Raw genomic sequence first — 144179 nt, 5'->3', positions numbered from 1 at the left:
GCTTTGCACAGGCATACAAAATAAGGAAAGATAATCAGTAATCATGCCTGACTTCAGGTTAATGGGGCATAATATTGGAGGCAAATAACTAAGTTGCTGTTCCAGGTACTGGGGGATGGTGAGCACCGTGAGCTGTGCATCCGTTGCAGACTACTGCTGAGCCTGGTAAGGGATGATAGGACACAGGGATGGTGCCTGCCTGCTCTGGGACCACACTGCCTCAGCTCGGCTTGCCTGGTTCTCCCAGATAAATGCTGTCTCTGGGGAAAAAAAAAACCTCGCTTTTTGGTGGCCGCCGTGGACTTTCCATCTCTGCTAGCGGGTGAAAGCTCCTTCTCCTGTCTTCATAGAATCATAGAATGGTTTGGGTTGGAAGGGACCTTAAAGATCATCTAGTTCCAACCCCCCTGCCATGGGTAGAGACACCTTCCCGCTAGATCAGGTTGCTCAAGGCCCCATCCAACCTGGCCTTAAACGCTGCCAGGGAGGGGGCAGCCACAACTGGCCAAGTACTGGAGGAGGGAGGGACTGTGACTCAGTCTGGGGCTGGCATTGCCTCTGCATCATGCATCAGAGTCCCAGAGGAGCAGCCTTTGCTATTCCAGCCTTGGGACGCTTGTTTTCCCTTTAACTAATGCCATCGCTGATCTGGAGGGGGATTTCGCTCCAGCCAGTCCTCAAATACTCAAAGTCACAGGGCAACAGCAGAAGAAAATAACTTGCTTAAAGAAAAAACAATGTGTGAATTTGGCTTTAAGAGCCCATTTTGACAGCCCATTTTTTGTTGTCAAAAACTCCCAGGGAGCAGTTCTACCCCAAAACCTGGGACTTCATACTTGTTTCTGGTCAGCTCAGGCGTCTCAGTGGGGGAGCGTGCTTCATGGCTGACCTCAGAGGGCTGACCTCAGAGGACAAGGTCCCATGCACAGCCCTACAGTGCACCGCACGGGGCCAGCCTCCTCCATGCTGGCTGGGCTGTGGGACCATGGGGGGCTGTGGACACCTCACACTCTCCACGTGAAGCCTGGCAGGCTCATGCCGGACTCTGCAGAGAGAAGTTTAAAACAGCCCTGTGTAGGGTGCTGGCTTCCTCCTGCCATCACGCAGTGGTTGCCATTAGCTGAGCAGGGGTCACTGCCCACCCCCTCTACGCGACCCCCTCCCCAGCGAGGATCCCACTGGGGGACAGCAGCAGGTTGGAGCAGTGGGTTTGGTGCTGGTGGCAAATTTGCAGCAGACACACACACTTATTTTCAAATTTTTCTGCATTTGTTAAACAGCCGGACCTGCTGCTTTCCTGGGTATTTGGGGCACTGTCAGTGCCCTTGCAGCTGCAGATTGGCACCTCTAAAATTTTAGTTGTGATTTCAGTCAATTTGCACGTTCCCAAAAAGGAACAAAACCTCATAAAGCACAGATCTCATGCATATAGTACCAATTTGCTGAATGTCAGTGTATACTGACCTTCTATTACAAACACTGGCAGATGGCCATTCCTTTGGTACTCAAGAGTTGCTTGAATAGAAAATCAAGCCATGGCTTAGCCTGTATTTTGCCTCTGCATCAGTGCCCATAGCAACACGCAGTGGTAGCCTCCTCAATGCGATGCCTCTGCCACCATCAGCTCCTTTCCAGCACAACAAAGCCATTGGTGATCCCATGGCTACCCTATCCAGTTCTGTCAGAGCTACAAAACAGCAAGAGGGACCTGCTGGGAAGATGACAGGAGCACGCAGGCTGCCACGCGGAAAGGCTCAGCCCAGCCACAGCAAATTGCAGGCAGGAGCTGTGCGCTCCCTCCGAGAGCTGGGGCGATGGTTCTGCCTGTAGAGCAACTGCTGCTTTGCGGCGCCGTTGGAGGGAAGGAGAGCCAGTCAGCCTAGTCTGAGCATCAGGAGAAAATGGACCATAAATGCAATCTAATAGCCAAGGAAAAAATTGTTTGAGAAGCCAGGGAACACAGGATCAGATCAGACACTTGCTCTGCAATCTGTCATGCGTAGCCAGCCTCTGTGCAAGCACCAAGTTCCTCAGACTTTGTGTCCATAAAAACTTTGCAGCTATTTTATAATAGCCCAGATCATCTGTATTTGGGGTCTTTTTCCTATCCACCCCACAAGGCCTATTTCCAGAGCTGATACAGTCCTTAAGAGCCTGGCAGTGCACACGTACGGTGTTGTCCCCACCAATACCAGTAACCCATACTGTGCATCGCTCCAAATTTGTTCGTTCCCTTTTCAGCATCCCTCAGGCCCCACATACCAGAGCACATGCAGCCTGCACATTTTGGAAATTATAAATGCACTGTGGCTGCTCTTGGAAGTTGGAAGTGGCGTGGCGAGTTGCCAATTGCTGCAGCATCCTGTACTCCTGACCTCTTTTCCTCCAGGACTATGTTTTCTTCCCTCCGATGTGAAGGTATTCAGAGGTTCGAGGCCAAAACTGGATGACACTCCTGTTCTGCAAGGAGCAGATAGCTGGTCTGGTCCCAGAGGGGCTGAATTCCCACCTCCCGGTTTGTGGGTGCAATCTGCTTGCGAAATAAACTGTGGGTTGAGGAGTTGCATTTCCACATATCGGACCAAACCTGCAATTGAATTTGTGAGCTGCTGGCAGGGCCACCGCTGTCTTCCAAGTGTTTTCAGTTGGTTTGTAGAGATGCTCAGAATCTCAGGGCTATTCCCTGCCAGGCTCTCGCAGTTCTTTTAATAGGCTGTGAAATTTTGGAATCAAACTATTTAAGCCTTCTGACAACACAACACATCTCCAGGTGCCTTACTCCACAATAAACATCCATTGTACGGCCTTCTCCCCATACAATGCGGATTAATTTTAACCCTCACAACAGCCTAATGGAAAGAGTGTGCTGCACTCCAAATGCCAAACACTTGCTGAAAGCTTTTCTTTGTTAGTGCCTCCCAGTTTAGTCACCACCAGCTTCTGAAAAGATTCCACAGAGTTAATGTTTCCATTTCTTTTAATTCGCTTGCAATGATGACACAGCCATAACACAGCTGTGTTCCAGCTCAGAGGAACCGAGTGCGGATGCTGCCCACTGTTCCTCGGCCCCTGCTCCCTCCCTGGCTCGCAAGTGGGGCTGATGCTGTTGGGAGAGGATACGGTGACATTTTCCTATCTGGGGTGGAAAAGTTCTTTTAGAGGAAGCCTCTCTCTTTTTTTCCCTTCCTTCTTTTTTTTTTTTTTTTGACATTTTCTCTGTGAAAAGCTGACCTAATTTTCTGGGAATAATGTAAATGGTTACACACTCGAAGGATTGTGCTGGAGAGTTTATAGATAAAGCTGAACTATTTTATGGTTCAACTATCCCAAAGTAGGGGGGATCCCTGTTGCATTAACACTTCATGAAGATAGTACAGTGGGGGCTTCCTTGCTCTTTTCCATGTGAGCAAGTTAGGATTTGCCAGTAAAACCTTCACTTCAGCTTCGTTACTACAAAAGTCGTTAGCACTGCTAGTTGTAAAAGACACATTAAAGATATTTTCCCCAATGACTGTGTCTGGTGCTAGTATTCGTACCAATTCCCTGCCCTGTTTTGGAGAAAGTTTTAAATTGCCTATTCTGATGCACAAAAGATAAGATGGAAGAGTCATTCAGGGATGGGAAGAGGCAGAGAAAAGGGGATGAAGCAGTGGAACAAGGGCTGGCAGTGGCACAAATGCTGTAGCAGTGGCTGGTGACCACTGGGCTGCCTGGACTGATGCTGAGGAGGTGCGAGGATGTAGGTGTCCAGATCATCCAGACATGAGCAGCATGCAGCAAGCAGTCTCCTCCCATGGCAGGACGTGGGACAAGAAGTGCTGGCAGAACCCTTCTCCCTGTTGCATGGGCTGTGGAGGAGGCTGTAGGAGACTCCTGTCACCCTCAAACACGCCAGTACAACCTGCTAGATTAGGTTGTGGTAATCTGTATTTTAGACTAAAATACAGTGCATTAGGTTCACCCCACCAAAGGGCCAAGGTAGCGTTTTTAGCTACGGAGTTCATGTAATGTTCACTAGACTCAAAACGTGGGACAAGAGGGAACAAGTTGCCTGGCCTACTCTACTTATTTAAGAGTTTTCTCTTTGGTGAACTGGGCTGTAGAAATCACCAAAACTCTGTACACTTTTCTATTGACTCAAATAGATGCACAATTCCATGATAGGTCTGGGGTTTCAACGTCAGGTTTTCTGACATTTCTAGGTTTTTATTCCAAAGGGGCAGGTTTTTACATATCTTACTTCAGATATTTTGTAGGTCAATGCCTTTGGCAAGTCGGACCGTGCAAGTGGTTTGCGTAGGAATAGATGTACCACCATCATCTCCCTTGCTGGTATCTGAACCAGCCGTCTTAAGTGTGGCTCGGGTATGGCTCCCAGTTCTCCAGCCTTACCTGACTGCCACAGAGATACAGCTCATATTCTTGAAGGAATTTGTTGTTCATCTGTTGCTGGTGTGCGCTTTCATTTCTAAGAGAATCTAATTAGGTTCAGTGATTAGGAGTGCTAATGGGCATAACAATCCCACAGAAATTTATCTTTCAGAAAAAGAAGGGCAGCAAAAATATCCAGCAAAAGAAGAAAAAGAAAGAGAGGAAAAGAAAAAAAAAAACACAATTTCATGCATGCTAAAATAAATAAATAAATAGCCACCATGCAAATGCCTCTACCTATCTATCAGAGATAGTTGTAAAGACAAATTAGTTAATTGCTGCAAAGTGCTTTGAAAATGAAAAGGGATATATAAGAGGTGATTATTATTATTCACAACAATCTGGTAGGTGAAGACATCTGTCTATTTTGCTTTATATATCCCCAGAGCTTTGCCAAAGCAACATTAGAAGAAAGGGAAAGACCTAAAATAGGAGACGAACAATCCCAAAAGAGAGAGAAAAGGCCTGTGACATTTGTGAATAATAAAAATAATAAGCTACAGATCAGATTAAAAAAATACCATCAGGAGTATAGAGTATGAAAGCTACACTGAGGTGTATTTGAACTGATAGTAATGGATATGGAGATCATTAGCAGTGTGCTGATACTGCTGAACTGACATGGAAAATATTAATTTAAATAGAAATATCTTACATTAAGCCTATAGCTGCATTACAATGCAAATAAGTCAAGCTTCTGTGCCCTATGCTTTGGCCCTTTTGGTGCTAACCAGGATGTTTGCTTTGTGTCCAAACTCACAAAAATGATAAAGGGTAAAGTTTTTATCCCATTACAGGATCTTCTGCAATCTAAAATGCTCAAGGATGATGTAATGAGATCCATAATTTAGGCTATGACTAAATCACACATTTGTCACCAGAAGTTGTAGAAAAGTATCCAAGCCTCCAAACACTTATATTATGTGTTAACACCCATCACATCGGCAGTCCCATCAGACCCCAGGGAGCTAGTCATGTGCTTATACTAAAAGCATGCAAAAGTGCTAGCAAGATCACAGCACTAATTTTCAACATCAGAAAGTAAAATAATGCCTATACTGAGGCAAGACTCATGATGAGTCTGTAGACTACAGCATTTCATAGCTGTGGAAGAATTAACTCATTTTTACCTTTTTTTTTTTTCCTTCTTCTCAATATAGGAGTGAAATTATCACTTGCCTTAGCTATGAATCACTTCAGAGCTCATTCCTTAAAGGTACCCAAATTCCCTCAGGTGTTTTGACATAATTCTATTACATCTTATTTCTGTTTAATATTAAATTCTTTCCTGCATGTTTAAATAAACCTGGAAACCTTTTTAGGGAACACAGCTTAATGGGGAACTAAGAACATGTGCACTGAATGTCACTATCTTACATACATTTTATTATTAATGGTAATTCATGCGAAACCAGCCACTTCACAAGGAGAGACTAAACACTTACATAAAGCTAGGTGCTTCTCTCTGACCTTAATTTGTTTCTGTACTTGAACACTGGATTCCCTTTCAAAAAATAATTATTCCCATAAAGATTAAAAACCAATAACACCATCTCTTTCTGGGTGACAAACAAATGCAGGTTTTTGAGGGTGAGTGCTAGGAATACTTTCTTGATGGCTATTTCAATAAACTAGAGGGTAAGAGGTCTCTTCATAGGTCAGGATGTGGGTGTCCTGAGACAAGGGAGATGGAGGATGGGACCTGGTTGTTCCCATATATTTCATGGCCTTTTCTTCCCTGTCCGTAATACACGTTTTCTTACAGCTTCTGCTGACTACTAGTTCACTTGGAGGAACCAGGCAACATCTTGGGGTTTTCTGTGATGTGATGGTTTTAATTTAAGTCTCTGGTGACAGTAATTACAGCATTTCCCTACATGAAATAGCTGAAGACTTTAGTCCAGCTCCCAGGGAAAGTGCATCCCTCTTACAGCTGGCTTTTCTAAGTGAGCCTGGTATTTAGCACACCAGAGACTAGATGGACCCAGAAACTGAAAAGAGCCTGATCAAAAGCTCATAAAATCCCATGGAAAATCTCCCTCACTAGAAGGAAGGACAGGACATCTGTGATGGTCTTCCAGGGTAAGGAGTGAGAAGCTTCTGCTGTTTGACATCTTCTGCCCAGACAGGAGAGATTTTGGTGTGGTCTGTCTCACTTCTGATGAAACGGCACATCCATCCAGGCAGGGGCACAGCTTGGGTTTTGTCTTCTGCCTGCCAGAACCATAGACCCACAGGCACTTTTGGTGGCTCACAGCCTCTCAAAGAGGTTTGTAATTTGCCCAGAGGAGCAGGGATAGCAGAGGGGAACGGGATGGTTAGCTGAAACAGGATTTCCACCTCACCTCTTTCAAAGTTGGTGTTCGCTTAGGAGATTCACTCATTCTTCTGAGTGAACAGTGAAAATGCTAGTTGGGGGTATGTGGTGTTTCCCACCAGCAGTCATGAATGATACATCATTTCAGACATAATGGGCTACATGCACAGGAATTGAAGGTTTGGCAGTAAATCCAGATTTACCTTAGCTGAAGTATTTATGTTTTTAACATTGCCATAAAAGCTGGATATTAACAGTTCTTAAAGTACTTCTTCCCCCCTACCTCTACCGTAAATTGAAGGCAGGTTTTTTTCCCAGTTAACCAGTTAGTGGTCTGAGCCCAGAGATCGTAGGGGACTTGTCCAAGTCAGTGGCAAAGGAGGGGTACCCACATTGTAGGCCTGTACAGAGACTATTTTTACACAATTTTCTCTCTACTTTTGGAAAAGATAGATGTGTGCACTGTGGGGAACAACTGCAGAGGGAAGAACGTAAGCTGACAAGAGTGCCAGAAAACAACAGGAAAGACAAAACAAGGATTCTTGGATTAAAACAGTCCTTCCATAAAAAAAAAAATAAAAAAATCAAAACAGTGCATGATGCCTTTTGCAGTCCTTTGGTATTACATAGCTGTTGGCATAAAAGGAAAGCTGCCGTATAAATCTGAATCTGCTTGTCAAGACTCTGGAATATTATTCTAATAAGGCATCTACCATGATCCTTTTCACAATCCAAAGACATCCATCAAAGCCAGAGACTGAAAGGGATGGCTTGGAGTTTATATTGCTAGGCACTGTTTTGGAGAAAATGCATTATTTTTTTTTTCTCTTCCAGGGATGCAAAGCTGGAATTTGGACAAGAAAGAATCTGACACTTTCTGAGTACTGGAAGAAATGCTTGTAGATGTGCTTTGTATTTTCCATCCCGTCTTTAATTGTGGCATAGTCATAGATATCTGTTTTTAGGATATAGTGGGTATTTCTTGTCTGGCTAGAAATTAATGAGCAATGCAAGCAAATAGTCTTGAACCGACACTGTGTGCTGACATTTAAGTCTCCAAAACTTTGCCCTCTCAAGTCCAAACTATGCCCTTTGGGTGATAAGTAGGGGTTTTTTTTGTGAAAAAGAAAGAAAACCTGAGGGCTGAGCCAACACAGATGTACTAAGGACAGTGAGAATGCTCACTGAGGGTGCAGCATGAACAACGCAATCAAAAAAAGCCTTGTGTGGCAAGGAAGTCCTCATCTAAAATACTTAGGAAGTGAGTAGAAACTGAGATAAGCACAACTAATTTCCCTGCCAATCGCAGAAATGGCGTTCAGTTGATCTGGGACGCCAAGCCCCATAGCCCAGGTCCTCATTCGTCACCTGGGCTCTCTGGCTGTGAAGTTAAGCAACATACTACTTCGTACCTCTGCTTTTTCACCTGTGAAACTTGCAGATTACCTATCCACCTTGCAATGACATTACAAGGCTAATTTAATCACAGCTATATAGCTCTTCTGAGATAGTTGGAGAAAAGGTGCTATAGCAGCCATCACGCTCTTCGTTATCATTAGAGGTGGCATTTGAGTGCCAGCTGAGTACTGTGGGAGTGGGATCCAGGCATCAGCTGTGGCTATCTGTTGTAATGACCCAGATGATGAGAGTGGCTGAATGGGGAGCAATTTTGGTGACCTGCAAAACAGCTCCATTAAAATGCAAGCTCTCGTGCAGCCAGAATTTAATTCAGTGCCTGGAGAAACCAAAATCTTCTCACATCTTATTATGAAGGGGAAATTAATTAGTGCTTTTTCTTCTGAAGCACTTTTGCTAAAATAAACCAAGAGAACAAAAGAGACTGATAAAGTTTCTTGGAGGATTTCATTACACAGAATCACAGAATCACAGAATCAACCAGGTTGGAAGAGACCTCAGGGATCATCAAGTCCAACCGTTGCCCTGACACCACCCTGTCAACTAGACCATGGCACTAAGTGCCATGTCCAGTCTTTTCTTAAACACATCCAGAGATGGTGACTCCACCACCTCCCTGGGCAGCCCATTCCAATGTCTAATAACCCTTTCTGAAAAGAAATTCTTCCTAATGTCCGACCTGAACGTCCCCTGGTGAAGCTTGAGGCTAAGTCCTCTTGTCCTATCGCTAGTTGCCCGGGAGAAGAGGCCAACTCCCACTTCACTACAACCTCCCTTCAGGTAGTTGTAGACTGCAATAAGGTCACCTCTGAGCCTCCTCTTCTCCAGGCTAAACAACCCCAGCTCCCTCAGCCGTTCCTCGTAGGTCAGACCCTCCAGACCCTTCAGCAGCTTGGTCGCCCTCCTCTGGACTCACTCCAACACCTCAACATCTTTCTTGAAGTGCGGGGCCCAGAACTGAACACAGTACTCAAGATGCGGCCTCACCAGTGCCGAGTAGAGACGGATGATCACTTCCCTAGACCGGCTGGCTACACTATTCCTAATAGAGGCCAGGATGCCATTGGCCTTCTTGGCCACCTGGGCACACTGCTAGCTCATGTTTAGCCGGCTGTCGATAAGCACCCCCAGGTCTCTTTCCACCGGGCCGCTTTCTAACCACTCTTCCCCCAGCCTGTAGAGCTGCATGGGGTTGTTGTGGCCAAAGTGTAAGACCCGGCACTTGTTCTTGTTGAACCTCATGCCGTTCGTCTCGGCCCATCTATCTAACCTGTCCAGATCCCTCTGTAGGGCCTTTCTACCCTTCAGCAGATCGACACTCCCACCCAGCTTGGTGTCATCTGCAAATTTGCTGAGGGTGCACTCAATCCCTACATATAGATCATCTATAAAGATATTGAACAGCACCGGCCCCAGAACTGAGCCCTGGGGAACACCGTTAGTGATTAGGAGGACAGAAGGCAGCAGGGGTGACAGGGAGGCTTCCCACCGCCTGGGAAGGGTGTTGTGACTTTTCTTTTGCTTCAGTCTCTTCCCCTTCTCCCACTGCCCTTGCTAGCAGGACAGCAGCGAGCAGCCAGCCCCACGTCTCTGGCACAAAATCTTTAAGGTCACCTTGTGAAAGTGGGTGGCCCTGATATCCACCCATTGCAGCCCAGTTATCCCACCCACTGCCTCCCACCCCACATTTTCCAGAATATCTCCCGTGACAGAGGCATCAAAAGCAAGCAAAGAGAGGCTGGAGTTTGCTTCAGGAAACAAGACAGCAACGGGACCCATGCCTGTGACAGAGCCAGCTTGGAGGCACCTCCCCACTCCCCCCCAGTTTCTTCCATGGGATCTAACAGACAGAGCTGTGTGAATAAATATTTATACTAAACATAGTCAGGAATGAGAATTCATGATCTAAAATTACACAAATATTTGGGAATCTAGACACTGTAACTCAAGTGGCACTTAATCTCCAAGTGCAACCAAAAATATATAACTCCTTGGTTTACTAGCAGTGTCAGCTCCACAAGTGTGGAGCTGAATAATTTAGGGTGGAGGAGAAACAGAGAGTGGCTGAGCATGGATTTTGCTGGGGAGGAGAAGAGTTCCTCTCCAGCTTCACTGGTGGCTTTTTCTAGTCAAGCAGGCAAGGGAGGCTCCAGGTCACCTTCAGGACAACCCCCATAAATGCAGAGAAAAAGCAGAACCACACACACAAAACTGATGACCCCGCAGCCTCCTGCCTGCAGAAGAACTGGGGGTACACAGGGGTGCATGATACTGGAGCCTTCCCGTGGCAGGGGAGGCTGCCCAACACCTGCCACCAGCGAGGCTCAAATCTGAGAACTACAGCTGTAGCATAAAGGCGGATTATCACCCATCCAAACCAAATTCAATTATCATATCTATGCTGCTTCTCTATTTCTGTAACTGGAAGGCTATTATTAGGCTCCCTTCCTCCCTCCCTCTCACTCCCTGTTTTTAATACATCTCCAAGTAATGCTGCTGTAAAACATGCAAAAAAGTAAACATTAGCTATAGGCCATTTGATTATCAGTTTCTCAGAACACTTCGTTCTGCCCTGCTTTACTCCATATTCCTTTAATACCAAAAAAAAAAAAAAAGAAAAAAGAGATGGGCTGGGACGGGTTTAATGAATCCACACTATAGTGGTTCCCCTCTGTCTCCAGTGCTGGACCTGGCTCCCTCTCACGATGGCGAAAAATACCAGTTTACGCTTGGATGGAAAAGAAGCGAGGAAATATGTTTTCCCTGGAAAACAGGGATACTATATTCCCTCCTGTCCTAATCACTAAAATATTTCTTAGCAGGCTTCCCGTCTGCACCCCTGTTAATGACTACTCCATTTTCCATGTTCGAAACAGGAGGTGATGAGGTGGTGAAAGTACCTTTGAACGGGCGAGGGCAAGGCAGCCCATGAGACGGGGCGACCAGTCCTCGTCAGCCGAACACATCGGGAGCCAAGATCCCAGAAACCTCTTTGGTGCCAGTGTCCTCTCTGATACTGCTTGTTTACTCCACAAAGAGCATTATTTTCCCCTTGAGGTCTCAAGACGGGGACAGAGAGCATGTCACGCATGCTCACCTCCTGCAGAGCTCTGTGCCTTCTGCCCCGAGGGCTGACACTTTCCCGTGATGAGAAGCCTATATATTTTCTGTGGGTCAGTGCTATGCTTTTTCTTGTGTTAAACAAACACTCTGAAAAACTCCTGAGCACGTATTGCCCCTCAAAGGCACAGTGAAAGAAAGCCTATGAGTGCTTTTTCCATGTACGTGTGAGCTGTAGGAATGGAGGAATGAAAGCATTAGTAAGAGTTGAGTTAATCCTTTGAGACAAGCAATATGTCTTCCAATGGCTTTTAGCATGCCCACTCGTGAATAAAACCCAAAAAAAGGCCCAAATCTTTGCTCAGTTCTTGCAGAGCTACCATAATACGCATAATAAATCATATTATACCCTAGCTTTTTTGTTGTGAAGGGGTGGTTTTAGCATCACGACTTTAATTTCAAAAGCTGCTGGTTGACTTAAACTCCTTTATCTCCCCCTTTCACACAAATCAGTGGGTTTCATAGGTAATAAAGCATCTGGAGCAAAATCTAGAGATTGAAGAGGTGGGATCTCAAGTCTTGGGAACTAGCTATGAGCAAGTAGTGGAGCTCTGGCCTCTGTGCTACAAATTCAACCCTGTTAGCATCGCCCGTTCAAGACATGCCCCAGTCCCACACCATTTGAAGCAGGACCATAAACCAGGTACGCTGAGGTCTGGAGTATTAGTCTACTTACAGAAACATCATTCCTCTGCTTCTTATGTGTGCATAATTAAGAGAATTGGGTTTACTGAATTTGCTCGGATGACTTGGCCCACGACCCTACGCACAAAGATCGCTGCCTCTTGTAGTGGCTGGTACCAAATACTCCGCATAAAGGCAGGTGTGAGCCTTCTGCTGGCATCCTGCCTCGCACACACAGAAACCTGCTCAGCCCTTCGCCGCAATGGGCTGATCTAAGCTGACTGCGGGGGTTGTGTGTGGAAACTGGGAAACTGAAGATATAGTTATTCCCTGCTTCATTCTGCTCAGCTGCAAATATTGTACAAATATTGTAGCCAGCCTTTTTTAAAATGAATTTTAAAAGCTTTTGGATAAGGTTCTTACTTACATCATTCTGATTGTGTAAAGGGACAGAAACGAGCCAATTCATTTTAATTAACAACTGATGTAGCAGTGAATTCGACATTATGTGCAGAAGTACTTCCCCTGTGTTTTGTTTTGGCCACGTGCAAGCGTAACACCACTTAATATTAAGAAGAGTTGCATGACCGCAGTACCAGGCACCGGAGCAAAACCTCCCAGGAAGATAAATGTCTTCTGCTGTAGGTGCTTGCCACCCTGTTCATATCTGTAAGCTAGGACAAGGAATGGGGTTTAGCCACACGTTATTTGTTAAATACTGTGAGAGTTCCTTCATTTCCTTTGTTTCACTACCGCTGATTAAAAATTCAGCAGCGAGGCTGCGCAAAGGTAAGCTCACAGGCACTTGATTTGAGAGCCACCTTCGAAACCAGAGGCATGGAGAGAGGCTGGAGAGGGTCTGCGGGGGGGAACCAGGACGGGGACTGGGACCTTGGCAGTGGTGGAAAACACCCAAGGGAGACACAGAAACCATCTCTCAGGGTGGGGAAAAGAGGGAGAAAGGTGGCAGGCTTTGGAGGAGGAATGAAATCACCGAGAAATGAGCATTGTGAGCCGACCTGCCCCAGGGGCTGGAGGCTGGGGCAGGCATCACTGCAGGGGCTGGGGGGGGGCTTCTGCTTGTCCTGCCCTTCTCCCTCACCCATGGGAGGGCATCTCCCAGTCACTCCTCCGCCGGCATCGGCCACCTCGGACTTAACTGAGCTGGGCTGGCGTGCTCCAGGCAAGGAAGAGCCTGTCCCCCAGATGTTGCGTCTTGGGCAAATTCATGCCATTTTCCTTAAATTTCAGAGCTATTTTAATTTCATGCAACAGGAGAGGCCTGACAGCTGGTGCAGTTTTTCATTTCAGCTGTTTAATGTGGTGGCTGCCACTCGGTTCTCACCGGTAAAAATTAGGGTGAGGCCAGAATCAAACCATCCTTGTAAGCAGCAGCTTCAGGTTACCCCTGAGCATCCCTGCCGTGGGGAGGGCTCAGCCCTGCTCAAGATGCAACTCCTCTGCCTGGCAAACGTACGTACTCCTCATCATGCTGAAGCATGCCGGTTACCTGCTAATGCAAAAAGGAAAAGAAAAAAAGGGGAAAAAAAAAAAAGAAAAAAAAAGGAAAAAATGAAAAAGAGGAAAAAAAGAAAAAGAAAAGGAGCTCAGCACTGTTGTTTTGCCGTGGTGTTTATCATGGTCCAGTTTCCTCTCTGAGAGTGACGAGTGATCATGAAATCGATAATTCTCGGCCGTATTTTCTCAGCAGCATTTCCCGCAGAATGCGAATGTCTCTTTTCTTGTAGGCAGATGGACAGAGCCTGCAGTATCGCATTTACTGGAGAGAAACCAGCTTTGAAAAGTTTCGACAGCCGGTGTGGTATCTGGTCCATCTCTATCGAAATGAGTTCATTATCATTCATTTTTTGCCAACTGCCAATCAGTTCTTAAATCACTCTTCAAATTAGGGTGTTGTAAAAAAAAATTCTCTGCAGATACAGTTTCAACATTTACAGGAATATTTTAGAAGTATTGTTCCAACAGCTGACACTGTATAATTAATGTATAAAATAAAACAAAGAGACAACAGACCTTCTGAAAAAGTGGGATTTTTTCCTGATGTGGGTGCAGAAAGAAAGCAGCAAAAGATCCCCCATTCCTTCATCTACTCATTTACTAATGAATTGTATTTGAGAAAGGATAAAAATTTATTCTTTGGAGAGACTGTTCCTCAATGCCCATCCATTTCTTTTTTTTTTCAAAGTGCTACACAGTTTTTCTGCAGAGATTCTGATTTTGCACTCAGAAATTTATCACTTTCCTAGTGCTGATCCTCTTAAACAAGTGTGTGTCAACATATAGTGAAGAGACCCACATTCAGACTGTCATACTGTTCTACCAGATTAAGGTATTTGCATATTTTCCTGTAAAATAAACCCATTGTCACAGAGGATTAATAGGAAATAAAGAAGTCCGGAAAATGCCTCTTTTGGTGCAGATTTTAGCATGCAAGCCCATGTCTTTCACCTATTGTGTAGTTGGTCTGCGTTTGCTGATTAGTGAGTATGCTGTTGTCGGAACACAAAGTTTTGTCACTTTTTTCCCTTTTGATGGTAGCAAATAACCCAATAACACATAGGAATGACACCTCATAAGGTCCTTCCCATGAAAACAATAGCACAGAAAAATCACAGCCCATCAGCTTTCTAAAGTATCCTGAAATCTCAGAGAGAAAGATGCTAGATATGCGATGGTATTCTGAAATGGTACAACCTGACCATTTGCCTGAGAGGAAGGAGAGACAGGTGAACCAAATAGGGAAAAAAAAAAAAGCTTAAAATATTTGTAACTAAGTGCCTTAAAGATAGACTTGAAGTCCAGCAAAAGCAGCATCCCTATGGGCATGTGGTCTCTGACCTTATTATTCCATGCAGACATTAATGAAGATAAGACGTTAAGTGCATGGTTAAGGTGTGGTACTTGTTCTTTGCTTTTAAAAAAAAATGAACGATGCAATACCAGATCTATCCCTGCATGGTGTACAGGGACCGTAATTATTTCTTGGTCGACCTTTGCTGCTGCCCAGCATGCCGGTGCCTCACACCGGACACTGCCCTGTTTGCTTTGGCAGATCCATGCCTGTGGTCCCTGCCAGAGCTGGGATCTTAGGGCAGGAGCAGGGAGGGGAATAGGCTCTCCTCTGCTAAGGGGCACCTGCTGCCGCTGTTTGGGTTTACACATGGTGGGAGGCCTCTTTTAAGTGGGTCTTTCTGGGGGTTTTTGGGCTCCTCCATGTCCCCTCCTGGCATGCTGGAGAGTGCCCAGGCTTCAGCTCATGTTTGCCAACTGCTGCAGACATCCACGTGGCACTCCTGATGGACACGTGGGAGGTCATGTCAAAGCAACTGAAAATTTCTGGCCATGCCTAAATTAATCTTCTGAGTTCGCGCAAGTGGGATCAGTAACATCACTAATTTTGGGGGTGTATGTATGTACATATACATAGAGGCATCAGCATCTCACTCATGGGAGCCTAATTTCCCAGGTTTGCCCAGCCTGGCTCTCCAAGCTGCAACAAGACACAAGCCACAGCACAACTTTGAGATAAATAACACGAAACACGTGCCAACATAGGAAGAAGCCATAAAAACTCTTAAAGATAAATTGATTGCATAAAGAACACCAATGCCTAACTGAAGATGCCACTATACATGTCTGAAATGACTACCTGGGATGCTTTAGGTGCTAGAAGTATTTCTAGTAGCTGAAAATTTTCATCCAAAAATAAACGAGGTTAAAATGACCTTTTTCCCAAGTAAGCAACTTCATGCATTTTTCTTTTTGCTGGCTTCCTTCTCCCCCCACCTTAAAGTTATTATTGTCACAGGGCGCTCCCTTCTCCCATGGTCTCTGCGATATCTTTTTTCTTCTTCCACACCTCTGTGTTTTTTGTTCTTTGGGTATCCAGGAAAATAAAAGGAGTTAAACGGTTAAAATGGAGCTGAAAGTATAAAAATCAGGAGGAAGGGGTTCCTTATTTTTTCCCAGCCAGCTCAACACAGTTTGGAAAAAAAAAAGCACAAACATATTTTCTTTTAAAATACTCAAGAGGAAAAAAAACCCCATCACTTTTCAATCAGCTCTAACATTTGCACTGATTAACAGGAACATTTGCAAATGTGTTTAAGAGGCATAATGCAGGTTAACATTTCATCTCCATGGTATTGGTGTTTCCAAAGTTGCAAGGAGAGTCGCAGTCTCTTTCCCATGAACATTTTGCAACAAGACAAAATGGTTTCCCCCCGCCCTGTGCTTTTCCTTCAGGTGTCACTTCATTCACCTTTGTTTTAACCCAGCACTACCTGCACTCGCCTCGTGGCATGCTGCCTCGGTGCCATCTATAGTGTCATCTTCATTCCTCATCTTGCTAATAAGGAACATTTAGGAGACTCAGGCACTGCATTAACGGAGCACTAACGTTTGTTAGGAGAGAGATTCAGTGGTGTTGACATGCGACTTAGCTGATCAGAGAAGTGCGGTTGGGTTGGAGGGAACCTGTGTTCTCGAAATGTGGGAGGTGAATTATCTCGGTATTCAAAGAAATAAACAGAGACAAGTTTGATGAGTTTAAATTCACAGAAGAGCTTTTTAATATTTCCTGAGGTCCTAATCAAAGAAGCATCTTAACTGGTCCCAAAGGGAAATGAAAGATGAAAGGAGCTGACACTGATGCCCATTCTACCTTGCCTGGTTGCTACTATTTTTTTTTTTTCTTCCTTTTTTGCTTGTAACTAAAAATATCTTGACGGCTAAGAATTAGCAGTAGGATATTAATGCAAAGACACAAACAAAAATCCATTGCAAAATGTAGCATACCTTTTAAATTTTAGCATCTAGTAAATTAAAATCGGGGAAATTGACATAGATCGGATGAAAGAAGATACAGCACCTCTAGCTTATGCCAACTAAAAATAAGAATTATTAATGAAGCTAGGCTTTCTTCTGCTGTGCACATTAATTATTTATGATAATAATACTCCGCACTGCCATATTAAAGAATTTTCTTCACCCAGCTTCCCAGAAAACTCCATCTTCTGAAACCCTCAACATGTTAAAAACCACAAAAGAATGAATTTCTTTCAGTGTATTTATTATACTGGAAGATGAATATAGTCTTGGGTTATTAAACTGGAATGAAAAACACATCTTATTAGAACTTACATGGTGATTTTTATTCTCACTAGTTTCATATAAACTTAATGATGCAGACTGCATTTTTATGCTCATCTATTTTAAAATGGTGCCTGGAGCAAAAAAAGCTTCCATTAATGCCAGTTTGGTATTTCAAATACAATTTGATGTAATTTACTTCAAATATATGTGAACAGAGAAGGATAATGTTGAGAGCATTTTCTGGATTCAGATCTGGGTTATCTCATGGCAGTGATTTGTTAAAATACAAGTTTTATGCAACAGAAAAAAAAAGAAAAGGAAAACTAAACTGTATTTCAAAAAAGAAGGTAAAATTAATGTCTTTATACAAAGGTGGGTTTTCTAAAATTATTTTGAATTGGCAGAGTTTAAATAATTAGTCCCGAAAATAACGTTCTTTTTATTTATAAATCAACAACAAATGACACTCATTTAATGTGATTATTGGACCACATTTATTTAGAGCTGTTGCACTGGTTGTGATCATCTACAATGGGCTGTGACTGATTTTTTTACATATATACATTTATTTGTTTACAATCCGAGTTTCACATAACTGTATCTTTTGTAGCATCGTACAAATATTTTCATCCCTTTTGGCTCTATTCCTGCAACACTTATATTTTTTTATTTCATGTCATTTGCCTCTTACCGCTATTGGTTTGTTTTTCTTCTTCCAAGATTTACACTGGCAGAGACACTTGTACTTGAATGCACACAGTAGTGTCTGCAGGACTGGGTCCTGAGATATGACAGGGGCAGAGGTCTCAGGCAAGGAAAAGAGATTTTATAGCCGAGGAATTTATTGCCAAAAAATGTCCGTTATCTAAAAATGTGTGGTTAAAAATGGTAGGGGTGTTTCTGTGTGTGTGTGTGTATATGTGTAATGTTATACTGTAAATTCACACGTGTGTTACCTGCGTATACACAGAGTGTCACACTTGCAGTGTGTTTCTGTCTCAAGGAACAGCATCCTGAAGCAGAAACCGTTACAGTGAGTGCAAGGCACTGGTTTTGCTTTCCTCCCACAGTCTTGGGATACCCTGGCAGGGGTTTGCATCCTCTGCTATGCTAGGACACCCACTATTTCCATAAGCAAGGAGAAAGCATAGTCTTTTTTATTGAAGACTATTTTATTTTATTTATCCCTGCTTTTATTGAATTTCTACCTGTGTTTTTTTCTTTTTTTCTTTTTTTTTCCCCAAGGGTTTTCAGAGAGGGAGAGTGAACCTGAGATCAAGTAAGTGGCTTAAGGGTAAGATTATAAAGGCACTGGTGAGCTGTAGGCACATAACTCCTGTGCTGAGACTTTATGCTTAATTCCCCTAGGACATTTGTTAAAGCTTGCTCCTCCTTATGAATTTCCCAGGCCTTTTTCCCACTCCGTTCTCCTGAGAATAAATACTCCCCCTGTCAGAACTCACTGCATCACAGCACGTCAGCAGGTGGTCATGACTCTACCCTCTTCCCGTGGCCTGCTGTGGAAGACCCCAGAAAGTTTAAGCAGCATCAGTTTGCTCTGAGTGAGGCTTCTGGGCAGTGCAACTGCTGTACGGCACCAGCAGTGGGCTGCCATCTCCTGCAGGATGGTGGCTCTGAAAGAGGGGTCCACTGTGTGGGGTAGCTGGAGAAGACAACCCACTGCTTCCCCTCTGCTTGTGAGGCTGGAGGGAGCCTGCCCCAGGGCTAGGGCTCTCTTCCCAGGAGGATTAGAGCCCTTTCTGGATTATTTCCACCAAGGAAATAATAATCAAGGACATTTGTAAAGGAATCCAATGGAAAAATGTTCCTAATAATTGTTTTTCAGACAAGGACTGGACAAAGAACTGTTTCTGGAGAAAATGCATCACGACATCATTTCACAAAGCAATGCTAGCTTTGTGAATGGGTTCATAAGTTTCAGCGTACACATTCAAAATCTTATAAGCAAGATGAGTGCCTAAGAAAATTATTGAGTATATTTAGTGTTTAGTAATGGACCCTGTTTCCTCTGCCTGTGACAATGAAGAGAACACCGCATGTGATCTCATGAGTTATACCATTACAAAGATTAAAAATCATCAACATTTCAAAGCTCCATGTTAGAATACTTACTTTTTTTTTTTTAAATCCAGATGTTAGATCTCAGAACAGCCATGACCTAAATGGATATCTTTATTTGTGCAGCTCTTTACAGATGCCATACCTATACAATGGCAGAGGCACAGCTTGTGCCAGGGAGATGTTTAGTGTGCATTGGAAATGAGAGAGGCATTAAAATACAACACGCTATTAAAAAAAAAATACTACCTGGTTGTTTAGATTAAGATTTCATTTCTGTAGAAACTGTGCTCATTTTGACCCAAGGGTGCCCCTCATGAGTCAGTGACAGCACACATGGGCAAGAGGCAGGGGCTGGATCCCGTGCTGGGTCCCATCCTCTGTTTGCTTGTGCACCTGACAGTGAGGGTAAGTCCAGATCAGCAAATAACCACTAAATTGTGACAGTCTTTCCGCCTTCAGCAATTGCAGAGTCTTTTGGAAGTCAAAAGGAGATCACAGCTTGGGTGAAAATGCTGGTGGAGGCCAGCTGTATTAAAGGCGATTATGTGTTAGTTCCTTATAGCTCTTCCTGAAAACTGGGTAGTTGGCTTGAGGGATATTTTGGCCTTTTCCAGTTTCCATCTCCCTGTTTCTGATATAAGAACAGGATGACCTCTGCAGCACAGTCTCCTCAAGTTGGTATTAGACTGACAGGGATACTGAAAGCAGGAGACCTCTCCTTTCATCTTCTCTGAAATGGTCAGGGTTTAGGATTGCTCTTGGAGAAAAGCTTCTCTAGGGTGAACCTCATCATCACTTCTACATCTGATATTTAGAAAACACCTGTTCAGACAGGCAGACTAACAGGTACTTAGAGCTAAGTCGCCTTTCAGCTACACTTCAGACATTTGAGTCCCAGAACAAGTAGAGCACCCATAACATGTCAAATATCTATTTTTTTTTTGACAAACAGGAAAGAAGACTCTCAATTATCTACCGGCAGTCCTGGTTAACTGGAGAAGTTCCAGCTGACTGGAAATTAGCAAATGTAACGCCCATCTACAAGAAGGGCCGGAAGGATGATCCAGGGAACTATAGGCCTGTCAGCCTGACCTCGGAGCCAGGCAAGGCGATGGAACAGATCATCCTGAGTGCCATTACACGGCACATGCAGGACAATCGGGGCATCGGGGCCAGCCAACATGGATTCATGAAAGGCAGGTCCTGCTTGACCAGCCTGGTCTCCTTCTATGACCAAGTGACCCGCTTAGCAGATGAGGGCAGGGCTGTGGATGTAGTCTATCTAGACTTCAGTAAGGCATTCGAAACTGTCTCCCACAGCATCCTCCTAGACAAACTGTCTGCCCAGGGCTTGGATGAGTGGACTCTTCAATGGGTTAAAAACTGGCTGGATGGACGAGCCCAGAGATTGGTGGTGAATGGGGCAAAGTCCAACTGGCGGCCGGTCACTAGCGGTGTTCCCCAGGGCTCAGTTCTGGGGCCGGTGCTGTTCAATATCTTTATAGATGATCTAGACGTAGGGATTGAGTGCACCCTCAGCAAATTTGCAGATGACACCAAGCTGGGTGGGAGTGTCGATCTGCTGGAGGGTAGAAAGGCCCTACAGAGGGATCTGGACAGGTTAGATAGATGGGCCGAGACGAACGGCATGAGGTTCAACAAGAACAAGTGCCGGGTCTTACACTTTGGCCACAACAACCCCATGCAGCTCTACAGGCTGGGGGAAGAGTGGTTAGAAAGCGGCCCGGTGGAAAGAGACCTGGGGGTGCTTATCGACAGCCGGCTAAACATGAGCTAGCAGTGTGCCCAGGTGGCCAAGAAGGCCAATGGCATCCTGGCCTCTATTAGGAATAGTGTAGCCAGCCGGTCTAGGGAAGTGATCATCCGTCTCTACTCGGCACTGGTGAGGCCGCATCTTGAGTACTGTGTTCAGTTCTGGGCCCCGCACTTCAAGAAAGATGTTGAGGTGTTGGAGTGAGTCCAGAGGAGGGCGACCAAGCTGCTGAAGGGTCTGGAGGGTCTGACCTACGAGGAATGGCTGAGGGAGTTGGGGTTGTTTAGCCTGGAGAAGAGGAGGCTCAGAGGTGACCTTATTGCAGTCTACAACTACCTGAAGGGAGGTTGTAGTGAAGTGGGAGTTGGCCTCTTCTCCCGGGCAACTAGCGATAGGACAAGAGGACTTAGCCTCAAGCTTCACCAGGGGACGTTCAGGTTAGACATTAGGAAGAATTTCTTCTCAGAAAGGGTCATTAGACATTGCCCAGGGAGGTGGTGGAGTCACCATCTCTGGATGTGTTTAAGAAAAGACTGGACATGGCACTTAGTGCCATGGTCTAGTTGATGTGGTGGTGTCAGGGCAACGGTTGGACTTGATGATCCCAGAGGTCTCTTCCAACCTGATTGATTCTGTGATTCTGTGATTCTGTGAAGAGAAAACCAGATAAAACACTGCAGCTGTGAAAACAGTCCAATACTGTTCCACCTTAGCTCAGCTATTGCTAAATTATATCATAAATATAACGGGTCAGTGTCTCGGCTGACACAAATGAACTTCATTGCACTGTCTCATGCAAGCAAAGGTTCTGGTGCAATATCTATGTCAACATCACAAATACTTGCTAGATGTTTCCAGTACACTCAGCAGCTAGCACCTACTGGGCCACAGAACAAAACAAACCCACTGATGTTCAGCTGATTTCCAGAACAATGAAGGCAATACTAAAGGAAACAAAAAAGCCATGTAGCACATACATAAATAAATAATACTAAGCCTTCTTTGCTAATATGAGGGAAAGTGTCTGTAATTAGAGCATGAGAATGCTCTACAAAACCATCTATACACAAAACACTTTATTCCATCCATATAATTTGCTAGTTTACTCTGATCTTATGCATTTTCCCATCCTTCCAATGAGCACCTCCATTGCCCATCAGTCTGGTGGCAGCACGTGCACGAGCAGTTGCTCAGGCCCATATCAATGCTTTTGCCCTCTGGAAGGTGCCAACCATGTCCCAAGCTGGCATGGAGATGAGCGGCATAAGATTTTATGCACCCAGGTGTTCTGAGCTTGAAGCAAGTGGGAGACTCATACCCTTACGTGAAGATGAATGTTGCAGTCTGGACTCATCTTCACTTTTTCCACCCCCTCTACCCTAGTTGTGATGTCTTCAAATGAAATGGAGAGCAGAGAGCAGTTGCCCTTGGACCTCAGCAGAATCCAATGTCAAAGTATAGAAGAGTTAAAACTTGTGGTGCTTCCTTCTGCCTGTATGGTTAAATCCTGTACAAGGAAGGGAAGAGGGTGACATTTGGGTACTGGAATATGGGTAGAGAAGTCTCTTCCTCCTTCCTGGAAGATAAGTGAAGTGAGAAGTAGGTGAAGCGAGAAGTAGCAACATATCACTGCTAATTTATGGCACTTGAACATTCTGTTAAAAAAAATGTAATCTGTGATTTACTCATTTAAATGAAATTTCAGTTCACCTATAATGTCCTCATCTTCTCGATGGTGGTTATATATGGCATGTGGCACAGACAGAATGACCTTCTTGCAGATGTAGAAATGGGTTAAAAATGGAAAATGGATGTTCTGTCCACCCTACTCTACTACTGCTGTGATTTAGTAAAAGACCAGTTGCTGTCAGATCCAGTAATTTGAGACTCATCTTACAATGAAGTATATATGCTGATGAAAAGCTGCTTTAGCAGCAGAGAGACTGCTAATTGTTTGATTATACAGGTCTTCACATTAATGAAGCACTATTCCATGGATTTGGAGCATGGCGTGCAACCAAATTACCACCCCAGCACTCAAGCTGTGAAATCTGATTATTCATTAGCCAGTCAGTGAGTGGTACAAACATCTTTTCTTTTTTCAAACCGTCAAAGGAGAGTGACTGCTTTTTTTTCCCCACTCTTCCCTTTAAGAATATGAAGGTTTGGACTTTTATCAACGATAGGAGCTTACCCAAGATTTTAAGGATAAGCGTGTTATATAAAGAGGACCTCATTTTTCTCCAAACTGTGCTCTTCTTGTATAATTTATCCTCCATGTTTACTTAGTCCTGGCCTCCCCTGAGCCTGTCACTAACTGACAATTGTGGTGCACTTAATGAATTGAGAGTAGACTATATCCTCCCTAATTGACAAGAGTTACTAAAAGGCAAGAAATCAAAGCGAGGAAAGCTCACAGTGCATCTGCCTCTACCATGCAGACCTGACTGAAGATGGATGGCTGTGAAAGTAATTTCTAAACTTCTTTTATTATTGTCTTTTTATAAACCTTGTTTTTTTTTTTAAAGAGAGAATTCCTTTCTCATGTAAACAATTAGATGGAGAAAAAAATTCATTGGATATTATTAGCAGAAAGGAGTCTCCTTCCTTTCATTCTTTCTTTCTCTCTTTCTCTCTTTCTCTCTCTCTTCTTTCTTTTTTATTCTTTCTCTTTCTTTCTTTTTCTTCTTTCTTTCTTTCTTTCTCACTTTCTTTCTTTCTTCTTTCTTTCTGTCTTTCTGTTTTCTTTCTTCTTTCTTTCTCTTTCTTTCCTTTCTTTCTTTTTCTTTCTTCTTTCTTTCTTTCTTTCTCCTTCCTTCCTTCCTGCCTGCCTTCCTTCCTTCCTTCCTTCCTTCCTTCCTTCCTTCCTTCCTTCCTTTCCTTCTTTCTCTCTCTCTTTCTCTCTCTTTCTCTCTTGAATTTCCCTGCCCACAGCAAACCTAACCTAAGGGAGATTCCAGCTACAGCCAGTCTGTTCTGTACAGTGAATGTAGCTGGGATCCGTTACAAAATGAGCTGAGTGGAAATCCTTCCTCACATAGTGGAGAAGTACTGACATCTCCAGCAAATGGGATTATCTGTAATGAGATTACATACAAAGAGATTAAGATGTGAACTGACACTCCTAGGAGATACAAAAGAGGCTCCTGAGACAACAGAGAAATGAGGTGTCAGAAGCAGAAGGTGGAATTGCTTCCTTGAGAAGGTTTTTCATGATAATGATAATGATCTTACCCGTATAATAGTGCCTTTCATCCAGAAAGATCCCCAAAGAGCTGTACAAACGCCGTACACCAGTTCTTTTCAGACCATCATGGAAATGCTTCCACCTCTGGTCAGAGTACAGCAGCTGTTTAACCACATACAACCTGACCTCATAGCAGCACTGGGCAGGAACTATTAAGATGAAGGGTGATTATGGGAAAAATTTAGGACACCAAAATATAACTATATAAATCTCAAGTCTGGACATAAAGTTATTCCACAAAACTATATTTTGGGTTTTGGTTTTTCATTTCTTTGGTGTTTTACCCCCTTGTTTTTCACCATTTACATTGACATGTTTAAATAAGAATATTGAATTAGTTTCTTAAATGTTCATTAAAAATGCACCATTTCTCTTTTTCAAAAACCGTGAGGAAAAATTAAGAGGCCAAAGCAAGTGGGAAAGAACAAAGCTGTTGGAAGTATTGTTGCATTAAAGCTTTGGCACTGTGTTCAGGTGCATCTGAAAGTGCAGTGCATTGACTGGCCATTGTCAAGCAGATGATTGACACATTAGACCGAACCACGTCTGTTGACACAACATCTCATATTTGATTGACAAGGTTGTGATGGAAGTCACAACAAAGCAGTGCAAATCGAGGAGAGACCTCTTATATAAAGTAACCTATGGCTGAGTCTGGGTTGGTTCATTTTTCATCTCACAAATCATTACGTTACCTACTGAGCCTTTTAACTTCTGTCCTTAAAACTGGCTGGCAAAAACCTTGTATGAAAAGCCTCAGAAGACAGGCAGTAGGTGTTGTCCAGAAGAGAAAAGTGATAGGAAAAAACTCTTCAGTGCAGGCTCATAGCTCATCAGAAGAAATATATGTACTTCAGGCATGGCTTGAAGACGTTAGAGAGGCATGCGCAGTTCTCAGAGACAGCTCCTCTCTCTCCCTGAGTGCTAAATTACCATCATTGTTCTTAGTAGATTTTATTAGTTTTCTTGTCACTCTTATAAATGGAGTTTAACAGGAAAACAAAATGTATTTAGACAATATGGTCTATATGGCTTTGCAGTTAAACAAGTCTCCCTGTCAGATTCTTTCAGCTCTCTGGCAATGAGGATAATGAAACGTTTTGCTTGCTCCTCCGCTCTTGTGTTTGCTCTGCCAGGCAAACCACCAGCACCAATGCCCAAAGGACAATTTGCTTTCAGAAAGGGGGCTTTGCACTCGTCCTGGATATTATTCTTCTCATTCCAGCCTCCGAGTCTAGAAGCCATAAGTCAAGTTTACTACTTCATCAGTTGCCATCAGAGGAGCTGCTAACTGCTCACAACAGACCCCGATGCAGCGTCCTCCAGCATTATGTCTCTTCTCTGCGAAGGAGATCAGGGTCCTGGCCCTGCCCCTGCTAACATCTGACAGTCCTGTTGTGACTCCCACCGAGCAAACTGCACGACTCCGAGCAAATCCCTCTGCGGTCCAGTGTCCCTGTCTGCAGCATGGATAATAATGCTACTTATCCTGGTAGGGGTGGCTTTTATTTTCCTGGCAGTCACAGTGCACAAAAGAAAAATACGCATCTTTGTAGCATCCCTCAGGCATCACAGACTGTAAAATCAGTACAAATTACAACTATTTTACCTGCTGCTACTGCCTTTGGTAACCTACGACCAAGCTCCTGAGAGCACTGTACACATGGGAGATCTCATCTCCTTTGCTCTTCCACATTTGAACTGTATCATCTCACCCTGGATGAAAATCCATGTGCTTATTGATGCTAACAATGCTATCCTCATAAATGAAATTATTCTCTCTTTTTTTTTTTTCAAACTGAAGTTTTTAGACACTAAGATTAGGCCTCTAAAGATACTTGCCAGTATGATCATGTAATTTTAAGGTTTGGGGGCTTTTTCTTGTAACTTTATAATCTTGTAACTTTATAATATTGTATTGGCAAAAGCCCTAGGTTTGACTCACTTGTCCCGGAATAAAGACACTTTGACTGATGTAGCTTGTCAAGAGCAGCACATCCAGACTCCCACTACAACATCACTTGCTGCCCAAGGCTGTGGCTACCTGAGGAATGTTTTGCTCACCTAACCGTCCTGACAAGGTCCACCCTAGGACTCAGCGTGGGGTAATGCCTAGCTATAAGCTTCCCTGTGCTTTGGGACTTCAGGAGGAATCGGACCAGGATACCTGCCTCTTGCCTTGTGCAGTTTGGTGAGTGCCCGAAGCAGATTGCATACCACAGCCTGGCTCTTGGCTGGCTCAAGTGAACAATCAGCTGCCTGTTCTGGCTCAGCGCTGCTCACCCTGCCCCAGGGTGTCCCCCACCACCTCCAGTGCCAGCCAGTCACCACCTCCCACCCACTCAGATTCACTGGCTCCTGCATCACTTCCCATACCAAGAGACGCATCACGGAAAGGAGAGCTGAGGCTCACCAGGCGCTTCTGAATTTAAAAGCTGCCAGGGGCTGCTCACCTGGGTGCGAACACTGCTGCTCCTGTCAGTAAGCAGCTATTCCTGGCAAAACCCACCATGTCCCAGCATGGACAGGAATCCATTACCCACTGAAGAGGGTCCTGCTTATCACTCTTGCTCTGCAGCATTCAACGATTTTGATCTCTTGTCTGGGCTACTGGCAAGTGCTTCCTGTCCAAAGCAAGAAATCCAGCAGCTTTCATCACCCGCACAGAAGCTTTCATTTTAAAAATAATGCCTTTCAATGTCAGCTTGGCCAACAGCTGCTTCTAGAAGATTAGAGCTTTTCTCTGCCTTCTCTGGCAACCCAGATGGATTTGTTTGCCTAGTTTACATCGCACTGCATTGTTCAGCTATCTGTAAGCGTGATCAGTGCTGGCTTCCAATATTTCAAAGCCTGTGGCATCATCATCATCTAATACCAATTATGGGGGAAAAAAGCCTCTTCCAAGTAGCAGCTGTTGAGTTTGGGAGGGGCAGTGGGGTACCCTTTGTGCTTGCACACTTAATCAGCAAGATGAGAGGTACCAGCGCTCACATGACACAGCACTTCTAGGACAAGATACTACATCTAATCTATTCCCAGGATTTTCCTGGGTACCTATCCCAACAGTGTCTGCAGTGACATTTCTATATCAGGATGATCGCGGCTTCCCAGGAACATCCAAGATGGCAAAACTAATGTTTCCTGACTGGCTTCATGTGTTTTTCATGTCAGCTCCACACCACCTTACACCACGCCCTGCTGACAGTAAGCAGGCTGGTGCACAATTGTCTGAGAACAGAAAAGTTACCTTGAAGGTGTTAGCAACTTCTGCGTGCTTCAGCTTCTCCCTCCGACCAGTCTTACAGTATGATGACCACGTGCTTAGATGTCTCCTGCCACACACTCAAGAAAGACAAACAAGCGCAGACTGCCAGATCTCCCCAAAACTTCTATGTTTTTGTGCCTGCAGCTCAAATATACAAATACCATCATCAGTGGTCTGTTTCTTGTAGCTGCCGAGCGCCCACAGGTCCCATAGACATCACATACAGATTCTCCCTGCTCAGCTTCTTTCCCCAAAGTTTTCACAGCTCTGTTATTATCTTGCTTCTTCCCTAGCCTGCATTAACTTGCGAGCGTTGACATATGTACTTCACTGCAGAACACAAAGTCCAGTCACTCTGCAGAAACAATCCATGACAGATCAAAATGCCTATAACAATACCGATTTTCCTTGACTTCAACTTATGCCACAACAAAGCTCTTCATGAGTCATTTGGCAGAGACATTGCTCAGTCAAGAAAACATTCCTTAACTTAGGGACAATAAACAGCCCTAGTACATATGCTGCCACTTCTTTCCTTTGTTTTATTTATAAGACCTTTAACACAAGAATATCAGCTTTTCTGTGATTCTTCATTTTTCTTATTATTTCCAGTTATTAGGAATAGCTAATTTCCACCTGCAAATCAAATGTTTGCATGCATATACATGCAAGGCACCATCTATTTTGCACAGGCAAATGCAAACTGTGAGGAAAACACTTGAGCATGAGAGATACAGACCCTAAATAAGTGCAGCCCACAAAGAGAGATTATCATTTTGGATAGGAACCAATCAATCTGGGGTAACATTTGCACCGCCAGATGTCATAAAACTTGTCATTCCACATTCCTTATGCTGAAAAGTGCTACATCTGTCTCAGGAACACATCAAAGGCTATGTCTACACATCGTTTTGCGGGGAGACTCAGGCTCGATCTGACTGCACTCCAAGACAGTCAGGAAGCATGTGGCCACACCAGCGTGGTGCCAAACCCCAGAGAAACAGCCCAGATGAGAAAAAGTGTATATGAGAACAGTCAGAGCTCAGAGCAAGTGTGTCTCCCTGTAAAAATGGCTGTAGATATAGCAGGCTCAAACTTTTAGGAAACCTCCATGGGGTTTTAGACTTGTCCATCTACCTAGTTGGTGGCAAAAGTAATGAGGTTTCTTTTCATACATCAATAACTTCCTCTAAAATCCTCTGCTACAATGACAAAAGATGCTTTTATGAAAAGCCAGGAGAGCTTGGCAGACAGACATTTAATAAAAGATTGAAAAGTTATGATTTATACAAGCTCAGCTACTATATAATATCAGGCAGACTGCATTTATTTATCACCTATTTCCATGTGTTTGCAAGGCAGTTCAAGTTTTCCTTTTCCTCACAGTTAACTGCATTTGGACAGAAGTCAAAAGTTTATTTAAAACATGAGAGAAGCACTGAAGAAGCACAGAAGCAAAATGGTGTCATGTCCTCGCTTTTGTCATGCATTGAAGCAGCTGCCAGCCCTGGAGCAGATGGGAAACTTCAGCTTCTGATGCTGTTTACTGGGGTCTGCTCATGTAGGTAATAGGCTCCAACAGCTTGAGATCCACCTGATCTTTGACGATCCTTCTCCAGCCCTCACTTCATGGAGGAATGAACCTTATCCTCCGTTTCTATGCTTTGTCCAAATGCATGCTAGGCACTTTGTAAGTTGCTTCCAGAAAAACAGTGACCCTGACCCAAAAACACTTTCTGTGTGAATGCAGATCATGAAACACCAACCAGATGGGTGACGGTTGAAGACATCTTAGCTTTCCACAGCAACGAAATGTAGTTTTTTCTGGTCTCCATCAGGGAAGTCAACAGTGTGATCTCCCCACCTGAGCTTAGGAGTGGACTTTTGCCTGGTGAAATAAGCTTGGTGTGTGGGTTTGTTTATGCAGACTTGAGCATAACTCTTTTCCTCGGGTGAGAGCTGTTTGCCCAGACTTAGACAGTACAAATGCATGTGATTTACAATGAATTCAGTGGGAAGTCAGCATCTGGATCTGCAGTATTTCAAGTTATTGCTTCATACTGCGAATGACGTGCCTCAGCTTTTAAAGTGTTTCATGTGAGATACCCAAAGGAAATTTTCAGACTATTGAGTTATCATTACTGAGCTACTGCAACTACTATCTGTCTTAACATTTCACTGTAATGAAGTAATGTTTAGGTTACCACCAAGGAGTGTCTTGCAATACCTCCTTAAGCCAAAGGGTGGGTGAGCACCAGAGACAGTTCCAAATTTTGTCACTCCAGGGATGGATTTTGCAAGTGGTCCTTTTCTCCTCGAGCCCAACCATCCTGCCACACTGGATAATATAACTTGCACCTCTCTCTGGCATACACTGGCTATCAGCTGTCATAAAACTTGGGGAAATGTTTTATTGATCAGACTTTTTGGAAATGTGCCATTCCCAAGTAAAACCTCAGCATGACAGAGGTAGCAGAAAGGAAATAGTTACGCCGAGGCAGAGCAGTTTTGGTTTTTACTTACGGAGTCACCATTAATGTACTACTGTCACCTCTCACCTATATTGCAACTTTAAGGCCCCTAAAAACAACGTCAACTAACAACACATTACCATACAGAAGGACTGTTCAGATCTCTCTGGGTGACACTGAACAGTCCATGTCTATGTTACATAGCTGGGAGCCTTCTTCTAGGGTAGATGTACAGTAATTGCTACCAGTCCCAGCGAAATCCCAGTGAGCACTGAAGATGAAAACTGGCAAGGGATAGGGAGACCTTTGAAGAAACAGAGTGTACCACAAGGGAATTGGGCCATGCTTTACAGTCATCTTCTGGCATTTATCTCCAATATGGGGGAAGCAAGCATGCTAGCACTTCAAGATTGCTGCCCTAGGTTCAGGCAAGGAGCATGAAGGGAGCCACGGTGCTTCCTGGCCTGGTATCAGTGATAAAGTACTGAATTTGGATTTCCTGAAATAAAAGTCTCTCAAAAGTGGTGGAGATTCCCTGTTCTTTTAGGGATTGACTCCTCTGGACAACCAGAAACCCTCTTGTGTGGTGAAAGACCTCTTGAGGTCATGGAAGACATCTTGACATCTAGGAAGAAGAAAGGCATTTTTTGCTTCTGTTTATGAGAGTAAAAGGAAAGACTACTTGAAAGGCACACTTTATTTGTCTCTGGCAAGTAAGGAGTGAGATCCTCTTGAACAGTCCTAAGCAGAAGACAGCTCTAGTCATATGATACCATATTATAAGTCCATCTGCTTCACAGAAAGTTGTGTTCAGTAGGTATTTACAGATATAATTTGCCTCTTTAGTTCTTTTTCATCAGTATAAATGTGATGAACTTTAAGAAATATGAAGTTGTGAGAGTGGGGACAAAAGAAATATAGATGAATTTCAAGGTAAAAAAGTACACTCCATCCTCAATTCACTTAGCTTAAGTACTCTATGAATATCTGAACAGCTGGTGATTTTGCATATTGTATCATCTGTGCTATGGTATGGAGGTAGAGGGTTATGTACAATAACAACAGGCTTTGGGGCTTAACTGAGAATTGCCCAGGATTTTGTTGATATAAATCAGCTATCTTAGTATAAGGGTAGATTTTATACTGAAGTTTTCACTTTTTGCATTTGAATTTTCATTACAATGCTGATTATTATAATTTCTTTTTAAAAAAGTAAAAAGGCAAGTCATCTCTCCAATAGAAACAAGAACAATGCCTTTTACTGGAGTTTCATGAATCCACTTCAATGTCACTTGAAAGTCTCCTGAAGAGTCGAGCTGCTTGGTTTCTATGAAACAGCCCAGGAGTCTCTCTCTGTCCAGCTCACGCAGCTAAGTTAAGCTCTTATTAAACTCAGTTGTTATTTTTCTAACAGATTCTTAATTACTGTTTTTTGAAGCAACAATCATCCCACGCTTCGCGTTCGCTTTGTTTCTCCACCTCTTCATGCGGTGCAAGCATGTGGGCAAAGCGTGGGAGGCTCCAAGAGCCCAAGCAATTGAAAATTGATGCGGCGCTTTAAAATAAAGGAATGATCCTTATTATAAAAGGGGAAAAACAAAGTAGCACACTGAGATAAACAAAGACGCACAGACAATGCAAGGAAAATAATATTAGCAGATGTTGAGCCAGCCGTTAATGATCTGTTTTATATTTAAATCTATTGCTTGAATGCTGGAGCCAGAACACCAAGGAGCGAGAAGAAGCCTGGCAGCAGCCATGCACTTCACTTTTATTGCTCTGACTCCAGTCGTTGATGTTGTCTTTTTAAGTTATCAATATAAATTTTTTGCATGCGAGTTGAGTGCTGATGAAAAAGCAGAGCTGATGCCATGGGGAAGGAAGGGCTCTCCTTGCAGACCAGGCACAGCAAACCTCCCCACGCACCCAGACACCACTGCAGCTCCTTGGAGGAACGGTGCTCGGGGCTTGTTCGCTTGTAGGACCTGGAACAAACCCTTCATGCACACGTCATGAAGGAGCCACACAGGTCAGACACAGCTTGCAAGAGGCAGACCAGCTTGTGGAAATGAGAAGAGAAAGGCTCCACATTCAGGTTGTTACCAAGCTAAACTGTGCACTGTCTGCACTTCATCGTACCTTGCAGGGACATCTGCACTGCACACCTCAGGGTCATTTTGAGTAAAAACACAGGGCCTCAGCACTCCCTGAGAGGCAAGGTGGCCGGGTGAGCTGCTGCTCAATTGCCACGGTTACGGCAGTGCAGTGAGCTGCCTGTGAGGAAAACCTGCCTGGTGCTCTCAGCACTGTCCATACGGCAGAGGGACCTGCTGGTGCCACCAGGAGCAGTGACAGCTTCCCCCTGCTCATGCTGAGCATGGGCTTGTTCACCGCACGGCCAGATCAGAGCTTTTTGCCCTGTTGCTTTCTGACCATCTCACCTGCCTCACCGGCAGCCACTGCTTGCCAGAGCCAAACCTTCTCCACTGCTCCCATAAGTCTGGCCTGTTCCAAGAAGCCCAAGATATTCTCAAAGTCGTAATCCAACTCTAAAATCAAGGTGTTGCTGAAGAGTTGTTACCTCACGTCTGCAACGAGCAGCTCCCTGGTGTTATTTTGGCATGTGGGGCAGGCTGGCAGAGAGCACATCCCCGCTTTCAAGACCCATGCAGCTTGTGCTGGGTAACAGGGACTACAGCTACTTTTTACACCAATTCCTCCCCACAAAGGATACCTCAGTTTTCAGCAACATACCACTCCAGACATGTTTATTGCAAAGCAACATGATGGATAAAAGCTGGAGGGAGAGAAGCTCCCTCATGCACTGTTCAGTCAGGGTCAAACATTCAATTGCAAACCTGCAAGCAGCTACACAAGAACAAAATGTCATAACATCATCTCAAGGTCAAACTTCAGCTAATTTAGGCAACATTAGAGAAAGCTGGATCTCATTTCACACTGGATCAAGACTCCCCCCCTGAGATCGACCCTCTCCCCAACACCACCGACACCCCTGTGAGGAGGAAACCAGGTGCATGGGTCTGCACAGGGCTACAGCACCCTTTGCTCGAGTCCTTGCCTGAGACGTAAGGACCTGAGACCTGCCGCATCCTGCAGCATGCACCAGCCATTCGGACTAGATGTGTCTGACAGAAGCAGTCAGCTTGGCTGCTCTTCCAGGGCCAGGCTTCTTAGTTTATGCCAGAGTTTCTTCCTTTGAGCTTTTTCTTGCTTTGCATGAGATGGCTGCCCTATCCTCACCCACACTCTCTCCTGGATCAGCTCCAAATTATTGTCCGTCTCCCCCACCCCTTTATATTTACATTTTCATTTGCATTCCCTAATAAATATACTGCTTCTACCTTTCAGGATGGTATTTCCTGCTTATGCTATTTTCAGGACTTTGGTAAAACTTTGTAAATCACCGCTCCTGAGGAACAGATACTACCCAAACAATCTGTTAGTACCACAGTTGTCTGCTTGCTGTCACCCTGACATAGACAGGGAACACGATCTCTAAACACAATAGAAAAAACCCAACATAAATGGAAAGGGTGTTGCCCCAACATTTTCCCCTGTGCTTCTTGGTACCCACAGGAAGGGTGCTGAGCTGCTCGCAGCTTTTGACCCAGCTCCACACCACCAGGATCAGAGACTCTCGTTGTTAACTACCTTCTGTCCCTTCAGTATCAGGGATGTCTTCACTAGATCCTTTTAAGATCAACTAGATACCGATTCCCCACGAAATTACTGGATCTGTCAGGCTGTTTGATTCTCTTCTGTTACTATTACTGTAATAAAAATATCATTGCAATGTATTATTTATACCAATAATTAATACCAACTACTACCTAACTTAGAGTAATAACACAGTTGCTTTTACGTTATTTAAAATAGAAAATTTTAATCCATTTTACTTGTGCTGTACTGATTTTAGATCACTGCATGTTTTTCAGTTAAGACAGGACAATTTCATTCAAGATATGCTCTGGTTGCAACAAGAATTGGTGCAACTTCCATGGCTCTTGCTCCACTGCCCATCCAGCTGGACTGCTGCGGGCCTCTGCGGCATGACAGTCCTCTGAGCTGATCGAAACGGATCAAGCATCAAGTCAGGTACTCTATAGATGCCTACCATGACAGTACAAGTACCTTTAGTCATCACTCTTGAAATCTCATCACTGAAAGGTATCAAGTTTATTTTTAAAAAACCAAATAATTAGCCGTTACATAGTTTTCCTTGATGATACTCATTTTACCCTGTATTGATGCCAGTAACAACCCTGATGTTATTGGCCCAGAACCTTCTTCAAGTTAAAGGTAATTTCAATCACCTGGATCGAGTGAGGAGTCTTTTAATACTGACTTTCTCCTGCTTTACTGGAGATCCCCCACTTCAAAGACAACAAAGGCTCAGCCAACCCTCTAAAAGCTCTTCGGTTCAAGTTATATAAAACTGCTAATTTTAAAATATTGAATAATTTTTGATGCTTTTTAACATCCAAGAACACTTCTGACCTTACATGTGTACCCTGACAGACCAGAAAAATCAGACCCACAGCACAGCTCTTTGGTATATCCTTTTCCATTGCCTACTAGATGCCTGTGTTTGCAATTATCTCCCAGTTAACAGAGTCATGTAAAGTCAAAGGAAACAGAAAGCAGATCTGGGCTTTGAATCTTGCACTCACCACACTTCAATGACACATTGCCTTGCAAGTCAGTCACTGTTGTGAATGCTAACATTTGGTGGTGAACAATTGGGACAACATTACTGTATCCATTATATATTAATAACAGATGTGTGTGTATCCTATTTTTTCTTCCCTTTCTCTCCTCCGCTCCCCTTTTCATGATAATTAACAAGGCAATAAACATGTAAAACTTAAAAATCACAGAAGTGGAAAGCTGATAAAGGCCGCTGAAATGATACCAAAGAAAATAAAAGAATCAGTGAACCAGAAGAACATACAAAGTTATTGCCATTGAGTTTGTGGAGATCACAAAAACTGAAAGAATAATAAACAACAAGGGCAGGTCAGTTTTCCAGCGAGAGCTAAATCAGAGGTGAGCTGAGCTAAGTTAAACAACTTATGTTACGATGTAAACAAAGGGAGGGATTCCTTATGCAGGAATAATAGACACTGTTCAGGTTTATGGGGTGGGGGAGGGAGCTGTATATTTTAAGGCGCTCAGGCATCGTGGAGTGTGACCATCTGCATCCAGGATCTGTGGATGCATGCAGGGCTCCCCCAGCAGCAAAGGTCCCACCTAGCCCAGCTCACAGGGACCAGGTCCTCCCGCAGCCCACGTGCCTTGCACACCACTCTGCGATTAACGAAGCACAACAATAAATGGTGGAACAGCAACATTACCCCGAGACTAAGAGGGGAAATTCAGCGTATGCTGTGAAAATGGGAATAACCAAAGAGAGTGGTGGGCTTTTGAGGAACTCAGCTGTGATAAGTGTCAGCTTCATCTGTCTCGTTAGCTATTGCCCTGCCACCTCGTCCCCAGGTGTACGTGCACTTGCACACACAGACATGCTGGCACACTCAAGCCTCTGCTTCCCGCCAGCTGAAAGCAGAAGCTCCTAGATAAAGTACGTACGCTGAGGTCTTAAGATCAGTGTAATGAACCATCATGACTATATTTGGCAAGATTTCCCATTTTGCTTCTTTTCTGTACCTCAGACTGTTTTGATCCACTTGTGAGAAATGTAGTTTTGGCAAATGAAAGTCCTTTATCACTGCCAGTGGTTAATCTGTGCTGTGACACATTCATTCAACCAGAGAAAATCCAATATTGACATTTGTACCTTGGGGGGAAAAGAGGTTAAATGCTGGATGTAAAATAAACTCCTGGAGTATGCCAAGCAACCGTATAATATCTATATCATGTATAGGCATGTTTCTTTCCCTGAGAACTCAGATGTAGCTCGATCACATCTGGACTCCACTATTATTCCACATAATCGGTCAAATGGATGCTTTTGGACAACATCTGGAAGTGCCTCTGATAACCCAACTCAGCTGCTCCAGCCTTTTGGTGGTCCACTGAGAACAGTCTGTTCGCATGCTGCTAAATCTCTTCCTTGTTTCCACCTGCTAAATAGCATTAAAAGGCAGCTTAAAATACATTAAATACTCTCCCAACATTAATTTCCTCTGTAAGCAATTACTGTGTTGGCCGTGAGGATGTTTTGCAGTTCCCGGTAAGAAGGAGATGGTCTGTGCGGCCAGACATTCACACATGGGAAGGACCAACCTCACGAGTCTCACTAAAACGTGTTGTCACTGTTAATCATTTTCACTACCGCTGTGCCTAAGAGTCAGCCAAAAAATGAAACCCTATTGTGCAAGGCAGTGCACAAACATGCAGTGGTGTGAGGCCCTGGCTCCAAAGATTTCACAGCCTGAGAAACCCTCATCGCCCTCTTCCCATCTATTTTTAATTAATTCATTTGATTTCTAGAACTGAGTTTAAAAGTTCTGAAATCTGCTACCTTTGCACACGTTGTGCAACGCCTTTATCTGTGAACAGTCTCGCCAATTTCAGGAGACCCGTTGTTTAGATTTATATGCTTTTTTTTAGGCACACATATACATACATTTGGGTATGTATGTATATTCTGTATTTCAGATTATACACAAGCATAAATTTGTTGGTCTAGAGAATATTTCCAAGATGAAGATCAGAGCATACATTATTAAATTCTCTCTCTCCAAAATTAACTGTGCTTTATCTTGTGTGTAGTGCTGCTGAAAATAAGCAGGATTTCTCAAAGGCTAAGTGTTTGTCAACATCAACAAAGGTATCGAGAAAATATTGTAATAATAATCAGAAGTGGCTGGGTTTTAAATGGTGATTAAGCCTTGCAAACTGTTTCACTTAACTTAAAAACTTCTGAATAACCAAATTACTTTTTTTTTACACTTTGTCATTAAAAAGAATATGGTGGAAATATTGGAAGTAACCTGGGATTCAGATTTAGCCAAGTTTAAACAAAAATCTGAGAACCAGCCAGAGCTGAAAATAAACCACTGTTGCCAATCATTCTGACCACTGACAAACAGAAACTAGGAGCCTTCATATAAAGCTAACTTAAAATCTATTAACTACTTCTTTCCCTTATCTCTAGAACTTCACCTGTTAATAATGAGCCAAACCAAAATGATGATGCTATCACATAGACTATCTGGTCACCCTGAACTTGCATTGCTTGCCAAAAAAATTCTTTACATTTGCTGAGGCTAATGCTACTCACCCTGCACTTTGCATGTGTAACACAGAAAGGCTTAACCCATGACAAAGACAATAGAGCTGGGAACGGCATAGAGCTGGGAACGGCATCCTGACAACTACGTTTTTCTGATGCAGTCATTTTGGTTGGAGAGACAACAAAGGAAAGCGAGGTGAACACCAGAAACTGCTAAACTCAGATGCAGAACTAATTGTTGAAATAACCCTTCACAGCTGTAAATTTTATTTCCATAACCACTCCAGCCACACAAAGCTGGAGTAATGCAATATTCAGATAGTCCAATCAAAGGTATAGGCATATCTTTATTAAGAAACATTATGGCCAAAAAAGCTGAGAGAAATCATCACAGAAGTAACACCCAGAATCAATGGGAGGACACAGCATTATTTACCTAGACAACAAGAAAGCTTTTGAGGCAGCATCATGCAAAAAGCTGATTTATATGAAAGGATTACTACAATATACTCAAAGGCATAATTCTTTCATTCTCAATTGGGAAGTAATCTACCTGATTACAAAAAAAAAATCAAGGCCCTCTCCTGCAAAACTTTCACAGTACAAAGGCATTTCAAAGGATTGCCCTGAGGACCAGCTTACTGTAGCTCAGGCGAAGGCATCTGTGATAACAGAAATGGAGAGGAGGGTGATCAAATCTGCAACATACGCAAGGGGTATTAGGAACCAAAATTTAAGAAACAGTTCATATACAAAACCAGGTCAAATAAGGAATATATAAGCATTAATAGAGAGGAGCAGTGGATGAGTCTGGTACTGAGGACAAAACCATGAGTCCAGAACAGACCCGTAAAAACATCATGCTGGTGAAACACAGGTGAGGCAGGTAGGACACTAACATCCTGTCATGGCACTTAAAAATGATGAAAAACTGTGTATTCTGCTAGACACGGGATCTGAATCAGTAGGAGTTTTGCTCAGCGAGGACCACAGACCCAAAGTCTGCTCTTCATGGACGTTAAGTAACCACACACCCATTCCCAGGGGACTACACAGGTGGCAGAACAGACAGCATGTCCGCAAAGCTACCCCAGACAGCACCCTTGTTGAATATGAAATTATATTGGGCAGTCAAAATCAGTGCCACTACAGTGGAGACTTGGTCACTGGGTCTCTACCCACTGGCTAGGCTACAGCTGGAGGCAGTGCCCTCCTAAATCACCCTGGCATGACCCAGTAGTGGGTCAGAGCTGTCACCTCATCACGTTATTGTCTCTGCAAGGGGGGCTACATTTCCAGTTTTGCTTGCTTTCACCTTGTTTCCTGTGTTTAATACTCTCAAGCATGTACATCTTCTGCAGTGAAGAATATAAATACATATAAGTATGCATATATATTTTGGTTTCTATTAGATACTGAGGATTTGGTTTCACCAGAAAGAAAGTTGTCCCAGTGCCATGCAGGGCCAAATAGCAAGGAAATCATATCTAATCCGTCCTGTATTACCTGTTCCCTTTAATCTGGAGGCTTCCAGAGATAGAGAAGGTGCATTACCAGCATCATCAGGGTGAGTCTGTGATCCTAGGTACTGAGTGACTATTGAAACTTCAGTCTCTAGAAGAAAAAGATTAAGGTCTATTTTTATCCCTGAGCTCTTGTGAAATCAGATGCAGCCATGGTTTCCCTCTACCTTTAAGGTTCCTCTTCATGTGCAGGGAGAATTTATTACCAGCATCATCTTCATAATCTTGGGATGGAGGCTCATCTGGGCCTGGTGTCTTCCTAATCTTCATTAACTCTAATTTCGTTATCACCTGTCCTGGAGTGACCCTGAGATCACTCACTACTCCTTTCTTCCTCCTCTGGGAAACGAATTTCTGTTTCTGTCCTCAGCTACTGAACTGCTTTTGTGAGCCCTGCGGCAAATAATTAATATTAGCAGCATCCCATTCATCTCTCACCAATCTGGGTGCCCCACCCCATCTTAAAAGCTCTTCTAGCTCCTCGACTCATCTCTCTGTTTCTGATAGATATGTTTTTAAAAACCTCTAGAATATTCAGCTTGGCTCAGTAGTCTTATTTCATCCCTTGTGTGAGCTTTTCTCACCTTTTTTTTTTAAATCCATTTATTAACCTTCCTATTCCTCACCTTCCCTACTTGCATTTGATGTTCAGCAGCTCTCAGATGTCTTTTGTGTGACATATATAAGAACCAATTTTTCCAGTTAATTATTCAACCTCTTCTCCTGCCTCTCCCCTCCCCCCAAACAGGAGTGTTATAAAGGTGGGCTCAGGATGACAGAGCATCACCAGATTAAAGAAACGGACTGAATTAAAGGTCTTCCCACAAAACAGAGGTCTCAACCAAAAAGCTCAGAGGGCCCCCCTGACTGCAGGGAAAAGTTTTGTAAGAAGTAGATGCCCCAGCTCCCTCCCCTGGCAGCAGCAGAAGAGGTTATTGTCTGATAATGTGGCAGGGCAATAACATTTTATTTCTGTCCCACACCTAACTAATGGGGCTGTTTGGCACTGAACAGAAACAAATAGTGGGGAAGAATGACGATGACCAAGAGAGCAGAGAAACAGAAAGAAACCTTTTCTTCAGCTCTGTGCCTTTGACAAACATCTGAGGTAATAAACAGGCAGTTTCATGAGCTAATTGCATTTTAATCAATTTGAGCTCTTAACTGCATTGGAGAGGCTGCTAACTTGTATTAGATTAATGTATGGTTTTACACCACGTCCCCACCATTAGCAGCTTTACGATAACAAAGCCCTTGCCGCCACCGTCACCATGGACTATTGCTCCTGAGGAGCAGACGGGTGAGAAAAACTCCCCCGAACAAAAACAGAGAGGAAGAGCAGGATCCTTTGCATAAACAAGGGGAAAATGGAGCGATTGTGCTGCACGACGTGAGGCGAGAGTGGAAGTTCGGTGGCTGGCAGCAACCCGCGGCCACCGATCTTTGGAGAAAGAAATCCTGGCACAATGAATTTAGGAGAGTCCAATAAAAATGTAGAAGTGAAGGCAGAAAACTCTCTCCTCGCGGTTGTGTACATGTGTCCACACAACCAGCATATGTTAAGCCTTTAAATGAACATTTGGCCGTGAAATAGTAGCTATGGCAATATGCAGGCACGAATTTATGTACTGTACATACATATCGCATAGAAAAGCTCTCTGTTTCTGAACCGGACTGGCAGCTGCTTGAAATTTTCCCCTCCGCTTTCCCTAAGGTCTCAGGTGTGGGATTCATGAGCCAGTGTCTCAGCTAGAACAGGTGTCTATCGCTGTGTAAATAGCAATTAGGCCCAAATTTCAGACTTTTTTCAAATCCCTATCTGAGGAAAAGCCCAGGAATAAATAGTTGCTGTAACGGCCAGGGGTATTGTGTAGCATTATAGCCTCCAGCTGGGCTATTACATACTATAGACGGGTGAAGAATACAAGCACCTGACAGATGTGTTCTGTTAGCTTCATTAGAAAAGAAACAAAGAAACTCCTCAATTAATAGCAGTGGAGCCAAAGGGAAGGGGGGTGCGGGAGGGAGGAATCATAGCCTGTTATTTAAACAGAGTCAGGGAGCCTTTCACTGATGGCTTAATATGATTCATTAATAAAAACAGCTTTTTGAATGCCCAGTTTAAGTCAAAAGAAATCACTAGCATGGGTTTTTTTGTTTGTGGTGGGTATTTTTTCCCTGCAAAAGAAGGGCAAAATGACAAACTAGAGTTGCTGAATTCATTTTGTGCAAGGCTAGTCCTTCTCAAAGCCCCTTTTCCGTGGGGCATTTGTCCCTTGGGGTGATGGCGCAGTCCTCGGGAATCAACAGGGTCACAGAAAGACTTCGTGTGAAAGAGATTTTTAGGGGTAATATAGAAACATTCCACGCCTCAACTACACCTTAATGATTTTAAAGTGTCAAAATGGAGCTCTTCAATATAATGGAAATCAGATGCATCTAGAAAGTCACACCTTTCCATCACAACACGTTATTCCTCTTTTGAAGGTCTGAATGAGCAGTGAAACCATGTTGAGTGTAGTTCTATGTCCCACTTCTTTAAAAGTGATGGACTTCATGTCTCTTTATTTAATGTAGTTTTAATCACAATAAATTTATGTGCAAACTATATTGTACTGCGGCTTCTTCTTTTGCACAGGCATATGACAGGGTTGGGGATCCTGGAGCTAGCTGCAGAAACCACCTCTCTTCTGCTCCGAAAAATAAGATGAAGCCATTGCCACCTTTTTATAAGAGACAGCAAAACTCAAATGCAATATAATCCTTAAACTGCAGTGCTTACTGCTGTCACTGGTGGTACCAATAAGAACTATCTTCCCAATGCACATTTGAAAGAGAGAGAGGCATTTCAAGCATTTATGGGCTCAGGGAGCTCACAACATGAAGCCATGCTGGAGGATTTCAAAGATGAAGAAATTATTGCAGCGCCTCTATGGGGTGGTGTAAGATAAGTGGAGGGAAAGGATAATTCAGCACGTGAGAGTACAGAAGGAGCCATATGATGGAGGTACCCATTGTTTGCACCCTGACCGGCCAAACAAACCCATGCCAAAAGAAGACCCTGCCAGATTTACTAGCCTCCACCTGCACAAGGGGACGGTGATGGTGTGGCTCTCACACAGCAGCCTTTGGATCTATGTGGTCCAAGTGTGATGACGGCAACGTCAATGCACTGAGCTGTGGGGTTGGTTTGATAAAATATATTATAGAAAGATTGAGGAGACCAACAATACCTACCAACTCCTTTCACATAGTTCCCTGCAAATTGTTTCCCACAGTGCATTAGTATGTTTTGTCAAAGCCTGCCTCTAAACATACCAAACCATGGGTCTTCCATCACTTCCCAAGGGACAGTCGTCCACGACCAAATAGATCTTGCTGTCAAGAAGATTTCTTTTATATATTCAGCCTAATTTTTCCTGTTCTTAATTTCATCCCATTACTCTTGGTGAAACCCACTCCTATTGTCCTAAATAATTCACCTCCCTCAGGAATTTACACCCTCCATGTATTTGTAGGCTATTCTTTTGTCCCACTGTAGTCTTCACTTAGCGAAGATATCTATATTTAATTCTTTTAATCTCTTTTCATAAATTAGTCCCTCCAGCCAGTGAGGGGAAGGGCATATTTGAGGCATTATTCAGTGGTGAGCTAGGATGCTCTGATGCATTCTGGGGATATCTAGAGCATGGAAAATGCCTAGGGGAAGCCTAAACATTCATATTATTATTTTTTTTTTTCCCAAGTGTTTAAACTGCCATAGACAAAGTGATATTTCTGAAGGAGAAAAATATAACTAAAGATCTCTGTTTCATTCTCCCTCTTCTGCCCCTCTGTTGTAAATGTCTGCTTTGTCATCAGTTAATAACCTCCATCACCAGCTGGCCAGCTCTTGCTTACAAGCTTCATCTTCCTTTACACCCTAACCTAGGATTTTTGTATCCGAGTGAAAAGCAGAGAATCAGACAGTCAACATAAAAATAGGTTAAACTATATGCGATAATAAACAAACGCACTGCTGCTGCGGCATGCTGGAGCTTTTTCTGCCAGGTTTGAAGAAGCTGTTTACTTTTGAAAGTTTCTTTACTTGTGATGAAGTTATTGCTTTTCTAATGTACATAAATTCCCAAGGAATTAGCACCACTACCTTCTTTTTCTTACTCTACTGACAGAATCAGACAATAGCTGTAGTCTTGCCCTTCCCACCCCAAATTAATGAATTGGAAGATTCAGATTTACGAGTTAGATGCGAACTAATGACTAGTTTATTTGAATTGCTTGTTTCCTTCCTAAGGACAGTTTGTAAGACAGAGCTGATAGCAAAGTCTCCCTTTAGGAGAACGCTGTATAATTCTGCATCTTACATTTATTTCCTGCAAATCACTCTCTGTTCAATCAAGCTCTACATCTGAAGAAACTGAAGTAACTCATACCAGGACATGAGGATGTTGTTGTCGTCATTGTTATTATCATCACTTGTACTTCATGGCCCTTTTCCTGTGTAGCTTAAACACTCCTTTACCAACAAGTGGAATTTTACACTAAAACTTACATCCTACCACAATCTTAGGGTAACCATTAGTATTTGTTACAGGGACCATAATAGTATTTGACTTTTGTGTTGAAAGGGGATTTTCAATTGCTTTAAATACATCCAAAGACTTGGAATGACAGGGCCTGTGCACTGGAATAATTTGAATATCTAAAGGAGAAATGCAGAATCCAACACATGAACCAGTGCCCATAACTGGCTCTGATACTTCAACAATTTATTTATTTTTCTCTACAGCTGACATAATACCATAAAATGAATTCAGTACTTGCCAAAATGCCAATTGCAAAAAAAGTCAAACAATTCATATTTGGGTCATACAAACCTGAAAAACATTAGAGACCAATAAATGATGTCTTCTGAAGGTTATGAAAATAAACAGACCCACATGTTAATGCAAACCAACTGAGTCTTTAACCCATTGGCTATTATTTTTTCCCTTTGCATAGTGGCAACACATAGGATCACTTCTGGTTGTAAATGCTATACAAGCATGAAACCCCAAATAATTCTTAACTCAAGAGTTTTTACACTAAGGAAAGTAATTGGATCAGGAGGAAGCTAGGGATGTGTTTGCCCATGTACAGGAAAAAAAAATGTCCAGGTGCCTTCTTTCTTTCAAGTATTCCTTCTCTTCCACCATAAAGCCTGTTTGTCTGTTCAGCGACCAGAGCAATGGCTTAACGAGGCTGGTGGTGGGTATTTCCAGAGTTGGGAGATGCCCACGAGGAAGACTTCATCCACAAATTGTGAGAGCCTCAGTTACTTCCCTCTGGAGTCTCAGGACAAAGCTCCTGATGTGGTATCCCCCCGCGTTCAATGGCTTTGCTTCAAAAGCAGTGAAAAGTTTACATTTACTTCTCTTGCAATGTTTATGGGTCAACTTCAGTGTAAAATGTGAATATACACAGGCTGGAAAATCTATTTTAGTCTTTGGGTCTGTTATATTTTCTTCTTTCATCATGCTGCATTGCAAATTATTCTAGTTCTATTTCTCTGGTGTATTAAACTAGTGCATTGCCAAGTCTCAGCTCTCCATTCAGGTTCTGGCATCAAAGCCTTAGGCCAATTTTATTTCATTTGTATTTGCTGTCAGAGCAATGTCTTTATTCTAAAATGCCCTTCTCATATCAACTTCTCAGGTGGCTTGACAGAAGTAGAAAGTGTGAGGAAGCAAACCCTCCCCCACGCTGCAGTCTGCAGTATTGCTTTTACGTTTTCACCCTCTCTGAGGGGGCTAATGTACAATACACGTTGAGAAAATGGAGTTCAGGGTGTCTTTTAGCAATGAAGGGGATCTTTTTCGAATCTTAGCTAGGTACTTGACCTGTTCATACAGCCTTTCTATTTTATTTATATGTATCTATATATGTAGGTGTATATATATATGTATGTATATAAAAAGCACCCATACTTTTAAAAAATATTCATGCTGTTGTTGCTCTGGGCTAATTTATCTTCAACTGCAAGTGGCACATTTACTTAATCAAAACCAAAATTTTAGTAAAGCAGAGTGAAAATCTATCACATCCAATTATGATGACAATGCAGTGCTGTGCAGCTGAGGGTTAGGCTGGGACCAGCCATGTTTTGCTTGTGGCCACCAAGGATTGCGATGGAGCTTTTTCTATGCGTGGGTAGAAAAGTGATTTAAATTGGATGACAGGAAGCCCAAATCTTTTTGTCATATTAAAGACTGTCAAGGACCCACCTCAGGATGGAAGTGTTTGATGTCAAATATAACTCCAGAATTAGGCAAGGTAAGGACAGCTGTAAACAGGATATCTTAAACATCACGGGACAAGGTGAAGCATAAGAAATGTTTGTCTTCTGGCATTGTGCATTAAGCAGCAATTGTACTTGATAATAATAGTTTCTAGTCTCCTGTTTAATATTCCCTGTTGTGTCCAGCAAAGGACACTGCATTCTAACAATTTTTATTTGCCAAGCACAAATGTGTGCTATCTATAAAATCACATGTGCTTAAACTTATATAACCAAACGTTAAAAATCCATGTGCATACATACACATCTGTCTGCAGCATCCGTGCATTGGCGACACTAAGGACACAGAAATCCCTGGGTCATGTACTTTTGCAAAGATCTTAGTAAGCAGCAATGCAGCCTGTGGTGCAACAGGAACAGTGCAGTGACATCCCCCTCACACTCTGTTTTCAGAAGTAATGATTCTCACCCCTTTAAAAATAACAATGATTTGGGTTGCACAAAATACAGACACCTTCCCAAGCACAAACACAGGTATACATGTTTTGAAGGCTACTCCCCATTAAGTGCTTTGGTTTTGGACAGTTTAGCCTGTGTCCTCACTGGTTTAAGGCAGAACAATGGGTTTCTCAACTGAGGAATGTGCATGCTAAAAGCAGGGATCGGATGAGACCTCTGTACCAAAGCAATGAGTTTCACCAGGACATTTGAAATAAATCTAATCTACAGGAATCTTCACTACGTGTAGGATCCCACAAAATGTTGTGCCTTAGGAATGGAGTATTTCAGAAAGTAGTTGAATAGCGCCAGTATTTCAACATCAACAGCCGGGAAAAAGAAACCTCAGCTCACTATATTGCTAAGCGAATGCAGCTGATTGCTCCCTTGTAAGAGCTGATGATTCAAATTCCTCAAAAATTTTAACAACTTCCAGTAATGTTTTCCTTTGACAGCTCTGGGACAAACTTTTTCATTCATTCACTGTTTTCTCTGAAGATTTATGTCAAAATTAGGGGTGTGTAAAACCTGCTTCTTTCCATTCTTTCTTTTGCTTTTCCCCACAGCTCTGCTTTATTCTGTACTAGAAAAACAACTTGAGGTGAAAGAAGAAGCAATAACAACAGAAAACAAAATTATCAAAGCAGGTCTCAGTAAGATAAAAATGGAAAAATTTGAAAGCAAAAGGTGATTTTTTTCCCATTTTGTCAAAGACCTATTTTTGCCACAGGCTGGGGAAGAGCAGAAACGTCTCTGCAGTCTATCTAGATATTGCTGTCTGGATGCATATTCATATTTCAGATACTATAATGGCAGATGTGAGAGGAGAGGGATTTTTACAGCAATTGGATGAGAAAAACTATGGGAGTGAATGAGATTTTCTTTCTTTGGGTGTGCAGATACAGAAATGTAGCGTGCATTTATATTATTATCTCTTTATATGTTATTCATACGATAATGTGTTTTGATTTGCTGCAAATTACAGAAGACTTAAAATACTAATTTCAAAAAACTTCTCCTGCCTGCCTCGCTTTCTCTCACTCACACACACACACTTATTTTTTATACAATAACTCTCTCCAGTGATCATTAGAAGAAAACACTCGCAGAGCTAGGAAGCCTGAAATGATACACTGAAGGGCCACTCCTGCAGCTACTTCTACCAGGGTCATACACGGGTTGGTAGGGACATTTTTGTGTTTCGTTTCTTGGCCTTTATGCTTTTCTGTGTGCTGTATTTAAGGCAATATACTCAGGGTGAGATCTAGAAACAACAAATTGGTCTATGTCCATAGGAAAAAAATACCTTATGGACATTTCTTCACAAATAAAATATAGGAGCCAGAAGCTATGACTTTAATTCAATATCACTGTTTTACTCATGTCAGATCAAAAGTTTGAGAAACAATATACCTGGATAATGGAAGTTTATTGCTGTTGTGATACAAATCAACAACAAAATTAAGCCTAAAATCAGTTTACCACAAAGCAAACTCCCCATCTCCCAAGCATCCTGGTACATACATATTAAACATACCAAGATCTGAAGTTCTGCATGAAAATCGAGGTGTTTGGAAGTTAAATCAAATGAAATCTTGTTCATTAATTCAAGCCCACCATAGAACTGTCTCTGCTAATATCTACATTTTAATCAAGACTACTTTTGACATTTCTCTAAGCAGAAAGAAGGCAATAGGAGCACTCTCCTCACCTACTTTATGAGAAGGAGATTTGGGGGAAGCAAGTATTCATAATTTGCACACAGAATTGCACAAGGGTAGATTTTTGGCAGGCAGAGCAACAACCAGGGTTATCAGTCTTACAAAATGCCCAGGCAACATCTAAACACTCTTCAGAAATACCTCCCAAAACATTTGATCTGCACTAGTTCTGCATATCTGAATGCTCCTTTTACAAGGCAAATAAAGAGTTGTTGTGGGGCTCAGTGGAGAAGTAAGATACCACAGGGAGTCATGAGCGATGGGGAAAGGAAATTGCCGTGAGAATAGCGCCTGGACAAGGGGTGGGGGTTGGAGGGGTTTTGGGCCACTGGCACAGGCTGAGAGGGAAAGGCAGATGTGGGTGCTGAAGGAAATACCTGGGAGTCACACAGCTATGAGCCGGCTTGAGACTAGGGTGGTCCAGAAATGCTGTGTTTCTGAAGATGACAAGAGTGAGAATAGAAGCGAGGCCCACCAAAGGTGTAAGTGATCTCAGGGAAAGTCTTGGGACAACTATAGCCCAGCGTGGAGATCATACTAACGCCACAGTCAACAGGTTTGTGTTTTCTCAGGAAGTGTGTGCACTTCCACACTGGACAAACCTGGTAGGCCCAGCTGCCTTAGACCCTGAGGAGTCAGCATGGCCAACGTGACCCTCTGCAGTGTTATCGAACATCCTGGCCAGCACCACTCCCATGGGGTGCCCACAGCACGCACCAACCTCACTAGGGTTAAGAAAAGCAAAAGATTCAGATAATGCTGGTGTTGCTTAGCCTGATCCTCCTGCCGGGAAAAGAAGAGGCAGAACAAACACTGGTGGGTTTATCAGAAACAAGAGATGGTTTCTTGAGAAAGCATTCAACAATTACTTCTTTGAAGGAAGTTGGCAACTTGCCCCTTCAACAGTGCTGCTTACCATCCGCTCCAAAATTGGATAAGCAAATCCCTCCTGGCCTTTTCCCACCAGGAAGAGTGTCAGTCTACTCCATCCATGAACCCTGAACCCCAAGTACTTGATAATAAACTGACAATTGATAGTCAATAGCATTGGCAGACACAAGCATCAAAGCTAATTGCACAACAGGAAGCATCCTGTTTCAGTTCATCTTTGTGTCATTCAGTGCTATATTATTAGAGATATGAGGAAAGTTTCCATAGGAAGAGAGACTGAAAAGAACAGGACTTGTAGTTTAGAGACGTAACGAAAACAGGGACTCGCTAGCCTATGTATGTGACACAAAAAAATCTACTTTTGTGTTATCTACTGTTTCTCATAATGAAAGAACAAGAGATAGCTAAAAAAATACTGAAAAGCATTCAGTTGAAAACTGATAAAAGGATTTATTTATTTGTATACAACATGCAAGTAACTTCTGGCACTAACTGTCAACACATGACTGAAGAAAAAAAAAATCACTAGGATTAGGAGTTTATCTGGGATATTGAGAATATATATCATTACAAAACTAACTTACCAAACTGCATTTTTTTCTCCTGCAGTTAGTAAACATAACCAATAACTTTGCTGAGAATTCCTGGAGTATTTCGAGGTAGTCAGCCTGAAGATTTAAAGGGACTCATTGAAAATCACTGAAAAATCACAACCCCTTGCTGTCTTATAATTCTATCTTACTGACAATCTGAGTCAAATAAGTAGCTGATAAACAAAACAGGCTGGGAAACCAGTTTGCTGACAAATACTGTAATGTTCAAACTTTGCTCTCACAGTTCATTAGCACAGCAATGCCTTGGTGTAATTTAAAAAAAAATGAATTTATGTCCTTTTTGTTCTCCCATCATGAAAAGGTTTTTTATTTTTTTCAGATATACTTACCTAATGAGCATATAACTCCTCAGACAATTCAAGTCACTTCTTACTGTAGATTTGCTCTATGTACAAAGTACTATTTGGACCCTCTGAAAGCTCAGCCAGGCACAGATGATACTAATGTCCTAACTTTTAGGGTTACTTAAAAGTGTGGACAGGCAGTCTGATCCCTGTTGGCAAAGATTTTAATCTGGGTTTTCTGAGATGTCGTTCATTCTAGTGAATAACACCAGGTATTTCCTGCATACAGGAAAAGTGACTGGAAAAAGGTTTAAGAAGTGTGAAGATCCTGGTCTGCCTTGCTGCCACCAGAAATCGGAAGTGAACCCAAATACATTCGGTATTAAGATTAGACAGGCTTCTGACTCCAGTGCCACCTTAGTTTAGGATGTCCCAGCAGAGTTTAACTTGTTTTTGCAATAAGATATTTGGCTGACAGGTCCTACAGCTTCACCTTTGCAAATGTGTGCCAAATTTATCTTCCAGCCTTGAAATGACTTCTTCCTAAACTCACAAGGTGAGCTACTGCATGTCTAACTGCTTTAAATTCAAAGTCAACAGGATGTGTCTTCTGCAATCTGCATCTTACTTACGGCTCACGCTTCCAAAACATGACAACTTCGAGACACAGGTTAAAAATGGAGGAAGCTGTTGCAAAATATGTACTGCAGCTCATTTTACATGCCTAAGCCTGTGAAATACCTTCACTAATCTACCTCGTACTTTCCATCAAACAGTTCTACCAGATTTGTTAAAAACCAGATATGCAAATTTTAAGTAGAAAAGAGTTTTTTTCAGGAAATTGAACATAAGGGGTATCAAAATAAGATTTGATTGTAAAAAGACATTAATTCAACTGCAACTGCTTCATAATTCAGAGAATTAGATTAATGCTTTATGAGCACACTATCTACAAGTTAATGTAAATGCTGTAACAGACTGAAATTCAGAGACAGATAGAGTCTGTTCACAGGTTTGGCTTGGACCCCATCCACAGAGGCTTTATTAATCGGCACAGAAAGTTTAGTCTAACCTTTGCCAGTCAGTTCAAGGTAGAGAAAATTCCTGAAAGAGGACAGAAATGTCTTTTGTGCTTGCAGACATCTAGCAGCTCCCTCTGCTCTAGCCATAGGGCCGGGTCGGACCTTCCCGTGTCATCTCATCATTGCTGATGTGCTAAACTACCCGAGCCATGACTGAGGCACCGCCGCTGCGGGTGCAAGAGCAAGCCCAGCTGAAAAGCAGTCTGTATCTGTCACATGGAAAGAATCAAAAGCCAAAGCTCTGTATCGCTGGCGATGCCCCCAAAGCACTGCCAGACACACACGCACTTCACAACGCAACAGCAGAGATGTTTCAGTCCCATGCTTTGCCCTCCATCCCAGCCACGCCAGACAGAGCTGCCCATATTCGCACCCTGCGTCCTTTTCCTTTTGTATAATCCGGCACACACAAGAAGAACAGCTGAATCAGGAACAAGCAGAGAATTGCGTTTTAGCAATGTTACAAATGTTAACCTAAACAAACCAACGAACAAAAACCTGGCGCGGCAGTAATAGTGATGAAGCCATGGCACTTTATCATAATCCCATCTAGCGAGACAGGGAATTTTTGTCAACATGTTTCATGCTCAGAAAATGTACTGCTCAGCGCTTTGACACTATACTAGCCACACACGTTTTCTTTTATTGGGAAAAGGTTCTTTTATTTAAAGGCACACATTGGATCCAGATCCATGTCCTCCTATACTGACTTCCCGGCTCATTCCAATGGGGACACGTGGCTGTGCCCACATGAACACAGCGCACTGGAAGAAAGTGCCAAGTGTATGGGCAGAAGTCCTTGAGACAATTTGCAAGGACGTTTATGTGGCAGGATATTAGGAACCTTTTTTAGGGAATTTATTCACTGAGAACCATTAGAGGTCTGGCACAGAGACGTGTAATTACATCCCATAACAGATGAGCAGTGGAGGCAAGTATCCGGCCTCCACAAGTGACCAGAATGAGCAGTCCCAATGACAAGGCAAAGCAATTTATAGTACATAGTTATGAAATAACTTACCCACTTGAAAAATGCCTTCTGAAGCTGGACAGAGGGTCTCTGAGTTATGCCATGGAGCATTAGGGTTTATACCACTGATAGATTAAATCATCTCTAATACTGTACAGAGTGCAGCTCTCCTTCCCCTTTAAGCATCCTCTGGGTCACACACCTCTGTGAGCACCTTGCAAGTCTCTGGTCTACTCTAGATTGTGTGCATTTTCCCCTCTCTCTCCAAGGTTATCTTTCCATATCTCTAACAACTTCCATAGCCAATTTCAATCCTCTCATATTGCAGATCTCTTCATCTTTCATCTGGTGCTTTTTTTTTCTTTTTTTTTTTAATTAGATGAACTGAAAAGTTTTGCAAGATAGACTAACTTTCTTTCTCTGTCTAAGACACTATAATTATACAAGGGGGGTTGATTTTTTTAATCCCATGGACTCTAACACCTTAGCTGCATTATTTTTTTCTGGAGACCCCACTAGCACCTGTGATTTATTCAAATTATTTCCATGGATGTCATAGAATCATGACATGTCCTTTACCCTTTTTTGTCCTTCACCTTCACCATTTTTCACTATTTGTATTTGGTTTTGAGCAATCTACCCACCTGAATTTATCAAGTTATTCTGAAGTTCCTCATGGTCTTCATGAGCTTTGAATAACCTAAACATTTTTGCATCAGCTCAAATATTGTTAGGTGATTAATGAAAATGTTAAGTATCAGCTCTCAAGAAAAGAACATTAAGCAAAACATTCCCATGGAAGAAGCACCTGCGAGAGTCAAAAGGCAACAAAACTTGTAGTCAGTCTCAAGCCTAGTTTAGCAGTGGCAAAGGCAGGCTTACCACCCACTTCAATTTTCTTCTAGTATCTACAGCTCCTGTAAACCTTTCTAGTGACAGTGTTCTATCAGCAGTAACTAATAATTTTACCTCTAATGAAAGTTATTTTGCTGTTCACTTTTACTGAACTTGCAAAGTTCTTTCACGCTCCAATGGTTCAAATGAATGGAAAGACCTTACTGTGCTGCCGTGCAGGGCGATGGCGGGGATTGGGCCAAAGGGTGCAAGAAGCTGAGAGTGTGGAATTTTCTCTGCAATAAAGCAGCGTTAACTCTCAAGAAATCAGCATTAACTCCTGAGACATCCCTCGATACCCTCCTGAGAGCGCTGTGGGACCACAAGGGTGAAGCCCTGAGGCCGGAGCTGCTGCTGCCTGCCCATGCTGGCAGCCTTTGGCGCAGCTAACAGCCTGCCACAGAAATACTTATGTGAGATAGCCATAGTCTTTAAAATTGGATAAGAAAGAGTAGAAGGAAAACGGTGTAAAATGTCACATCCAGACAAGAGAACAAAACAAAGGGAATTTTTTTTCCCTTACAGAAGGAAAAAAGTACTCACAAGAGCTTCTTATCCCTTCCTCCGTCATTTTTTTTTTTTTTCTTCTCAGGTTTCTTTCATGCAGGGAAATAATTCTCTCTCTGTTGACACCTATGCAACCACAGACGTGTCAGCATGAGCTGACTGGGTGGAAAAGAAAAAATATTTACCCCCAGCATTTCTGTGATCTGCTGCATTGCCATTACTGCCGTGATTTGTCGGAGCCGTTACGTATTTTAGCTTAAGCTTCTCAGCCACCCAAATGATTTCCTCTCAAAAAATGAGAAATACCAGTAAGCTGCATAAGTTCACTGGAAAGGGGGCGAAGGGGAAAACAAGCAAGGCTTTCCCCGCCAGCATCTGCCTCAAAAATGGGCGTCATACAGCGGGGAGCAAACACCTGGAGATTGATGCTGAGAGATGCTGGGGAGCGGCGGGGTACCCCTGGGGTACGAAACACCTCCACCTCCCCTCCTCGCCCCGCACGCCAGCAGCCCCGGCTCCCCCCCAGGACCCCGTAGCCCCCTTCTCCCCGCCGCCGTGCTGCCCCGTCCTCCGCCGCTAACGGAGGGCGGGCGGTGGGGGACGGGGGGTGGCGATGGCTGCAGAAATGCAGCCTCAGCAGGGAGATGGGGCTGTCAGCCTCCGGGGCGCTTCCCTGCGAGGGAGCAGATAAGAGGGAAAAGGTGAATGGCGACACTTGTCACAGCAGATGGCGGCTTTGATTTGCAGAAGAAAGCGGCGGGGAGGGGGTGGGGGCGCGGAAAATGGGGAAGGGGCGGCCGTCCCTGCCCGCCCCGTCCCCGCCGCTCCCCCGGACCCCCCGGCCCCGGCCGGCCACCCTGCCGGTGCGCCCCGAGTACTTGTTGACCTTCCCCGCAGACTCTGTCAGACGGAGTGCGGGGTTTCGGCAATCCTGGCCACGTTATACATTTTGTTAACGTTATGCTAATTAGCTGGAAAGCCACGCATTGATTTTCTTGAAAGGAATCAAGGATCAAATATCCATGACAAGAGCTGGCAAAACCTAATCTTCTAATGGCTGTGACTTAAGAGAAATATAAAGCTCAAAGAAAAATATGATTGTTTGGGGGCTACTTAACTAGTATTTATCTTTAAAATACTTTTACAGACTTTCCATATTCCATTGAGGTGGAAAAAATGCAGTTGTATTTTTAAAAAATATTTGGCCAATAGCTCCAAACAATGCCTTCTCTTCTCTTCTCTTCTCTTCTCTTCTCTTCTCTTCTCTTCTCTTCTCTTCTCTTCTCTTCTCTTCTCTTCTCTTTCTCCTTTTTCCTCTCCTCTCCTCTCCTCTCCTCTCCTCTCCTCTCTGCTTCTGCTTCTGCTTCTGCTTCCCATTGCTGACCTGGTATGAGTCGCTCATGAGAGCCACGAGCCCACAGGGGCTGGTTCAAACCAGAGGCAGAGACACCCCACAGCACTTTTACCCACCTTCAGAGAGGCGCATTTTCTGCCGATGTACCATGGCTGTGCCTCCATTAGCTAGGATGGCATTTTGTCCCTTTACGTCAGGGAAACACTTGACCCTGGATCATTTTGTGCTGCAGCATGGTGTTTCCTCACTGTAAAACCCCTCCAAATTTTGCAGATTACGTTTCAGATTTGTAGGACTGGACTCAAGGCTGCACAGCCATGCTGGGGGATTGAGGAGCACGTGTCCCACGCTAACCAGGGCTAGCAACAGGCAACAGAGGGATCTTCCTCTCTCCCAGCAGTACATCTCCACCTGATATAAACTACCATTGTGTCCAAGAGCCTTAGCCACAGGCAAGGCTCACATTGTGGCATGCGCTGTATAAGCACAGCACAAGAAAATTGTGCAAACTACAAAGAAACGAGGCTTTGTGGGAGAAAAAAAGACCCCAGGCAAATACAGTCAGGAAGGAAATACAAGGAAATGACAGGAAAATAGTAGTCAGATGGACAGGCAGTCAATCTATCACAGCCACAAGCAGTTGTCCAGCCTTTTATAGATACCATTATAAAAGATAGTTTCAAGGCGGGTTGGACAGTGATAATAAAGCAAGTTTGGATTTGGCTGCAGGGGATGCATCTTGAGCACAAAAGGCAGCAGGAAAGAAAACAGAGAGACACTTGTTTGAAACTTTAACAAGGCAACAGGAAAGAAAACAGAGAGGCCCTTGTATGAAAATTTAACAAATGAGCAATAGAGAACAGAAAGTTATCTAGAGGTGGAAGCAGACATCATGAGTATGCAAGAGATGGTGACCCAGTGATGTGCTAGCTGGGGCATCAGGCCCTGAAAATGAAGGCAAGCAACTGATGTTCAATGCAGCATGAGAAGACAAGCAAGCGAAGGGAATCCCTCAAGACAGACTGGCATGGTCAAAGCAACAAGCCACAGAAAACTTGGATCATGATGGTCAAGTGATTTGATGTGTTGGGACGTCTGGGTAGGTAGGTGACCTGGTAGATAGCATGCCCCCAAAGTTCCAGAAGGTCACACAGCTTCAAACCAGAATTTTAAAATCAAGACTAACAAATCTGTTATGCAGACAATTACACTGACACTATTGCATTGGTCTTCTCCTAGGCGTGAATATGAACTAGCAGACTTGAACGAAGGTGCACTTTGTGCTAGGAAGAAGATCAAAGCTGGACAAAATCGAAGCTGGTATCAAACGAGAATAAATCTGAAGTGCAAGTCTCCCCCACCATTGTACTAGAGAGGGCACTGTGCAAGCTGCCTCCCGGGGCTCTCTCCATGCTATTTTCTCTTAGTGACTCACGATCAAATGTGCACAGTTCCTAGTAAAGAGACCATTATTTTAACTGTCAGCAATAGCCTCAGCCTGTGCTGCCATTCTGTCTTACACACCACTACCAACTAAAGCCATCCAATTTGAAACTAGCTGCCAGCCCTCAGGATATTGGGTGTGTTGGAACAAAATCAAGCAGGGCATCCCATGCTGGGCTGGTTATTCAATGCTTGCTGGACAAAAAGAAGTATACCCTCTATTTCAGTTAGCACAGTGAGCAAACATAACTTTAAACCAAACCTTTCACACCTGGGTGTGAGTAAGGTAGATTTCTACATAAGGTAGATTTGTACATTACCACTCCTGACATAAAATCATTCTTGAACAACTGGAATCTGCTGCCCATGTGAATTTGTCTGACTTTCCATATGTTTGTTGTTTTATTGATAAAACTCCTTTTAGCTAGTGAGTGGCTGCCATTAGATTACACAAACTCTGAGGTGTAGTGATTTTACTTACTCACCCCCAGAAGTGCGATTGCTCTCTGTGCCTCAAGAAATGACACCGGCTGCACCACCACACAGCTCCAGGGCAATGCATTGCTCCAGGATGTCTCAGCAGAGAGAATTCACTTCAGAAGAGTTACACCAGCCTAAAACCCAAGCAATGCAGGGGCAGGTCAGACCCATTGGGTTCGTGATAATGCAGTTGTCGTCTTGTAATTTAATCAGTCTGTTTGGCATCCCTTCCATACTTCAGGCACTCATGGTACAGTGCACTTGGATCCTCAGACCGGTGTGACTCTTGGCCAACAGTAAAGCTCCAACCTCAGCTTCCCACTTTGAGCCACCATTTTCCTCTCAAAAATTCCATCACAAAAATCTCTGCAGTCTTCCTTTGCTTCTATAACTAGGGCTAAAATTCACCACTCTTCTGAATCCTGGATGTGATAACCCTAGCAGGCCTCAAATAGGTTTTGTTCACTGTAGCAAGGAGACCACCACCTTTGAGGCAAACTTTAGAAAGAGTCTTCCATAACAGGGCTTATGCCTCAGAGTACTTATATTCTGCACCCAGCTAATTTATGGTCAAGATGTTCTGACACATGAATAAAAAATTGCATGTATTTTGGGTTATTAGAGGGTTATTTCATCGCTTTTTCCACAGATGGATTGTGATGCTCACAAAGGAACCATCACAGTGCTGGAAAACAATGCCATCAAAATGCTCATGATGCTCAGCTCTGTGACTCCTATTTCATGGGACTTCAGGTTTTGCAGACATTTGGCTTTCTCAGGCTCAATCCAAATCCATGTTTTGGAAGACAAGAGCTGACTGCACATGAAATCAAAACAATAATGGTGACAGAAAATAACTGGGGGGAGATGGCAAAAGTGATGCTCACCGTCTGGATGGAGGGAAGCCTTGCCCTTTGTTGCCCGGCTGGAGAAGGCCTCCTGGATTTCCAGATGCTTTTGAATGTTCCAGAGGCAGCAGGAGCTACAGTGTTTATTTCCCCTTCTCCTATCTGCTTGGTGAGGAGATTTCAACCTGTCCTGTTGGACTGTGTCACCATTGTCTGTGCTTTTCTCATCTCCAGACTGGATCGCTGCCATGTGGTCTGCTCAGCACTACGTCTAAGGACCACTCAGAAACTTCAGCTAATTGCAGTATGCAGCTGCCTGCTTACATATCCACATTTCAGACACAAACCATAGAGCGCAGATGGCACACAGGCTGCGCCAATTTTCAGTTCATTTCCAGGTGCAATTCAGGCCTTGGTTTCTAAATCTCCTTGTGATTTGAACCTGCCCGTCCCTCAGAGACTATCTCTGCCTACGAACACTAGGTCCACTGTTGAGATGAGCCGAGACATTTGAACTGACAGTCCCTGGAACAGCGCATTTGGAAATGGCTTTTTTTCCTCAGCAGAAGGACCGCAGTTCTTGAATTTGCTTCCTTGTGTGGTGAACCTTCAGGGCACGTTGCGAAACTTGTCTCTTTTGTAAGGCTTTAGTTTAATGTATTGGGGTGGGCTAAGAAGGGAGGTTTTGATTAGGACACTTTTACTTTCATTGTTGTCATGGCAGTATAATTGAGTAGGGGATATGAGTTTTGATTTGTTTTTATTTTAACTGTAGCTAATGCAATCTAAGATTGTGCACAGCATAAATGAAATCAAATAAATAATTACAATTGCTTCAGGCCAGTGCTGCTTACTGGAGAGCCAGGGAAGGAAAGACAAGAGTAGAGTATTGCTGCACTGGAAAGAATTAAGTAGGTATGGCCAAACAAAAGGGAGTAAGCTGGGTTACCTCCCATAGCTCATGCTACAGCATGCCACTGATTAGTTTCCTTACAAGGGGGTTCTGGGGCCTGACATGTCCTTCAAACTCATATTGAGAGTCCACTGCAATATGTGACAGCTGTTGGTCTAGAGAGGAAAGGAGGAGAGATACTGACCAAGACACACTCTCAAAAAAAAAAAGAAGAAAGAATAAACAACCCACAACAACAAAGCATGGAGTACAATAACAAACCACAACAGCATTAGATCCCAAAGACTCCTTTGTCAAAGAATTATCCTACCTTTCTTTTTCTTCTGATTTTGGTCCCCCCACGCTCCCTTTGTGTGGCTGTCTCTGCTCATTTTCTCAGGTTCTTTTCAGCTGGGTTCATACACTGCAGATTTGAACTGAGGCATCAAACTGAATAATGCCTCTGGAGAAGAAATTAAAACACCTAGAAAGAAGAGAGGCAGATTGCTGAAAATAACCAAAGGTCTCAGATAATACAGCTGATCCTGTCTAAAGGCACATGTATGTACATACATACACACATAGGCAAATAGATCATGATTGCAAAAAGCAATTCTTTGTGTATATCCACAGTCCGGAAACACATCTACTCCTTTTATGGGCAATTATATCCCTCCTAGCTAGAGATCTGTGTATATATCTATTTAATAGACCAGCCACAATTCATGCTTGCTTTTGGGTATGCAATGACAATTGTAGACCTTCAGTTTCTGTAGCCATGTGGGGCAGAGAAGACTTCTTGCCTAGAGCTCACAGGACAAAACTAAGGACAAAACACACTGCAGAACTCACCTCAAGACCCAGGAAAGGAGAGAAACCCAGCTCCCCAAAGCATCTAACCAGGAAAGGGCAGGAGATGTCAGCCCGTTGGTACTGTGCTTTCTTTACCGGTAGAAAAGCTTTGTTGAGGGAATTTTGCTCTCCAGTGGTGTAAAGGGGACTGAAAGCTGCCTCAAACAGGCAGCAGAGGATTTTTTTTTCCTAGGATGGGGATTGGCATAGTGCTGGAAGAAACAGTTTTATACCATCTGCTTCTCCCTCTGGTTCAGAGGAGAGGCAAAGGACAAGAATGCCATGCACCACTCTTGGCAGCATGATTTACAGCTGACCAATTTAAACTCCTGCCAGTAAAGCATTTATACTGCTAGATCATCGTATCTTCTATCATCATGTACATGACTATGTCTGTGATCACACAGACACAGTGAGGTAAAGGTATGTATCCATAGGTTCACATGTTTGTGTTCCAGGCCTTTTTAATTTTTGTGGGAGTTGAGTAACACTATTTTACTATGATTATTTATGGGTTAGTTGTTTTTTTTTCTTTTTCTCTTGTTAGCTCTTCTTAAATACAGAAAAATTTCTCAGTGGCGTTAACTCCACAGCTCTTGGAACATGCACACAGTCTTTGGCGAGCCTTCAACTGTACAGAGACGGCTGAAAAGGACTTTAAAAGTCTGGCTCTCAGTCTTTTTTAAAACTCTGTCTCATGGCACATTTGTAACTGAGTCCCCCTCCCAGACTAGGTCTGTTCCTTCCTTTATGAGAGACTTTCCCCACCACGACCATAGGCCTATGGGAAACGCATACATTGCAAGTACCCCCCAGCTCACCTACACTGTATAAACGAGACTGACATATGCCTGTAATGCACACATCAAGATGAGCTATGAGTACAATGGACTTACTGAGCACATAATCCATTGCCACTGTCATAAAGTAGTCACCGATAATCTCAATGTCTTCAACAAGTTATTCCTTAAAGACAGCTTCAAAGTTGGTTTGCTCTTCAAACTCCAGAAAGAGAAGTCTGGTTTTATAACTCTGTTTTTATAGGTGCAGGTCTCAGCCCTGTGGGACCAATGTGATGCTACTAACTCAAATTCACTCATTCATGAGCTCACATCATACAAGCCCAGAACTTCACAGGAGGAAAGGAAACAAAAAACCACTCCAAGCTGGACTTGTTATGTCAAGAGCAGGAAACCAGCTCTACATTTTGCAATCAGAGCTCATCTTGCTCCTACAAGCTTCTGTGAAGATTTCCGCAGCAAAACCCACCAGCAGGATAAAGGCAGGAGACATTTCCTGCACCAAGGGGATCAGCATCTGGACGACACTGAGGACTGCAGTTGGGAAATGACATGTTCCTACCTGACAAAGTCACTTTGGGTGCCACCTGAGTCAACCTCATTAGCAAAGCTCAACTGGAGAGACACATGAACAATGCCAGCATAAGAGAAAGGCTATTGTTCAAGACCAAGTCTCAAAGTCATGTTGCATCTCACTAGCTGCCAGGAGAGCACAAGGCAGGTCAGGACAGGAGGCTTTCCTGGGGAACAGCGGACACTGTTTGCGGTGCAAGTAGCCTCATGCAGCTAGACTTGTCAAAGCCGTATTCCTGCATCACAGACTCTGGCCGCCGCACCCGAGCCAGAACGAAAATGAACTTCCCGCAGTGAAAATATTATAGTCTTGGCAGGAGAAGACCCTGTCTGGAGGTTGGTATGAGTCAGTCGTAAGGGGCTTTTGTGTGTGTGCACGTACGTGTGTGTGTGTGCGCATTAACAGAGTGTGCTGTCAGGGACTGATTTTCAATGATGCAAGTCTCCTCTAACTGATAACACTCTAAATAACAGGTGAGTGACTCCTGGCAAGAAGGAGATTGTCTGACCTCATTGTTTGCCTTTTTTCCCCCCTCTTTGTTCTTCACAAATAAAGGTTTTTTAATAAACTGAAAGGTCCTCCGCTCCTGCCTGATGATAAAATGAAAGGAACCAGTGAGGTATGGTACAACGTGGCAGCAAAAAAAGAGAAGCTCATCAGAAAATAACAAAGGTGCAAGTTAAAGATAAGGCAGCTGTCAGAGATTAATCCTGCTGGCCTGATTGTTTTCTTTAATACCAAGGCCTGCAATAGCAAGCGATAAGTTTGCTGAGTAATTTGGTTTTTGGTGAGGAAATAAAATTCAGGTAGACCTCATAATTGATTTCCTTTTCTTTGGTTTTCTAAACATTAAACAAAACAAAAAAACACACCTCCTCTGCTTTGACTACACTTTCCTTTTTTCAAATTTGCTCCAAGGCTGTGAGCTTCCCCCAAGCCAGGTCTGCAGGAAGATAACTCGGAGGGCAAAAGCACCCTCTCCTTCTCCGGTGTCCCCCTGAGAATACTTTTATTTCATCCTAAACACTAACTGCAGCTCTTGATTAATTCTACCTGATGTTGGCTTCATTTTAGTGTCTGAACGTGGGCAAAACATGAGGTGGTGGAAAAAGCAAATTCCAAAAGAAAGTCGGTGCTGCCTGTCACCCGTGGGTTGAGGCGGTACCTGGCCATGGTATTGGTCACCCCCTTGGAGGGAGCAGTGCAGAAGGACGGTGTGGTCCTCATCAGGCTGGAGAAAAATCATTTCTGTCAAGCCATGGAGGCCATCCAAGGGGGTCACTGGCTGGGGCGCACCCTCAGCTCACCGCAGTGGTGTGTCGGGGCTCCCATCTGGTCCTTGCCCCTGGATGTGGAAGGGGGAAGAGTAGTGAGCAGGAGGGTTTAGCTACCATGTCATGCTGTGAAAATCTACTGCTCACGCAAACCTTCCTCATTTGAGGGTGCACGCAGCCAGCTGTGGCGAGCCCAGGCATTCCACAGGCAGAGCTGTGGGAGGAAGCAAGAGAGAAAAGCAGCTGAGGGAGGAAAACCTTTCCAAATCAGGGAGTCTGTAGCAATGAGGCAGAGCTGCTCTCTAGTGAGAAGATGATCATGAGAGAGAGAGAGAGTGTGAGTGTGCATGCACACGTGTGCGTGGGTGCACGTGCGTGTGCACAGGAGGCAGCAGCAGCAGAGCCTTATTTATTGTGACAAAATGAACAGCCCCCAGGATGCTCATCCAGGAGCTAATTTCTCATCTTATCTATTATGTGAATGAGATGGGAAAACAGTTCCCTGTTTTTCACAGATATCACTAACATGAACGATACCGAGTGAATTCCCTTGAAATCCATGCAGTCAGATCCAGCCACAGACTCATTTGTTTCAACGGAAGGAATTAATGCAGTCAGGGCTGCCCATCGATGGGAAACAAGTCTACAAATCTCTCTACAGAAGCAAACGTGCTGCCATCACCTCCAAAACAGATGAAGAGCTTGGCGGACACTTCCTCCCTGTCCATTGACAGCTCACATGCAGATGCAGAGCTGTGCACCACACAAGCACACGCGTTTAAACCTTGTCGTTTCCCTTATTCAAAACAGGTATTTCTGGTGTTACAATGCAGCGCTGGTGCTACATGAAAAGGGCAATTTGTACCATGAGGTTACCCCCAGTGAAGGAATCCTTTGCTTCTAGGGAGCTTCTAAGGGTCTTATACCAGGCGTAAGAGCAAGAAGTGATGGGTGTGCTGAGCCGCCAGTCCCCAGCACCCTGAGTTTAGGGCCGGGCTTTGGAAAAAGGCCCGCGTTAGGGGCAATCAGAGGGGCCAGATAAGCTATATTAAAGCCAGGCTGTCAAGAAAGAAGGCCCTCCATCTCTTTTAAAGCATAGACTCACAGGAAAGCCTATGAAAAGAATCAGACCCTGTCTGTGTATGTCCACAGACAGTCATTGGCCATGACCTTGCTGCAGCTATGCGTGTAGCCATGAGGGTGTGTGACGGACTGGAAAGTGCAATATCATGTTAACACTTTTCAGGCCATTTCTGCCTGTTTTGTGTTAGGTTTCACCTCTTTACTTTTCCCAGCAGAGGGAGCACCGGGGCTTGGATGAAAATGCCGGGGAGGAGGTACCAGTCTTATGGCAGAAATCAGGCAAAACCTGATAAGCCTGGCAATAACCTCTGCAGTGTCCCCTTCCCTGAAGACAGGTCCCACGGCCCTGCCACCCACCCCGGTGCTGTCAGCAGCACGGGGGGACTGTGCAGCGCAACCAGCGAGATGCTGAGCTGACCCACCACCCGTGGGGTGGGAACTACAGCCTTGCAGGCATGGGAAGAGGAGGAGGGAGATGGCAAACACTGTAGGCACTGACATCGTGGCCATGGCACGCCACTGGGGACGGGCTGCCTGCATAGGGTGGGCTCCTCTGGGGTTGCTGCTCCTGTTGCGGTTCTTGCTCACATCACAGGGCCTTACCGCCACAAAAGCTACATCTCCACAATCTCTGTGCCCCGGCTTGGAGAGAGGCCAAAGCTCTGAGAGGCAGCAACCCTTAAAAGACCTCTTTAAAAGTTTCCTTTTGCTTCCTTTTCCTCCTTCAAAGGCACAAATGGGAGTGAGGGGGAAGGGGAGGACCCAGCCTCCTTGCGGACGGGACACCTTCTCAAAGGGCAGGCCCGTCCCAGCCCCTGGTCGGAGGGGGAACAGGGATGGACATGAAGTATCGCTTTTGACCATATCAGGGTAGGATACACACAGCCACATCGCACCACACACAGGTTCATCTCTCTCAGCCAAAGGCAAGGGGCTGTGACCTCTGCTCCCAGTGTCCCCACCTGCTTCCTTCCTTTTTAAATTTTGGCTCTTGCCCCTCCTGCTTCTTTATTCCTGGCCCTAGAGGCAGTGGGAGCTTTCTGCCCTCCCTCAGCCAAAAGCGTCTCTTACCCCGTGCAGGCTTAAGTGCATCTCCTGACCTGCTATAGCTGGGGGGAGAAGGAGAGGCACCTGTCCACTGCAGTGAGATTAGGGTTTGACCCACAGGCCCAGTGATGTACCGAGTGTGGCAGGCATCCCTGCCTGCTGCCTTTTCATTGCCAGCAGCTGACAATTCCAGATGATACCCGGCATCAGAGGCTGGGTGATAGTGGGTAAACATCTTGCAAAAGGAAGAGCAAGAAGGAGATGTGGGAAGGGGAGGAAGAGAAAGCTGAAGAAGGTTAAAAGAAATGAGAAGAGACAACTCTGGTACTTCAGTACACTAAAAAAGAGATGCTTCGGTTGCACTGCAGCAAGGCACTAGGGTAGGAGAAATGAAAATAAATTCAGCCTACAGTGCTAATGAAGTAAATTCCAGAGTGGGCTGAGACCTTAACTGATATAAATGAGGATCATTATCTTCACTCTGCTATTCTGCTCAGTACAGGGCAAGGAGTGTGGAGATGGGAGGGGACAACCAGGGGTGTGACGGTGTGAAGTACAGCCCTGCCACCCTGCTGCTGTCCCGTGACAAGGAGACTCATGTGAAGGGCCAGTGACAGCAGTCTCTGCGAGCCAGCCAGGCCATCTGCAAGCCTCAGCCATCCCAGGGTTTACTCCAGCTCTTGGTCCGGTCAGAAGGGTTTTTGGGTGCCAGGCTGGCAGGAGGAGTGGTGGGTCTCTGGAGGGACGGGGTCTGAGTGGCTTTGTGTTGTTCCCATGTGCATCCTGCCAGGACACTGGCGGCATCAGCCACCCGCCGGGGAGGCTTGTTCGGCCTCAGCCATCTTCTTCTTCCCCACAGTGCCCGCTCGGGCTGTTGGGGTCAGCCCTTGCCACCCTCGAGACTGGGTTGAGCACTGGAAGATAGCAAACAGCAAGTACAAAGCAAAGCGCTCCTCGCCTGCCCGTGATGGCTTATTGCTTACCCCCCCGCGTGAGAGAGGTGGGCACAGTTTTGATGCTTCCTGCTGTTATACAAATAAATGAAGCTATGCATTGGTGCGAAGCAGAGCAGCACACCTGCTCAGCAAAGCAGGTCCCTGGAACAAACCTCCACCCTCATCCCACTAGTGGGACACAGACTCCTCAGGGCAGCCAGAGAGAGGTTTAAGCTTCCTGTTGCACCTGCGCGTGTCCCAGCCGGACTCACCTGGGAGGTCACCTCTCCCCACCAGCCATCCATCTCCTCCTGACAGCAGCGCCTGGCCGCTCTCCCACAGACCTGTGATATATGTGGTGTGGAACTCACTGCCACTAGAAATTAAAATGACCTCAGGATTCGCCATATTCAACATTAAACCTAGAGGCTTGTTGCCTTATCTCCTAACCTTGTCTTCTTCTGACCCCTCCTTCAGCTCTTTCCATGCACCTCTCAGAAGGAGTGATGAAAAGGATGTGCAGTATGGAAGAGGCCCTCTCTTGGTCCTCTCCATCACCATATCAACATGTTAATATCTCATACCCTATTTAATATTGACATCATAAATCCCTCTTGGCTTGGCTCAGGCAGGTATGACATGTAAGTCGGCAGCGACTTACACAGTTTCTGAGCGTTTACTCTTAATGAGAAGAGCTGGAGCCCAGATAGGTCTGAGAAAATAAAGACACTATATGATAAATTCGCTGTGGAATTAATCAAACTCTTAACCAAATGTTGCCTTTAACATTTCTCTTAAGACCCAGGCAAAAAACCTCTCATCCAGACTCAATGGAGACATGTACCTCACATAAGCAGCTCTGCTGCAGGTGCAGGTTAGTGGTGACAGAATTTAAGAGTGAATTTCTAATGAAAAACTGAAGGCTTTACCCAATTTAATCTTTTTAGTTACATTCTCAAAAAAAGTCCCTTTAAAAAGATACTGAAATGAAATGAAATGAAAATGAGTTAAGTGTTTTCATCCCAGAACATGTTGGCATTTTGAGGTCAGATTTTGGAGTTTTGAAATGAAATTTGAGAATCTAATGTCAAAATGTTTTTAGGTAGTTCATTTTAGGTTTTGTACTATTTGTATTACTTACCAGTTATATCAGGATAGTTCTGATCACTGACATCAAGGAATACCATAAAATTGTAATAATTAGCTCCGAAATTAATCAAATCACCAAGTGAACTAGTTCTGAAATGCCACAAGGCAAATTTCCAAAAGTGAAATTTCAGAGAAAATATTTAAACAAACATATTTCTGGTTCAAACAGGGTAGAACTAACACACCCAGTGAACCGCAAATTCAGTTTCAGCCATCTGTAGTGAAGGCTTGCATCTGAGCACTACTCCAAAGCAGGCAGCATGCTTGCTTCTCTCTAAGGATGACGGCTAGCATGCGTTGGGGTAGAAGGTCCTCTGCTTGACCTCCCCCAGTTTGGTTTGTGGGGCTGTAGGAGAGGGAAAGGGGTGAAGAAGATGGATAAGAGCTCTAGCAATCCACTTGTTAAAAAAAAATCAATGTTTCATCCTACTTCAGCACACAGGACCACAGTGTACATGGTGTGGCTTTTTGCATGCTAGAAACCCAATCCAGATGCTCATTTTCACCATCATGCCACAGTAAATGACTCAACTTCAATCACAGCCAGATGTGGGGACAAGGGTTAGGCCAGATCTCATATGAGGTTTTGTTTATCTTAATTTATCTTAGTAAGGCTGGACCAGAGAGAGTTGGGATTTGGGTGGCATTTTTTTTTTAATTCACAGCATTTGTGGAGCTGTAATGTGATTTCCTCGATTGCTTCACAGCTAAGTTAGATTTAGACAAGCACAGTGAAATCTAACTCAAGCTACCACATCAAATAAACTAATCTTGTGCTGAAAAACCTTTTTCTTTATCCTGCTCTGAGAAAAAGCCATCCAGAACATCGTGGTGGAGGTGTATGATCCAAAGGCGTTATGACAAATGTGCCAAACCCTTCTTGATATGAAGTATGCCTTGCATCAGGACCACAAGTCTTGCGGGTGTGGCGGTACCTCCTCCTTTTCAAAAGCAGTGGCGGCTGCTTTTGCCCTCAGCACACACACATCTCTGTAGCATGTGTGCTAAGCCTTATGGAGCATGATTTGCAAGAAATTTGCTGTAAGTGCTTGCACAAATCAGGTTTACCAGCACCTTCTGGAGCAGTTAACAGACTTTAGGGAAAAGCCCTGCGAGCTCCAGGATAGGTGGTATCAAAGTAATCCGGACTACCAGCTTGGGAAAGACCCTATATGAGCTACATCTCCTTCGCCCAGTCTGGGGAGGAGCTGAGTTATTCACCTCTCCCACCATGCGCTGGTTTCAGCCTGGCTGACCACCATGCCAGGAGCGGGCGGGAGGACGGCTGTGGCCTCCCTGGAGCTCTGCCCTGAGGGGCTCACGCCATTTCACAAGCCATTCCCAGAATAAGTCTTGTCTGGCAGGTGCCCCTGGTGCAGCCCCCAAGGTACCATGCCCTGAAGTGCCCCCCATTGTCAGGGAAGCAGCCTGACTTATCCCAGCTGCAGGTCTGACTCCTGATACTGCACTTCACTGATGAGGAATTTTTGGTGCCTCAGGTGCCCAAACCAAAAAGACCACAGAAACAAAGATACAGACATCCCAAAGATGATCCTCACCTCTTTGAATAGGATTTGGTTCTCTTTGAATACAATTTTCTTTTGTTTTAAAATCTGGGACAAAGATGGTTTCAACCCAAACAGTGTGCCTAACCAACATGAAAAAGAGAAGGAAAGATTGGGAATGGCTGGTTAAAATCAGAAGGACCCAGCACTGCTATTTTATTTATTACAATCTGCACCATTTTAGGGGGGAACATGGTAATTTACAAATGTGAGAAGACCAGAACTCTGCCCTGAGGAGCTGTTTTAGCTTAAATTAGACAGACCAAGCATAAACAAGTCTGCATAACAAGAACATCTAGAATTTAAATAGTAAATATTTTTTTAAAAAAAAAAAAGTAGTGCTCGAGGCCACAAATCATCCTTTAATTGACAGCAGTTCAAAGGAGACTTTCCGAGGGGTAAGCCATTTCATAGCTGCCTGCTGTGGGTTTCTTCTCTATCCCCCCAAAGCATCTGGCCCTGGCAGCTGCTGATGATAGGGCTTGGAGCTTGGTGAGCTGGCCACTGAGCCATGTCCTCTGACATCTGACCTCTCCTCTCAGCCATCTCCTTTCAGGTCTGACCATGAAGGAGGTGGCTCCCCAAAGGGTGGTGCAAAATGGGAGGGAAGACCAGAGGAAAAGTCCACCCAGCTGCAAAATACTGAAGAAGGGGTCAGAGTGGGAAAGCCTGAGCTGGTCGTGAGTCAGGCCCTGGACAAGGGCATTGGCAATCTGGATTTCATCCCAGCCTTCACCTTGGACAAGTTCCTCTGTCTCCATTTGCCTGCTTCCACTCCCAAATGTCATCTGCCTTCATTATGGGGATTATAAAACTCTTTGGGGCAGCAATTGGCTCTTGCTACACACTTGTGCAACAGTGTTCACAACAGGATCATAATCCTCACTCAAGTCAGCTGGTGTGGCTGTAATGCAAAGAAAAAAAAAGAAAAAAGAAAGGTGCAAGCACTTCAAAATCTGGAAAAATGTTCAAAGACAGGCAACTGCAGGGAGTTCAAATGAATGTCAGCTAAAGATCTGATTTCCAGTGTCACTACTAATTATTACATGCAAAAAAACAGCTTAGAAAACCCAAACCTGGCTTTGAATGATCATTCAATAACAGCTGGGACACATTTTTCACCTGGGAACAATAGAGAATTTTTGCATTAAATACATTTTAGTTGGAAAGAATGACACTTTTCAGGATTTTCCTTCCTTTTCACAAAAATTTGTCAACATTTTTAACAAAATTAGCACCAAAGTTACTACTAAGTGGTTTTGCTCTCTGAAGAAAATTATTTTCAGTAGATTAAATATTGCAAGAGTTATTCTGCTAACAAATTTCATTAAAGGATGCTGTGGCCTATTTCACAAGAAATAAAAAAAGTCCATTCTGGTCCCTGCACAATGAAAATAACTTTGAAAGTTCAAAATTTGATGAAGCTGTTTTCCCGATTCGAGGCCTGCTCTATTTTTCACACAGTGTTGACAAGAGCTGGATGAGAAAGAAATTCAGTTTCCATCATCTATTCAATCTCTGGCCTCTCTAACAATTAGCAAGAGCGCCTATTTCACTGGTGTTTTCTTGTTAAATAGAAACTCGTCCCATAGAAACACAACTCGAAACTATCAAATCATTTCCCAACTGACAGATGGTAACAGCTATCTATGCAGCCCTCAGCTGGTTTAAGTCAGTGACATGGAGGTAAGAACTGCTGTATCATGATCAAACTCTGTATGCCTCATCCATCCTTTAAGATTTCCTCTCTGAAATAAAGACACAAAAAAGCTGCAGTCACACAAACCCACCGGTAAAGCCAGCTTACACGTGATGCTTCACTCTGCCTTGTAATTAATGTCTTAATTAGGAAATATATTTAAAAAAAAAAAAATTTCAAGGAAAATAGAATTCTCTGTTTATGGCTCCCCCTAATTGAATTAACCAGCACACAGAAAAAGGTGAGTAGCAATAGGAGAAAGTTTAAAGACTCTGTATAGTTTTTGAAATCCAGATGAAGCTGTTCCCACCACAAGGAAGATTTCTCAGGATTGTCCTCTTGGTTTATAAAATGATTTCTTTCAAAGCAAATAAGCCAAGAGGGCTGAGAGGCATGGTGATGAACAAGACTAGATGGGAACCCATCACCTCTGTGCACCTCGTTACAGTTTCAGCCTGGCAAGCCACTGACCAAACGTCACTGCTCTGTAATTGCCATTCAACAACCTCTTTGGAAGCAATTCATGGCCTTGGTCTAATGTCTGAGACAGGTAATGTTGACAAACACCCACACTGGCAGGTTCAAAACAGTGTCTGAGCATCCCGAGGCACAGACTGTGAAAATCTTGCATGAAGGTCTGGGGTGCCTCTGGAGATGAGGGGTGCGTGCTCTGCCCCAGTGCGAGCTGCTGCGCTGGCTTTGTGCACAGAGGGCTTTCCCCTCTGGGACTTCCAGTCCTGCCTCTGCCACACATGCTAAATTCATAGGGGAGGAAAAAGACAAAGCACTAGATGGAGGTTTGGCCTCTTCAGGAAAATTTGGCTGCCACTTTCAAATGACTTGAAAGAAAAGGCGAAGTTTGCAAATGTTCCTCGCTAGTGCTTTCCACTCAGAAATACAGGTACCCACAAAGCACACATAACTTTACAAAGCACCCTTTGCATCGTGCCACCATCCAACCCCTTCAGTACTTCACTTGTACATGCAGAACAGCCTTCACATACATGTGCAGCCCACAAAAGTCTGAATTCAGGAAGCTTCCATATAAACCACCCTAAAAAAAAAACTTCAATACACTAACGTTTCCTAGCTCCTGGTAGAGTGACTCTCATCAAGCTGTGGCATTCAAGCAGGGTTTGTACTCAGCACTCAGATGTATCATTATCTGGACATTTTTTTTCTTGTGAGGCTTTTTTTCTGCCTCATTGAAACACCTCCACTGTACTCCTGCCTTTGCCTTAACCTTTGGGGCACTAACAAAGAGCAAGGAATGAAGAGCCCATAATATTGTGGAAATAAAATCTAAAATAACACTTAGGAAGAAAAAAAAAAAAAACACGGCCTGAGGTTTTACAAAAAGCTGCATAACTTCTGTTTGGGGATGGAGGAGAAACAGATGCATTTGCCTCGGATGAAGGAGAACTAAATCCCTCTATGTGCAAGCTGCAACATTTTAGCCATCAGTACCCTTTCACCGCCCCCTCCAAAATATATTGGTGATTGTATATCGTTAACGGCTGGCAACGCCGAAAATATATACGTACCTTCGCACATCTGACCTGCTAGTGAGCTGAAGGTCTGTTCGTTCTTACTTTTAGGCACAGAAAGGAAATCTTCAAGGGTGTTTTTAAACACAGAGGAAAAAGGACAGATGAGTACTTTTACGTTTACCTGTGAAAAAACAGGAAAGACATTAAAAAGGCTCCCAGCGCTCTGCCCTCCTTTTCCTTTGGTTTTGCAACCGCATCAGCCGAGAACCCGCTGGTTTCTGCGGTGGGTTTTTCAGCTGAGCTCCGCAATCCTTGAGGGAGCACCGCCACCTGCCGGCCCCGGCCGCCGGCCACCGCCGGCCACCGCGGGGTACCGCGGGGCACCGCGGGGTACCGCGGAGGCAGCCTTCCCCCCCCATCCCCTCCGCCCTGCGCCTCCGGCACTCGCACTGCGCCGGAGTCTGAATTGGGGCTGGGGGTGGAAATCCGCGCTCCCCTCCTCGCTGCCCGGGGAGGGGCCGGGGGGTTATTACGCCTCTCGCTGCAGGAATAGGATTTTTGCTGAGGGGTTGAGCCCCGGAGAAAAATGCAGTGGAGAGGTCACAGAACCACAGAATCGCAGAATCAACCAGGTTGGAAGAGACCTCTGGGATCATCGAGTCCAACCACTGCCCCGACACCACCCTGTCAACTAGACCAGGGCACTAAGTGCCATGTCCAGTCTTTTCTTAAACACCTCCAGAGATGGTGACTCCACCACCTCCCTGGGCAGCCCGTTCCAATGTCTAATGACCCTTTCTGAGAAGAAATTCTTCCTAATGTCCAACCTGAACCTCCTCTGGCGAAGCTTGAGGCTATGTCCTCTTGTCCGAAGGGGCATAGATTGCTCAACTTTTCGGCACATCAGTCCTGTTCGCTCGCTGTTTGATCCCCATCACCTCAATATCACACTTTGTGCTTGAACATTTAGTGGGATTTGGGTTTATTTATTTAATTTAATTACAGACACCTTCCTCGCTGCGACGAGTGGCTGCCTGGTTATTTCCCACCCTGCCCGCAGCACTGCTGCCCTGCTGTTGAGCTCTGAGCTGGACACCCAGCTTTCATGGTTCTGCCTTAGAGCACGGGGTTGGGAGGTGGTTGTATCCCCAGCTGTACCCCCAGCTGCTCTCTGGGTGGACCACAGATGATATCCTCCAGTGGCTGCCCGAGAGGGTGGGCAAAATCCTGCCGCCAGCTGTGACAGCCCAGTCAGCCAGGTGCTGGAGGCCTGGACTGGAAGTGGTAAAGCAAGGGCTCTGAAAAACCCGTTTTTTTCTCTGAGAGTGTGTGTGTGTAATTTCCATAATAATTGTGTCTGTTGTCTGCAGACATGAATTCATTACAGCAGGAGGTAAGAGAACAGCCAGCGTCAATATACATTTCAAATTCCTTGCTACGGCCTTGATTCACAAGGCACAACCTGAAACACCAACTAGCTGGTTGCCTTTCAGCGAACTGAATTTAGCATGATAGCTGAGAGGACTGAAAAACAAGTGAACAAAATTTTTTTTTTAAAGAACTCTGTCTCTGTATTTTTCATTTTTAAGAGTTGCTAGCTGTGTTCTGGATATCCCTCTGCCACCTCCCCTCCATCCCCCTCCTCCCTCCCGTGCATGCTCCATCGGCACTTGCATTAATCCAGGCCCGAAGTACTAAATTTATTCACAGTAACGAAGGCACCCAGGGGCAGAATACTCAAGGAACAAGTGAACTAATCATCTCGGAGCCACCATGCCAACCTGCATAAAGGCCCATTGCCCAGAGCGGTGGTGATGATGGGCGCAGCCTGGCCCCTCGGCTGACCACACAGCACCGGGTCCCACAGCGAGTGATGGACATGCACGTGGAGGCCACCGGCTGCGCACCCACGTGAGACATCATGTGCACTCGCATGGGTGCTCCTTGAAGAACCCCAGCATATAGAAATAGATGTACTAGTAAGAGGGAGCCTTGCAGAAAGAAAGAGGTCTGCAATCATTATAAATGGACCTTCACAGCAGCAACGACAAGGGAAAAAAAAAAAAGCTTTCAGGGAGAAACAGAAAATAATGTTTTGCAATTACAGCCCACAGCTGCTGCAGCTCCTGTGTGCATGCTACACACAGGTGCAGCTATTACAGCAATGAATGGTGCGCACTAAAGGTGCCATCCGTATGGGTAATAATACGAGGGCTGAAAAGGTATTTTCATTTGCGGCCTGATGCTGGGAAAGGAAAATAAAAACAACAAGTAGGCTATCTCTCAGCCCTACCTGAGGCTGCGGAGTACTAGGTGGGCAGGTGGGCGCTGGCAAAGGAGCTCCTTTCACCATCTGACTGGGGAAAGCCTCCTGATGCACCAGGTAATGTCTGAGTCGAGACCACGAGGCTTTAGCTGGTAGAAGTGCAGCTTTTTCTCTCTGTTGTGAATAGAAAGTTTTCAGACATTTCTTCCCTTTCTGTTATTTAAAACACCTGACGGTAGAAAGGTACCTGGGAGTAGGGGAAAGGTGGAGTGTCTCCTCCGGTCTCTTCCAACCAATACCCACATGCTTTGGCAGCGCTATTTCACCAGCTTCAGCATCAGGGTCCCTCACTGGCGTGAACAAGTGAGAACTAGAAGCAGAAAGACGGCTGTGGGCCCATTCACTAATATTTTGCCCTTGCCCCCCCATCCCTGTGTCAGCCCCACACAGCGGCAGGGGGGCCGGACCAGCTGTCCTGCAGAGGTTCCCCCCAACCTCAGCTATTTTGCTTTTGTGACCTCCCTCCAGTACAAAGTGGCTGAATGTTATTTGGCTCCATTGTGGCTTGTTGCAGCTCACGGCTGCTCTCTACTGATGTAGACCAGTGACTCCAGAGGCACAGGATGGTTATGTCTCTGCAGCCTGGTTTGTCCCCCCCAAATCCTGTCACCATGGGATGGCTCTTAGAAAGGAAGAGGGTGTCCCTTGGAAGCACAGACTTAGCAACCCTTTGCAAGCAAGACAAATGCTTTCCAGACTGTTTTACCATACACAACCTGTTTTTCATCAGAAATGGGAGCTGTTAAAGACACTTAGCAGAGAGCTGAGCAAAAAGCAGAAGAGGGGTTACCCAGTGCAAGCTGGCATCTTGCCCCATGGTGAGCTTTTTTTTTTTTCAATCTGTAGGCCACTAAACATTTCTCCACTGACAGTGAAGATGCCTAAATTGCAAATGTAAGGCTAACATCAGGTTTGCCTTTTCCTTGCAGAGCTCTTGGCAGTTGTCCATAGACCCACAACCATCCACAAGTCATAGTCCCCTGACTTAGCATGCAACACGGACAGCTTTCACGCATACAAGGATGTCCTCATCTCCCCTCCTCTGCCAGCTCTGAGCCCACGCCAAGTTCCATGTTGCCACAGAGCCAGCTAGTTTAAAGCTAACGTGAGTCCACACAAGCTGCACCCTTTTGACTTGCAGTCCAGACATAGACCAAACCCTTTATTCAATATTTTTTCTTTGAACTTGCATAGGAGAACCATGTCACTTGTCACTTCAGCCTCAGCGGCCCCCCCTTGGCTTCGAATGGGTTTTCATGGAACAACCCCGGCTCCAACAAGCCGGCCGAGCACGGGGACCCGGGTGTGAAGATCAGGACTGCCCTACCAGCACAGCGTGGGACAGGGGTGTGCCATCTGAAGCCTAGCCCCATCCTCTGCCCCCCAGCGTGCTAGGGAAGGGTCCGGATGTTTTTGGACTGGAAGTGCCAGGAACCCGCTGAATGCAGGCAGGGGAAATGGTTACCCTGGCACCAAGGCAAAAACATCCTCCAGATTCCTGAACAGGTCCCAGTTCACCAAGGTAGGCAGAACCAAGGTCTTTTTACAGGCCTTAAAATTGAGAGAGGCATTAAAATTAATTTGAAAACTTTGCAGGAAGCTGGCATAATGAAAACAAAAGTGGATTGATGCACTGGCTGGCATACCCTCGCCCTGGGAAAGAGCTCAGGCAACCGCTTCCAGAAAAGCTGGAGCCTGCTGGAGGAGAGCACAAAACAGAAAACACTGCTCAAAGGAAGCTCGCAGAAAAAGTGGCAATGTGGAAGAAATTATAATGATTAATACAGTGCCTGAAGTGTGCAGAGGACTACAGAAGATTGAAAAAATGGCCCAGAGATTTGATTTTCCACTGCCCTTCATCAGCAGCAGTCATTTTATAGCAGCGCAAAGTGGGAGCGTAATCTTCACAGCACAGAACAAGTGCACTCTGTGCTGCCTTTCTCTCTGTTTTCCTGCTGCAAAGATCCCAGGGAAAGGGGCAATCAAGACTATTTGTCCCTGACCACTGGGGCTTGGAGCCTAAGCTAGGACACAGACCATAAACAACAGACAAAGGGAGAGGGAAGCCACTGAGAAGGGCTGCCACGTTTCTCTCTGGCTAGCATGGAAGAGGGAATAAGAATAAACTGGGGGCAGCATCCAGTGGCCAGCTGCAGAAAAAGCAGAGAGTTACAGAAAAGAAAAACTTGTTTTTTCTCTTAATTTAATTTGACTCAAGAGTTTTGCCACAATCGATCTCTTCTAATGTCAAAAGTAAACCCAATTAGAGCCTTAGATAATAAAATTTTAAGCCTGTAGTTCAGATTCAGCCACCTCCCTATATCCATCATAGCAGGTCAGCAGCAATACATAAATAAATATAGATTGATAGACAGACAGACAAAACAGGTACGAAATGCCACCAAGCCCAAACAGCAGGTTTTTGTAGTGGCGCCAGCTTTCAGCAGACCAGCAGTGCACCCTCAGGGCACTCTGGGTCTGTCCTGTGATGCCACTGCATTTCAGGCACTGTGGTTTCTCCAGAGTGAAGAGGGTTAAGAATTCAGTCCTTGCTTTCTGCTCCCTGAAAAGCTGTTGTTTTGAATTAAGAGGCTTCTTGCTCAAATTTACTGTGAATGGGAGTATGTTTCTGCCGGGTCTGACTTCAGCTCCTTGGTCCAGATGAGCACCAAACCAAACTGCTTATGAGATTTTCTTTACTAGTAAATTAAGCAACTTTAAAAAGATCTAGATGACTTTTAGGGTTACAATAATAGAAAAAGGGGCATGTTGGGCATAGATTTCCTACAGTAAATTAAAAATACATATGTTCACCTGTGATTTATCTGCCACATTAAGTCCAGAGCAGCTGAGATTTGCATGTAGTACTGCACTATACCACACAGGCACAGCCTGCAGTTTTACCAGATACAATAAATAAGTCAGAACTGGTCGATACAGGGGTGACAAAAATTCTGGACGTGCTGAAGGAAAGGAATGACTGAGCCCGACCTCTGCCCAACATGCACAAGTATTCCTTGCTTCTGGTTTGCAGTCCGTACAGCAGCATTGCTATGCAGCTAAGTGTCTCCCATGGGTTGTACCTCTGCAACAGAGGAAATTATGTTCAGTCTCTGTGAAGTCTGGCTTTATAAGGCTTCATAAAGACATTGGGATGTATAGTACTTGTATTTTAATGTGTATTTATGTTCTGTGATACTATTTGGACTAAGCTTCTAACAGAGAAAAAAAAAGAAAGGGGCAGTGTTCAAAGGAACGGGCTGCTTAACCTAAAACAGAAGGCAAGCAAACAAAACCAGAAGAAACTTTGTGGATTGATCTTTTAATTTATTGTTTTTAAAATAGAAGAGGAACATTTTGTATCTGGATATCCAGAATATTCTTCCATCTCAGAAATATTTATCTCCTGACTTACATGCTCTTGCAGCAGTCTCTGAATTCCTTTGAGTTATTAAAGGATTTTGTCCTCAAGCCATTCCCATTAGGGGAATATTCAATTTAGAAACTTGCCTCCTGCTCAAAGTTCACATGTGAAATTCATGGTTAAGATCCCTCCTCGCTGAGTTTCAGGTCAGTGCCCTATCCACTGAAGAGACAGAGATGTTTAACAATTAAATAGTCCTCTAAGCTACGTCTGTACAAGGCAGTCCAGGAGCACTCCCCAGCTCAGGGAACTACGTGCCCTGACTGTTCTTGCTCCAGGAACATAGAGTCTCACCTTGCCTCTCCCCATGCTCCTCTTCCCGTGGGAAGGGAAATTCCCTGCAAGGGTCAGGGGGACACGCGGTGCCCTCCCAGTCCCCAGGATGGGCAACCAGGGTTTCTGGCCACACAGTCAGCCGTGCAGCCTAGGGCAGCTGAATGCTGCTGAAGAGCTAGAAGTGAGCCCCAAAATTATCTGTGGTGCCTAAATACCTTGTGTAAATCTGTCCTCCACTTCAGGCTAACATTAGCACCCAAGAAGTAGAAGCAACCTGAAAGGTGGGAGGAGGTAAGGGCATTTCTTTGCCTGTTCAAAGATGACACAGTTCTGCTTGTAGGAAGCAAGTTATTTTTCCATTCTCAAGCTTTTGATATTAAGAATTAGCTATCCACTTTCCAGAAAACAGGGAATTAGTCTTTCCAGACTACGTATTTAACAGAGAAGAAATGAATCTTCATGAGCTCAAGACATATTCCCTCTTCTTCTCTTAGCCCCTCACCCCTGCCTCATATCTCTTCTATGCAGTTTTTCAAATAGTTTAATAATATTCACAGGGACATTAGATTAATTGGATTTTAATTCCAAATGACTGTAAAAGCAGAGAAGTGAGTCACCAGTCCATGCTAATGAGAAGATCTATTAAGGACCCTTCTCTGATAGACACATAGAGTAGGGTTATAAATATTTCATTTTCAATTAATTGAATTTTGCCCCCTGTTATATGATGCTGCCCTGGAATGTTAATCAACTGGGACCAGAGAGAGAGAGAGAGGAAGAAAGAGGGGAAAAAAAAATCTAAAAGAGAGGCTTTAAACAACATCAGAGCCATTCCCATCCCCAAATCCTCCCAGTTCACACAGTGCCTGCACATCAGAGCGGAGGCTTTCATACAGACTGCATCTGGTTCCATACAGTGGATAAATTAATGTTAATTAATCAAACAGTCATTTTATGAAGAACTGTGAGCAAAAGGTTATTCGAGCCCTGCTGCAAATAGATTTGTAGGTATAATTGCCATGTTGAATGACCCTCTGTACATAGGCTCATTAAACTGGCCATCAGTCAAGAAGTCTAATTGAGGCAGGCCAATAGCACGCCGCTGGGACCATGCGGCTGGCTGCAAACAAACCCGCTCCGCAGAGGCCAGCTCCCCGAAAGCCGTCGATAATGTCACTTCCCATCCTCAGGGCAGTTTCTGCCGCTGTCCGCTCTGCCAGCCAAAACTCTGGGCAGGAAGGAGCGAGGGCAGAGTAGAGCTCCCGTGCCCATCGTGGCTCCCGTGCCCATCGTGGCTTTACACCATTTGCAAAACACATCGGGGGTCTGGGCGCAGCGTGGAAACAGTCTTACTGACAGCCGTGGTTTCCGAAAGTGTTTCTGTCCTTCGCAGCGGGAACAGCTTGAATGCGCAGGCTTCAAAGGCACCGAGATCAGAAGGCAAATATAAAGACACTAAAGATTCTTGATGACATTTCGTATTTTAAGAGCATCTCTTGATTTCATTGGGGTAGGGAGAAGCATGGGAGGGTCCAGCCCGGGACTGGACTCCCCCCGGGGACTGGCAAATACACTCAGAGAGTGGGGCGCTTAATGAGGCTGCAGTCCCCTCTGTCAGTGCCGTGCAGGTCCTGCGGTTGCACCATGGCAGACGGTCGTTCCTAGCATGGCTGCATCCGGCCCTGCGGGTGCTGGGTCAGCCCTGACTCCCCTAAGAGCAGCAGGCAAACCTTGCCGCCGCCTCTGTCAGCAGACATGTGAAGCCATAGGCTGGCACTTTGGAAACCCACCTTTTTCTCCTGCTTGTGGTGCAAGCTGCCTTCTCGCGGTCCCTTGTTACAATTCCTCTGTACCTCCGGTCCCCACCCACGCAATTATCTCTGCTGCCTGCTGCCCAAAGCGATCCGTCTTTCTGGTCACGATTTGTGCAAGGATCGTCTCTTATTTCACGTACCTGAGGGGCCCTGCACCCGGATTTGTACCTTGAGGGCTGCAGTTGTAAGCAACCTCTCTCTCTCTCTCTCTCTCACACAGATGCACGCTGTGCATCACACGCGTGTTCATGGGACGGGAGAAGGAGGAAGCACATGGCACCCTGAGCTACCCCGAAGTGTCTTGGACAGCCCCTCACCCGGCTGCCCTGGAGGAGTCGTGGGCTGGGCCAGCTGGAGGGGCCCACAGGTGTCAGAAATGGGCTTTTTTTCTCTGACCTGCATCCTGAGACACCTCCAGAGGAAACCTACACCATCTGCTGCACACTGGAAGGTGTAATTTGTGAGTGCTGGGGCAAAAAAAACCCCCCACATCAGAGTCACAGACAGGTAAATCAGTTAATAGACTTAGAATGTGTTCATGTTATCTACTTATGAAGACAGGCTGAGAGAGTTGTGGTGGTTCAGCCTGGAGAAGAGAAGGCTCCGGGGAGACCTTCTAGCAGCCTTCCAGTACCTGAAAGGGGGCTAACAGGAAAGCTGAAGGGGGGCTAACAGGAAAGCTGAAGAGGGGCTTTTTACAAGGGCATGTAGTGATAGGATGAGGGGTAACAGTTTTGAACTGAAAGAGGGTAGATTTAGTTTAGGTACTATGAAGAAATTCTTTCCTGTGAGGGTGGTGAGACACTGGAACAGGTTGCCCAGAGAAGTTGTGGATGGCCCTTCCCTGGAAGTGTTCAAGGCCAGGTTAGATGGGGATTTGAGCAACCTGGTCTGGTGGAAAGGTGTCCTTGCCCATGGCAGGGGGGTTGGAACCAGGTGATCTTTAAGGTCCCTTCCAACCCAAACCATTCTATGATTCTATGATTCCTATACTCATGCTATTCACCACATCTTTAGAGGTTGCCTTTAGATGTGTATCATCTGCCTGATGAGATATAAAGTAGCCACATAACACCATCATTCTCAAACACAAATAAAACAATTAAAGTAGAAAAACTAATGTGCCCTAATACAGAAGCCACCAAGGCAAGAACAAATAGGCCTCTTTATGAACAAAGAGAAATCCATGTGTTTCAGAGCAATGACAACGTCACCGTCTGATGATGTTTCTGAGGAAGAGGGGTACCTGTTTCCATCACTGGACAAGGCATGGGTTGCTTAGCATGTTAGGGCCCTGGCAGTGTTTCACTTCACCCTGTCCCACCGTGACTGGTTCGGCCTCGGTACGCTCCAAACTGTTTTCCCAGTGCCGCTGGGCGCAGTATTTACCTGTACAGCATCTGACAGAGAGATCGGGAAAACTGACGGCGAGCATGGCCCGCTCACGGATCTGCTGGCTGAGGGAGCTGGGGTTGTTTAGCCTGGAGAAGAGGAGGCTCAGAGGTGACCTTATTGCAGTCTACAACTACCTGAAGGGAGGTTGTAGTGAAGTGGAGTTGGCCTCTTCTCCCAGGCAACTAGCGATAGGACAAGAGGACACAGCCTCAAGCTTCACTAGGGGAGGTTCAGGTTGGATGTCAGGAAGAATTTCTTCTCAGAAAGGGTCATTAGCCATTGGAATGGGCTGGTGGTGGAGTCACCACCTCTGGATGTGTTTAAGAAAAGACTGGACATGGCACTTAGTGCCATGGTCTAGTTGACATGGTAGTGTCAGGGCAATGGTTGGACTCGATGATCCCAGAGGTCTCTTCCAACCTGATTGATTCAGTGATTCTGTGATTCATGGCAGGGCCTCCCGGGCAAGCTGCAGGGCTCCTCACACCTGTGCAGGGAACCACCCTGGGGCAGAAAATCCTCCAGGTGAGCCTGGGGTCTCAGTTCCAGAGCTGCTCTACAGTTGGGCAATAAATCAGGTCCTGAGGGCGGTCTTGGGGCACTTCTCAGAACTGTTTTTCCCACCGTCTGTACCTGAGTCAGGTGAATGAGAGCACACCCCAAGCTCTCAGGGCATACAAACACCGTCGTTTCTACCAGCACGGCAGCGCTGCCTCCTGTAATAATAGTTTTTTCCGACCTCCCGAGCTCTTCAGCTTCTTTTGCGCTCCTGCCCCAGAGCAAAACACGTTTGCTATCGCGCACGGGAAAGCCGCCGGCCGCCCCGCAGCCAGCGCGGTGGCACCGCCGCAGACCCCCCGCCCTTGGGGTGTCCCCCCCGCCGCACGCGGAGATCCCCGCCGGCGCGTGGCCGAGCGCAGCCGCCGGCAGAGGGCGCCGCCCGGCACCGCCGCCCGGCACCGCCACCCGCTGCCACCGCCCGTCCCGGCAGCGCCCGGGGGCGGCGGCTCCGGCCCGAGCAAACCAAGGGCTTCACGCGTGTTACGACCGTCACTTCGACGAAGAAAGGGGGCAGCGGGCTGATGCTGCTGTCCTGGTTTCATGGGATGAAATTCATAGAAGCCAGTTTCTGGTACATTTCGTTTCAGTTTGCGGCCAGCCACGGTGCTCAAGGGCATCAGCAGTGAAATCCAGGGCAGCTGACCCCGGCTGACCCACAGGTGTGTGCTATGTCATTAATGTCAAGTTCACTACAAAAGGGAGGGCTTGCTGGAGAGGCATAGGGCTTTTTTTTCCTCTCCTCTTGTCTTTTCTCCCTCTTTCCCATTCCCAATGATTGCTATTCCTGGAGCAACTTGGTGTAACTCTGTAGCTAAGTATAATTTTCTGTGTTCTGTATTATCATTGATATTGGTTTTGTTATTTTATTAAATCTGTTTAACCCACGAGTCTCTGTCCTTTTCCCAATTTCCTTCCTTGGTCAGGGAAGGGACATCAGGTGAGAGAACAACTGTTATGTTTAGCCCTGGGTGCGGGCTAAACGGAGACAGCTTCACAAAAGAATATGTTTTTAAAGCGCATACTGTGTGCTCGTGCCCACGCCGAGGCATCAGGCAAGGCTTCCCACTTTGTATCGCAGTGGAACGCCTCTAGTCTGCAAGAGCTGAAGCACATCAGTTCAGTGACATAAGGACAGAAAATAGCACCTCAAAGAATATTTGATATTTCAATACGCAACCACGCATGTCACTTCGTCTTGGGCAAGAATGAGGAGAGACATGCTCTTCTGCTGTCAACAACACATGGACTACAACTCCGTACTCTTTAAACCCTCTTAAATGTTTAAGCCAAGTTTCCAATTACTCCCTTTACTATTCCAGCCAGTGGAATATTTTTCTAACGTCCCCAATTCAGGGATAGGGAGAGGAAGGCTTTAAATATCAGTGACACTGACCTCACTGACAGGAATTTTACCACTAGGCTTCCCTGGGTGTTGGGATTTCAACCTGTAATTTCTAAGAAAGGATTCAGATCTAGTCTGCTGGGCCTGCTTTTATATGTACAGAGAAGTAGGTGCAGATTTATGCAAACAACTACCAAGAGGGTAAAAATCTATGGCCTTCTTACCCGCCTACCTCATTTTAAGTGATGCAAAAATCCCAGCTATGTGCAATGTATGCATGCGGAACAGAGCAACAAAAAAAGGGAGAAAAAATATCTGCCTACCTTGTATCCCACTTCTGTGCTGCCTCCATTGCTTGGCATGCTCCAAGGGGACGTGCAGGAATGTACTCAAGGAGGCGGACAGCTTGCGGGACAGTAAAAGAAAGTACTTTGTTCTTGTAGTCCACTGAAGAAATTGCTGAGCTGTTCCTTCTAAATACCAGACCCATAGTTAAGCTGAAATGAAGTTTTACTCTTCATTCAGTCCTCTCTCCTAAGTGCGCCTCAACTTCTAGTTTAATTTTAATGCAGCCAAATGTGCTGAAAAATAGCAGCTAGAATTTGCCTTCAATCCAAGGGGGTGACGGTGGTGGTGTCTTTTTGGTATTCCTGTATTTAAAATACAACCTTTGTCAATTCAGTACAATCTACTAGTTTTATTCCTGTCTGATAGTCCCGTATTTTTCTCTTAGAAACTACCAAGATTGTTTTTGTCTTCAGAATCTCTCTAGGAGCTTCAGCTCCTCAGCTTTTTGCAGCACAAGGAACCCAGAGAGGGATTAGAAACGAATAACATGTTGGTAATCACAATCGTATTTTAATCACTGAAGCACACCCTCAAATTACAATATTCCAAGTAGAGACCGAATAATACAAGGCCAGTACTCAAGCTCCCGACATCACACTTTTATAATCTGAATTTCTCCTTCGTCTCTTAGAGTTACATACTCCTGTGCAAAGTGGATGCACGCTACTAGCACGAGTCTCCTCTAGATAGTAGTGGCTGTTTGCAGTCTTTCTATAAAACCAAATTTTCTCCTGCTGAGAAGAAGAAGAAAAGGAGAGGAAGACTCAGTACAATGGATTGAGAAAGGTAGTACGAAAGCTAACAGCCTTTTTTCAAAGGAGTATTTTACAGCGATTTAAATCCACTCTGTGCTAGTTTTGCAGGACTGCAATGTTTGTCTAGGTAAGCTGCTTAGTCCACAGTAACACAGTACAGCAAAGATTTTAGATACTTTCCTTTTTTTCCCCCCAGCTTTAAGACTAATTCAATCAGCAAGTTTACCTGCAAATGCAACGTTTCAAAAAGACCGTTTCAATTTTAGTTCATGTAATTTATCATGCTGAATCCACACGAACATTTCTCGCTGAAGCCCAGGGTTCCTGTTTTCAGGGAGAGGTCCAGGCTGAGAAGACAATGTGACAGGAGAGTAAAGAGTTTGCTCACTACCTCTGACTAATTCAACACATCGTTGAACCTGAGACTACAACAGAAGTCGATGGCGTTAGAGTTAAGCAACTTCCACTTAAGTGAAACACTAGAAAAGAAACCCCACTGATAATATCTGTCCTCCCTTGAACGTACAGTTCGGGAAGGGCTGCAGACCAGGGCACGGGCTGTACAGGCAGATCTCAGGGCACAGAGCAGCAGATACAAACCCACGACCCCTTCAAGTGCATTTGTTTTCCAGAGCAGGTGCTAAAGCCAGCCTGCTGGAAACATTTGCCTTCTGCAGGCCTCTCGAAGCCTGGAGTTGATGCATGTTATGCTGGCTCTGCCAGCACTCAGAGCAATTCTTTCCAGGTTCTGGGAGGTAAACGCAGGCTGGCTTCAGCCCACGGGATCCCACAGCCAGCAGCACCCAAGCCCTTGTCCTCCCTGGGGATGCACCTTGGTTCCCTCCCACGAGTGACAGGGCTGTCATGTCCTCAAGGGAAACATTAGATGCCCAAGACACAACTGACGCTGGTGCCACAAGAAGGAAACACGTCCGAGGACAAATAAGGACCAGAGAAGTTAAGGACAAAGCTGCCACGAAAATGAACGGGGGTGGTCTTGTCTCTTGTTTCAGCAGGAGCAGGATGTAAAGCCCAGCTAGTCTGTAAAATCCAGCAGACCTGAACATCTCCCTTCACAAGGGTGAGGGATCTCACACCCACTTGTCCGTTTTCACGTTAGACATTTGTCATTAATAATGCCAGGCGATGACACAAAGCAATCTGTTTATTCAGATAAACCTTTTAATCCCATCTCGCCTTCAAAATAAATTACCAAATAAATTCTTCCACGAACTATGCTCTAAATCATGAGGTGGTCACGGGACAAAAACTTCCCACCAGAGAAAAGAAAAAAATAAAAACAGTTTTTTGGTTTCACCGATCTGTTTCCTCCCAAAACATTTGGATTCTGCAAAATTTTAAACCAACATCAAAATCAGAATGCAGTAAACAGCAGATTCTTTGCTCAATCACACATCAGTTAAATGATAAAAAAGTGATACCAATACTTTAACAAGGGAATTGCTTCTACAAAAGCCTGATAAAAACACTCCTGGAAAACAGTAATTTTAAAAAAATGTTTCAGTTGGTTTTGATGTGTCGTACCAGACTGTTTTGTTGGGGTAAGTGGATTTTAAAAAAATTAAATAAAAAAACCTGACACAGCATTTTGCAGCAAGTTATCTCAATACACAACAAGCTCTTAGAAATTAAGCCTCAAAACATCCCTGTAAGCCAAGGACTTTACAAGCAGGGAAACTTGCATCAACAGGCTAAGTCACATGTCGAGATCATACAAGGACTCAGTCTTGACTCTAGTGATGATCATATCACATCACAATATTTTGTACAGAATGATTTGTTACTACTATGATAATTACTGTTCAGGTTTCATATTAGTGTTATCCTGCTGGAAAGTAATTGGCTCCACAGGACGGGACGTTGTTGAGTAGAACAGTCTGATTCGTTACAAACCGTTTTCAGATTTAACCCATAACTGTGAGCTTTAAAACACTAAACCTGCATGGCTCCTCAGTTATTTTGATACTGAAATGGAAGTGCTGCTTCACTCTAAACTGCAAAGTAAGGCTGACACAGCAATGAGCACCAGCTGCGTCACGAGAGAAGCACAACTCTACAGATCACAGGGTGTATGTCCCATCTTTTACTATAAAGTTTTTTTGTTTGTTTGTTTTGCTTTTACTTGGCTTTAGATTTTGGCCTAGCGAGTGGCCAGTGCTCCCAGACGCCTGTTCCCAAGGGACTTGTCTTGCCCTCATTACCAGCAGATGTCACGTTGAAGGATGTGAAATACCCTTGCTGCCAAGCTCAGGCTGCAGTCCCTGCTCTAGGGATTGCCGGGGCAAGTCCCGCTCCCTCTTCTCCCTGCCGGAGCAGAAGTCAGCGTCAGCACCTTGAGCAACCCCATGTCCGTAGTTTTCTACTTGCACCATCTCTCTCGACAGCCAAGAGATGAAAAGCTTCCCCTGCCAGCTGCCCACAGCACCAGGCTATCAGGCAGCTGGTCTAACTCCTTACTAGCTGCTTCCTCTCCCTCTAACCACAAGATTATTGATTAACAATTGTATATTTCTGTAAAAGAGAAAAAATGCCTCTCTGTGTGAAAAAGTTTAAATATATAAAAACACTTCATAAAAATATTTATTAAAAAAAATCAAAATGCCCCATGAGCCTGTAAACATTACCTGTAAAATCTCTGCTAACTGGAGTAATTTGAAATACAGTCATTCAGGCTCTTTTCTGCCCTGTCCAGTAAGATTTTAAGATAACCAATAGAAATGCCACTTGTCTTGTACTTCAACCCTCATCCCACCCATTTTTCTTCTTCTTTGTTTGTTTCCAATGTGATAGTTCAATTTCCCGAAGTTGGTAATTTTCTTCAGAGGCATCATTTGTCTTTGCTTTTAACAGAGTTCTGCATGGCCTGATTCTGAGGCTTTCTTATGGGGTGGGCTTGAGGTCTGATCGGTAACACGAGCAACACCAGGATGCTTAGAATGTGCATGTGAAAATACATAGACCTGGGAACAAAAGCAGAAAAAGAATATTACATTTTTGTTGGTAATAACATGAATTGTGCAACCTGAATAAGTCCATGCAGAATTTAGTGCTAAGGGATGAATGCAGAAAGTATGAGCCTGATCTAGAAAGCACAATATACACCCTTGAATTTCACACAGCCTGTGCACTGCTGGCATCGATGAAATTGTTGCTGTGGATGTTAATGAGGCAAAGAATCAATCAGCAAACTCCAGAATCCAAAGTCTGACAGCTCAGATAAACCCATGTAACTCCACCCTAGACTTATTCAGCCCGTCTCTCTTTTGACGTTAGAGTATACAAGGCTGCATTCTGAAGAAACATCCTTCATGCTTAGGACATAAAACTTGTACAAGTTTTAAAAAAATTTTTTAAAAGTGACAGAAAGAAAAAAATTAATTCCAAATGCTAAGATCTGAAATAAATCAAAACACCTAACTTTTAACTGGGGAAGGTCAGGTAATGATGTTTACAGAAGGGTTGTGTTTTTGAAGGCAACTACTCAGAGATAACCTTTATTTGATATCTTATTAAATATCAAATATTTTTATTTCAAATAATTTAGTATACACAAGATTGAACAGAAATAAAAAATACTTAAACCAATTACATAAGGCTCTGGCACCTTGGGAAGGATGATGTTTGAGAGCAGTACGGTCCAGCTCTTAACCAGAGATGCACCTTTCTGTGGTCTCATTTATGCTTCTTACCATAGTTCTTTATATCCTTGTAAGGTGCTTAAGGCTAGGTGTCCAGTGATCCAAAAATTCACACCCTTGTCCAAAGGCCTACAATTTCCTTGCTTAACGATCTCTAAGTTTAGGTGTTAACTGTGTTCAAAGTCACTAGGGCAAAAAATATTAAGGTGATGACCCAACTTGGCGCAAGGGTGGAAAATAATTTTCTTTGTTCAGAAGTTTGGTAAAAGTAATATTTCTGCTTTCGTGGATGCTGGCATAGTGCTTACAAATTCTTTATACATATTTATTTCTGTAGTTTTAATGTTAGTAATATATAATCTCACTGAATAACATTAATATTTACTACATCAAATAGCCTTTTGTAGCACAAAGGGAATCAACTTTACTCATGGGGCAAATTTATAAACAAGTTTCATGTTTTAGTCTTTTCTCTTCTTTTCTGTTCTGATTGCTATTTGCTACCATTGTTTTGAAAGACAGAAAAATTAGAAATTAACAAGGTACTTGGGAGAGCATCTTACTGAAACTAAGAAAGATTTGGAGTAATTTTTATATGGTAAGTTTTCTGTGTTGAAATCAAAAGTTTTAAGAAACAGGAATAGAAAATGTCAAAATTCAACCCACTTCAAACAGACTTACTGACAGCAGCTATCTTGACTACCAGTTTTATGTCTTTTATATTAGAGGAGTGAACTGTCTTTCTTCTCAACCAAAACCTGTTATTCTATGTTGACAGTTCACTGTAGAATGTAAAGCAATGTAGTCCAGTGTCCCTTTTCAAATTATTTTCTCAATTTCAAATTATTTTTGTTAGAGTATATCCAATATACTCTGCAACACCAGGGTGTTCTTATTTTTAAGGAACCTAGGGAAGTACTCACTTCCTATGGAAGTATTAAAAAGCAAAGTACACTCATTTCAAGAAGTAATGCTCTGCCAGGCACCCTCCTTATCTCCTGCTGACCAGTCTCATCTCCTGTTCTATGCTTTCAGCAGCTGGAAACCTGGTCTTTTCTCATCAAGTCCTTCCTACTGCCAACTCATGTTATTCTGAACCTCTCCGGCCTTGGCCACTGTTAATGGTTGAGACTTGACTGTTTTGAAAAAGGAATCTGAGTATGTGAAAAGTCAGACATGGACACAGAAAGACTGAGAAGTAGAAGTGCTCTACCTTGGCATTTTTATTATCTCACTAAGTTATGGGAGTGCAAAAATCACCCCTTACACATTATTAAGCATCCTGTTTGAATGCCTTTCAAATATGATGAAATGCCAACTGCCTTTCATTGTGGTTTGGGTTATTTAACAAAAGCCTGTGCCCGTCTGGAGAATAATAGTCAAGAGGAGAGAACTTACTTGTAGAACTTAATTGTGGGCTCAACAGCCAGCATAACAAACGGTGCAACAGTATAGCACACGGCCAGTTGAGTGGCAACCCAGGTAACAACGTCATAGGCTATCTTGAGAGGCACTGACGAGAGGAAGTAAAGTCTGCAATTGTTCCTTATCTGCAGGTCAGGGAAAAGTAAACAGAAAATTGTATTAATTAATTTCTTATGCAAAGTCACATGGATGCATTGTAGTGTATAACTCTCCACCTATCATCAGCATTAGTATTACAGAAAAGTTTATACACCAGTTAGAAAGCACTGAGAGTAGGAAGACAGAAGTGTATTGACTGGCATATCCAAGATCCCACAGTCAACCAGCGGCAAACAGAGAATTGTCCCCCAATGTTTCCTCTGTCACAGTCATGGGAGCAGACTCTCATGCTGGGTATCTGGCACAGTATCTTTGGGGACGGGAGTTGCTATGATTTATCTTCCTCCCTCCTGGTTTTGATTTATTACTCGTTCTCAGTGGTGAAACAAAGTTACTTGGTCAACAGCTGGCTGAACGTGAGCCAGCAGCATGCCCAGGTGGCCAAGAAGGCCAACAGCATCCTGGCTTGTATCAGGAATAGTGTGGCCAGCAGGACTAGTGAAGTGATCATCCCCCTGTACTCAGCACTGGTGAGGCCGCACCTCGAGTACTGTGTCCAGTTCTGGGCCCCTCACTACAAGAAAGACATCGAGGTGCTGGACTGAATCCAAAGAAGGGAAACGAAGCTGGTGAAGGGTCTGGAGCACAAGTCTTATGAGGAGCAGCTGAGGGAACTGGGGTCTGTTTAGTCTGGAGAAAAGGGGGCTCAGGGGAGACCTTATTGCTGCCTACAACTACCTGAAAGGAGGTTGTAGCGAGGTGGGTGTTGGCCTCTTCTCCCAAGTAGCAAGTGACAGGACAAGAAGAAACTGCCTCAAGTTGCACCAAGGGAGGTTTAGATTGGATATTAGGAAAAATTTCTTCACAGAAAGGGTTGTCAGGCACTGGACAGACTGCACAGGGAAGTGGTGGGAGTCACCATCCCTGGAGGTATTTAAAAGACGTGCAGATGTGGTGCTTAGGGACATGGTTTAGCGGTGGACTTGGCAGTGTTAGCTTAATCGTTGGACTCAACAATCTAAGGGCCTTTCCAACCTAAATGATTCTATGATTTTATGATGATGCTTTAAATGAACAAATATGTGTTTATACCTGCAAGCGTGTGCTGTTCCCTAGAGATTTTGGTTTAGCTTCACATCTATGAAATCCTCATAAACGAGAGGCAAAGCACACGTTAACACCGCATGTTCAGCAACCTGCTGTAGCCATAGTGGTTAATACTGCTCACTATTTTAATTCATCTTTCAAATTGACCTGGTTATTTATCCATAGTCAAACTCTGAAAGACCATGGTGGTGCTTCCCAGCACTTCACAACTGGCTGGTACAGCCCAAAAGATCAGCAGTGATAAATTTAACAACAGTGAGGCACGATATCTGTTCTGTCTTCAGTGACTCTACCCAAGATGAGGCCCATATACACAGAGATTAGTTTACTGCATCAATTACATCCAGATGAAAGAGTTCAAGTTTGGGCTAATGCTCAACCTGTAACAGCTTCTTGTGAAAGACTGGACCCAGAACCGACTACACGCCAGCATACAGGCAACACAACCTAGAAGAATTCTGGACTCCAACATGACCTAGCAGAGGTCTAGACTCAAGATTAACCTTGAATCCCAAGCTAATCTGACTGCATGGACATCACCAGTGGCACTACCAACTGTACACTCACAAGCAACATTCCCTGTGACAGCCAGGAACAGCATTGCAGCACGTGCAGAACTGGTGCTGGTTGTAACTGCTGGGGGTACTTTGCAATTAGCATCAACAGAGAACACAGTTTCAGTGAACATCAGCCCCACAAAGGCATGAAAGAGGGCTTGCAGCTGCTTGACTGTGTCAGGGTGGTTCCAGCAGTCGACAGCTGGATAGTATCTAGCATGGGCCTTAGAAGAGAACAATGAAAGGTACATACTGCTCTGGCTGCAAGTGTGATAAGGATTCCAGTGAGAAACGTAAAATAATATCCAGGATAGATACCATGCCACAGGGCCGACAGGATAAATGTTAAAGCCGTAGGGTACCAGGGAGCTCTGTCATAGCAAACGCTGCGAAGACAAAAACAAAACAAGCAGAGGCTGAATACAACTGAACAATGGATGCTGCACTTCAAATACTTCCTTGTTTTTAAGGTCTTATTCTGTTTTCTTAACGGTCTTACCTTGCCTCTGTTACAGATGAGGGCACTCTCCCCTCACTTACGTGGAGGGTTAGATGGAAAAAGCATGCATGCTTTTATGCACTGAGTATCCAAAGAGTGCCTGTACAAATATTCCCAGTGCTCACAGCATTTAAATAAATAACAGGGCAAAGGGCAGGCGAGACTTCTCTTTCACCTTTACACCTCCATCTGGAATCACACACTACCCTTCCAAACTCTGATGGCAGCCCAAGAGCAAGTCAAAGGACAGAGACGTAAACCCACCCTTCTCTGGTGAACAGAGGTATTTTTAGGCACCGTTATCTGGCAGATGCTGGGAACAACAGGGAATGCTGTAAGCTACTGCAGAGCAGGGGGTTCCTGCTAACTTTAGCAGGCCAAAATCTTACTCAAAAGATGCAAGCAAATGATACCATCTTGAGAACACACCAACCAGTCTATTTGGCTATATCAGGTTTAACTGAAATGCTGTGTCCCAAAGAAATGAGTCAAGATAATGCACTTCTTTGTCAGGAGCATCATTTGAATAATGAAAAATAATAGACATCGACTTTTAAGATGTATACATTTAACAACAAAACCAGTTATGATAACCACAATAAATCTGTGCCTGCATTTCAGACCTCACATTGACTGTACAGTGAGCTTTAATCATGCCAAAAAGTGTAAAAAGTAACAGGACACAGTTCAATCTACAAAACTTGGACTTCTGCTAGTATTATACGTGCCTTAACAGTCACGGGTTAAAATCAGATCTTCTCAGTGCTATAAGAAGTCTCTTCTCCATATCCTAAACAGGGACTCCCTAGCAAGCATCTTCTGGTAACTCCAAACTGGACTACACTGGGGCTCTGAAGATTTCGACTTCTCTCCAGCTCTAGCTGAACTGGATCCCAGTGACACAAGGCTCGCCTCCAGTAGTAGCACACGTGGGAAACATAACATAGCAAAGTGAAACAGTAAAGCAAGAATAATGGGGGCAAACAGCAGCCTAAAAGATGTCATCAAAATGCTATTAGTTTTTATTATGGAAGATCTGAACACTTCGTTTATGGCTTTGCTGCTCATATATAAAATGTGGGCATTTTACATTTGCAGCAATAAAACTTTACAGCACCAATACCCTTGTATTCCACCAACTGTTACAGACACAGGAAACAAAGACAGACAAGAGGCTATACATTTACGAGATTCATCAGTCAGCGTTTTTCCAGGCCATCTAGAGTTTTGGGGTCTCACAAGCACATTACTGTTTCATTACTCTTACCGTTTTAGCCAGGCAGCTGTCTGAATGTTCCAGTTTTCAATGTACATTTTAAAACTTGTGGCAGTCTAAGAAAGAAGTTCACATGAAATTTTAGCACTGAAACCTGTGAAGTAATACTTGCATTTTAAATTAGAGAGGAAATACATGGAAAATATTAATTCTAGTAGCAAACTGTTGTGAAAACTGTGCCACAGTCTATCGTTACACTAAGATGTTTTGGGAGTGACATGAACTAGGCTGATTTCTCACTGCTAACACTTGGCACTTGCTGTAAAATCTCACTTTATTTTGTAAAATTAAATACGTTTGGTTATTTTTCAAATTACGGGAAATCTGAAAAGCTTTCTTGTTTTAAATGCTTGGCCTTCCCTTCAGTCCATAAACAGATTCATTTTTGGAAGAGATATCTTGCCACCCATTATGCAGCCTGTACTTCCCTAGAGTGCTATCAAAACAAAGTGTTATAAAAACTAAAAGAAATGCATTATTATTTGGAGAAAGAAAGTGGAAGACTGAAAAACACGGACAAAAAGTTTTAGGACTAAATTTAGAAGCCAATTCCCAGCCCACTGCCCAGCTTGAGAAACCAGAGTGGCCTCCATGGTCCTGGGAGAACCACCTATACCTCCTCACAGCACCAGTTCTGCCAGCTTTAGGGGATTGCTGGACTCTGCTCCACATCAGTTCCCCTAATCCTGGTCAACTTCACCTCTGGTGGTTCCCCATCCACTCTCCCCCTCGTTCCTCACCTGCTGACAGAAACCTCTGAGGACCAAAACAGGGACATGATTCAGTGACACCCCATTATTTTCCCCTATCAGCTGAAGGGAAGGTCACAGTGAAAAGACTGATTAAACACAAAGGTTTACAAGGGGAATATGCAGATATTTTTGCACTTCCATGCAGAACCCTGAAGGCTAGCACTTCATCCTCTGTGTTTAAAGAGTTAAAATGATTAGCAATTCCCATTGCAGTACTGCCACATTTTAATTGCACCAAGAGAAGCCAAGAAAAATACAATTTCTCTTCCAACTAATATTGTCACTCTCTTTTGGCCTTCTTTAAGGCCCCTGTTACCCCACCAAGAGAGAAAGTAGTCATTGACTGTCAAATATGCATGCTGCCAAGGCTTTCCAGTCCCCCACATGCATTTAGCCCCCATCACTTTTTAATGCCCTCACAACTCCTGCCATGTGCTTATCTTTACTACAGATCAGGTCATTTCTTAGCCACATTTAGCACTCAGGCTCCCAGCTCTGAAGCAATTTTACATATGCAGGTGGCTATACGTGCTGAAAACGCACAGTACCATCACACTTAAACTTCAACTCCCAGAACGGTTGTTGGTGCATAAAGTACCAGTTCAAGGCTTACCCAAAGTAACGGTCTCTGTAGCCTCTCTTTTTCTCATTGCACACATGATCAAATCAATGGAGAGCACTCTGTTTTATGCTCCTGGAAATAATTTCTCCACCCTGGTCTCTATTGCCCATGAGACCAATAAAGGAAAAAAGTTTTGAGGGGCCTACAGTTCAGCGGGTAGAGAGGAGCAAAGGCTCTGGTTTCCTTAATTTGGCTTGACTAAAGAGCATTGCCTGCACTTCGCTTTCCTCCTTCAAGCAGAAACTGCCTCAGCCCATCAAGGCAGGAACCATCTCCTGCCCCAAAACTGAATCAGATATTGATTCAAGATCTCAGAGTGGTATCTTGGGTGCTGCCATCATCGAGGAGTATAAAGCATTTCTGGGCTGTATATTCTGTACTGCTCAAGGAGAGATGTACACTGAGGATTAATTAAAGGTAAGGAAAAAAAAAGAGAAAGGATGTTGAGAAAGGACGTTAAGAAAGAGAGAATGTATAATGATACTTCCAGTTTTGGCATCTTTCAATAAAGAATTACAGGGCTCTTTCATTTTTGAAAAGAGCTATTAAAGCACACTTGCTTAGTCACAGATCATTCAGCAATAAAGCAGTCAACTTGTTTTCATCTGCTTTTCCTTTTAAAATTGTAACTACAGAATTACAGGGGGAAGCTCTTCCTATTTCTAAAGGAGCGAAGCCTTTAGAAAGCAGTCTCAGACACACAAATATTTTTACATCCCACTGGCATTCACAAAATATTCTTTGGGGCAAACAAATTACATTGGCCGTCTTTTGCATTAGAGAAACAAACATAAATAGCTTACAAAAGACTAACGGATGTTAAAAGTATATTTCAGTCACAAGAATCGTGTGTGACAGATGTTTTGAGAAACAGTGTGGTTTGCTGGATAGAGCTCTAGATCAGCAGCCATCTAAGCTCTACGTGGCCCTGCCAGTTCCCATTCAGGTTGCTCAGTCTGTACCTATTATCTCTCTGACCCTTCCTTTTCTCCATCTAAAAGAAGCACTCCAGGCATGTACAGGGACCCAGCCCTTGCAAGTGCCTGTGTAATGCCTACTCGTGGCGGCCTCTTTCACTACCACCACCCATCTCAGCTGGGTTAAGAAGGTGGAAGACTGTTAGAAGTAAATAAACAGAATACACCACAGATGGCGGAGAATCATAGCTGCGAGCAATTTATTGACCTGCTGACCTCAGCCACAATCTACAGTAATTGACTGCTCATTTATTAAACATCTGATTAATCATTTATTAGCCCTCTATAAACTATTCAGAAATGCAACCTGAATACAGAGCGTGATGAAGGCTGCGTGACAGACATTTTTTATCTGCCCAACAGATAAAATACAAAACCTCTCCATGTTAAAAGAGGGGCAGCCTGGTGGCATGGACTTATTTTCCTTCCAGCAAAGCTTCTCCCCATTTCTCTATAATTATGCCAATGCAGCCACTCCTTTAACTCACCTCAATATTCCAGATATTTAAATTGGACAACAGGTCCCAGCGGAAAGTGCCCCTCTCATCAACTCCACTGAATCCATAACCAGCTGCATTGTTGACTGCATCTGCTGCCATGTCAAAGAAAAACAGGTCAAATCAGACCGCTGGAGGAGCCATGTTTTATTACAAGTCAGTACAGCACCAAATATACATTCAAGCCAGCTTTATAGCAATTAGCATCCTCTATTTCAAACAGATGCCTCCTCCTGGCAAAGGGGCGTTGCTACAAGGCAACACAAGAGTCGTTTCCTCAAGAGGAAAGATGAGATACTCCTTGGGCAGAAAAAATAATAAAATAAAAATAAAATAACAACGGATAGAAATCACTTTTCCCATTATTTTGCCTTTATTTGCCATCTGAGATAGATCTACAAGAGTTGCAATAAAAGGAATTAGCATTTTCCTCAAAAGGGTACCTGGATGTCACAGCATTTTCCAGAACTCAGAAAAACCACAGTGTCTCAAAGAGATGTCTACCACTCCTAATAAGAGTTCCAACATGGCTGTTTTAATTAAGACCTTCATTCACACTTCCGCAGAGAAAGCCTGTTGTTAATCCTGTTGCTCAGTGCCTCACTAAAGCACCTCACCATCTCTACAGATCAAATATTGAGTAACTTCGATTACAGACTTAACTATGTCAAGTGCAAATAAAAGCTTGGGTAACGGAGAGCATTTCACATGCTGCACTCTTGCTCTTTCCCAGGGCACCGGTCAGCTACCTTCCCTCTAAGTCTTGCCTGGGAGCCACCTCATCACTGAGTCTCAAGATTCTGCTTTTAACGCACCCCTGCCAGAAATCCTCTCTCGGAGTACTAAGAGAACAGAAGGGGTTCGTTATCTGTGGATCACTAGGTGCAGCCAACACTGAGGATTATTGGAAGAAAAAGGAAAGCAAAAATACAGGTAAGGCTTTTCCTTCTCTATCATTTACAAAATACAAGCCTGGTTAAGTTATGCTTTAAAAAGGTCAGCATTTCTTTCCCAAGAATGAAAATCGATCTTGCTTTCTAAATGCTGTGAGTACAGGCACAAGCTCACGGAGAAGCCCTAAAGCACAAAACCCAGGGAGAAAACCTAATGAAAAGCAACAAGACTAACAGAAAATAAATAAATGAGCAAACTTCTCTAACCTGAAACTTTCCATTTTATTTTCCACTTTACTAAACAAGATGGATTTTACTGATGGAAAGAAAGGTCTCCAAGTTTTTAATTCTCTTCCTGTTTAAAAACAAACAAACAAACAACAACCCTGCCTGAAATCAGCCCCCAGGACCCTGCCCGATCACAGAGACTGGAGCGGTGTGTAACTGCCACCCCAGAGCAGGGGGACTCCTGGATTTGCTCCTCCTTGCTCTAAGGGTGGCAGGGACCACTTAGTGTTTCTTTGCCAAAAGCAACAAACCAGAAATCCAGGGACACAATAACACAGCAGACCCGTCAGCCTCTCGCTTCCCAAGCTGCTGTCTGCAGAGCAAGGTGTGAAGCGCAGAAGAATCGCCATTGTCCACCCTCGAATCGCTCACAAACCCCCAACCTCCGCAAGCTCGGCAGAGGTGTCCCTGCTGACTTGCACGGCTCTGGTGTGTCCCTTCCACAGCTCCTTGGATGCAGACGCTCAGTCCCGAACTCATTCCATCAACGCCTCTGATTTAGGTTTGCAGCCACATTCCCACGGCTATTGCTAATGCGGCAAGAAGCCAAATTTTCCGTTTTCCATGGATCTGGAGGAATTCAGCAGTGCGGCTCTCGCACAATAGCGTGACTGTCCTTTTCTGAGGACAGGAAGCGTGTATCGGCTGTTCCAGCAGGCACGTTTATAATGCCCTGGGCCGTGCCACCAGGAGCTAAACTGCGAAAGGATAAAGTGTCTGCTGTTCTGCTGCCTGGATTTGCAATGTGAGTAATAGAGCCTCACCCTCCAGTATGCAGTGCATGCCTTTCCCGAAACCCCTAGTTTGTAAGATATTTCTACAGCCTCTACGGCTTAGTCATGTCACAAATCCAAGTTCAGTTTATCCCTTCGATAACGGACCTTTAGTTAACTATAATGCTGGAAAAAATGGAGGCAACAATTTAACATTGGATCCCACAAAAATAAGTTCCTGAGCAAGCAATTCTTTATCCCAAAGCTTTTCTCATCTCACACATGCCAGTCCTGGCTGTCTTCCCTCAATCTGTCAAGTTTTATTCACAGCAGTTTAATCACAGCCTCACAATGAGTTTGCCTGGCTCTTTCCATCCCACCTCAATGACACTGTTCTCAGTTTCAGGTGTATGGATTGCTGGCTGGGCTTTCAGGATCTCCCCTACACACAAAGTCTTGTAATACCAGCAAAAAAAATCAGTCTCTCAATTTTCAGCCTGGCCTAGAAGGATTTGACTCCTTACACATAGATGGGAAAGGTGACTTCTAAAAGGAAGAAGGTAAAATACAAAAATATTATTTTGACCACCAGTCTAGCTGGCTCCCAGTGAAAGAAATTTGCTTCTCTCTCTCATGAGCCTTTTTCCTTCTCTTCTTTTCCTTGCAGAGATTCTTGGGTCCTTCCCATCACCTCCTTCGTTCCCCACCTTCTCCATGGCTCTCCAATCCTTTCTCTTGACTGCTCAAAGCTAATGTGTACAGGATCACACAGTGCCTTGGAGGCAAAGCCTAACTTCGGCCCCCCAACAAGCACTGCAGCTTTCTAATATGCACGTGCTAAAGGTGTCCCACAGGAAGAGAGAGGTCTGTTTGCATTATAACATACTTGTAAAGTCTGAGCCAGTGTGATTAATTTTAACCTCCCAACCCCACTGATATAAGTGGGAAATTATGAATAAAGCATAAAAAACAAGGTTTAGAGAAGGCAAACTTTTTTCCCTAAGAATTCCTGTAAAAATTATTCTGGTACAATTACAAAGTTTTAAGTAAGAGGAAATTGTTACATTGACTTTACTGGCAAGAAGCTGAGAAGCAGATTTGGTTCCAGAGGCAGGGGATGTCAGACAAGCTAGAGGAGATTTTATGCATGTTTTTCAAAACTTTTGACATCTCCCCACTTCAGTGGGGTCCACTGCCTAAAGGAACACGCATACATCTCCCACAGGAACTACAGGTCTAGGGACTAATTTATTTTTGTTTCCCCACAATGTTTCAGACCCCCTCCCCCATTTATGAACTCATTTGTTACCTACAGAAATAAGTGATGTAGCCAGACTTACCTAATGTCCATGCAAAGTAATACTTTGGTTTTGCTGCCTGTGTTACAATATACAGGTAACCAAGTCTTGACAAGAAGGGTGTTTTATCAAGAAATTCATTATCAATAATATATGCCATAGGAAAGTTCTTGGTAAGTGTCAAGAATAAAATGAGAGATACTAGTGTGATACACAGCTTGTACATCACTGCTCCCTAAAAAGCACAAACAACAATGAAACATTCATTAGAAACATTTGCTTAAGGGGAAAAAAAAGGCAGTGCTCATGACATACAAAACCAATGCGCTTCAAGAACCAATAAAGTTAGCAGTGACAAAGTTGATAACAATTAATTTAAAAGAGGTAACAAAGAAAAGGCCACAGTCAAAGATTTGGTTTAATTTGTTTTACTGAACTACCTATATATAGGTACAAAGGACAATCAGAAGCCAAAATTGGTGAAAAACTTCACAAGAGACTCCTCAATCAGTGAAGGCCCTAAAAGGAGAAAGGAAACAAAAAACAAACCCTACAATGGAAAGGAGAAATCTTCCCTATATGGACTGTCATCTCCTGGAACTAAAGACTGGATTCCTCCTGGAAGCCAAAAGCATCGGTATGCACCACAATGGTAGGTTTTATTGCCCAGCTACCATCCAGAGGGCTTGCTAAAAATCACTTGTCCAAAAAGGTACATCTTATACAGCATGCATACCTTCCCATGATATAGGGTATCTGCTACACCATACTGTTTTCTATTACCGCTCCCTAGCTTTCTATATAATAATATTATTGACAATCATGTCAGTAGTTAGAAGCTTGATTTCAAATACACATCAGGAGTAAATTCTCCTCGATAAAGTCATAATTAAAAAGGTAAAACTGGCACTTGGGTACCATGTAAAAATTGACTCATGTTCTCAAAAGACTAATAAAAGTGCCATATACTATTGAAACAACAATGCATTTTTTGATCCCAAGTACTCTTTTTATATCTTCTTCACATTCAGGAATAAATTAATTTAAATGGTTACAGTGCAAATTTTAATACTCTCTGCTGACTTGCATCTGACACAATACGGGCCTTATTCCAACCTCAGTCAAACTAATGGAAGTCAGAAGTAACACCACTGAAGTCAGCAGAAATACAACCATGTGCAACAGGAATCAGGTATGTATAGGCATATACTCAATTTCAGAGGAGACATTCTGCACACACTCACAAAGCTACACATTCAGTGTCGCCTTAAGGTAAGAGAGAAAGGAATCTGGTTCTCATGCTATGTTATCCTGTCTTACAAGAAGGTCATTTTATAAGAAGGTCTTAAGTAATATTAAAAAATATAAAATACAATTAGTATTAATTGTATGTGAAAAATTACCTCCAAGTCATCTTAAAGTGTGAGATTCTCTTGCAAAGCACCTGGACAAGCTACAGTTTCTGATTAGCCGTGATTCACGTACTTCTAACATCTCCTGCACTACCGGTGAGATCTGACTCTTTGTTTTCTGATATTTCTTCTTCTGCTTGGAGCTGAACTGCAACTCCTCATTGTCAGAACCTGCAGACCATTCCCATCGCTGCACAAAGGACACTCATTAACCAATGACCCATTTTGCAAGCCAAACCCATTTGGGGAATTCAAGAGGAAGACACCAGCCCCTTCACCCCTGACTCTGTGATAAAAACAGCAGCCACTTCACAGAAGAAAACCCATTGTAACGTTTACTGGGAAGATAATCCAAAAATGGGTTTTCTTCTTAATTTTTAATTATGAGAATCACGTACAAAGCTGTACTCTCCTGCCCTTTGCAATAAATCTTTGTCATTTTAAAACTTACAGTTGGAGAAGGATCAGGAAGTCTGTCATAACCCTTCTGCTTCCAGTTCACTTCTAACAGTTTCATGTGCACATGCCTCCCTTCAATGAAGGCTATATAATCCTTGTAATTGCTGCAAGGCCCAGCTATGATGCTCATAAAATTGAGGAGATAGCTTAAATACTCCAGTAAAGAAGGTCTTGTCCTGTGAAAATCATCCACACACAACAAAACAAGCAAACAAAACCAAGGTAAAACACTGCAAAGACTTTCACAAATGCTTTTTGTTGTACTGTCTGCCTCAGTCCCCAACTCTCTCCCATCACCCTGTCCCCAGCTGAAAGCTCATTAGACCTGTTTTGGAGAAGATGAAGCACAGCCTCTCTCCTATCCCAGTGACGTCTGGCAGATGGCAGTCAGAACAAGGGTAACATGGAAGTGCTTAAGCTACACGTGAATGAATGTTACTGATTTGAAATGCTGTAATCTTATTACTAGAAACATTTTAGTTAAAAACAGTCATAAATTTAAATACCCACTCTCAAACAAATTGACTTGCTCATTTTGAATAGGCCAGCAGTACCAGGAGCGAGAAGTTGGTAACTGGTTTTGGACATCTGTCCAGTATGTCAGGGACCAGTAACGGCTGGCAGACCACAAGCTGAGTAACACTGGTGTCACCAAGCCGTGCAATGCAGTACCCTGCCTTGTTACGCAAACAACAGGGCAGGGGGCATTTAGGACCAGGACTCTCAGGCCTGAGGAGAGCTCTCACCCACCCTTCAGTTCAGCCTTCTGAAAAATGGGAAGTGTGATGTGAGACATAGAGGAAGAGAACAAGAGGCACTCTGTCCTACTGTGCAAATAAAGGAAGCAATTGCCTGTATTGCATCATGAACAGGAAAAGGAACTAAGGGGAAAACACACATAAATCAAAAGACAGATGAAGATGAAAGTCAAAGAGTCCATCGTGTTCGTTACTTCCATTTTGCAAGTGTGTATCCCACCAGTTCCTTAGCGGGTTTTATATTACATGTAAACCAAGAAGATCCACTATTCTTCCCATCAGTAGGATGAAAAAGAAAGATGCACAGGCCTCTCACTGCTAGTGTAATTTGTAAATCATTGGGCTTGCTTTATTTACGTGGCAGAAAACACCAACATCTACATTGATACACAGTGCTCTCCACAAATGTACTAACAGTCACCATCCAAGTAAACGAGGAGTCCCTAGATGAGAACACAAACTATGGCACAGCGCTTCAAGACTTTCCTGTCCAAGACACACATGGACATGCATAAACCAAAACCCACTTAAAATTCTTTCAGATGAAAGCGTAAATTTCTAGCAGAAAGACTAAGCAACAGTTAAACATTTGCTGTTGCCTACTTTTATCCTGAAGTAGAATTAGTTTGAATAAACAGTTAGCTTAGCCAGGATTTTCTACATTCACTCTGCTGGTTATTGTAGATTTTAGTGCCTGAATGATATGTTCTCTGGTGAAATCATTTCACAGAAAGATGCAGCAACCAATTTGGGGTAAGGCTCATCTTTCTGTTCTGCAAAATTGGGCCCATGATTTGGGCTTCTGAGCTCTACAGTAAGATTAAAATTAAAGTCATTAGTTTCAACTTAGGTTCTGAACATGGGTGGGTGGAGAGACATGAGCAATACACGAAGGAATGTACAGAGGATGAGTGAGAAACAAAAACAGACCAAGAACAGGAGGGAAGACAAAAGGCTGTATTACCAAAGGGGATTTAAAACTCTTCAGTTATGACTTGTCTGCCACTGACACTTGAACTATTGGCATGTACTTTTCTATTATGAGCTCATCTACTGTACAAGGGTAAAAAAAAAAAGCCTGTTTGGTGAGAATTTGACTAGAATTAATCATATGGTCACAAGGGCCCAGTGCAGTTAAACATTATGCTGTGAGCTTTATAAATAGACACAAAGCTACAGGTCACAGCAAAAGTTACATGAGTCTCCCTACATGATTTTTGCTTTTCAAGAAATTATTCCCTTCTCTCTTTTAGAAGTTCACCGGTAGATTTTCTGGTGGCTGAATCTTCTGCCTTGGAAATGAAGGAAATAATTTCCTTGGCCTTAAACAAACACTTCGTGGTGAAAAGTAGTTATGGTTCTAAGACTTAATTCTCTAACACTAATTCTTCTTAAAAAGAAAAAAGAAAAAAAATAATTCACCTGCATGCTGCACTTCCATTGAGAGACAAAATAGAAAAAAAGGCACTCAAACATATGATCAACATGCTGTCTCCCTCTGAAAAATAAGACTAGTCACATAACATGAAGGACTAGGAGTATTAACATTACAGAGGGAGATAGAAAAAATAAAATTTCAGTGTCCAAAAATTATGGCAAAAAAAAGCAGTACTTGAAGTGTCAGAGTCAAACCAAAATGGATTTTTACTACGCAGAGGTTTGCTGACAGAGGAGGAGTATTCTACTTGGAAAAATAACATATCACAGATAGGATGAAGATAACAGCCAAAAAGTCCATGTAGTTAGTATAGTCTTACGCTGAATACAAAAGAGTTGATTCAGCAAAGACTAGTTTTGCTGCATGTGGAGTATCTTTTTAAGTCAAGGAGATGTTGCCAAGCACTTCAGTGCTTTACTGACCAGCACAGGGTGATAAAGGCAGAAGTCCTGGATTGAAGAAATAAGGAATATAGCAGAGAAGCTATGTAGGTGTAAGGAGGGCACTGACAGCAGCATTACGAAAACAAAACTGCACAAGCAAACAGAAAAAGCAGGTAGGACTTCTGGCTTATCACGGACTGGGAGGAAGCACTGAACATTTTCATGGCTGGGCCACTAAGTTGGTCCTGACACTGCAAAGGAAAAAAAAAAAACCACCAAACCCAAACCCTAAACTTCTTTGGATGAAGTTAAACACAAATCACTAGGGGAATTAAATTCTTACTTTACAGCAAGCCGATTTTGCTCAGCAGTGAGTTCCTCAGCTTGTCGTCCTATTCCTAGAGAGAAAGAAAAGTCAGACTAGATCTTTCCGAAAGCCAAACCGTGAAAGCTATCCCCAAAGCCTTATGTTTGCATCCCACACATAACTTTCTAAAGCCATAAGCTTCAACATTTCTTTGTCACAGGCAGTTGTAATACAGCTCAATTCCTAACTTTTAGGTCAAGTATCTTCATGATCTACCCTACCTCTTTACCCAGTTCCTTACCTCATTCCCCCTTTCTCACCCTTGCTACACTTTCAGGAAGAGCAGCCATAGTATTCCCACACACACAATGCAATTCGCAATGCCACCAACTGGCAGTGACCCCCAACAGCTTCTACTAACAGTCCTGGGGTGGAAAAACCTCTGTTCCCAGAAGCCGATGGCTCATTTAAGCACAAGCGTCCCGCTGGCTCCTTGGTGAGAAATGGAGCATTTCACAGCAGGAGGAGTGGGCAGTGGAGGAGAAACGGGCTCTCAGGAAACAGAAGCTCCGCTGGTGTGAACGAGCAGCCTGGCTGCCTGCTGCTGGAGCAAGCCTAAACACACACATCAGAAATAATCTGGAATTGTACGAGGTCCAGACTGGAAGGGCGATCTCCTGTTGAGTGCACGAGACCTTTGGGGCCAGAGGTAGAGCACAGACTCGCTGTCCCAGGAAAACTATGGAAAAATCTTGTATGATGGCCAGTGCGTAAACAGATGTTGCTCATAGCAAATATCTCAAAACCTTCACTCTGAAGCTTTAGCTGCGCGTACTGTGAGGACTCCCACTGGCTTCAGCAGAATAACTCACCACGGGATGAGTCACAGCACTCAATGCTGAGCATGCATATATACATCTTCACAAGATCAGGGGCTTGGCATCAATTAACACTACTGTTCTAAATCTACTGGCCATAATTACCGGTACACACACACAAGACCCATTTCCTAAAAAGACTGCTGATAAGCTGCTCATTTCCATTCTCTCTCTGCTATTTCAGTTTGTAAATACGGGGAGGGCGTGAGTTCCAGGGAAACAGTTAAGCACTTCATTACTTAAAGGGCTGGGTATTTTGTTTGTCTGTTTCCATTTATGGGCAGCTGCGTTAAATTTTTACAAATAGAGATTTGTCACTAATGCTTGAACTGCAAGCTGCGCCCATCTGATCAGCTGCTCCATATACGGATGCTCACAATGTAATGAGCTTTTTCCACCATCATTAATCTGTAGGATTTCTGGTTTCCTTAAAATGCTCCTGCCTCTGCTGTTATCTCTTCCTTTCCATCTGTTCATTTACCTTCAATATTCTAGGTGTGCATCTAGGCTGCACACCACTGTGGCACACAGCGATACCTGAGCTGGCTAGCTTGAATAACAGAAGCAGAGAAGCCCCAGCAACATGAATGTCAATGACGAGGTCAAATAGCCAGGCTTCAGGCTGCACCTGTTATATCAGCTAAAAGCACTAGGCCCACTTGTGTAAACTTGGCTTGCGAACAATCCCAGACCCTGCAGCCTGTGGTGTGGCCGTCACCTAAATCCTAGATCATAACAACTCTATAGCAGGTTACTTATTTAGTCACCCACAGCTTATAATGCAATGGGCCTCAGACCATCAGAAATTCACACACCATCAACATCAGTAGGCATGAGCAATAACGGTACTGATGACAATTGACATTTCTAGCCTTTGCACTGTGCTAGACACGGGCATTTCACTGGGAGATAATAGTGTTCTTTGTCACAGCACAAGACTGAAGACAACGTTATTTTGCTTGCAACTGTGCTTCTTTCTGCACTGGAAAAAAGCTATTAAATTCCATCTCTCGCAACTCACGGAGTATATTATCACTGAATGTATCCGTGATGGCATATTTTTGCTACATTAACATTAATGACTGAACCCATGTATCAAACACAACTCTCGATTTTTGAGAATCAAGAACAGCTTTAGAGAGCTAAATGGAGATGCACTGTAGGATCTAAACAGCAGGTACTGGTACTAGCTAAAATCCAAACTGGGCCCCAAGGAAGTAGAGCACCCAAAGGGGGAAACAGTTGTCTTCGTTACTGCAAAGACAGTTTGATCCTAGAGAACTGATCAAAACTTGAAGTTTCTCGTTTTCCTCCACAAAGCATTTTTCTTCATTTGGAGCAACTTGCTGAACTACATTCATCCACTCCATAACTCAACCACAGAACACGCTGGAATAAAAAGGCTGTCTTCAGGACAGGGGAAGATATTCCTTTTCTTACCATCATGTAACTGGCATGCAAGTGTTGTGATCTTCTGTGTAATTATCATCAGTGGACTATAACAAAGACAGAAACAATAGTTATGTGTCTTGTAATACAAATTATTCCCAACTTTCTTACTGAATGTCTTTATCCCTTTAAAAGGCATAACTCTATTAGCAACAAGTGGAAAACATCCAATTAAAACTGACAGAGGAACTCAGGCATAAGACAATTGCCTGTGTTCAAAACAACCCCACAGTAACTTGCACTGGAATTTTTAATGGCCAAGTGTGCACAAAGCCTTATTTTATGTCTCCCCATCCTGCAGCAGAGCAAATTCTAATTCAGAAGAAATCGCACCTTAGGAAATACCAGCTTCTGCAGTCCACTGGGCTTCCTTTCAGGCAAAGACCAAATTCAAGCCCCACACGACGCAACACTAGAATACAGCAATGCTGCTGTAACACAACTTGCTCTTCTTACTGTCACTCTCCTATTGTCTGTCTCCTCGGTGCCCTAAAAAAATGTCGACTTTGCAGATACACATGCTTATTTCCCCACATGAATATCCCTATCAATTAGGACTGCATGCAAATACCAGAACAGCTGTCAGCAAGTTTCCCACTTGCTTCTTGGCCATGCAACTGCCTTGTGGACTGCCTGTCCAAGGTGTACCATCCAACTGGGAGTGTTTGGGCCTGTAGGATCTGGAGCTTCCCAAAAACATGAGCTAGCTGTACCTGAGCCATGCTTACAGACTACAACCACCCAGAAGCTTTGGGGCCAACCAAACAAGCAGCGTAGGAATAGCCACTACGTTCAACAGGGCTGCTTATACTTCCCGTATCCAGCTTTATAGAGCTTCTTAGCACTGTTGGCAAATGTGAGCTGCTGCAGCTAAGGAATAGAAAAAAAGGCAAAACACTCAGCTTGGTGGTATCAGGAGCTGGTCCCCATGAGGGTAACGGACAGAGCCAGGGGCATTCAGAGGTACACAAAAAGAAAGATGGGGGGAAAACTATCGGGATATCTAACCAGTCCCTCATAGGCAGAAGCTTCAGGGCTAATTGTGGTCCACATACAGCTTCTAAGGGCTGTGGAGCCCTAAACACAAAACCCAGCACTGAACACCTGTAATCTGGAAGGACCCACAGCAGGCACAACGACGGATGAGCACTGCTAGCACTGCCTCTCCCCATGTCTCTGCCACTGGGGACACCAGCACAGGGTGCCCGGATCTCACACTACCTACGAGACCTTCACAACCGCAATAGCCAGGAGGTTGTAATGGGTGATGAGGATACATCATTATTTTCAAAGCATTAATTGTGATGATTATATGTAAAACCAGTTCCACAGAAGAGATTTGTCTTCACTGAGGATTAATACAATGGATTGTTTCTCAGTTTGGTGATATATTATCAACATAAACCATACAGAGGTTTCTGCCTGAACACAAATGATGTCTTCACCATGGAAATTAAAACCTGAGTTTGTGTACATGCCATTTACAGCATTTGACTGGTATATGGAACTTTTTAAAGAGACGTAGATGATTACTCCAAATATTACAGCTATTCACTTTAAACACTGTAATATATTTTCTGGAATCCAATGAAAGAAAAAAAGCTGAAGGCTTTTTTTTAGTTCTAGCTCTGTATTTTCCCCATCAATTTCTCAAGATAAAAAAAAAAAAGCAAAATTGACATTGAATTATATCTGTCTAAAACAACAGTCAAATATTCATGTTCTGCAGAGATTTTCAAGAGATTCTGAATCATCCTCAACTAAAATAGACCTACGGGTTACAATCAAATGTAAATCCAATGGCTAAGATAACCAGTTTGCAATCTGATTATCCCACTATGATAAATCAAACTGATTTTCAAGATCATTAATACGCTGAGCATGGTAAACACAAGGATACTGGAAAAAGACATTCTTTCACCATAAGTGGCCTTTTTTTAATACTAAATACGGCTGATCTTTTTCAAGAGTCCACATGTAATTCTGCGTAGGTACAGTAATTTACATTTTCTACCCCAAAACAGAAAACATGCAATATCAGCCAATTTCTTAATCAGAAACTATTTTTATCATTTCAGCAGTCTCTACTTGAAATCTCAGTAAAAAAGCTTGCACATAAAATCCAGAACAAGCTTAAGTATACATAGATCTGGAACACAATCGTAACACAAGGGTTTGTACAGCAGCTCTCCTTGGGTCACCTAGACCACTAATTGCAACTAAGGAATGGACAAATTCAACAATGACTTTTCACCTTCCAGACAACTCCAATATTGTGAAATAGCAATTCTAATTTTTATTCCAATTCTTCTTTCAATAAGTTATTTACAAGCTGTTTTCACCATTATCTTCAACATCCTACTTCTCAAAGTAGATTTTCCCATACAGACAAAATTTAGCTTTGCTTTCAAAGATACATAAATCCCAGATTTTTTAATCCTTATGAGAGACAGGCTGTTAGTGAACCAGCAGTTCTACTGCAATAAACACAGATTTTTCTTTTGTCAGTGCTTGACCTTTAGCTTTGTGGGTGAACACTAACACTTTTTTCAAATCAGTTCAATTTGTTGCATATGTTTCTCACGGCAAGCACTTTATGCCAATATTGAAGTGGGTAACTTTAAACCTAGGCTCAGAGCCAAGACCGTATGCCTTTAAGTGCCTAAATTTAGACACTTGCCTTAGAAAATTGGGCCCCCCACTGTAAGCCAGAGAGAACCAAAACGCAAACGATCCTGATGTGCTGGTTAACCGAGGGAAGCAGAAGTGCAGCTTGGGCTAAAGCCATACAGTGTATAAACACAGAGGAGAGAGAGGTTCTCTTCATCTATATTAGGAATTCATCGCCTCATGGACTGCACATCGTAACCCAGCAGAACAAGTCAGCCTCTCACGCATTTTAATCAGAAAAGATGGAGATTCTGCCTCCCTCAAATCCCAACTCCAGAGGAGACAAGCGAGCACAAAAGTGATGCTGCTGACAACCGTGGGTGGGAGGGAGACCCACAAAGCATTTCTGAGACAACTTCAGTTCTCCCTCCTGCCATCATCATATTACATACCTACATACCTCTTCTATACCCTACCTGGGAAGGCAGAAACCTCCTGTACAGTGGCAATGGGATGGCACCCTCTAAATCTTTCACAAGATCGGTATCAGATATCATTAAACGTTTCACACAAAGGGTAAGCAAGGTTTCAGGTGAACAGGGAGCATCTTCCTCCTCCCTCACCTGTCTACCATTCCCCCACTGACCTGATCTCACTGGGGGACCAAGCCTTCGCTGCAGGAAAGGGCAGAGCACAACAAAGCAATAGCAGTCCTGGAGCTCTGTCTTCTTCTGGCATCCCTTTGCGGTGTGGGGGCCCCCACCTGCTGCACACCCACACCTGTCCCACTCCTCCCTGGGGTCTCATCAATCTCTCCTCATCACACATACACACCCACATAGAGCAAGTCTAAGACTGTTTTTGTTTCTTCAGAATGAAAAATAGTCCTTTCCCCCCATATTTGCAAGAGCAATGCATGAGGATGCAAGTCCTGAATCAATATTAAAAATTAGATAAGAAAAAACACATTTCATTTAGGGGAAAAAATAAATACCATCATTTCCTAAATCCACACGTGTGTTTTGATTGTTAAAACTTGGCAATAGCAGAGTACTGAACTGTCATTTCTGTTCAGCCTTTCAGGTAACCTCTAATTTTGAACAGCAATAAAACATTGAGCAAGTTAATATGTAAAATACAGCATCCTATCACATATAGTCAAAAGTTTCTGACATGATAATATTTTAAACTCAGACTCTACTGGAAAAAATCCAGAAGTGCTACAAACAAGAAGGGGAGTTAACAAAGCTATAAAACTTCCCATAATCCTTCTTTCTCCCAAATTTTGAGAGATGCATGGGTTATTGGGAGAGAGGCAAATTATTAGGTTGAATTTAAAAATAAAATCTACCTACTCTACATGCATTTACATATGAAGCATGAAGATCTAGCCCTAGAAAGAGGGCATTTGAAATAAAACACATATTTAAGAAGCCTAAACGACTTGAATTCAATCCTATTTGAAGACCTTCCAATCGCTTTGTAGCTACATACTAAGCGTTATGATTCTACATCCAGTACAGTTACGAACTAGCACAGAAACACAGAATTAGATCTACCTGTGGTATGATTTTTTTTCCCCCTCTATGTTTTATATATTGGCTAAGAGTTTAGTCTCAGGCTGTAGCAGCATTGTACCTCCTACACACAAACCATAGTGGCCAACTTTTAATTAAAAAAATTACTCAAGAAATTGTCCCAGGGAGTCCCAGTTTTCCTATTTCCTATTGAAATAGGAAATTTCAATAAACAATTAAAAAAAACCCAAAACTGTCTTAACTTTACGTTAGATGCCTTAAAAAATAACACAAGACGAAGATGCAACAGTTTACAGAGAATGCTCAATAGAGGGTTTAACCCCCCTAATTAAACCTTCCAAATGAAAACATACCAGTTAATGTCATTTTTAAACATGGCTTGCCCCAGTGAAATTAATTTGCCCAGAAGCACAAGCCAGTGGTACTAAAGATGTCAGCATCGGTTGTAGCCTGCTGTGAGGATCCTCCCCGTATCACAGGCTGGCTTCTGCACTGAGCAAGCTTCGACGCTTATGAGAGAAAAGACATTTACCAAGCAGAGTCTCCCTGACCTTAGGTAATCCCTTGGAGGAGTCTGGCACATGCTCGCTAGAAATAGTTTCCACTGACCTGATTTCACTAAGAGAGGAGGTGGAGTCAAAAGGCTCATTGCAGACAAGACTCCAAAACAGTAAACATTCATTTCAGGTTTATCTCTTCAGCCCTGAAGCCACGAGGAAGAAGTTCACACAGTCACACTCTGCTACAACATTAAACATGCTGCTGAGGGGATCACCGAGCCACAAATGCCACAACGGCTTCGCTGGCAGCCAGCTCTTACTTCTGCTTTCGACAGCAAAATGGAGAAGTGCTGAAGCACACAGAGCAAAAATACTTCACTAAACACGCCCATGCCTCCAAAGCAACTTCCAATCTGCTTCATGTGTTTTTTTTTGTGAAAGCTCCCAAAGAGTGTTTCTTATGCCTTCATGACAGAAGCATTTCACTTAAAAGAGTATTTACTTCTGGAGAAGTGTCCTGGGATGCACTGGATGTGCAGACCTCTCTAGTAGTGATTGCCTGCTTGAATCTTGGCTAATTCCCACACTGCGGCTCTTGCAGAGCTTCTGTGTAACCAATGGTAAGTGATCTCCGTGCAGTTTCAAGAGGACAAATGCCCAGCGGAGCAGCCAGGCAGCAAGCGGGCACGGAAAACAGACCGACCTCCCCTTATTCACCCTGCACATGCGCTGCCGTACTGCCTCTGGGGACCAAAGTTACCTAGAGCTGCTGGAACATACACTGCAGACAACATATTGCAATTCAGACATTTAAATGACAAGAAAATAAAAATAACCAACTGAACTCACAGGACCAGTTAGTATTTCTGTGCTGTGTTTTAACATGGTAACAGGGTACATCTACATTTGTTTCCATCAGCAATTGTACTTCTTTTATAAACACTGGCTGTTGTACCTTTGTTCCTTTCTTTTGTGGTTGACACCAAGCCACTGAGAGGGGAAAAAACAGCAACAAAGCACTAACCACCCAACAAAAATTCACTGCCTGAAGTGACACTTGTAACTAAAGTATCTGCTTATATGGCTTTTCGAGAGGGCTCTTTCAATGACCATCCCCTTCTAAGCGGTTTGCTGAGAATGATGCTGCTGTTCTACATTTGGGATAGAGCAAGCATGTAAAGACATCCGTTCCTTCTGGAGAGTGATGTCCACCAAAACAGTCATGTAGGAGGTACAGATTTGACATCTGTAGGGAGGAAAACTGCTCGAGTTTCCCTGATAATTCAGCTCTGGTCTCTCCAAGACCAACAGAAGATTGAAAGCAATGCCAGTGTGTGTGGTGATTTTCAGAAACTGAGTTTCTTTTCTGTCAGGAATGGAATGGCACCATGAAACTCACATATGCATGATCATTCCCTGACATTCACCAAATGAGCTGCAATATTAGGAAATTTTCTCAGGCACTGCAAGAATCCAAAGAGGAAACCCAAAAGCTGTATGGTATTAATCAAGCAAAGGATTAAAGCAGACACAACTTCATATGGATGAGGAGCTCCTCTGAATTCTGTCCAGATGATCATATGCATATGGCATTTGTTCTTGTAGCTTGATAGATTGAAACCATATCTATTACTAGTTTCCAAAAATCCCAATCAAGATCCCTTGATTTATTTTAAACTGATTTCTCCCTAAAGCCATAATATTACTATACTTAGTCTGAGCCTGTGATACAAAGAAAAAAACCCAAACTGTATATTAGTATTACCATTTTTATAAAGTCGTATAGAAACCAGGCAACTTACCAGCATAATCCTCTTAGCATAAAGAAGAAATGAGAGAGAGAAAAAGAGAAAGAGTTAGGATTTAGTTTTCCTAGGTACAATGTATAAATGCCATGGCAAACCAAGCAAAATAAAAGATGCATGTTTCTCTCAAAGACTTATTTGAATTAAGCACGGAGGACAGCATCCAGTTATTTTACAATTAGTGTTCAAAAATGAACAGTTTTCTTTGAGAAAGTAGTGAAGAGAAAATTCCTAAGCTATGTCACCACATTTTTGTGAAATAATATAAATGAAAGAACTTTGATAAAATATATATATTTTTTTAAAAAAAGTAATTAAAATTAAAGTGTAGCAAACTGGAATTGGTTTTCATTAAAACCTGGCACGTAGTTTAAAAAAAAATGGAGTTTTCACCTAAGTACTAAGCAATACCTGAAAACCTCTTAAATCAAGAAATTGCTGCAAGCAGCTTGAGTACAGTTTTGATCGTGGGAGTCCGTGACCAAACCTACACTTCGCATGAGGTAGAAGAATTAACTAGTCACCAGTAGGGAACAAGTTTTCTTACATCTTAACCTTGAAGTGATGAGCCATAGTTTGATCTCCCATTTTCCACTCTACTTAAGACATGACTCAAAAGTTTCCTTGTTCTCTCCATCGCTACCTGCATTTTACAAGTTGTGTTCTCAAAATGCGGGGACTCTAAACAAATAGCACAACCAACTCTTACTAAAGAACCAAAAAAATATATTTGCAAGCACGCATCAAAAGAGTTATCCATGCAAGCTGTTAAGGGCATAAAGCAGGTCAAGAGAGCAAATGAGGTGTGCCAGCTTTCAGCACCGACACTGCAAAACACTCATTTAACATCTGGCTCGTCAGTTTAGGGAACTGACATTGGAAAGCTGATGGCACTAGAACTGGTTATGTGTCTATTTGATGTGGATTAAAACTTCCTCCTTGCAATCAGATATCACCAGAGACTTAAAGGATACTGAGACTTCAAATACAAGTCAGCAGATGACAGGCTTTTTGTTCCCTCTTAAAGATTCCCTTAAATCCAGTGTTTTGCCTTCTGAATGTATATCCCCAGACACGTTCACCCAAAAGGGTGGGAGGGTGGAAGGAGATGAGTACTGCTCCACGGATTCTGTCTCGGTTGTTTCTGAAGTCCTGAGGGAGAACTTTAAGGCCATCCTTCCTGCCAGGAGCCAGCTTGAATGCTTCCCTATTACCACATGCAATAGATGTGGAACCATCAAACATGGGAGAACAATCAAGAGGAGGTTCAGTTGCTGCTCATAAATGGTAAAACTGTGGTCAGGGAGTATAGTTTGTCTCTCTGGGTCACCACATCTGTTTCGGTATGTGCATAAAGCCTCAGTGGGCACATATTTACAGATGAGGAAAACAGGTTTTAAGATAGACTTATGAGGCTGACCTGGGTTTCAGCACTTTGGATTGCAAGTGTTTATTATAGCACTACAGTATTCTTATTTATTCTTAGCTTTCAAAATACACCATGAAGATGTAGTACATATCCATATTACATTTTCCACTTGTTTACTACTTGGCAGTTTTATGTTTGACTGACGTTTAGGAACTGGTTTATATCCTGAAGCATCAGGACAAAATCAAATAACAGAGTCAGTTCAGGTATTATTCTTTCAGTACCATTATTATCCTCAAGCTCATTAGTAGATAAAAGTAGCTCCTTTTTCGTCAAGAGAGTAGAAAATGCTACCTAGTCTATAATATGAACAACTACTATTCCTCTTCCTCCACTCTCAGTCTCAGCTGGATCTTTATTAAATGTCTTCAGAGAGAGACAGCTAATATGCCTGACAGTGCATTTCTGAACGCAGTATTCAGAAAAGCATGCTCTCTTGCGTTTCTCGCTCTGTCTCTGTCTCAGACACACACAGAGCTATAGCATTCCAATCCCATTTATAGGCTTCTTGGTATGTCACGCTCTTTCAGGACTTGCTTTTGTGTATTAGAAGAACTGCAGAAAAAATTATACAAATAAACTTCTCTAAATGTATGAGTTCCCATTTCTGCCCCCTCCTCTAATAAAAAACCCTCAGAAGTCTCAGAGGAACTTTACCCCCACCCCCTGAAGTTCACTTAAATGCTTCAACCCACCACCTCACACAGACACACATGCACACAGACAGCAAAAACCTTCGGTTTCCTACTCTATGCCTATAAGAAGACAGAGGCTCGCAAGAGGCATCTGCAACTTACTGTGCCAGTTTACAGAAATTTTTCATAGTGCGTTACTAATTACTCTGTATTCAGACATTCAATTAAACAAGTGGAATACAGATTAGCACATTGTTTTTAAATAATGCAAAAGCATACCTTCCTCTCATAAACAAAACATACAGGGTTTGCCAAGCACCCTCTTCTGCTTCAGTGAAATCAGAGACTACAGCATACACAAAAAACACTGTTCCACAGAAATGCATGGCATATAAAAAGTTGTGCTATTTAAACAGCAGCCACAACCTGCCCCTGTGAGAGAACCCGTAAGACCGGCATCGACAGCGAAGGTTGATCCCAGGCTACCCACCCACCTCCCAGCTCCCCTAGCAACTCACCCTCTGCCCAAGTCCTCCCCTCCCGCCACTGGACTGCCTGGGGTGGGAAACACCTTCCCAGTTGGGGCTTCAAGATAAATCAGAACGGAGGAAAGGATGACCCAGAGCAGATGGCTGTGCCTAGTAAGGTGGGAGGAGAGCAGCCCATCCCATTTCTCAGTGCAGACCACCAGGGACCAGAGCACCAGCTGTGCTGCTCACCAGGGCTATAAGTGCTCCTCCAGCACCAGGGAGCAACTGCGCACTTATCCTCCTAGGTTGCTTTAGGTGGAAGTGTAGCTAACCAAGCTCTACCTTCCTAACTAGATAGTGCCTAGCAAGAAAACAGCAGAAACAATGAGTCAATGCAAAAAGCACATAGTGTTTATTCCTTCCTTAAAAAAAAAAAAAAGGTCTTAGAAAAAGCTTGAGGGAAACAAAATTGCAAGCGTTCCCCCGATAACATAAAAATTATTCTTAAAACATACTAAATTTAACTAATACTAATTGACACAGGACCCAGCTTGCAGACTCACTCACCCGGAAAAATCTGTAGTGAGAATACCGTAATGAAATATGTATATTCGGCTTATGTGGCACAACGTGAGGTATCCCATAGCTACGACAAAGGAGTACCTAAAAACATAACATACAGAACACATAGTTACCAACACAAGTACCAACAAGAACCAGAATCACTCAAATTGGGTTTGGGCTTGTTTAGGAGTGGAGTTTGACTTTGCAAATTAGGTTGTTAACAAGTCTGAAGCTACGTTACAAGATCTGGCAGACATTTTCAAAGAGGATTGATGGTTTTGTGTATCCAGCTGAAACATTACAGAGGCATCTCCTCACACTGGAGGTGGGAAAAAAGAAAAGAAGAAATAGGATCACTTCAAGTTGGGCATTTCAATTTCAGAGTTTATTTTGAAATTTGAAATTTCTGTCTGAACTCAAGCATTTGAAACCAGATGATACTGTATGTGCATCACTGAAGTTATCTACTGCCTTTTTTATCTGTAAACGTTCTTTATTTACATGTACAACTCTTCCCCAAATCTATCAGAAACTAAAATATTTCAAGTTTAAGATATCTTCTCTCTTCTGATTTTCTATAAAGGCAGATAATGAGACATAGCCTAATCTTTTCAGCTCTAAATGCTGAAAGATGCCCCTTTCCAGAAGAAGCATTCCTTAAGTGGAACTTGACAAATTCACTCTCCATTTTTCAAGATGATCCCAAAATTATGTTAGGCAGGACAGTAGCATGACTCTTTCTATCTTAAGAGTTGAATGGTCTGAGGACTGGAGGTGTTGCAGTATCTAAGTGGGGCAGATGCAGCCTTTCCTACAACTAACTTCTCCCTGTATTTACCTGAGCAAGAAAAAGGATATTAGGGAGGCAAGAAGCAGATGGATATTTGGAAACAAGACTCACAATGAAGCAAACTAAGTGCAACAGAGAGCTGGGACACCAGAATGAAAGGCTTGCATCACACGGACAGGCCAGGGCCAGGTCTACTGGTGTCCCCTGCTCTAGGAGAAGATAGTCACGTGGAGGAGAAGATGCAAAGGCTTATAGAGGAACGAGACTCCACATGCTGCACACCCAGCAGAGCTGAGCCACGGAAGGTCAGGCAGGCTGGTAGCATACACTGCCAAGCGGGATCCCCCCAGACTCACAGGAGGATTGATCATGGCGGGGATCTAAAGGTGAAATGAAACAAGAGGAACAGTCACCAGACGACTGAAAATGAGCCAGGCCTTTGTCAAATCACGGCTGGCTTTAAAAGAAATGAGTTTTCCCTCCCTGAGGACTAATGAACTTCAGTGTGAATGACAGTGATGGATTGCAAGGCAACCTGCAGGTCATGTGGCCCACAGCAAACAGCTGGATGAAAGGCAGATTGGGGGGACATGACAACTTCTTCATGAGATTCAGAACAGAATTTATCTTATTTTATCTCAGTCAGGCATCCAGTCCAGCCTCAGCCAGGTCCTTGGGCTCCTTCTCATCAACAGAGAATGGCAAGCAACCCTCCAAAGGCAAGTCACCCATCTCACACATGTAACTGTGATAGATGGGATGAAGCATCTAAAATAAGCCTCAATGCTTAAGTGTAAAGCACCTAGATTGAAAGGGGAGTCATCAGGGAGAGATACAGTGACTTGCTGCTGCAGCTGGGATGATGCTGGATTAGTTGTTCATTTATAGGCCCTGAAGGCTAGCAGCCTCAGCAGAGAGCAAACTAGCAGAAAATAACCAGGGAAAGGAGCATGCAGGTTAAACTATGTAGTTTCTTTACTTCAGTTGCTCAATTCCACTTGTGTTTTGGGGGTAAAAAAGCCAAGTCTTGGAGCCCTACTATGAAGGATCCAGTGCTCTTACAGGCCCTCTGTATGAACAGGTCCAGCCCTTAAACTGGCATTTTTCAAGATTATTCTCAAGCAGCTTGAATATACTGCTATTTTGCCAAAACTAATAATGTAGACGCACTTTGAGTCACACTGTTATGGCTAGTGGAATACAGTAGAAAAGTCCTAACCCAATCCTTCCAGCCCTCCTATAGTTTTTTGACATGGTGGATTGCTATTTCATATTGACTCAAATCAACATGTGACTATCTTGCAGCAGCGGGTGACTTTATATGAACCAGTCTAATTTGTGTTGCAGTGTACAGTTATTTTTCCCATTGAGACTAACTGGCTAAACAGTAAGAGTGAGGGGTTTTCCTGTTGAAACTGTGCCCGTTTCCCTACCACCACCACCTCAACTTGTCTAGGAAGATATGAGTAAGTATTGGATGATTCCCTCTGTAGACTTGGTTCCTCTGATCCACAATGAGCAACTCCTGCATTTTCCCCAAAGTGATGGGCAGGGACAATGACCAGGAGACAAGTAATACACAGTTTTTAGCACCTTTTCCTTCTGGTCTCTGGATGGCATTTCTTTCATAAATATACTCCAATTACTTTTTTTTAAATTATTAATTACTTCTGGGCTTCTGGGCTTTGCACTCTGTGAGGGGGTGGAAAAAAGCTCTTCGATTAATTCCTGTCTTGCTGGTGCAAAATGCTAGCAACTGCTATAGGCAAGCCTGTAGCTTACAGTTCACATTTCTAAACAGTCCTAGACAAAACACAAGTGATGGTTCCCATTTGAATATTAGAGAGGGATTGCCTCAGGAAGAGATAAAGAAGAAGGAGAGAGGATTATCTGATCATTAGACCCTCAGATAGCCCTGGCCCTGAAGATGAGTGAATAAAGGGTTTCTGTTCCAAGGGTTTCCATTCCACAGCCCAGACTGGTGTGGATGTGAACATTCAGCCATTCAGCAGCAGCTACAGAAACAGCCACACAGAGCGCAGACAGAAATCACCTGTAACACACCCAAACCAAACCACAATATCAACCACATGCTGTGAGGGAGGCTAACACAAAAGTAAAGTGGGAAGAACAGACAGCTCATCCTTCTAGCCTGCTATAAAGCAGCAGTTTTACAAATAAGAATTCCTAATTATGCAGATTGATAGGAAGCAAACAAGTCCACCTACACAATTAAAAAAACTCCCACGTGCTGATCTCCAACAGAAAGCATGGTACCCACATGAGAAGGTTCAGCGACTGAGCAGAGAAGTTCTTCCACATAAAACTTTCTCTTATTCAGTGAAAGAAGGAGATGTAACTACCACGTAGTTTTCATTTTCATATCAAAGTGCGTTTTGCCTTTTGGCCAGGAAGGCACTCATTTGATAAAACACTTTTAGGAGTCTTAGGTGTCTTCTTTTCTCTGAGACATTTGTATAGGGAAAAGAAAGATCCCATGGTTGAGAACTTCTCATGATGACACTGTAAGCTTCGGCTTCAAAGCAGTGACATTTCTGGTTCTTTCTACTTTTTCAAGCTCAAAGCCCAGTACCAAATGCAAGACTTAATTTCATAGATCACTAAGTTAAGCTGCCACAGTGACCCTATTTGAACTACCTAACTCAAGAATAAGTGGAAAATACCTAAAGGCCAAATAGCAAGGGGGAAAACACATTAAAAAGAATTATCAAAAGTGATCCTCAAGGACACAAGACCAAGGAGAATATGACTTCATTATGTTTAGGAAACCAGAGGTTTGGGCATAAGTTGTGAAGCCCGCAAAAGCTGACTTTCGAGGCCAGCAATTTCATAGGGAAATGTAGTATACCAGCGCAAAAACCACAAATTGAGATTACAGCTGCTTCTGTAACTGAACAAACAAAGCTCCTGCAAGTATCTGGAAAAGAAAGGCAGGAAAGAAGAGAAGGTGGTCCTAAAAAACCTTCATGCTTCTCCACAAAAAGAAAGAAGTTGTCAGAGGGGCAGCTCCAGTCTTGCAGCCACACAAGCTCACCTGTGGATGTTGGGAATACTCGCCATACTCATAATGCCATAGTTCATCATCACCAGGACAAAAAGATGAATGGAATACCTTGAAGACAACAAAGTGAATATTTAGATAATTTCTACATGACCCGGAGGGGCTGGGAGTTCAGAGCGCAGGAATACTTTTCCAAGCAAAAGAAATAAATGCGATGTCATGTCAGGGTATCAGTAAACATGGATTATCACAATGACATCCTTATAGCCTGATTATCCAACATAGATTAACACTTAGTGACAAGATATTGTCAATGTGTTTCATTCATAGGAAGCGCAGCCTAGCTCAAAGCGCACATTCAAACTAGACACATCTTTTCCAAAAGAGGTATCCTCACAGCAGACTGGTGTGGCTTTAACTTCCAGAATAAACATCGCAGATTAAATACTTCACTTTACAAATACTTTCATGGCTCATTTTACTTTAAGGGTTTGGGATGGTTATGCTGGTTAGGAATTTTTTTTTTTTTTAGGATAACATAGAATGTGCTGAAAGATTGAAAAGATGTAATCCAGAAAAGTTGATACGAATTTCAAAAATATTTTTATCCAGGCCTTGTCTACATGGTGACTAAATACTCACCACCCAAAGCAGAAGACAGCAAAGTATATTCCAAAGAGGGTGGCAAACGCATGGCGAACAGCAGAGCTGGCATGACTGGGACCCAAGTAAATACGAAACCAAAACGCAGCCAAAAGTGCAAACAGTTGACAGGCTACAAAATTGATCTGTAAAACACAAACAAAGCAAAAAATGGTTGTGATTCTTGGAGAAGGGGGGAAGGAGTCTCTCCATTCTCAGAAGAATAAAGAGTGGAGCCAGGAAAAGGGCACTGGGGGGAAGTGAGAGCAATGAATCTTTTGCTTCTTAGCATCCTCACTTTTGAGCCCAAGCAGTAACTTTCAGTGACAGAAGGGATTAAACAAGCATGTAACCACCTGAAAACTCAAGACGGGAGGAAGAGAAAGCTCCATCTACCCGAGGTACAGGTGGGCTCTGGACGGTTCTCGCTCTCCCTGGGGCAGGGCTCTGCTCCGCTGCCATCAATGCTGGCACGCCAGCCCGACCCAGGAGCAGAGGATGTCACCCCTCTCTCTGTCCTCTTGGTGGGAGGCAGATGCCAGGAAGCAGATTGGGACTCTGAAGCATTGCCCTGGTGTCTGACTTTCTCCACAAACCCCAAAACAAGGGCAAAATCAACAATCCTGATGTGACGCTGTTTCACAAGCACTAACTGGACAGCCTTTAATTTAGCTGAAATGCTCCACTCCACAGCATCCTCCAAGCAAGCCCTTCAACTTACCATTTTTTTTCAGTTCAAGAGTGCAAAGAAAACAACTTTGCTCTACCACCACACAGACAGCTAAAGGAAAGTCTTCACAATTGTTCTTTGACTTTGTTCATGTCTCTATAGAGCATGGGAAGCAGTCTGGCCCCATTGTAAGGAGGTAGTGATGCCTGTGGGAGCACAAGACTGGTAAATGTGGAGGGCAAGCAGAAGTAGCCACTAGTCATGGACTATCAGACACAAGAACAAGCAAAAGCTTCAGTGTCCTCAGAGCAAAACTGACACCAAACTGCCTTCTTCAACTCACCTTCTCTTTGACAGCCTCAGCAAAAATCCCAGAAGTTAGAGGAACAACAGAGCTCAGGAGCTGTCTCTAACAGACCAATACAGCCTGAGGATACAACACCCATAAGTCTAGTCTGGACTCTAGACAGCTGGAGTTAAATTCATTTATTCAGCTGCAGTCCTTTTTTTAAAAAAAAAAAAAAAAATCACCCTGAGCTCTCCAGCAGCAAGTCATCCTCGACCAAGCAAAACTAAATAGGCTGCAACATTTAAGCAATCACTTGGATTAGAGGATTATCTAAAGCTATCAGTCTAGGACAGGATGATGCATCTCACTCAGAAATGCCCTGAGATGCTGGCTGTCCAGAGGTGGTTGGATTTGACCAGGCTTCTTGTTAAAAACATTTATAATGTGTTTAACAAGACACTGCAGCCCCAAACTGCTTTTATTCTGGTGGACTATATCCAACATGGTGTTGTTGAAGTAAATGTTTTTATTAAAGGTTTGTCGGCTACATTGCTGCAGTTCCTTTATGTCAGTGATGCAGGCAGCCATGCAATAGAAAAATGCAATAATTTAAATACTTAGATATGCTGAATTTTAGTTCTTTGGAGCAGAGACAATATCTATTTATTTCTTGTTCACGTAAGCAACCAGCATTTATAACAGACAGTATCATAGAACAATACCCAAAAGCAAGTAATTCGGAATGTCTTATCTTGATAATACTTTACACTTTATTTAAATAAGACAATTCTTATTTTCTGTGCAAATTTAAAAAGTAAGAGAAGAAAATTGCACTGGTATCACAAAACCCAGATGCTGTAGTACAAATCCCAAACTCCCATCTGGTCCATTATCATACAGTTACACTTGAAACACTACTCCTCCCTCCCCTCCTGCCACAGCCAGAGGTATGGCAGAAATGGCTGCAGAGAGGACATCCTGCACAGGGCTGCTCTGATTGCATCCCTTCTAAGCAAGTTCCCAAAACTGATGGATGTCAATTCATCAGTGACAATTCAGTGAACCTTAACCCCATCCCAGCCTGCTCCCACTTGGGGTCATACGACTACACCCAGTGGAGCTCAACTTTGTGGCACGCAGAGCCCCTCTGATTCGGTATAAAGAAGGAAAGTGCAGAGACTCCAAGAAACCTGATGAGGCTGATTGTTTAAAAGACAATACCCCCTTCTGTGCAGCGTCACTCATGGAAGCTTTACACCAATAAAAACCATCACGATAAGCAAGCGTTGGCTTTCTACATTCATCCAGTTCTTGTATGTTCAGTTTGAGATGTTAAAGATGCTGGGACTTGAGAGGTTCACACAGACAGCAAAACGAACGTGCAAGATCCCATGGCAGACACACTTGTAATAGCACTTACATAGCTAAGGGAGGTAACCACAGCAGCAGCAGAAAGCAAGCAGCAGAGACTTCATCACCAACTAGCACAGTATACGACAGCACAGCAGCCTTGCATACATACGCTGTTTCTTGCCTACACTATCAATACCTCTGAGCATGTGTTACCTGTGCTACTTGGATTAAAGTTAGCACGGGTACACCAACCGTGCCACTATCACATCTTCATTTTGTTGTGCAAATTAACCAAGACAATTTCTTCTCTGCACTATTTTTGTAGGAGTTGGGGTAGATCTTTGTACCGGTATAAAAGCAAAAGTACACGCTAGCCTTATGTTTCAATCAGCTTTCAACTCATAAGGGTTGTTTCTGCAGAGCTGCCAAACGCCACAGATCCAATGTACTCAGCAAGCAGTAATCTCAGAATACTAGCTTTCGTTTACCCTCTTTGTACTGAATTAAGCTGGAAAGTACCTCACAGAGGAATGGCTACAAGACACCATCAATATGACTCAAAAATCTAAAGATTAACTTTCCTTTTCAGGATCTGTAAATGACGGTGATGGTGTCGAAGAGGCACACACACACATCAAGATTCCTGAGTGTCATTTGAACATTACGTGACCTACCACAACAGCGTGAAGGAAGTGAGCGGGCTGCACCCACCGCATTGCCTGGGAGATTGACTCCCAGATACAAAAAAAATGCAGTCTGAAATGCAGAAAGATAAGATTTTCACTCACTGGCTGAGAACATTCATACCTTTGCCCTCCCTTCTGAACTGCAACTGCCATACCTCTTCAGCAGCTTTCCAGCTTCCCTTCTGCCATGGCCATGTTTTTCTGACAGACAGCACTGCCTCTAAACACATCCTGCATTTGTTTTTCTTTGTCTACCATTGAGGTTTTCAGGTTTTTTATTTGTGTATATCTACAGTAACACATACACATTACAAACAACATGATTGTTTTTAAAGCATTCCTCAGCAGAGGGGTTGGGAGAGGGATGCCAATGAACAAGAAAGCCAGGTAAATACAACAATTACTGAGAAAACCTTTCTGTCATCCATGAGGTATTTGGTACCTGTTGCACAAAACCACTGGGGAACAGTATTGGAGAATACTTTCTGTATCTGTCCACCTATAAGCCTGCACTTAGAATACGAATGCACCAAGATGACTTCTAATTTCTGTGGGGTTCAGTCTGAAGATCAAACTTAGCTGTGAAGAGCTCACTGTGTGTTCTAGCACACAAATTACTGCAAGACTGACTTTTAGAGGTGCTAAGCAATTGTAGAATACTTCTGCAGATCAATCCCTTCTGAGTTTACCTGAGCGAAAACTGACAGCGTGGATAAACCAGGCCAAAACTTTTCTTAACTATAACCTGTCACAAAGAGAGGGAGGGAGGTTGGTTGTTTCTCCGGTTTGGTGAATGTAAGACAAATGTCAAGACACCAGTAAAACTGGGGGGCTCCTTTGCAAGTGCTGAGAAAATTTGTTCTGCCTGGCAGGCTGAACTCCGAATTTAAAACTGAGCACTAACTTTGGTACCAGATGGTCTGCTCTCCACAGAGTAATAGAGAGAAATGATAGCTTTTCATATGACTATGACCTCTATTTAGTTATTTATATGTAACATTTTAAACACATGCTGCATTCACATGCATACACACAAAGACTGCCTGTTCATCCAACAGTGACTTTACTACATTCCATTTAACATGAATTTTATCATTCACTCTACATATTTAAGGTACCTAAGTAAACAGATCCCGAAGATTTTAAGAAATGTTGCACTGAATCACAAGTGAAATGACAGTCATACTTTCCTCCCCTTCCCTTCCCAAAGAGGAAAGGGCTCATATTATTCCTTTTTGGTTATTTCCACTGTTGCTAAAAACACTTTGTAAACAGTAAATTCAGGGCTTCTGACCATTGATGAATGGCGTCCACACAAAAATAACATGGAAATAGAAAAGAAATTATATGAGAATTAACCCTCCTCATTCCAACCCACCATTATAAGTCATTTAACGCACGTTTTTAGCTAGTTGTTATCTATTCAGTGCTGCCATCAAATTTTTTTCACTTGTTTTCAACTTTGCTAAGAAGAAAAGAAACACCTTTGCTTTTTACAGTCATTTTCTTCCATGCTCTAGCGAGTAAGATGTAATAAAATTAGGAATCAGAGCACACGATATGTTGCCAAAACAAGATACTATCATCCTTTCATTTTGCATAATTAAACACTGGAAGACAGAAAGGCAGTCTCACCACAGTACCCTGCACCGACATCTGGAAGACCTGTATCTGAGTCATAGCCAGCTGAAGACAGCCTTGCAATGCAGAAACAAGATAGCTGCACTTGTGGAGTGCGAGAAAATCTGGAATAGCTCCAGCCCAACTGGGTTGATAGTTACTGTTGTCTGGTTAAGGAATTCTTTAATATCTAATAGTCTCAACTTTAAAAGGCCAGATGGATCCAGAGCATGTAAACACCAGGTATGAACAATGAAAAGGAAGGTTCCTCCCTTTATCCATTCAAATTCTGTAGTAGCAATAATTCAAAGCGATATTTAGACTGCAAATCTGAGTTTTATACAAAGCTAGCCATCAGGTCAAACCAACCAAGCACCTACAATGTTGACACAAGAATAACCAAACATAATGGTTTCAAGATCCCCCTGCACTATTATGCTAAATCAAAGCCCTCAAAGTACATGAAAGGTTAGTTCCATCTGCCTCGAGCCTTTGTGTCTTATCCCATTTTTAATAGGGTGAAACCAACTTGGCAAATGTTGGACTAGTACTGTAGGAAGGGGAAACACTAACTCCTAGGCATCTGGAGTCACCTTTTCAGTCATCTCCATCAACAGGCACGGCATACTACATGGGAAAGTAATCTCTTCAACTTCCTAACCATTCTCAGAAGAAAAACATAACATTTTTTGCTCTATCTTTTATTGGGTCCCATTAACCATCTGCAGGTGGGCACTTTTAAGGGCAACAAGCAGTTGGCAAGTCACAAAATAAAAGTTCCAAATACCTGGCATTAAATACGTGCGTCTCGAAATCTCAGCATTTGGAGGACATGAGCCCACTACCAATAACACTGAGTGGGAACAACTATCACCTTTTGTTCTGAGGGCAAACGGGCTCCATGGTGGGGGTTAAAAAAAAAAGAAAAAAGAAAAAAGGTAACAATTTGTCAAATTGCTCTAACAGAAAAGTCATGGAGCCATAGAGCATTTCCAAAAGGAGACAGGTAAATGTGTTGTTTGGTACACTGGAAAATGACTGAAAAACCCACAAAAATCTTATGAGGAGAAAGTGGAAAGTGCTTTTCTCAGCTAGAAGTTCTTGGGATGGCAAACAGAAAACATAAGAGGAGGCAAAACCTGGCTTTATACCCTTCCACCAAATTATGACAAATAGTCTTGGTCATCGCTCACCATAGTTCATGGTAGGCTACTAACCACCCACTTCAGGAAGCTTCAATTCCCCTCATCCCACAAGCCTCGCATCTGCAAATATCCCTATTTAAAGAAGTGGTAATAGACATTTGAGGGTTACTAGATCACACTCTAGGAAGAGATAATAAATAAGATTAACCACATAGTCTGTTATTTTAGTGCTTTTAACATTTTCCTTATAGTTAACTACCAGGAAGAAATATCCTGCATTCTGTTATGACCACAAAAATACTTTGCTTTTCCTTTACTACTTTTTTCCTCCCTTATACTAGCAGAAAAACTGATCTCACTTTCCAAAAATCTAGGAGGATATAATAAATTGACCACACAGTTCTCTCCAAACAGCAGTTAAGTCCATTACCCAAACCGGACAGCCCTCTGTAAGCAAAATTCCTATTAACGCTATAATTCATTCACTATGAAAATCACTATGAGAAATCACACCACTAACTTGTCACTTGTTTGATGACAAGGTGCTGATGTGTCCCCCACAACACACAACCTTTGGACAAAAAGCAGGCATGTTGCACATTCATACAAGCTCACAGACTGAGGTATGAGCATGTTGAGGCACAGCCAAGCTGCCAGAATATTCCCAGCTACCATCCAGATTCATGCCCGCTTCAACAGGCAGCAGATGATGCAGACTGTCCTCAGATTATATATACTGCAGAAAATACCTTTACTTTTATGCCAGGCCTTGTGCTTATCAGCCAAATGAGAGAATAAGGCTTTAAAACTACATTTCATTTGCTGAACAAAGAAAATGTACGAACTGAGGCCTCCCATGGTGACTCAGTATAAAGATGAAGTCATAGCCCATGGTCAAGATACTCTGTATTTGCTGCTATCCACTAATGAGCATTAGTTTAGGAAGCTGCTACGAGTTTTTTATCTGGTAAATTAGAATATCTCCTCTATTCACACTTACCACAGACCATAAACCATCTTTTTTCAGTATTTGGAAAAGCATAAGAAACTACTGACAGCAACAGCCGCTCCTTCTCAAGTCAAACCACTGTCTGTGGAGTTCAACTGTGCTTGGGCAGTATTTTGGAAAGGGGATGCTGTAATCATAGAATCATAGAATGGTTTGGGTTGGAAGGGACCTTAAAGGTCATCTAGTTCCAATCCCCCTGCCATGGGCAGGGACACCTTTCAACTAGATGGGCAAGGACACCTTTCCACTAGACCAGGTTGCTCAAAGCCCCATCCAACCTGGCCTTAATAATAAAACATTCCACTTTGCCACAGATCAGCCCCATCTTACAGGGTGGTGTCTTCCTTGCAAAGAATAAAGCAAGAACTACAGAAGTGCAATAACTTGCTTTCTCTGTTTAAAAGATTATTTTGCACATACAACCAAAGACACCTGGCAACGTTGTCTTAAACATGGTCTTAAACACACTTAAACATGGAAAAAAACATGTTTAAGTTCACTTTGCTGGAGACATTTCTACTTTGATGTTGAAAAATAGACCTGCTGTTATGATAGTATTTTGTAACATCCAAATTGTGATGTTTAAAATGGGTGTGTTAAGAATGAGAGATGGAATATTATTTAATCAGATCATCTCAAAATATCTGACACTTAAGTGAAATTTTTCAAAATATTTTGATCTTCCAGACTATTTTTATGAACTGTAAGGATAAATATCCTCTACAGAGATCACTTAACTCTACACAGGGAGGTGACAAAACTCCCAAAAAGAGGGCGATATCACAGAAACCATGTCAAGTTTCCCACTGCTAGAATTTTGACTTAGGCTTCCACGAAGGAAAAGTATTCCCCTAATGTCATGTGTGCAGCTCCCCTTACTGCCCACAGTGGTATCGCTTTGCACAGAACTCAGTGCACCAAGAGCCAGCACAAACAGCCATTTGTGAAAAAATCGGAATCGACTGCCACTTGCAAGATGCTGTATTTTCTGTCTACATCCAGGCATCGTGGATTGCAAAGAGCATGGATCAGAGAGGAGATAAATTCCTTTATATTGTGGAAATACTGATATGACTACTGAAAAGTCACATCACCAATATTATCCTGAAACAACTCATTTCCCTGACTTTGTGTTGTAGGAGTCCCGTGGAAGATTTGGGGAGAGAGGGGGGCAGAAGCAAAGGTTTGAAAATAGAATTTCTCTCATGGGAGACAGACAGAGAGAGAAGCGTACATGCATGACTAATTTAAGATTATTGTCCTCTTCAGAAGCAGCACTAAGTTCTCATAGCCCTGGCTTTTTTCTTGCTGTTGCACACGGAATATGGAGTTGGTAAAGTAGAATATGCCAAATTGACAGTATTTTGGCCTGTTGTGCTGTTTTACTGGGTAAATTCTGCTGTTTCCCTACTTACAGGGTCAAATATCCTTCCATGATTTAGACTATAAACTTGAAACAGATGTTCTTGCTGGATTACCTCTATGAAGCAACTAGCAGAATAATCACTAGCAGGACACACAAATGTAGCTGTAGAACAGATTAAACCCTGAGTCATCAGAAATTTTAAAAGAAAAACATTTAAGTCAACAGTAAGCTTCAGAAGTCAAATCTATATCATAGTGCTAAGTCACACACCCATACATTTACTTTTGATGGCTGATAAATTTAACGTGTGGACCTGATCCAAATAGAGCTTTAGCTTGCTGTCAACAGCTCTTACATTGAACTGTAATGACTCTGTATGTTGAACAGATGTTTAAGTAGTGATCATTTATGTGCAGCGATGTTCTGCCACTACCTGTACCTCAGTAATTACTGTTCTCTCAGTGAGTAATGCCAAAACGTAGCATGATGAAATTCCCTTGTACCTGAGATAGCCAGCACTGATTCCTACCTGTAATAGAAGCAGCAGTAAAATCAAACAAGCTGGAGCCTTTAGTCATTCAGGTGGTTTAAAAAAAACCAAACAGAATGCCTTCAGGTTGTTAAGAGAGCTGCCCCTTTTCTTCAGACTACTCAGCAGTGAGGTAACATACTAATTACAGTTCCTTTAACCCAAAAAGAGTACTTTTAAAAGAATAATTTGACATACCTCTGTGCAGGTATAGTATCGCATGGTATAACATGGCAGACATGTCTAAATGCAGAACTACAGCCAGCACGTCAGAGTATAGAGGATATTTTAATGAGAAAAAGAAAAAAGGAGTGAAATGTTGTTATCCAAACAGGAATTTTGACAGCAAAAAAAAAACACCCCACCAGGACTACCAGCCTTGTTTTTCCAAAGGCTTCTACAGCAAGTAGGAAGTCACTGGGATCTTGTACTTCTCATAAGAAAGATGGCATCTTGTACTGCCTACCCTCCTTGCCTATGCATAGATTCATACTATGCAGAGGGAACAGACTGACCTTATCATCACACTACTCCGTCACACCAGCTCTTCTCACAGGATCCACTCAGAAGACCCGACTTAAGCATATGTAAAGTTAGGAGACACATGCTGAAGTGAAAATGAACAGAAACAAGGAAAACAACAACTCCAGGAGAGTAAAATACAACAAAGCAGAGACCTGAGTGCCTGCAAAGCCTCCTCTGAAAGCCCTAGAGCTCTAGGAACTTCCCATGGCGGGGACACCACAGCACTGTTTCCCCCCTTTCTTTGCCACCTGCAGGGCTCAGGCAACTAACTGGAGCTTGGATCCTTAGTTTTCATAATCATTAGTTAAATACACCTTTTACCCATCTTGGGGGTGATGGTTGATGAGAAGCTCAACATGAGCCGGCAATGTGCACTTGCAGCCCAGAAGGCGAACCATATCCTGGGCTGCATCAAAAGCAGCGTGGCCAGCAGGTCAAGGGAGGTGATTCTGCCCCTTTACTCCGCTCTCCTGAGATCCCGCCTGGAGTACTGCATCCAGCTCTCTGGCCACCAACATAAGAAGGACATGGAGCTGTTGGAACAAGTCCAGAGGAGGGCCACGAAGATGGTCAGAGGGCTGGAGCACCTCTCCTATGAAGACAGGCTGAGAGAGTTAGGGTTGTTCAGCCTGGAGAAGAGAAGCTCCGGAAAGACCTCATAGCAGCCTTCCAGTACCTGAAGGGGGCCTATGGGAAAGCGGGAGAGGGGCTTTGTACAAGGGCAAGTAGTGACAGGACGAGGGGGAATGGTTTTAAACTGAAAGGGTAGATTTAGATTAGATATTAGGAAGAAATTCTTTACTGTGAGGGTGGTGAGACACTGGAACAGGCTGCCCAGAGAATCTGTGGCTGCCCCCTCCCTGGTACTGTTTAAGGCCAGGTTGGATGGGGCTTTGAGCAACCTGGTCTAGAGGAAAGGTGTCCCTGCCTGTGGCAGGGGGGTTGGAACTAGATGATCTTTAAGGTCCCTTCCAACCCAAACCATTCTATGATTCTATGATTCTACGAAATGAATTCTTGGATAATAGGTATTGTTCCCAACTGGACTTTTCAGACCTGATGAGTGCTCCCAAACCCCAAACAATTATTTTCACACAACCTCTCATGAGCATTGCCTAGCCTGTGCTCTCCAACACCAACACCTCATCCATCACAAACAGTGGGTCAGCAACAAAAAGGAAGCAGGATCGAGACAGGTTTCATCAGCGCCTGCACATATTCACCAATTTAAAAATAAAACGGTAGGCTTGAAGTGCAATCCTTCACTAGAATGGGAACTGGCACATCTAAAATAACTTGCCCCATTACTGCTGTTGCAATGTCTGTGCAATTCTATTTTCAGTTCCTTTTCTATAGAAAAATGTGTCAGTGGTCTTTACAAATACGCACCAACACAAACAGAGAAGTTTTGTTCACATTATCCAGTGATATCCCAGTAAGTGCACACAACAAAAAGAAACAAACATCAGTACGGGAAAAAAAGTGCCAACTTCACAAGTTATTCTAAACCAAAAGAAAGTTGGGCTTTTTTTTTTCCCACTGTAGAAACTGTCAGCACTGTGTTAAATTTAGGCACATTATCCTTGGAATTAAGTGACTTGATCAAAGACTAAACCTTTCAGACATCGCAATGGCATTATATAAGAATTTATTAGGCCCTTACACATCGAAAAGCTGGAACATTCTGTATTTAAATGCTTAATCATACTCACAGTACCTTAAAACAAGGGCACTGTAAAAATTGGTGTATTATGACATGCTTTAAAAATTTATGCAAGGACTTTGCTAGAGGAAGGAGTAGAATTTATCTCTACTAACGCTGATGTCAACACCTGAGCTAGTCCATCTAAATTTCTTTTATTGTCAATGGGGAAAAAAGGCAATTCTAGGTTGCAATTCATCTAATCCTAAAACACAAGTCTAAAACAGGTACTTCTACTATAAAAGTACTCTAGATGAGTAAGTTTAGATGTAGAAATGTACACTGCAGACTTACAAAGATGCGCAGCAGCCATATTACACGCATTAACTTTAACAGAAGCAAAAAGTAATCCCTGGACTGTGAAACTGAACTTCCATTTAGTTGTAAGAAATGAAATTTTCAAAAATGACCCACAGTTCCTGGTGGGTCAGACACCGTAAAATGGTACCATATTCCAGAAGCTGGTATTCTGCAATAAACTAAGCCTACCTGAAGTCCCTGAAATAGAGCTGGGATGGGGGGTGAAAAATAGGTGCCAACCAGGAGGCACTTCTGAAAAAAAAAAGACTTTTATATCTACTGCCAGACATGTGTGGAAGAGTTTTAGGGTAAAAATGCTCCTCCATGATGGGTGTAGTCAAACGTACCCGGTTTCCTGCTTCTGCAAGCAGGTGCTGCAAACCTCAGTTCCTCCTGACCTCTTCCTTGTCTAAGCAGTTTTGCATCTCTGAAACACCCAGTAACAGCACTTGCAGAAGAAGGGAAGGAAAACCCTTGTGAATGACAAAGAAAATGTTTTCAGTTGAGCTTAAAAATGTCACTTCAGGGTACATCAACATGGAGAGGTGAAGATCTATGTTCGTCTGCCTGTGCTCCGACCTAGGAATATACGAGGCACAGATCTCAGGGTGCCACCATACTCTTTCCAACACTGCAGGGCCACAGAATTTGCTAAAAGAGGTACAGAAAATATTCCCAGCTACCTTTCAATACGGAACTCCCTCATAGGCAAAAGAGGATACTCAACGGTTTTGAGAAGCCATCAGTAAGGGCCAGGGAAAATCTGCAGTGAATCTGCTCAGCTCCAGATCCCCAAGAAGGAATGAGTTTTCCACCTTCCTTCAGTGACACTGCCTAGGGGTTCCCCTCTCCCCCATCGCCCCAGGCCAGGTCATATAGAACTAAACCAACTGCAAAACAACCCTGTATTGTAGAGTTAATTTTCAGTCAGCTCAACCTGTGCAGATGCACAATTGACAGTTTTTTCACAAGAGAAGAAAAAGGAACATGGCACAAGGGGAGGGAATATATACAGAACCACCTTTTTTTGTAGTAAACTTTAGTCAGAGCCATTTATTTGACTGGGAAAATCACATTTTCAGTTTGTATTTGGCAATTATCTTTGCAAACATAACAGTTAGTAACTCACTCTCTGTTTCTGCAAACAATGAAAACTTTATATTCTGCAGTTGCTTGCAGAGTCCCCCATTCCACCGTGGCCCTTGATTCTGCTGGCAAGCAAATTTTCTAGATAGCTTTTTTCTTAATTTTTTAGCCTATTTCCAAAGAGCTGTGTATGGGGTTTTTTTCAATTCAGGAACAATTATTTTTGTTTCATTCCTTTGCTAGAGCGGTGACTGTGTACAAGTAGCAAGCCTCTGTAACTGCCAACTTCGGAAACTCACTTTCACAATCATGACATTTCACAGTCATAAAATACTGCTCTTCCTGATTGTTCTGCAGTTTAGAAGTAAAATTATTGCTCTGTGCTATTTAATATAAAATATGTTTATCTAACCTTCATTCATGTGGGCTGCAGACTTATTTTTAATCTCTTCAGAACTGTGGCAGGAAGAGAAGCCACCAATAAAACGTGTACAGTGACAATATCCTGTTGTGGCTGGTTTTTCCTTCCTTATTTCTGCTCAGAATTTGCAGCATGCTCACTTCATGCTCATTTATTTTGGATCTTGAACCATGAAAGAAGAAAAGAACATAACCCAAGCTGTTTAGTTATGCCTGTGTTCAAGCACCTTACATCTACAGCAAATATCTCTGGAAGCTGAACTTTGGGGCATGTCTAATTTTAGGCACTCAACTTCAGACACTATCGAAAACAAGTAACTTGGAGATGAGAAGCGCTCAGGACTCGTCGCAAACATCTCAACCATCACTAAACGAAAATATCTGGAAATCATTAGTACCTTTCCAAAAAGTTATGCCCTGAATGAATTCCAGGGGTTACCCCCTCCAAAAACAGATTCCCTAGTTTTCAAACTTAGCAACCAAATCAAAACAAAAACTAACAGGAAAACACACAGCATGAGCAAATGTCAGTTGGTGAATAAGCATAAAGAAATGTAAAGTAAACAATAAAAAAAAAAAAAGAAGATATACTTGGATTTTGCTATAAATTAATTTCATTGGCACTATACTATATTTGAGGAAAAAAGCTTTCATTTGTTTGCCTCATTAAAAGCATACTGCCTTCTTCATAGATCCCCCACTAGAGTTCCATACTTCTATTTGCATACAGTACAGCAGAACTTTGGGTTATAACACTGATATTTTCCAAAGATAACTGCCATATCAGGAGGAAAAAAAATCCACCCACGTTTGTATTACTTAGCCACAGTATTATATTTTTCCCCAGGCGTATTCTTGCCATGCTTATGAGTCAGCAATAGCAGAAACTTAACTTGCTTTCCTTTACAAAGGACAGCAATCATTAGGCAACAGGAATAAGTCTCATTTCTTCCCCTTTAACAGTTTGGAAAAAAAAAGAAGAATGCTTTTACATTTTAGAATGATTACAGTGATGCTCCTACTATGCAATGACAGGCAACTTATTGTCCAAGCAACGAAGTACAGCAACAAAATTCCAGAAACTCCAAGTGAGCTCTTCTTGAAATACCCTATGAACTTGGACATAGGCAGGGAAAAGAACTTCAACAATCCTTTAAGTTGCATAAATAATTATAACTTCCCTTTCAAACAAGCCCTTTACACATAAAGCCTAAAAAAACATGCTTTACAAGAACTAGGACATTGCATGATCTGCACAGCTGGCTTGCAAAATTTATTTCCATCTCTCTCTCTATAACAAGGCTTTATACAACTAATGTGGCTATCTCAGAAGCACTTTGAGAAAGCATTTCAGGTTTGATTTTTAGCAAACTTAAGATATCTCAAAATGCAGATGGACTTTTTCCCACTGTTACTGTAGCACTAAAGTGCAGAGTGTGGTAGCATGTCAGCTTTCCTGATGCTGGAAGGCACCTGAGCAATGAACAACTTTATACAGGACGAGGGAGGGGAGACTTGGAAGGGGATAACCAGGGACCTGGGTCCCTGCTGACTGCTCAAAGCCTCTCCAGGGCATAGACCAGTAGTTCCACCTGCCAGCAAATAAACGAGGCCACCGTCTCACAGGCAGAAATAGTCCAAGCAATTGCAAAGACCTGATCCTAGATACAAGAAACAGAGGCACGCCTGTCACTTAGGGTCTTCTAAACGGGTCTGGTATATTGCCCTTACTAGTGACTATGCTCAAAAACTGAAGTGTCGGAGAAAAAGGAAAAAGAGGAGGCTGATATGGAATCAATTTTCTCCTAATAATCATTTAAACCCTGACTCAACTCTATCCAGGCCAAAAAACACAGGAAGCCTGACAGAGATATTAAGGCAATTGCGGTAACAGTGCACGTAAAATGTATGATTGATAAACAGTCAGATAACAGACAACTGATCAGGATGTCAGAACCCTACCAAAGGATGAAGGCAGACTACACCAGACACCTGCTGGTGTAGCCTCTTCAAAGAGAATATGCAGATGACGAAACCCCCAAATACAGTGTTAAAGATATGCAGCATGAACTGAACAGAGAGGAAATGCTCAGCATATGGACAAAAAAAACCAACCCTAACAGTCAAAAATCAGAACAGACAAGTAAGCGGATAACCAAGAGGGAAATATATTGCAAAGTATATAAAGGGCCAGCTACTTTCTACATAAACTGGTAGAAGGATAGCTGTACCTTGGAGTCCTTGAGAGTGGGATGCTGGAGAAGTGACCTCTCTTGGGCGTTGGCTGATCTTCCCTACAGAGATCTGCTGCTTCCTGCTGTATCACCATGTGAAGAAACTCAAGCGATAAATGCAGTGTCGAGTCAAGCCCTGGGAGGGGAGGATGACTCTAGCAGACCCACTCACCCATGATGGGAGCAGCCACGCTTGGGGCTGCCAGCAGTGACTCAGGATCCCAAAAGCATCAGCAACACCAGAGGCAGAGCTGCCAGAAACCAGCGCCTGCAGAGGGGATGGGCCCTGAAAGGATCCAGCAAAAGAATACATACTTCCAAAAGCTTTCCCTGTTAAGCTATTAAGTATCTTACTCTGGATACTCATGTTTTTCATATAACATCCAAGTCCTCACTGGCTCTGGCCAAGGTCTTGGCCTTAGCAGCCTCCTGTTGAAATGGGTTTTACAGTCCTAATTCTGGACTGAATGAAAAAGACCTTTATTTTAATCACTGTTGAATCTGCAGCCTTTCAATGTTATCACATTTTTCTCTTCACATGGAGAAACACTGGGAGACAGAAAGGAAGAAATCCTAGATCTATTTCATTTATGCTGTTCACGTATCCTTTCACCGTGATCCCTCTTAATAGTCACATTTCTAAAGCAAACAACCCAATTCCTTCACTTTGCTTTTGCATGCTTAAGAAGCCCACCCTGTAATTTTTTCTCTTTTATCTTGCTCATATTTTCCTTCTGGTTTCATGGCAAAGAGCAGCTACAGTCATCTATTGATTAACAGAAGCAACTACAATGAGACGGAAACATAATTATGTCACCCATTTCCCTCTGCCCTGGACCATTCTTTGTTCTAATCCTCATTTTATTTGCTGGTTAGCATCAGCATAACATCTCTAAAACTTTCTTTTTCCAAACTGCTGAGCCCATTTTCCTCTCTACAATGTTACGTTTGCAATTGGGAACTAGCAGAGAAGTAGCAATAAAGGTAACACTAAATCAAAGTTACATTCTCGGAATAAAAAACAAACAAATGTTTCCTTTCTTAAGAGTCTATCATATTTCACAATGTACCACAGCAATATGCCTACGCTTTCAACGTACTTGTATAAAATAGGCAAAAAACACCCATACACTGAGTGCAGTGTTATTGTTGCTGTGGCAACTACAGACCACAATCTTTTGCCTCGAGACAATTAGCACAAACACAAACATACACACAAAGGCATAAACAGCTGAGGGTGCTAACAGTGCCTACAACTCACTGTAGATGTGTAACGCTGCCATCAAAAACTGGATTTAATTCAAAGAGTAAGTCCTTTGACTTCCCAGTCACTGTCTCCAAACCATCTGTCTACGCTTGTTTTTCACCTTCAATACAGGATAGTTGGCAGAACATCCTGAGAAACCCTGCAGCATAAGAAATATAAATTAACAACTTAAACTCCGCTTGTGAGTGAACAAAGTAATTCTAAAAATCTCTCTGAAACAGATAAATCATTGACCTATCAGCTGGAATTTGCTGGTATAAATACCTACCGCAAACTGTAGGAGTCAGTGGTTTGAACCTGCCCTCTGTGTGTGCGCACATGAGATAAACAAAGTCAATACTGTACTACTCTTTAACACTCCCTTGCACTGATAACAGGAAAAAAAATACTTTCACCAGTTTATAATGTCATTTAAGCTAGGCATAAGAGTTAATAATTAAATCTTTTCTACGCAGGAGTCCTTTAAAAAAAAAAGTTTAAAATAAAACCGATACCTTGAAAACAAGCATGAAGTTATTCGAGAAATGTTGGGAGCAGGGGGTCCTCAAATGTCTTGGGTTTTGCCTTGTCATTTTGCCTTCCCCACTCCCGCCCTATCTGCACACCAGTGCCAAACTGCACTTGAACAAGAAACCACAAACGAAGAAATTGCTCAAGACCAATTAGAGCTTTTGTCAGAAGACCAGGGCCTGTAGAAGAAGCAAACGCTCACCCTGTGCACGGCAGCCAGCAGCTGAAGTTTCTTGCTTGGCCTGAAACTGTTACTTAGTTTTTTAGTATTCCACATACAATCCAAAACAGGGATCTAAAGGAGTATTTTCCCTCTCAGACGTCCCCAGCCTGACTCACCCACTGAACTGGAAGACCGCAGAATATAATCTGATACTGATCAATAAATTTTATAGTTCCTATTCCATAGGACTGCCAGATTTTTGTCTGAGACTTCCCAGGTAGATACACACATTCAGGTGTATCTGCCCTTCACATAAGTCATCTAGGCAGGTAGCTCACATGCTTTCAGACAGCATCCCACCCTCTACACTGCAGAATTTATTCACATGATGACGTACGCAAAATTCCTATTATCCAGCCAGGAACACCAGGTAAATGTTCAGAGCCCTCAAATCTCACCTGGACAAAGCATCCAGAAAGAGGGAAACAAAAATGAAGAATTGTTCTAATATTTGGTATTTGTTTTGTCTAGGGCCAGATAGCATGGCAACAGTCACGCTATAGACTGATTGACTAACTTGCTTACTAGTTTTCAGAGTAATGACTACCCTTTCCTGTTCAAAGCTGGTAAAGTTGTCAGTTAATACTTTGAGCTTTGGTTTAAAAAATATTTTTCATTCAGATATTTTACTAAAACTTAGAGGAATGGCTGAGAACAAACTCTTTGGGAATTTGTAAATGTTTCAATTTATTTGATTCAAAAATACATTTAGAAGGTTTTTTCCTCACATTATTGAGATTTTTTTATTTGTTTTTAAGATGGACATTTTCGTATCATGAGGGAAGCCTAAAACACAGTAAAAAATTATTTCCCATCCAACTCCATTAAGGATGCAAGATACTGTAAGTAGCTCCCCACAAAAAAATTTAAAAAAAACCATTTACATCAGAAACTAGTGCTTATGCTTTTGGTTTTGCTTTGGTGCTTATATACAATTCTGCAAAAGCTGTTCAAAATGCCTTAAGCCATAGAAAAAAAGCACTAATGAAAATGAACATTTCGAATCAAGATCATAAGAAGGGTTAACGATCAAATCCCACACCTTGCTCTGGGGAGGGACCACCCTTAGGTTCTCCCCTTGGCCATTTTTCTTCACGTGTTGTTCTCCCCATTGGCAGAGGCAGGACAGGCTGACCCAGCTGAGCCCCATGCAGAACAGACTGGATTCCACACTGTCAGAAGTGACCAAACAAGCCTGACCAGCGCTATGCTCTGAAGAAACCACCACATGAAGGTCAGAGATTTCCACTATGCCTATCTTACCAAGTACTGTGGTGCAGCAGAAGTGGGTCTGAAGAGCAAAACAGCTGAGGAAGAGGACCCCATGTTCATGTGACTCGTTGTCTGGAGGGTGTCACTTCAGAGGAGCTGAACTCTGGTGCTTCGAGCTGTGTGCCCTCTAGCAGCTGAGGCACTGCAGGCTCCTGGGACGCATCCTTCAGCTTCATATTCTCCGAAAGCAACCCTGCACAGATGCTCTGGGGCCACTTCATGTACAAAGTGTGCTAAGTGGGGACAGTGAAGAGATTCTTTCCCAAAGTGCGCTCCTGATGCAAACTGCATGTTAACATAAACACTCCCACTATTAGTAAAGGACAGTAGAAATTTATGCGTTATAAGCTGTACTTTTAAGAGCAAGCCTGAGTTTCTGGAACCTTAAGAACCCTCATTAGACTACCCGAGCATCCAGGAGATGAGGTTTGGTACCCTCAAGGTTACCTATAACTACTAGGTCACACATAGAGGGACTTTTTCACTCCAAAGAGAAACACATCCAGTTGACATCAGACTTTTTACTTGGTTTTGGACAAGTACAGAAGTCTGGATTCACCTCTGCACTGATGCCAAGCCCAGCACTGCAGCCTCCCCTGCCCAGGGATTACCAACACCGATTGCAGTTTGGCAAGTCCACCTCAAGCAGCACTGTAGCAGGAGCCAAGGAGCAGCCAAGGCATGAAATACCGTGCCAGGCTGGCTAATGCGCAGTAAACCCTGAGCATTGGGGGCTCCCCTGAAAGCTCGGTGCCTAGACCCCTAGGCTGGAGCCCAAGAGTCTTCGTCACTACTTTATATTGTCTTAAAATACCTGCAGAGCACCACTAAATCAGTGCTGGTGTGATTAATGTGCAGAGAAGGTTTCGGGAAACTTTATGCAGAACGTCAACGTTTATTTTTCCAGATCTTATTTAACACAAATGAGAAGGAAAGTGCTTAAAAGGGGGAAAATTGCAAGCGGCTGATTCCAGTTGCACTTTTGCTCCTTGCCAAATGAAAAACTTAATAGGACAGACTTTGTTTTCAAGGCATGAGGGATGTGGAAATATTTACACCCATAGTATCAAGACATCAGCCATGAGATTCAAGACTACAGTGCCAAACCGACTGAGAACACGTTGAAAAGAGGCAGCACGTGTTTCCAAGGCAGAGGAAAATGTGGATTATTGCAATTTTTAGTAATAGCTGACCTGAACAGAAACAAATGCTTTGGATACAGCCTTAATCTTTGGAAAGTACTATACCTCTTGTCCCAGGACTGTCTCAGGAACATACAGAATCTTAAGGACAATAGTTTTATAAAATCTGGGTACTCAAAAGTCAGAAAAGATCAGAATTAAAGTTGGTTTTGGCAACCTAAGTAATATCTCTCTATAAATGTGTTTTAAGATGTTGATTTCAAATTTCATTTTTGCTTACTGTTTCTCAAATAACTAAAAGTTACACAGCTTTATCTTTTGCAGTTGAGGGTGTCAGGCAGGGAGGCATTAAATCTGACAAGTACTGCTGCTATTCAAAATGAAAACATAGAATTTTAAATTTCAAAATGACTGGCACTGGGAAATTAAAATGCAGCATAGTTCATACCAAACATGGACAGTTGTTGCTCTTGCCTTAGAGTAGCTTTTTTCAGGTAAAAATCAGATACTAACCCCACTTATGTCTTCAATGAACTTCCATCTTCAGTTATCTCGCTTCAATCATTGACAGATTACCTTTTTTCCTCAGCATGACAACTTCTAGTGCCTCTACTGACAACCATTAAGGGAACCTCAAAGTTCCCAGTCTAAGTCTGTTGAGTTCCTAGAAAGCTAATTTTTTATTTGGCTTTTCACTGCCTAAAAAGTGGATTAGAAAAGTAATGCAAAGAGGTTTGGGACTAACACATCTGCTGACTACCTAAGCCAGAAAGCATAGAAATAAATCACAGAATCACAGAATGTTAGGGATTGGAAGGGACCTCGAAAGATCATCTAGTCCAATCCCCCTGCCGGAGCAGGATTGCCTAGACCATATCACACAGGAACGCGTCCAGGTGGGTTTTGAATGTCTCCAGAGAAGGAGACTCCACAACCTCTCTGGGCAGCCTGTTCCAGTGTTCGGAAAAAAACTGAAGTTGGACAGCAAAAGAACTGAAAAATGTGAAATTTAACAAAATCAACCCCTCATTTTGGGATCAGTATTCAAGTTGATACATATACCTTTTTCTTCTTTCTCCTTTTTAAACCAATTCATCAGCATGCTTTGGGCAGAGAGGTATTCAAACTCAAGGAACAGTGGGAAGACATCTCTAATACTTCCACTATCCCAAGACTCAGAGGCATGTTCCACAGTCCCGCACAAGAGTCAGTGTTTGATTTAAACTGCTGCCAAAACATAAATATGCAGACCAGCTCCAATGAAAGGATTAAAATGAAAAACAAGGTGTACAACCAGCAGCCAAAGCATGCAAAATTAAGTTTAAATGCACATTTTTAACCCTTTGGGGAAACATGGCTGGACTTATCAATGAAAACACTGAAGTTAAAAGCCCTCGGATATAAACACGAGAGAAGATGCTCATACTACTTTTTTTTTTTTTTTTTTTTTGGAGAGAGCCCTTGAACACAGAACATATTTCCCTGAAAGTCAACAAACTTGGTACTGTCTGACATAGGTCAGGGTAAGGCCTGGTAAAATGTAAGGTTTGTTGTACAGCAGTTGAGGATTCTCATTTGGATTGCTCCTTCCAAGGCAACAGGTAACCTGGGATATCAAGGGTACTACAAAATAACCCTGAGAAGTGAAATTTTTTTCATCAAATGTCTTAACCCTCTGACTCTGAATTACTTCTAGAGATGCCTAGAGCTTAGGAAGGCAGGGTAAAAACTCCATATGGATAAATGATGCCACTAAACTTGCTTTTAATCTACCTTTAAATAGTATCTGTTTCTTCACTGTATTTATACACACATGTACTCCATTTACAGAAATTACACTATTAGAAGTTTAATCTTTAACTCACCTTATCTCACTGATTTATGCTAGAGGATGATGTCTCAAAATTGGTGATTTATGGCATATATGACAAAAAAATGTATACTTTGCCAAACATTACTGTATAAGCATACGGGATGGATGACATTCCAGAATCAGTGATTTGGGGCACATGTGACAAGGAAAAAAAACCCATAAAACTCTTTTCCAAATGCTGCTGGAGGTGTGTCATTGACCCAGCCAGATATTTTTAGAACACAAGTCAGCTAAACTTCAAAGTCTGCTTTCCTGGGACATGAGGATGAATTGAACACAGAGTCTTTTCATCCTCTTTCAAGCTCATTAATCTTGTTACTGAATATAGCACTTCTTAAAAAATTATATTTCAAAGCTAAATTCAAAGATAAATCATCCATTAAAGAGACGTCAGGGTTATTTTAGCATCTAAAGCAGAAAACGTCGCTATGTTCTCATGCAGTACACTGTCTACCAAATAAAAAGTGAACAGTTTGCCAGGTACACAGAGCAGCTAGGAATTGTGCATTCTGTAATTCCACACTGTTTTTAAACCTAAGTTGTAATTTTTTAAAATGAAGAAAACAACCAATGTGAAAAATGGTATTTTCACATTCATCCATGCTTCCCACAATGAGTGATACAATAGCTGCTTATGAGATGACAAAACATTTTCCACCTACCATTGCTACAGCTGTTCTGCCCCTGCTATGAAAGGGCAATGATTATGACGTTTGTTTTTCAGACCTGCAGCTCAACTTTTTTTCTGGTCTTTCTCATAGACTGAAATCTACAGACCTCATGGAAAACCACCTCTATAAAAGAAGGGACAAGTCCTCTGTGCACTTAACATTGAGGCGGGCACACGTGGCTTTCACATACCCCACAGTGATCCGGAGGGTCTAAACTCCACCTGTGCACCTTTGTCTCTCGCTCTCTGGGCACTCCTTGGCATTTTTGAGGGCTCAGGGCCAGCCATGGGGAACCACCAGCCACATGGAGCAGAGGGAGATTTAGGCTGTCACCATCCAACAGGCCAAGCACGATGACACTGACATACAGTGACAAACCAGAGATTATCTCCCCTGTTGCAGCCTAGCCACAGAGGGTAAGGCTTAGAGAGCCTGTCAGCATTGCCATAAGGGACTTGTACAAAACCAGTCCCTGCTACATGTGGGATTCAGTTCTGCAATGAACCCCAGCAAGGGGGTTTCCTCCCGGCCCAGCAGTGCTCTGTGCCACTGGAGCCAGCAGGGTCATTTGCAGGGATGGCACCTATGCCTGCACAGGCTCTCTCACAGCCCAGCCACACCACCAGCCCTGGAGCACACCTCCCTCACTGGTACGGGCTCAAGTCACAAACCGACAGGCACGCAGGTACCTGCCATCAGCACCCATGAGACCAGGGCCCTGGGACAAACACAGCATGTACCCAGGTGCAGCAAAGCGTCCTCAGGCCCGGAAGAGCATGGGGGGAATTTCCTCCACGGACAACATCATCTTTGTATCACCTTGGCTGAATGGAAGGACAAGTTTTGGAAAGCTTAGAAAGAAAAACTGCAGCCTGTCAAGTCTTCATTGTCCAGTCACCCAGTCAGCCCAAAGCTGTACGTACGCCATGCTGTCACAAACAAGCTGGAACATTAAACGTTTGCTGTTCCTGGTTCCTTTGATGTGCCTGTATTAATCAATGACGGCACAGAATACCTCAAAAAAGAAGCTATCGCTATTCATGCGCCTTCTCCTAAATTAATAGCTTATGATTATAGGCCTTTATTGTTGGACTGTTTTAGTGTTGAGCAACAGATCTCTTTTTTGCATCAAAAACTGTTTTCTGTTAAAAAAGGAAAATGTGAGGGTTTAACCTATAAAATGATTTATTTCTTACTCAACTTTAAAAACAAACAGTAGTAAAAAATGACACATAGCACCAGCCACTCTGCAAACAGCAAAAAGCAAATACATCTCAGTCTTGTGTTGATTTTTACCAGCACGTCTCTGCTGCCTTGGTTTCTCAGAGCACAGCTCGACCTCCTAGTAGTTTGGTAGAGGCTTTTTCTGGTCAGCACAAACTTCCAGACCTAACTTCCTCGTTGCTGAAGGAATGCAGGAAGGCAGCAGGTGCACGCAGGCTTGAGGGACAATAGAAGGTGGCGGTGGGGGAGCAACGTTTTCTGCCTGTTAGGGATCAGGTTAATTAGGAGCCTACAAACAACCAGACAACACCACTGCCAAAAAAAATACACTACGCTGTTAAGTATTTCATACAAACTCGCTCGCCCGTAAGAACGCTTTCCTGTGCGCGTGCCTGTGTGTTTCACGTATCTCCATACACGCGCTTTGCAATTCCATCAGGCGCTTGTACCGGGCTGAAGGAGACGTCTGTGCCTCCTTTCTGCACATCTGTAGCCACAAGAGCAGTGCCCGAACGGAATGATTCCTTAGCGGCCGCCTGGCATCCGCCCTCCCGCGCAGGGCCCGTCCCCAAACAGCTCACCAGAGGTGGGCGAGCACCTCAGCTACTGAGGCACGTCAAACTTGGCCGCAGTTAGCCCAGCGCCGTGACTTACAGCATCCCGCAGCAGCGACTTCTTGTAAGCAGCACGACAAGCGCCAGGCATGGCCGGGGAAAATGACGGGCTGTCACTGTCCCGGCAAGCAGCCAGCCCGGCGAAGCTGCATGTCCCCCCCCCCGAACCCGACCCCGACCCCGACCCCGACCCCACCTCGCTCCGCCGCGCTCCTTCCCCTCGCCCAAACCCGTTTCCACCCCAAGCTCTTGGCCGGGGACGGCGCCTCCGCGCTGCCCGCCCCGGGCCCTCTGGCAGAGGCCAGGCGTGACAGACACGGCGACTCCTCTCTGCCAGGGAAGCCGCCCCGCGCTGGGACACCCCCGCTGCGGGACACACGCAAGAGCCCCGCCGGCGCGGCACGGCACGGCGCGGCGCCTCACCTGGTCCAGCGGGATGCCCAGCAGCCCGCTCAGCGGGTGCAGCAAGGTGGAGCCGGTGGTGCGGTGCGGGGGGCCGGGCGGCTCGGCCATGCTGCATCCCCCCCCCCCCCCCGCTCCGCCGCCACGCCACACCGGCCCGCGCGCACCTGCGCGCGCCACCCGCCCGCTCGCGCGCACCCCGCTGCTCCGCTCCGCTCCGCTCCGCGCCCGCCGGCCGCCGCCCCGCCGTGCCGGCCGCCGGGCCGCAGGGGGCGCTCGGCGGGGCGGGGCCACCGCCAACCCGGGGCGGGGCGGGGCGGGCGCTGGCTGTGCCCCGCGGGAGGGGAGCCTGGAGGCGGGAGCCGTCGCCATCCCCGGGGACTCACCTGTCGCCTCCCGTCGCCCCCGGGAGAAGAGCGGGGGCAGGCGGCCAAGCCCGGTTATAATGGCCGGCTGCCCCGGCCGGATTCGAGCTTGAGAAGCAGCTGCTCCGTCCGGAGGGAGCCGCCACCCCCCTCCCTCCGGCGTCGCGTTTGTGACGAGAAGTGAAAAACACCCCGCGCGTCCCCTCCCGGGGTGCCCCCGCCCGGCGGCGGGGAGAGCGGAGCGGAGCAGGCGCGGGGCTTGTGCCGGGGCGGCCTGGCGGGGGCGGAGGTGCCTTGGGCGAGTGGTGACAGCGGCGGGGGGGGCCCGGCACCCCTTTGCAGTGGTACCGGGCTTACCGTGCGCCGGGGGAGCTCGGTCCAACCGAGTGCCCACCGACAGCCACCGCTAAAACGGGTTTCCCTGAGCCAGCTTCTTGCCGCTCTGACACCTGCAGGGCCCAGCTGCTGGTTCAACACCGCCCCGAGCAGAGCAGAGATGGGGCGACACGGTTGTAAGAAGATTTTATTATTTTTTTAAACACATATTTTTTTTCCAGTCATCGCTCTTAGAAGTACTCATGTTTTTAATGGAGAATTACCAAGTGTTCAGCCTGTGGTTCACATTGCTGGAAACGAAGATGAGCGTAATTTGGGGGAATAGTGACTTTTCCTTGATAGGGGAAAAAAAATGAAAAAGGAGTAGGAGTTTCAAGTGCTATCTTTTATCTTGTAAGTGAAATACGGCCATTCAAAAGGTACTTCTGCCAAGATCATCTGTCTGCAGAAGGAGTGTTCTTACGCTCACCCCGGACAATGTAGTATTGTGTTGCAAGGAGAACTCGGGCAATGTTGCAAAGCTTTCTGTTCAGCTCGCGCTGCTGACGTGCTTAGAACCTGAAATACCCCAAAGGTTCTTTGCGGGCTCGGTTTCAGGGTCTTTAATAGGCTCATCATTTTCTCTTCTTCAACTAATTGCCAACTGTGGCAGCTGAAACTGGAGTAGTGGCTTAAAACAGTAGCGTGACGTGTTCAAAATGTCCTGTTTGTGCTGTGCGAGTGAGTGCTGTGCTGGAAAATCCATGCAAAAATTGGTCAGTAGGGAAGGAGTTTTACAGCAATGACAGTCTCTTAATAGTATTGTTTAAGTGGTGCCAGTTTGAATATATATAAATATATATATATACTTATGTACATACATGCACACAGATACTATAAGTAGGAAGAGTAAGCAGTTTGGAAGGACTGGGTAGCCATGCATAAGGCTTCCTAACATTTTCCATTAGAAGTCCCTCTTTCCAGTTGTTTAAAATTTGCCAGCCTGAAACCATCTGGATGGAACTTTCCATGGGCTGTGTCCACCACAAGCGGGCTGCTTGTTGAGCTTCGGCTGAAACCGTTGACCTGCTTTTGGGAATAGAATAAAAGTGATCTATTATGCACACACTACAGATATTCTCAAAGCTTTTCCACTGTGGAAATCTTGTACCTCTGGGGTGGTGCCTTCAAGTTTAGACATGGTAATTGTCCTGGAATCAAGGAAATACCTTTCACTGTCTTTGTGAAACTGCTCAAGGGCGACCAGCTGCCAGAGTTCTGGAGAAAAAACCCACGCATAATCCATGTGGAGACTCAGGAGGTCAGTATATAACATCTCTGAAGACCGTAAGCATTCTTCAGCCCTTCACGTTTCCTCCATGTGACTAGACTCCATCTATTTCTGCCACCACAGGAGCAGAGTGGGATGTCAAAGGGCTCCAGGCACAGGAAGTGAGAAGAGCGTGCCTGTCTCTCTATAGTCAGTACTCAGCCATCTGGGCTTTGTGCGGTGGTGGAAACAGCTGCTCTGGAAAACAGCTGGAAGGA

The 144179-nt window shown here is 43.6% G+C and overlaps 1 protein-coding gene across 3 annotated transcripts; it reads right to left on the bottom strand.

The window, feature by feature from the left end:
* Positions 1–83260: 83260 nt before the first annotated feature.
* On the bottom strand, positions 83261–142069 carry MBOAT1 (membrane bound O-acyltransferase domain containing 1). Of its 3 annotated transcripts, none has more exons than XM_068396362.1 (13): positions 141973–142069; positions 117820–117965; positions 117211–117288; positions 113369–113464; positions 103806–103861; positions 101524–101578; positions 98594–98777; positions 96773–96965; positions 93530–93633; positions 90682–90746; positions 89169–89301; positions 87126–87277; positions 83261–85049 (listed from the first exon to the last, which is right to left on the bottom strand). In XM_068396362.1, exons 1-13 carry the CDS (start codon positions 142060–142062, stop codon positions 84917–84919), a joined length of 1485 nt encoding a protein of 494 aa, XP_068252463.1. In that variant the 5' UTR covers positions 142063–142069; the 3' UTR covers positions 83261–84916. The 3 variants fall into 3 exon arrangements, with proteins under 3 accessions (XP_068252463.1, XP_068252464.1, XP_068252465.1); XM_068396363.1 differs by lacking the exon at positions 141973–142069 and adding an exon at positions 136017–136090; XM_068396364.1 differs by lacking the exon at positions 83261–85049 and having other exon boundaries at positions 87133–87277; positions 89234–89301.
* Between the last annotated feature and the right edge of the window lie 2110 nt (positions 142070–144179).

This window comes from Nyctibius grandis, chromosome 3, assembly GCF_013368605.1.
Source record: "Nyctibius grandis isolate bNycGra1 chromosome 3, bNycGra1.pri, whole genome shotgun sequence".
Taxonomy (NCBI): domain Eukaryota; kingdom Metazoa; phylum Chordata; class Aves; order Nyctibiiformes; family Nyctibiidae; genus Nyctibius; species Nyctibius grandis.
This window is presented reverse-complemented; position numbering and strand designations above follow the sequence as displayed.

What these genes read in the sequence shown, in the direction of transcription:
- MBOAT1 (XM_068396362.1), bottom strand. Translation starts at nt 142,062, where the DNA reads ATGGCCGAGCCGCCCGGCCCCCCGCACCGCACCACCGGCTCCACCTTG. An exon ending in TTACTTTGCATGGACATTAG is followed by an intron (nt 93,634 to 96,772) that starts GTAAGTCTGGCT and finishes TTGACATGGCAG; the next exon opens with CAGATGCAGTCAACAATGCA. An exon ending in CCCACAATTAAGTTCTACAA is followed by an intron (nt 85,050 to 87,125) that starts GTAAGTTCTCTC and finishes TTTTGTTCCCAG; the next exon opens with GTCTATGTATTTTCACATGC.